Raw genomic sequence first — 104297 nt, 5'->3', positions numbered from 1 at the left:
TGTGGGCTCAATCCCCAGTGCAGGGTATGCAGGAGGCAGCAGATCAATGATTCTCTCTCATCATTGATGTTTCTATCTCTCTCTCCTCTCCTTCCTCTCTGAAATCAATAAAAATATATTTAAAAAATAATAGTAAAATAAAAGTTCACTATTATTATCATCACCTTGAATAAACCACCTTGCCTCTCTGAGCCGCAGTCTCTTGCCTGTAAAATGAGGCTTTAACACTCCCCCCAACCCATGGGAATTTGAGGATTAGCTGAGACAGCTTGTGAAAAGCACATAGCAAGCACTGGGTAAACAGTAGTTCCTTCCATTTCCCTCCGCACTGTCATTTCAGAAGGCCATGCCTTGAAACCACAGGGTTTGTCTTGGGTGAGTGGGAGCCCTTGTTCCTGGAAGGCACTGTGCTAGGCAGGCCAAGGTAAAGGACCATCTTTGCCTGCCAGGAACCCACTGGCTCCTTAGTGCCTCCCCTAGATGGGGGATGAATCCTGGACAGGAAGGCACAAGGCTTGAGTGCTGGCCCAGGTCCACCTGTGAACCGTGGTACAGGATTGGCCACTCTGTGTACTGAGGGAGGTAAACCAGGTGACTCCCCACTGGATCCATCCAGTCCATTCTCCCTCTCTTTCTCATTCTAGCCCCTTCTCGCTCTCATCAACCTTTCATTTTGATTATAGCTCTTTGCTCATGGTCTCCAGAGTGTGTTATTCTCTGGCACAGCCCAGCATATTCATTTCTCCCAGATGCATTTCTCTGCTCTGCCTAGAGAATGGTGATGAAGTGACATCTCCATGGAAACAGATGTTGATTCCACAGTTGCTTAGCGATGTGCTGCAGGATGATGTAAGCCGAGGTCTGGTTTCCCAAGGGGCCTGGCATCCTTTGATGTGTCTGTACTACTGGGTTGGGATGAGTAGGAGGTTCCTTCCTTCGCTTCAAACATTTTTATGAAAAGTAAAAAGCAAAAAGAACTAGAAATTCACCTTTTGGGGGAGGAATTCTATTGTAAGGAGAGCAAAGTGTTGGGAGTCAGAGCTTGAATCAGAGATAGGACGATGAAGATGATGTGTTCCACAGGGCAGGGGGAGGCCTTGGAAACTGTCCAGAGGGGGAAGCTTCCAGCCAAAGACTAGTACTCAATGTCCCCAGTCCCACCAGGGCAGCCCTAACATTTGCAGGACCTGGGTCAAGAGCACAAATGGAGGCCACACAATATCTCTCTAAGTAATTAAAATTATAAACCAAGCCAACAGATTGTTTGACAACATACATTCTATCCTCTGAGTTTGGCAACTGTGGTAGGCAGAATAGTGTCCCCATTTCCCCCTCAACCCCCCAAAAAAGATGTCCAGGTCTTAATCTCAGAAACTTGTGAATATGTCTCATGAAGGTTGTACACAGAATTAAGGTTGCCAATCAACTGACTTTAGGAAGGGGAGGTTATATCGTAGGTGATCTGTGTGGGCCCAATGCAATCACTGGGGTCCTTAAAAGTGGAAGAGAAAGGCAGAAGACACGGTCAAAGTGAGGCCATGTGAGGATATTTGACCAGCCATGATTACCTTTGACAATAGAAAAGGCCCCAAGCCAAGGAATGCCACACTCTCTAGAAGCTGGAACAGGCAAGACAATGGTTTCTCTCCAGAAGCCTCCAGGAAGGACTGCAATCCTATCGGCACCCCGTGGGACTTCTGACCTACAAACTAAGATGATAAATTTGTGTCAATCAAAGCCACTAAGGTCGCGGTAATTTGCTATAGCAACAATAGGAAACTAATACAACAACCATGTTATGATGGCCTGCTCATGTCTAAGGGCAGAACCAGTCCTACCACTGGAGAAGAAAAAGTCATTTTCTCTCCTTCCCTCCTTCAGTGGCCTTTTCAAAACAAAGAAAAAGCCCAAACAAATGAAACAGCCAAAACCTTCACCTGAACCGTGTCCAGCATGGCCAGGGGTGAACCTGAGAAGGGGCGGGGCGGTGAAGGATTAAAGACAGACAAGAGAATACAGTTGGGGCTAGGTAGGATCACTGTGCCTGGATGAGGAAACAGTGACCCAGCCTGTAAGCTGAAGCTTTATTTTATAGTCAGAGCACACAAAGCAAAACAAGGGGAGTGCTCAACATGTTTATAATGTTCTTGCGAGTTTCAAATCTACTTCATTACTCAAGCCTTGTTTTGGCAGCACTTGCTGTACCTCCCATAGTCCATTAGCTACCTAGTAACAAGGGAGGACTATAAGGTCAAGCTTAATTGTGCTAGGAGGGCTCTGGCCTCCAAGCTGGGACTTGTACTAGTATGTGGCTCTGCCACAGGTCAGTCCGAGGCTTGACCCAATAGCCGCTCCCTACATTCACCTCAAAGTCAAAGCCAACTCTCCAATTAGCAGGAGAAAGGAGGGCCGCTCTTTTGTGTTAGAACAGACCGTGGTGACTCTGGCCCTATGGGAGGGGCGGCCCTTGCTCATCTGACTCTACCACTAGCAAGCCCTGACCTGCTGTGCCTCAGGTTTTCACCTGTGAGGTGGAATTCAGTGAGCACACCAGGCAAGAAGGAGTTCTCTTTTCTTTCCCTCGGCTATCTTGCAGTTTAGTAAGTTGTCTTGCTTACCTCTGATGGGTGTGTTCTGAGCAGTCAGGAATCCCAAAGGGATCCGTGGTAAATGTTCTCTCTCTGCTCCATCATCCTGTCTTAGATGATGCAGGTTCATGGCACATCCCACTCCTCCAGGGAGCCCTCCCTGAGTTCTGCTGCCCATGCTCCTCTGCAGCATTACCTGGCTGTGGCCCTTTAACACCTCATTTTCTTCTCTGTGCAGCCACACATTACGCATGTTTAGTATAAACTCATCTGTTCAAAGGCTGTTCATGCCCCTAGTCCCTAATAGGAAGCACAATGCTAGCCACATTGTAGGTCTCACCAAATCACTGTTGGCCAATTGATTATCAGTTATGATAGTCCAGGCCCTGGACAGCTGGTCAATTTAAATCAAAGCCTGAAACAATTTTAAAGGCTCAAGCTCACCTTCTCTGCTGAGTGCAGTGGCCTGTTTGGTGTCATATGTTTATAGCTTCCTAGACTTCCACCTGGCCCAAGGCCTGTTTCCTCTACCACCCACCCTGGTTGGGGTCTGGAGTCCTGCTCTAGGCTCTGTGTCCCCTGTGTGACCTTCACATGTCTCTTACTCTTGGAATACCTATGGACCTACCTGCCAGGATACCCTCTCCCCCCCTCTGGCCAGGCTGCTCTGTCGCAGCCTCCCCCCTGTCCCTCTGTATATATTGGGGTTCCAAATAGGCTTGACTTTATCCTCCTGCCTGCTCTAGTCCTCTCACACCTCACCTTACCTAGTGCATGCAGCCTTCAGGTGCTGGCTCCTCTTAACTTGGCTCTGGCTTTCATCTTTATTTATTCCTTCATTTACTCATCCATGTTGCTACTCATTCACTCAGTGAATTTGTGTTGACAGCCTGCGCGGTGGCAGGCAGCCTGCCGGAGGTTGGGCCATGCGCTCAGAGCTTACCCCAGCTCCGATCCCTGAGGCTTCACGAAGGCCCCTCCATGAGCCCCACGTGGGGGAAAGATCTTGAGTGGGGATTTGATTGTGGCCACCTGTAGTGCAGTTCATAACGATGAAATCGGTACCACAAGGCAGAATAACATAGGCTAGGTTAGATTACCATTCTAATCTTGATGGAATTCTATGGGGTCAGAAGCACTTGAGTAAGCAAATTAGCACATAAAAGTACGTGTGATTTTTTAGTTATTTAATGTAACATGTGCCATGAATCTTTCAGGAGGTCCTGGCTGAGACTTCTTTACGTCCAGGTGTCGAAAAAGAATTGACGTCAGTAGTTATAGTTCAGGACAAATGGAAGCTCGACAGCTGGACGACCTCACCTCACAAGCAGCCTTTCTGCAGCGACCTCAGATACACGAGCATCTGTGAGTATTGTAAACGCACATCACAGTGAGGTGGGAGCCATCTCCCCGAAGACGGTGCTGGGACACCGTTCCTGCACCAGTCAACCTAGAAATCTGAATAGTAAATGTTTTAATAACAACAGTGCAGCACTAATTTCACATTTTAAAATAAAATGTTACGTTTACTATTGCATCCCAAAGGGTGTCCACGATGGCGGTATTTGGCTCCCGCGCAGTGGCGGCCACGGGGCTGTTCTGCGCGGGGCCAGCAGAGTACTCAGCGCACCTCCGAAAGGACCTGCTGAGCCTTTTGTGCTTCTTCCCTAGACAGATAAGTTATCGCAGTTAAAAATAGAGCCTCACACAAGAGCTGAACACAGGTTTCTTTAATCACTTCCCCTGGCTGGTTTTCAGCCTCCTCCTGAATCATCGCCAAGAAATGCCACCTTCCCCGGGGAACTGTCAGTGAGCGCCCATCCCACTGGCATGGAACCAGCCTGGATCAGCCCATGAGCTGCCCTTCCAGAGCCCCCCACCCCCCCTGTCTTCCTCCAGCAGAGGAAGGGCCACGGCATTTGTCTGGGTTGAAGGAAGCTACAACCCGGGTCACTGTTTAGCTACAGCCCTTTCACCCCTGAGCCCTGGGCTCCACTCTGCGTCCCGGAGGAGTTTTGAACTCTGATGAAATGGTTCGTGCAGCATATAATGAAGGCAGAGGAGGAAGCAGCAGCAACAACCCACAGGGATGGCCAACATCTCCAACTGGAAGATGCAAACATCCCCCCCAAATCAGGGTGAACCAATGATCTTCAAATGAGCCCGGATTGCAAATGTCCGGTGCCACCTGCCTGGTATGGATGGCCTTCTCGTGAGCCAGACCATGTCTCCATCTGGGAATCAGAAAAAGTCTGGCAGCCTGCTGGCCGGCCGGCGGAGTAAGGGTGCCGGTCCCTGAGCCCCTGGAGTTGTTGCTGAGGCATCACCCCCTGCAGGCAATAATGCCATCAAACAAGTCCTCTCCACGGGAAACCTCCTGAAGGAACCTGCATGTGTCCCCCTGGCCCGTCAGCACTTGGCCACACACATAAGTCCATGTCTTCAGTGTGACGTCCATCTTAGCCCTGCGCTGCCTTGGTTATAGATTATGAATCGTTTCTTTCCAGGATTTCAAGACTTTCTTTAAGACTGCATTGTGTATTTTCCATGCAGTTTGCCTTTTTTGGGAGAATGTTCTTGGGAATGAGTAAATTTGGTTCGCCCAGATGGTCTTCCTTTCAACCAACTTCCACATTTTAAGGATCCCTTATTCTTATGTATATTTTTAAAGTGATGCCTCTGCCGGTTAGCTGGTCAGGGTGCTGCTTCTCAAAGTGAGGTCTGGGCAGCACCTGAGTCTGCAACAGGCCTGCTCCCTGAAAATGCAGACTGTGGGGTCTGCTTGCAACACAGACTGGACATTGTGGTGGGGCCAGAGGAGGCCCTGGAACCCGCATTTTCCACAGGGTAGCAGGGATACTCGTACACTGAGAGTTTGAGAACCACCTTCCCAGATGTCCTCCGAGCTGCCTTTCTCCACACATCACCTCAACCCTCACTGTGAGAAAGACCCTGCGCTGGTTCCTCTTGCCTGACCTTGTAGCTTCAGTAACTTTCATATCAGATAGGCTCTTGGTGGCCGTTCTGGGGGCAAGCTGCACTATTGTAGTTGGACTCCATGGAGAGGATGCTGACCGCAGTGTCTAGGATGGATGGTCTCAGTGGGCAGCAGGGGACACTTGGAAGATTGGTGTTTCCCCAAATTTCCCACATGGAAGCAACATAAAAAATGATGCCGTTTGAATTGCACACTGAGATTAACCAGACTGTCTGAGGCTGCAGAATGCTAGTCTAGAGGCTCTAGTGCCCCCTTTCCCCTCCCCGGGGTGGTCTGGCCACCAGAAGGCAAAGGAGATGGAACTCCGCACACCCACACCTACTTGTTTGGAAGCCCTGCATTCCGTGTCTGTTGCTCTAGGCCGGGTAAGAAATGGATGATGGCTGGCAGACTCAGAGAGGAGGGGACACAGCAGCAGACGTTGAGGTGGAAGTGTTAGACTTAGCAACGGATTAGATGTGGGAGAAATGGAAGGGAAGGTGTCAGAGGGCTGTGGGTCTGAGCCCAGCTGGGATGTGCGGCCATGAACAGAAATCATGGCAGAGCCTGGCCTTGTTGCTGTTCACTTACTTCTCCCCTCTGCCCTCTGTGTCCTGGCTGAAACCACAGGCTTTTCCCTGGTCATCTGTTCCTGGGGCTACCCTACGAGGTCTGAGGCTGTACAGCCGAGGACAGCGATGGCTGCTTTCGCCTCCTCCGCAGCCCTGTGCTCCTGATATGATGGTGAAGGGAGTATTTAGTGTTTCCCCATTTCATTTCTTAGCTGAGTAAGGGACACACAGGTGAGTACCTCGTTCCAAGACTTGCCAGGGGCTGAGGTAGGGAGTTTCTCTCTGGCTTTTGCATCCCTAGTCAGTGTTTTATGTGTTTTTGCAGTCACCACTGACAACATCATCTTAACATGTTGACAGATAACCCATTTGTTCCTTATATTGACCTGCGCTGTGGGCAGATCAAGCTTCTCAATAGCATTTTATGTGCTGTTTATTATTACAGTATAGTTGGCATTCGATATTATATTAGTTTCAGGTGTACAGCATAGTGCTTTGACATTTACATACCTTACAATGTGCTCACCACACGAAGCCTAATAACCAAATATCACTGTGCCAAGTGATTACAATCTCATTGACTATATTCCCCTTCACCTTTTCCACCCATCCCTCCAACCCCTCCCCTCTGGCAACCATTAGTTTGTTCTTTGTTTCTAAGAGTCTATTTTTATTTTGTTTATTTGCTTTGAATTTTTAAAAAATTCCACATATAAATGAAATCATGTGGTATTTATCCTTCTGTGTCTGACTTGTTTCACTTAACATAGTACCCTCTAGGTTCATCCATGTTGCAAACAGTAAGATTTCGTTCTCTTTTATGGCTGAGTTATATTCCATCGTATATATGCACCGCTTTTTTTAAAAAATATGTTTTTATTGACTTCAGAGAGGAAGGGAGAGAGAGGGAGAGATAGAAACATCAATGATGAGAGAGAATCATTGATTAGCTGCCTCCTACACATACTGGGGATCGAGCCTGCAACCTGGGCATGTGCCCTTGACTGGAATCGAACCTGAGACCCTTCAGTCCACAGGCTGATGCTCTAGCCACTGAGCAAAATCAGCTAGGGCAACCACTTATTCTTTATCCATTCATCTATCAGTGGGCACCTAGGTTGCTTCTATATCTTGACCATCTATATATATATAAACAGGTAATATGCAAATTAGCTGGGCATCATGACCAGCTCAGGAGGAGGCTGCATCACGACTGCTCAGGAGGAGCTGCGTGTGCAGGTGGGTGGGAGGGGACTGCGTGCCGCCCCCAGCCCCAGCGGACACACACCAGGGGTGGGGACATGCTCTGAGCAGCCGTGCAGCTCGGAGCATGCCCCAGTGGGTGGCGGCAGCAGCCGGAGCGAAGCAGCCCGGGTCCTGGGTGCTGGAGGGAAGCTGGTGCCAGCAGCCAGGGGAAGGAAGGCCTATTCTTGCACAAATCTTTGTGCATCAGGCCTGTAGTTGTAAATAATGCTGCAACAAATGTAAGGGTGCGTATATCCTTCAAATGGTGTTTTCATTTTCTGGTGGAGGACTTGTAGGCTGAGGTTATGTGGTTGCACCCAAGTCTCCTGGCCAGCAGGTGGCAGAGCAGGAAACTGATTACCTCAGGGCCCCAGGCTCCATTCTGCTCCAACAAATCACCAAATTCGTTAGCCCACAGTGCAACCCCCTCAATGACTTGCACCCCCAAATCTATTTGCCAGTTTTAAATGACAAGAATAGGCAGGGTTGGCTTCTAGGCAGGGAAGACCCAATAGCCAACTTCGGTTTTAAATCCAGGGGTGGATTAGGTATTGTGTGGAGTTTATACAATTTTGGAAAGCATCTTTAGGACAAAATATGCAAACACATACTACCATTGCAAATCTCACAGAAAACACGGGACTGTGCAATTCAAGGGCTCTGAAGGTTACGCTCCATTGGCTCCCGGACCATCTGCCTCTGCCTGCACATGCTACGGACGGTTGAGGGCATGCAAAGCCTCGGGTCCCTTTTCCCTTCTGCTGGCATCTTGCCCGGCACAGGTGCAAAACCCCAGAATCCTTGCATTTGAAAACAGCACTGTCATCCCAAGGGCCTCAGGGCCCTTTATAAATGTCAGGCTAATTATCAGACGATTAGATAATAGCTACAGTGTGTACTGTCTGGGTTAGCTGCTGCTGCTGCTACCAAAACACCCAGTGAATGCCAACAGACATGTTTGGAAAATGGGAAGGACTAAGTTTCAGGCCTGGGTGGAGAAAACCAGCTCCCAGGTCACCTCTGTCTGGGAGCTCCTTCAGAAGCAAAGTGTGGGGAGGGAGTGTGCGGGGGAGAAGGCTGTGGCAGGTGCCCACCTCTTGTCCAGAGAAAAGAATCAGGTTGTAGAAGGAATTTACTGAGCCAGCTAAGCTCTGTACGCGCATAAGTTCCTTCAATCCCCCAAACAACCTTTTAAGGCAGCGGTTCTCAACCCGTGGGTCGCGACCGAATGACCCTTTCATGGGGGTCGCCTAGGACCATCCTGCATATCAGATATTTACATAACAATTCATAACAGTAGCAACATTACAGTTATGAAGTAGCAACAAAAATAATTTTATGGTTGGGTCACAACATGAGGAACTGTATTTAAAGGGCCAGAAGGTTGCGAACCACTATTTTAAGGTGAGGGCTGTTATTATTCCAAATTACCAGATGAAAACTGGTCTTGCTCTTGGAACCCCCTGAGCCTTCCACAAAGCTGGGCTCAAAGCACCTGCTCAGAAAACATTTACTGAATGACTTATTAGGCACCAGCTGTGTACCATGCACGTTGCACTCTCTAAAGTGTAGATGTTCTTAGTCTTTGGCAACTTTATAAGCCAGGCGGAAAAACAAGATACTAACTGCTTGGCAGGAGAAGTGCTCACTGAATCAAACACACCAAGAACCAAGACTCAAGAAAACAGAAGAGCCATGAACACAGTGTATGTTTTACTACCAGAGGCCTCACCTGGGGGTGCCCACCCATTTATTGATTCCAATGCAGGATCAAACTATTGATCATCTAGGTAGGTCCATTTATAGCCCTTTACTCTACTGTTTATATTTTTGAACATTTTAATGTGTATAATATATCTCTACAGTAATATATGCCATGCAATCCTATATAATAAAAGGCCAATATGCAAATTGACCGAACGACAGAATGACTGGTTGCTATGACGTACACTGACCAACAGGGGGCAGATGCTCAATGCAGGAGCTGCCCCCTGGTGGTCAGTACACTCCCACAGGGGGAGCACCACTCAGCCAGAAGCCGGGTTCACGGATGGCGAGCACAGAGGCAGTGGTGGGAGCCTCTCCCACCTCCGCCTGCAGCACTAAGGATGTCTGATCCCCCAAGGGCTCCTGGACTGCAAGAGGGCACAGGCCAGGCTGAGGGACCCTCCTGAGTGCACAAGTTTCATGCACTGGGCCTCTAGTTTAAAAATAAATATGTATTTATTGGCAGGCATGCTGAACGATGTTTTACTAATAAGAGGACTGGATTAAAATGGGTTTAAACTGTGCTGGTGCAAGCTTTCCAGTAGAGGGGGCATTAGGAAGGGGGTCTGGTCTCCTCCCCGTGCCATGCTCCCTCCCTAAGGACCAGCCCCTGGAATGTGTGACTTTCTTCCCAGAACAGGGGTCTTCCCATCCCTGCTCCTGGACTAAGCTACCTGTTACTCCAGCCCTGTCACCTGGAGCCACCACCCTCCCAGGCCTGGGCAGGAGTAGGAACAACTTCTCTGGGACACGGGCCGGGCTGCCCTGGCCCCGAGCAGAGCCTCACCTGCCTCCAGGGACAGGTGCTCGGCCACAGGAGTGAGTCTCAGCGGAGCTGAGCTGGGAGAGAGCAACTCCACTGTCAGGAACACAGATGGAATGCTTTTCTGTTCAGCTTTCCCAAAGAAAATCACTTGGAATGTATGTCCCTGCACATACCGTTCCATGTTTTTGCTCAAATTCCTCCCACTACTGCCTAGAAGCGTTTGAGTTTGCAAACAGCCCTGCCCCGGCATTTGGGAGGTCAGAGCCATCCATCACCCTGGCATTTCATTTCAACACGGATTCTTTAAGTCCCTGCTGAGAGCCAGGTCTGGGGACAGGCACCAGGGATCCAGAGAAAGCAACATGGAAAAGAAGAAGGGCAGGGACCAACTTTTCATGATCCCATTTTCAACTTTGCGCCAGGTACGGGCTGGGCACTGCTCACATATTCACCCTCCCAGTAACCGCGAGATTCCGGTTTATCATCCCCATTTTACAGGTGAGGAAATTGAGGTGTGGTAGGCGGCATAATGCTCCCCCCCAAAGATGTCCGTGTCTTAATCCCCCAAACCTGTGAACAGGTTCCCATACACAGCAAAAGGGGCTTGGCCTATGTGATTAAAGATTTGGAAGGGGGTGCTTATCCCCGATTATCCAGATGGAACAATGCAACCGCAGGGCTCCTTAGAAGAGGGAGGCGGAGGTCCAGAGTCAGAGAAAGAGAAGTGATGGTGGAAGCAGATGTCTCAGTGATGTGGGCCCAGGAGCCACGGAACGGAACGCAGGGAAAGGCAAGGAAGTGGATTCCCCCTGGAGCCAGGGGAGCGCAGCCCTGCAGACACGGGATGCGAGCCCAGGGAGACGGGTTCCTCTGGAACCGGGAGGCGATATATTTGTGAGTTTACGGCACGAAGTTTGTGGTGATTGCTTCAGCAGCAATAGGAGACGAATATAGAGAGCACCGATTCCCCCAAGGCTACAGCGGAGGGGTGTAGCAGAGGGGGGATTTGAACCCAGGTCTGTCTGACTCCGAAGGTCCAGAAGATGCCCAGGGACTTTCCATCAGAGCTTGGAGCCCAGGAGCCAAAGGAGCTGTTGCTTAGCCAGGCAAGCGAGGTATCTGCGGCCTGCAGCAGAGGCAGAGGGACAGATGCTTGAGGCTGGAGGGGGTCCGGCTGAGTTGGGGGCGAGGGAGGTGTGAGACTCGGATTGTTTCCTCCCAGTGGACCTGTGATGCTCTGACAACTCTGGTCCCACAGGAATCAGGACCAGGTGCTGCCCCCTCGGTGACCCAGCTGACCAGGCCCTCTCCTGACAGGCAGGGCTGGAACTGGGGGGTCAGCACAACTTCTCCCTCCTGCACGTGGAGCAGCTGCGAGGTGCGAGACCTTCCCTGACACTCTCAGAAGAGGCAAAGCCTGGCTCTGCCAGACCACCTGTGGGCCCCGCACGAGGCACCGAGTCACTCCCGTCTCCTCCGAGTCCCCATCTGACAGGCGGGATGACAGTGCCTACCCACTGGGCTGCTGGAAGGATCGACTGCACGTGGGTCTACAGGGAGCTGAGTCTCAGCCGACTGTGGCCACCGCACCTCCCCTTCGCCAACAGTCCATTTTCTGGCTGTTGCTGCTGGTGGACAAATGATCTTAGGGCACCTTGGGTTCCAGCCACCACGCCTGGCAACAGGCCTCTGTGGGCCGCACTCCTGCTCCACGCTCACTCCCCTTCCGTGAGAAGCTTCTAGAGCTCTCCCCCCGAGGGCACATCTGTGACCTGGGCCTTCTGGCCGAGGCCCTGTAAGGAGCACCATTTCCCCCCCTGCTCCCTGCTTTGCCGGATGCTGGGGGTCAGAGCACAGGTCTCCTCCTGACCGCGGTCTGGGAGCAGGGGACAGAGCACAGGGAGGGAGCCACGCGAACCGCCCCTTCTAGTAATTCTTCCCGGATTCGTTTTGAAAGTCTCGTTCCGTGACACATGGACACGCGTCAGTCTATTTCTCTGTGAGAGAGGCAGGATATTTTTGAACAGATGTCATTTCTGGCTTTTTCCCTACAAGAAAAGAATTTCTCATTCCTACTCATTTCTTCCTGCCTCTGCTTCTGCCATAAGCACACCCACGCAGGCATACACATACATGCGTACACACACACACACACACACACACACGCATGCAGGAAGGCAGACCTTGTTCAACAGGAACCAAGACTCGGGCTGACTCCGGCCTACCTAGCCTGTTGGACAGACAGACAGAAAAGCGGGGAGACAGACAGAATAGAGAGGACAGCACTGAGGACACGGCCCCCTCTGTGTGAGGGACCTGGGCGAGGGCAGGGGACCAGGCCCGAGGGGCACCTGCCGGGGAGGGGGGGGACGGGCTCCGGGACGGAGAGCAGTTTGCTCTCTGGCGTCCAGGAAGCTGCCCAGCAGACGCCCCGAGCTTGCAGCTGGCAGGGAGCTGAGCCCTGGGACAAGACAGCTGAAGCGGGACCCAGGATGGCAGGGTGAGCTGAGCACACGACCAGGTGAACTGCTACAGACAAACACCTTCAGTTCCGCGCTTAAATGAAAACCACAACCACCTGCGAGCATCCACAGGGAGGCAGGGCAGGGACGGATTCCCACAGCGTCCCCGTCCCCGGGAGGCGGATTGCCACAGGTTTCCTGTGCCTCCAGAAGCCCCATCCCTTCAGGTTCCACATGCAGGTCTCGCATCCGTTTGCAGGTAATTTTTGTCTCGTGTGGACGCATGACTCGAGGTTGGCTCTTGCCTTTGTGCATTTGGATGTCCAATTATTCCAGCATCTTTTATTAAAAAGAACATCCTGTCTCCACGGAATGGTCCTTGTACTCGTATGAAAGGTCAGTTGACTGTACACGTGTGGGTCTATTTCTGGGCTCTCTTATTGCCATTGATTGTTACTTACACGCATTTTCTTCTCCGAAACCACGCTGACCTCACTACTGTAGTCAGTCCCTCCGACGGCTCTTCTTCACAGTGGGTTTGGCCATTCAAGTTCCCCTGCCTTCCCGCGTCCATGTTCCCACCGGCGCCCGTCCATTTCCATTACACATTTTGCAGGGAGTTTCACTGCAGTTGCACGAAATGCACAGATCAATTCAAGGCGACCTGACATCTTAATGAGCCCTCCCTTCGGGGCTTCCCTTTGCACCTGAATCTTAGAGGGAATGTGCCTTCGTGCTCTCGATCTTCCCCTCGCAATGGAGTGCCTTTGGTGTTAGTGCTCCTGAGCCTGGGCTGGGGGTGGGGTGGAGGCGGGTGAGCATCCCTGTGTCTCCACAGGTAGGAGACTCGCTGTCCATGCACTTCCCCCTCCCCCAGGGGTAGAGGGCTTGCCCTTCCTTGGTCCCAGCTCCTCCTCCTGTGCCCTATGGACAACATGCTTCGCGGCTCTTCCCCCCAAAATGGGTTCATTTTCCCACAAGGGTTACAGGGAGAAGGAGCCATGTGGAGTTTGAGGCACTTCCTGAAGCACTGGTCTCCCCCAAACCCAGACCTGGACCACGAGAGGGTCCTCAGGCCTGTCCCCAATCTTCCTTGTGAGCGCCCAGTGTGACCCCAGAGAAGAGAGCGAGGGGGTGCGGCAGGGAGACACTCCGGGTGACTGGCTTGTTTGTAGACTCCAGCCTCTGCTTTCAGCTCATTCCCTGTCTGCCCTTAGCACACCCTCCGCAGCATCCCTAAGAGGCAGGGCGGGTTCTACCCCATCGAGAGAGGTGGAAACAGAGCCCTCACTTCAAACAAGGGCACCTCTCTGAGGGTCTCTCGGGGTGGAGGGGCAGGGGGACTGGGCTCCGGGGCTGCTGTCTGGTGAGACTCCTGGTGGGGAGAAAAGAGGCAGCTGCCGAGAGGGGCAAGATGGTGGCCTCAGGCCTCCGGCTCAGAGCTGCTAGCAGAGGGGCCCAGCAGGACACAGGTGTGTTCCCAGGAACATGTGGGTCCCAAGGGCTTAGAAGCCACCCAGCTGAAAAGGCAATTGCTAAAGGGGTTCGGTCAAGGCAGGGCAGAATTAGCTGAGATTTGGGGGCAGTTTCCCATAAGCCACTGCAGCTTCAGTGGCGAAGTTTCCTGGGGGGTGAGGAGGTCCTGTCAGGTGAGGCAGAGAGGAGCCATGGGTGCTTGCTGCCCCGGGGCTCCCAGCCCCCACAGAGCACGGGCTGAGCCCCAGGGCAGCGGGGCCTCCACTGATGGGCACTCCCTGGAGGCCGGGCTGTGTGGGGGGCACCTTCCTGGGGGTCGGGGCCCTGGCTTCTAGTGCCTTCCTTCCTGGGCCCCCCTGTCTCTCCTGCCAAGGGGAGATCCGGAACCACCAGGAGGCCCCTCGCTCAGGGCAAGTGCCGCCTGGCAGGGGGACTGGTCTGATTCCTGGCTCTGCCCCATTATCTCTCCTCCTGCCTGAGCCCACTTTCCTTCCTGGTCCAGGGGAGAGCTGCCCCTCCTCCTGACGTCCTTACAAAGTGTCTGTCCGTTGCTCCCATGCCCTCGTGTGGTGAGAGCTCAATAGCAACTGTGGTTATTGTCCCCCAAAGCCTTCGATCACACACTCTGGGGGGTGACCACCTAGAGCAGCGGTTCTCAACCTGTGGGCCGCGACCCCTTTGGGGGTCGAACGACCCTTTCACAGGGGTCGCCTAAGACCATCAGAAAACACATATATAATTACATATTGTTTTTGTGATTAATCACTATGCTCTAATTATGTTCAATTTGTAACAATGAAAATACATCCTGCATATCAGATATTTACATGACGATTCATAACAGTAGCAACATTACAGTTATGAAGTAGCAGCGAAAATAATTTTATGGTTGGGGGTCACCACAACATGAGGAACTGTATTAAAGGGTCGCGACATTAGGAAGGTTGAGAACCACTGACCTAGAGAAAGAGGGCTCGGGTCCATGGCCCCATGCTGCCACCTGGTGGTCAGAAAGAGGAAATGTAATGAATTCAAGAGGCTGATACATGATGAGGATGAAGATAATAGTTATTGGATGTGGAGTTTTCACCAAAGCACAGTCCTAATGCTTTACAGGGATTACTTCACTTAAAGCTGAGATACCTAATAACCCGTATTAAATAAAGAGGTGCTGCTATTATGTGTCCAGAAACATTACTTGCGTCATTTTTTTTCCCATCCTTACAACAACCATGTTAGGTCGAGATTTAATTTTTCCATTAAATAGAGGACAGGGTGAGCACCAAAGCCCCATTGAAGCAAGTCTTGCCCCAGAGGGGTGTCTCCAGCACAGAAGTTCTCCCACTGCAGACACAGCTGATTCTCACAGCCAATTGTCCCCAGAGGACAGAAGTTTTCCGCGGCAGACACAGCTGATTCACACAGCCAGTCGGCCTGGTGGTCAAATCCCTCTAGTATTAACTACAACAATCAAGGCTCAACTAGAACAAGACTGCGCACAAAGACCACTAGGGGGTGCACCAAGAAAGCATAAAAAATGCGGAGACAAAAAAACATGACAGAAATGGAGGATATAGAGCTAAAAAACGCAATTTTGAGGGCTTGCAATAAACTTTTGGAGAGCTTCACGAAAACTAATGAGACCCTCGATGCTATGATAAAGAAACTAGAAATTAAGCATACACGCTCTGAAATAAAGAATATTACACCCAATAGCAGACCAGAGGAGCGCAAGAATCAAGTCAAAGATTTGAAATGCGAAGAAGCAAAAAACACCCAACCGGAAAAGCAAAATGAAAAAAGAATCCAAAAATACGAAGATAGTGTAAGGAGCCTCTGGGACAGCTTCAAGCGTACCAACATCCGAATTATAGGGGTGCCAGAAGATGAGAGAGAGCAAGATATTGAAAACCTATTTGAAGAAATAATGACAGAAAACTTCCCCTACCTGGTGAAAGAAATAGACTTACAAGTCCAGGAAGCGCAGAGAACCCCAAACAAAAGGAATCCAAAGAGGACCACACCAAGACACATCATAATTAAAATGCCAAGAGCAAAAGACAAAGAGAGAATCTTAAAAGCAGCAAGAGAAAAAAAGTCAGTTACCTATAAGGGAGTACCCATACGACTGTCAGCTGATTTCTCAACAGAAACTTTGCAGGCCAGAAGGGAGTGGCAAGAAATATTCAAAGTGATGAATAGCAAGAACCTACAACCAAGATTACTTTATCCAGCAAAGCTATCATTCAGAATTGAAGGTCAGATAAAGAGCTTCACAGATAAGGAAAAGCTAAAGGAGTTCATCACCACCAAACCAGTATTATATGAAATGCTGAAAGGTATCCTTTAAGAAGAGGAAGAAGAAGAAAAAGGTAAAGATACAAATTATGAACAACAAATACACATCTATCAACAAGTGAATCTAAAAATCAAGTGAATAAATAATCTGATGAACAGTAAAAAAAAAAATAGAGGACAGGAAGGTTCAGAGATGTCAAGTAACTTCCCGAGGTCACACAGCAATGAAACAGCAGAGCTAAGATTGGAACCGTTTCTGTTTGGAGTTAAGCTGGTGCTTGTCTGAGCATCTCTGCTTCCCCAGAGAACTCTGAAGCCGCTCACGGGGTGGGGGCCTGGCGGGGAGGATGGGATGACGACGGGGGAGGCCCAGGGGAGTCAGGGAGCACCCTGTTTGTTCTGGATCGGCTCTGGACAGACACTGAGGACAAGGGCCCAGCCCTGAAGTCTTCTTCCAAGTTATCGGAGCGCTTTCCAAGCAAACCTCCTGCCCCCACGAAGGTGGGCACAGAAATGTGGGTCCAAAGGGTGGAGCCTGGGAGGAAGGCGCCATCCCTGGGAATGGTGATCAAGGAAACTTTTCATCTTCACCCTTAGGCTTGGAGAGCGTGTGTGTTTTATATCTCTCCCAGGGCATTTACACTGCCTGGTATGAAAAGTAATACCACAGTAGGAAGGACCTCAGACATTGCCCGGCTCATAGTTGTCACTCAGCAGTGTATTCAGTGAAAGGAGGGAGGGAGGAATCCGGTCTGAGGCACTTCCGGGGCCTCCGAGCCCAGGTTCTGCCCCTCCTGCCAGGCTGTGCTGACCCAGCCACCAGGGCAGCAAATGGTCAGCCCTTCGAGGGACCGGCATGGCCCTCCTCTGGCAGGGGCCTGAGCCAGGAGCTGGTTCCTCCTCCCGGCCACAGGGGCCCGTGGGCAGAGACCCACCTGCCCCTGAATTCCCACTCTGCTCCTTGAATCCGTGTGTCCTTGGGCAAGACCTTCAGTTCCCTCATCTGAGAGCCGTGGAGTTCATCCTTGCAAGAGGCAGTAGGGATTGGCGACAGTGGGGCACAGTTCCTGGCATATAGTGGGCACTTGAAAGCTGGTGGCCCTTATTCCTGAGTCAGCAGGGATTCCCTCTGGCACGCCCTAGTCTGAAATACCTTCTGTCCAGAGAATATGCCTGAGGGGCTGCCAGGCAAGGGGGCCGCGTCCCAGAGCCCATCCTCCAGTGACACACAGGAATCAATTCTGCCTCTGTAGAGCCATTACCACCTCGTCACCCATGACGCAGACCCATGCGCCCTGTTTGATTTTCATTTCAGAAACCAGGTATCAATACTGACCTGTCCTCGGGGCGCCAGGGCGGAGAGGAGCTTGTTAGCATGAAGCACCCCTCCCCCATCCCAGGCCAGGCAGTCCTCACTCTCCACTCCTCGCCCCTGGGTGCATCGGGCCTTCTGGGGAGCTTGTTAAATGCAGATTCCAGCCCCCTCCCCAGTCTGCTCATCTGAAAGCTGCGAGGAAGTTCCAGGAGCCTCTGTTTTCACCAAGCTCTCCCAGGGGTCTTGTTTGGGAATCGCTGCCCAAGAGCACCCACAGGGCGTCTGCCTCACTGTGAGTCTCTCCAAGTAGAAGGCCAAGAAGTGATGCTGGGAACAATGGGCCCGCTGGAGCCCACCGATAGGGGAGATCCTGGAACCAGTGTGGGTGAAGCCAGATGAACACAAAGCTACTCCATGAGGCTGCCTTCTGGCTGGTTCTGTCACCTTCTCCCTCGCAGCACCTGGAGCCGGGAGGGCGGCAGGCCTTGGCATGAAACCTGCAGCCAACGAAGCTACGTGGTCCCGTCTCACAGCCATGCAGAGGCAAATGTGTGGCAGGACTGTACCCCCCTCGGGGAGCCCACGTGAGCCGCGTGCTGCACCGTCCTGGCCCGGATATTCGGCCCAGCACGTGGGCCTAGGATCCCTGACTATTCACCGTGAGTCACGGCAGAGACACAGAGAAGAGGGCGATTGCAAGGGGAGGGCTTAAGGGCCAAACTCCTATTTGAAGAAACGAAGGTGAGACAGAGAGGCAACTGGAAGACTGAGACCACAACCCAAGGCTCTGCGTTCCTCACAGGGTGGTTCATGCTGCCCATGTTGCCATCGGGAGCATGGGAGACTGGCAAGGGCTGCGAAGCTGTGATTGGCGGGAGTGGCCACTAGGTGGCACTGTCTCATCACCCTCTGCAGCGGCGCTGTGGCCTGATCCCACCTCCCCAAGGCAATGTCAACGCCAAGGGCCAACTTGGGGCGAGTGAAGGGGCTTTTGCATTTCCGTTGTCACCGGCCTCGTAAAAGGAGCGGCAGCTCCCAGGCTGAGCGAGGGAGGAGAGCGGTGTTTGGTTTACTTCCCCAGAGCGTGGTTCCCAGTCAGAGCTGCTGGTGCTGCATTGGTAGGGGCTCCTTTCCTGGCGAATTGCTGCCCCTTAATCATGACTGTGGGTTCGAATCCTCAGGACCTGGCTCTCCAAGGGTGTGACATGGCAAGGACCTCAGAGATCTGCAAGTTCAGCTCCTCCATTTTAGTGAGGAAGGAGGCCCAGAAAGAGAGGGCCATTCCCGGCCACACGCAGCAGGATGGAGGCAGAGCCGGGACTTGAACCTGAGGCCCAGGGTTCCATGCAGTCCACCACGCTCCCATCTTCACACGCCATAGGTGCAGCCATGCGTTCTCCTAACACCACGGAGCACTGACTAGAATAGATGCTACTTTCTTATCTCTGTGGCGGAACACAATTGGAGACTCTTACAGACGTAAGCTGACAGGCACGTCAATGACCAAGTCAGGGTGGCACAGCCGGGGGTTCAGTTCCTCTCCCCTTCGTCCAGAGTATCGGCCAACGCCACCCACTCTTTATGTAAAACAGCAGGAATGAGACCAGAATTCAGGCAGAGTCGGAGTCAGACAGCTGGCGGGGCAGTTCCCAGACATGGCAGCTCCGAGGGGGCATGCTCCGCGGGGGGCGGGCGGGCCTCCTGGGGCCCACCCTGGATGCTTAGGTGGGAAGGAACCCTTGGAAGGTGGACGCTTCAAAGCTGCAACCACTGTGACCACCAGGGGCAGTGTTTGGCCACCTCCTGCTTGGGGACTCTAAGGGACTATTTTCCTAGCACTGAAGTAAGTAAATCTTCAGGAACGGGGGTGTGTTTAAGATTACAGTCTACACGTGGGAAAGAAAGAGATGTATCCGTCTGGGCTTGAAATGGTTCTCTTAAAGGCAGTCATTGTATCATCTAGCTGGTCGCTCCTCTCAGCGCAGCAGCTATACAGTGGACACCGCTGTCAAGTTGGAGAATGATGCCTCCGTGTCCAGCCTGCTGTCATTTGGCCCTGGTGTCCTGGTCCAGAGTTGTTCATAACCTTAGATACCCTCTTGGGGCACCCGATGGTCTCAGAATTACGATCTAGAATCTGGTTAGAGATATCCCAGTCTGTGCAGCCGGAAGCCAGTCCACCTTCCTCTCCACTGCCCTCCACCGGCTGTAAGAGGGGGCCCACAGCCATTCTGCATCTGTCTTCTCAGATACAGCCATCACCTGTTTGCAGCTGCTGCTGTACTCATTATTGACCGTTCTGCTGGGATATTAAGCACTTTTGGCTCGGCTGGGGGATGGTTCATCACCAAGTTGTCAGAGTGATGGATTCTTCTAGGATTATTGCTTAATTAGCTTGTTTAGAGGTAAAAATCAACCAGGACACCAGTTCTTTGGGAGCTGGGAGGAAGGGGAGGAGGGAGCTGGGAGCTGGGAGCTGGGAGGAAGAGATCTGGAAGATGCCCCAGGCAGCGGTGTGGCTGGGGTGGGGAGGGTGGGGGGCTCTGGGCATTGCAGGCCGCAAGCTTGAATTCATTAGGCATTTCGTCCATCGCCGCCCAGAGCACTTCCACTGTTCAGTGACGTTACCAAAGCGCTGGCTCCTGAGCTCAGCCCTGGGAGATAGGACCCTGCTCTGCATCCTGTGGACACCAACCCCACTGGCGCAGAGGGGGGCACGGCGACCCCTGGGCGCTGACAGCTGACCCCAGGTCTGTAGAACTCTGCCCTCCTTGTCTTCAGGCCCAGGCAGGACTGGGGCGGTATGTGGTCGGAGCGGCGAAGTGTGCAGGAATGGTGTGTGTTGGACTACCTACCTGTGCATTCAGGTGAGGTTCATCTCCGAATCCTGCCAGAAATGATTCATTTGTTCTTCCCGGCTTTCCCTTTTTAGCAGAGACTGTGCTGACCTGTCAGTACTGGTGCTTTGTGTGTAGAAAAGCTTATGTAACGAGGCAGCCTGACAGCCAGGACTCCGGGTCTTTGGGCTCTGACTGCCTGCAAAGCCCACACTGCTGACCACGGCCATCTGTCCTGGTTAGCCAAGCACAGGGCCCGGAGGCGACGTGACCTGGTCCGGCTTCGCTGTGTCTGATGCTGCTATACCACGGAATGACTGCGACAGTCCCTGTGCGATGCAGGTTAGTCGGCTGCGTGTCTGTCCCTTGTACAAGGATGTGTCCACTTCGGAACGCCGACCTGGCTCCTGAGCGTGGGAGTTTGCATAACGGCACTTCCCTCCCTCCCCACACCTTTGCCTCCTGGGGGCGTCTGGCCAGCGAGGTCACACTCAGGAAGGCCCCGCCCTCCTGCCCTCCTGACACACAGAACTGCGAGGGTTCCCACGCGGGAGACGCTTCCAGGGATGAGTTCTCTAACTGCAGATTCTCCCGAGTGGGGTCTGGCCCGGCCACTGGCTGGAACCTCTTCTGCGCTCTATGGGCCATGATCTCTGGGAGAGACATGATGACAAGCTGAGGGATAAGGAGGGAGGGAGGTGCCTGCCTCGCTGGCTGGGTTTCTCCTTCCGCAAATGTATTTTCTACCCGGAACTAAGATCCTACTCGCCATGGAGTCCAAGACCTTTGTGGGAACCATGTTTTATTTTGCCATTTGGCTGTGAAACATTCCAGATTCAGACCCTGGAGAGTATGATTATTCTGCCAACACCCGGTGGATTGATCCCGGGTCACCCACAGCACCTTGTGGGTAGGCGACTGGCTCATTCTGGCTTTTCTAAGAAATGTGTGGACTGGAGGGAGGGGACCGAGGTGCAGCTTCTCCCCTCCTTTCCCAAATGGAACGTCTGCTTCATTGTCCAGAAGGTTCCTGGCTGGTGTCCCCAAACTCTCAGGTGACCTGCTCTGTGACCTCAGGGCTACCGAGCTGGACCCTTTTGGAAGGCAACCCAGCCCAGCTCCTGGAAGGCAGCTGTGACTGCATCGCCAGAAGGCAGAAGCCATTTGCATCACAATCCCGGGGGCAGCACGGAATGAGGGCAGGGTCCCCAAACTCTCAGGTGACCTGCTCTGTGACCTCAGGGCTGCCGAGCTGGACCCGTTGGAAGGCAACCCAGCCCAGCTCCTAGAAGGCAGCTGTGACTGCATCGCTAGAAGGCAGAAGCCATTTGCATCACAAACCTGGGGGCAGCAGGGCCCGTTGGAATGAGGGCAGGGTGTTGACCAATCACTGGGAGCCTGTCCTGGAGGAAGACACAGATGCTCAAACACAGAAGCCCAGGGAGAGGAGAGCTTTTCCTTCTGTGGAGTGGCTGCAGAGACCCAGCCTCATTCCCATGAACACTGTTCAGGACCACCAGCAGGGGGAGCACATGTACCACCTGCAGGTAAGGCTGGACCAGCCCCATCATGCCCAGGGCTCCCCAATGCATGGGAATGTCAGCATCTCATTCTTCAGAGATCCCCGGAGGCACCTACCCACCTACTCTGCCTGTCTGAGTGCAAACCACAGCCTATTTAGCACCCGAGTGTCTGCAGCGAAATGGAGAGAAGTTGGGGAGCAGATGTTTCCCCGACTCCCTCCCCACCATGGGCTGGAAGGGCTGAGACCAAAGGCAGCTCTGCCCTCTGTTCCAGCTGAGCTCCCATCTGCGGGCTCTGCCCTTCTGTAAGAGGGTGACTTTTCCATGGCTACATTTCTTGGATTAAAACGACATTCCTGCATAAACATTTCTTCTACAACTATCATCAGTCAACTTCCGCCCATGTGGCAAAGCAGCCCGGCTCTCTCTCCTCTTCTCTGGAGTCTCAGACTATTTGCCGGTTTGCTGACTTATTTTTCACAAAAATCCAGCCCAAGTACTTAAGTTAAACATGCAGCTAGTATTATAAGGCAGGAAGGAAGGACGCAGCCCCCTGTTCCGTTCCTGCCCTGAATTCCTCTTTCCGAACTCTTTCTTCTGATGGCGACCTCCATATTTCTTAATAATATGCTCCGTGGTTAACCCTGGCTTATGAATGGGAAATGCCTATTCACTGATGATGGGAAGATGGGGCCGGGATGCTCTCGCCCACTTGCATACCTGTACCTTCGCTCCCTGCAATTCTCTAATAGATTTATGTCACATTTTTTGTGAAATCAATATCCCATTTTTGCTTTATTACAATTATATATGTACTGTTGACTGCTGAGTGAAGAAATACTCTGGGATCGTATTACTTTTCTTCTATAGTTCTTTGTTCTTCCAGGGATTAATAATAACCTCATTTTAAAAATCCGCTTAGACTACATTATTATCCTAATAATTCTTCTAAGCTCTCCAGCCGAATTTCAAAATCTATCTGAACACCATTTCCCCATGATTATGCTGCGGTCAGACAGAACTGCTGGTCCCTTTCCCCCAGGGGTCCCTTTTCCTGCTCTTCACCGGGCCTCTTGCTCCCTCTTCAGCTGCCTAGCTCTGGTCCTTGGACGGCTGGATCGCCTTTTTCCTGGATTCCAACTTGCTCCTTCTTGGTTCATGCCCTTGGAGGGCCCATGTCATTGTCCTGGGTGGATACATTTCTCTTTAAAATCCAGCTCCAGAAGATGGACATCCTGGGTTTGAAAGGTACCCGCTCACCAACAGGTGTTTGTCTGCCAAAGGAGGGAGGAGTTTTCACACCAAAGAGGCGAGTCCAGACACCCAACTCTTGAGAAGCACTCCGTTGGTCTGAAGGATGGAGAGACGGGTTTATTAGGAGAGAAGCTAGCCCACTCCAGTGACACCGTGGTTGGGTTGTTGGTAAATCAGCAGGATCAGGGCTACTGCTGGCACATTTTACCTTCATGCAGAGTAGCAGAAGCTGTTGCTTCCGCACCTTATTTCTGCGCAGTGGGAAACTGTTATAACTACTAACGTTGTTAGAATCAGACGCTGTACTGCCACGTTGACAGTAGACCCACATGAATGTACACGACATTAGTTGGACAAACTCTCAGCAGGTGTGACTTGCAGTGTATTAAACCTCTAGATGGAAACCAATTAAAATCAACATAGTCTCAAATGTCCAAGGACCATCTATGGATACTCTGAGTATTTTTGGAGTCATTTTTTTAAAGTATGAACTTGATAGCTCTGAAGATTTTTCACAGAAGCATTGCCCATGTGTGGCCATGGAGATGCATGCTTTGTTGAAAAGAAACAGACCTGCTGGTAGGGGAGGAAGGGGTGTTGTCTGGCTGCACACTTCTACCTCCTCACTTACTAAGGCAGAGGCAACAGGTGGTTGAAGGAGGGACACAGAGGTGGGTTCACAGTGGTGGACACCACAGCTTGCCTGGAGAGTCCAAGGGCAGATCGAAGCTTGTTGACACAGCTTGTGGGGAGGGACCCGGAGGAAAGTAGACTGTTGAGGGCCTTCAGCGCCCCAGGCTCTGGGCAGAAGCTCACATAGCTCATCGGACAAGGCCTTTCCGTGTTCCAGTGGCTGCTTCATTGCACAGAGGACCAGATGAGTGAGGAGAGGGAATTCTCTGGACTGAATGCTGGCCAACAGCGGGAGTCTCTTTCCTAACTGGGCGTGAGGAAGATCCTGGAAGAAAGCAACTTGAACTCTGTAGCATCAAAGTAAAGGAATGCTGGGCAGAGTTAAAATGTGCCCTGAACTTAGGAAAGCAGAGTTTAAAGGGGTAAGAAGATCAATCAGTTAGACAATAGCCATTATGAAAGAATATTGACCATGATATATTAGAGATTATAACAAGATAATGTTAACTGTCTGCTCCATAGTCATCCCAATGGGGAAGAAAATAGAGGAATAGCTGAACTATCAGGAAGATTTGGGTTTAAGACGATATTTACAAAAGTTGAGATGAGAACAAAACAAAGGAGGAGGGAAATCGGAAGGGACAATTCCTTTCAGTCATTTGGGAAATCATTACTGAATGGTTCACTTTGCTGCATGCTAACGAGGTAGCAACAGAGAAGGTATACCCAGCCTTACAGTGTGGCAGGGAACACAGACATCATCAGGTAATTAAAAGTGTGTTGACTCCACAAACTACAAATAGAGGAGAACTTCCTCAGGTTGACTAATGGTAGCTACAAAACCCACAAAGCTAAGATCATACCTACTGGTGAAAAACTGGGCATTTTCTGAAGATCAGTAACAAAAGAATGTCTGCTTTCTCCACCTATACTCAGCATTGTACTAGAAGTTCTAGGCAGGACATTGAACAAGAAAAATAAATCAAAGCCACCCAGATTGGGATGGAAGAAATAGAACTCTCGTTTGCAGATGATATAATTATGTCTATACAAAATCCCGAGGAATCCCTTGAAAACTACTAGAACTAAAAAATGAGTTCAGTAAAGTGGCAGAATGTAAGATCGATATACACAAATTACTTTTATTTCTATATATTAGCAATGAACAATCTGAAACTAAAATTATTTGTAATAGCATCATAAAGAATACAATACTTAGGAATAAATTTAACAAAGAAAGAAAGTGCAGAATTTCTACACTATAAACAAACATTTTTTGAAAGAAAGAATACAATACTTAGGAATAAATTTAACAAAGAAAGTACAGAATTTCTACACTATAAACAAAAATTTTTTGAAAGAAATTAAGGAAGATCTAAAAAAAAACCACAGAGAGACATCTCACATACATGGATCAGAAAACCGTATATCGTATATTGCGAACACGGTGATATCCCCAAATTGATCTGCAGATTTACGCAATTGTTATAACAACCCCAGCTGCCTTTTTTCCCCCTGCAGAATTTAGCAAGCTGATCCTAAAACTTATATTAAATTCAAGGAACCCCAAATCACCAAAACAATCTTGAAAAAGGAAAACCAAGTTGGAGGACTCACACTTCCTGATTTCAAAACTTACTAGACAGCTACAGCGACCAGCCCATTGTATTACTTGCATAAGGACAGATGTAGAACAATGGAATAGAATTTAAAGTTCAGAAATAAATCTTTACATTATGATAAATTGATTTTTGGAAAGGGTGCTAAGACAATACAATGGGGCAAAGAGTAGTCTTTTTGAACAAAAGTAGACACCTGGATACACACATGTAAAATAATAAAGTTGGATACTACATCATATCATATACAAAGTTACATCAAAATGGATCAAAGATCTAACTGTAAGAGATAAACTATAAAAATGTTGGGAGTAAAACATAGAAGTAAATATTCATGATCTTGGGGGTAGGCAATGATTTCTTAGATACAATACCTAAAGTGTAAGTGACAAAAGAAAAAACAGGTAATTTGCATTTCCAAATTAAAAACTCATGTTCTGTAAACAATATCACCAAAAAACTTAAAAGACAACATGAAGAATGAGAGAAAAGTTTTGCAATCACAAACATGATCAAGGGACTTGTACTAGAATACAGGGCTGGCCAAAAATATGTTTACAGTCATAATACAAATAAATAATACAACAATTAATCATAACACAAGAATGAACTTTTGTATATTCACAACTGTAAACGTACTTTTGCCTACCCCTCTATATATATCTTGCAACCCAGTAACAAAAAGACAAATAACCCAATTTTAAAACAGACAAATGATTTAAATAGATATTTCTTTAAAGAAGTTATACTAATGGCCAATAAGCACCAAAAACATACTTAACATCACAAGCCACCAGGGACCTGCAAATCAAAACCACAATGAGATATCACTTCACACCCTCTAGGATGCTATCATAAAAAAGACGGACAACAAGTGCTGTGGAGGATGTGGAGAAATGCACTCTCATTGACTGCTGGTGGGGATGTGAAAACGGTGCAGCCGCTTTGGAAAACAGTTTGGCAGTTCCTCAACATGTTACATATAGAGTTACCATATGACCCAGAAATTCCACTCCTAGGCATACACCCAAGCGAAATAAAAACATACATCCATGCAAAAACTTATATACAAACATTCATAGCAGGATTATCCACAATAAGCCATGAAGTAGAAACAACCTAAATGTCCATCAAATTATGAATGAATGAATAACATATGGTATATTGACAAAAATAAAATATTATTTGACACCAAAAAGAAATGATATCTTGATACATTCTATCACGTGGATGAACCGTGAAAATACCATGCTAAGTGAAAGAAGTCACAAAGGACCACATATTACATGATTCCAATTATATACAGGTACAGAAAGTAGAATAGAGGTTGCCTAGCACTAGAGGTGTCAGGCAAAATTATGAAGTGACCGTTAATGGGCATGGGGTTTCTTTTTGTGGTGATGAAAAATATTCTAAAATTACATTGTGGTGACGGCTGCACAGCACTGTGACTATACTGAAAAGCATCGAACCCTATACCTTAAATGGGTAGACTGTATGGTGTGTGAGTTGCATTATAATAAAGCTCTAAAAAGGGAAAAAGTTGGCAACAACAATAAAAATGTGTTTTGAATGTTATGATTGGGGAAGTGTGATATGTGAGTAAATAACACGGGAACCCAATAGGGCTAAGACCTGAACTCTTAGGAGTTAGGTAACTAACCCCGGGCTGAGCAGACAGTAAGGGCAAAGGCCCTGAGGCTGGGAAAAGAATAAAATACGAAAGGAAATAAAATGATGCTGTGGCGGTGGAAGTAGAGTGCAGGAAGGAGGAGAGACACAGGGGTGGTGAGATGGGAGGGCAGGGACCAGGCGATGCAGACCATGTTCATGATTCCGTACATTTCCTGAATATCAATTGGAAAGCACTGAAGGATTTTCACCTGGGGAGTTCAGTGATTGGATATGAATCTTTTAAAGTGTGCTCAGACTGCAGGAAACTGATTTGAGGGATATGGGTGGACATAGGAAATCAGATAGGGAGCCAATGCAAAAGGCCGGGAGAGATGATGTCTGAGAATCTGAATTGAAGCAACTTTAGGAGAAAGTGGGAGGAAAGGATGTAGAGACAGTTGGCTCTCGATGAGTGTTTTCCTGTAAAGGGAGGAAAGAGATGGAGTTGTGGCTGGAAATTTAAGAGGGAAGCATGTTTAAATTGGAATTAGAAGGCTCCAGAAGAAAGAAAGAGAGGTTTGGTATTCAGAAGTCAGAGGAGAGCATTCATTCAATCAAACCCTTGAGAAGGTGGAAGGTAATTAGATCCAGGACATCCTCAGAGGGATATGCCCTCTAGCATAATGAGAGGAAGGTGGGAGATGATTACAGATAAAAGTGGGTTTGTAGATTTGGAGGCAGGATTTATTCATCCTCCTGCCTCCAATTCTGCGAAGCAACCCATGAGCCAAGAGTGAGTGGATATGCTTTAATAATGTGATGGCAGAGGGCTGTGATTAACAGGGAAGTCGGGGGAGCACTCTTAGGGTGATGACAGGCATTACTGAAAGAGACTGAAATACACATAACCACGCAACTTACATTATACTTCCTTCTGACATAATCTTAAGGAACAGGAAGTGTGAGAAAATTAGTGCAGAGGGAGTTGAGACCCTTTATGGGAGAAAGGATAATTGAGAGTTCAGTTATTTCAAAAGTTCAAGCTTTAGGTCCTACATGCAAAATTAGCTTAAAGATACAATTGAAGAATCCTTCCTGATATTGGAAATCATGCAGATGGAGATAGGAATCAGGCAAATTGGAAATGATCAAGTGTTCTATTTTTAAAAAGGATTGAAAGGGGAATTCAGGAAAATATAGTTGAATCTAATTAACTTGAATCTCTGCAATGTTTGTTGACTTCTGTTCATTAGTAAGCACCAGGTATTCATCAGGAAATGTTTATGCTAAAATATTATTTCTTTATAGAGACCATGTCTGTGTCTTAATTTCAAGGTACATGATTGGGAGATTAAATAAATGCTGTTTACAAAAAGAATAGGACCCCAGAATGTGTTGATCACAGGTCTGCTGCATAGGGGACTGTAAACTCCAAAGGGACATTGGCATATAGAGAATGGTCACCAAAAAGTCCTAGATAAGAACCATCAGAGATAATGAAAGAAGAGAGGCTTTGGGTTAGGCAGCAAAGTATTTGAAGGTCTGGCATGTCCAAGTCTATTTTTCTACAGTGGTCCAGAGAGTAGAGCTTGAAGCATGGATAGAAAGTTCCAGGGAAGTAGATTGTTGCCTCTAGATAAAGAACACCTAACACCTGAAGGTGTCCAACAATGGAAACACAAAATATTGAGCTCCCCAGTTCCGGAATATTCTATCAGACTCTGCAGGGGCTTCTGCTGTAGTAGGGTGGGATGTAGACTATGTATCTGTAGGTCTGTTCTCTGAAAAGTAAAAATGTAGAAGAAAATGTTACATGGGTGTTAATTCTTCAGCACACTCATGCTAGAGAAATAGATGCTGATGTCTACAGATGTCTGTGATGCATCCAAAGCGACATAGTGAGGCAATGGTTGATCTGGGGCTGGACCCAACTTTCACGTCCCCAAGGTCTGATCATTTCTGTTGCTCCACACATTAACGTTTGCTGTGATGAGTGATTGCCTTTCCTCATTGCAACTTCAGTTAAGAATTCTAAAATCAAACCAGGCCCCTATTTTATACCACACACAAAAATCAACTCAAAATAGATTAAAGACTTGAACATAAGATCTTAAACCATAAAACTCCTAGAAGAAAATATAGGGAATAATCATCTTGACATTGGTCTTGACAATGAGTTGTTTGAATGGACACCAAAAGCAAAAGCAACAAAAGGAAAAATAAACAAGAGAGACTATATCAAACTAAAAAGCTTCTGTGCAGGCAAAATAAATCAACAAAAATGAAAAGGCAACCTGCTGAATAGGAGAAAATATTTGCAAATTATATATCTGATAAGGGGTTAATATAAAGAATATATAAAGAACTCATATAACTCAGTAGAAAAAACAAACAATTGATTTAAAAATGGACAGAAAATCTGAATAGATACTTTTCCAAAGAAGATATACAATTGGCCAATGGGCACATGAAAAGTTGCTCAACATGACTAAGCATCAGGAAAATGCCAATCAAAACCACAATAAGATATCAATTCACACCTGCCTGTTGGAATCACTATTATAAAAAAGACAAGAGATAAGTGTTGTACAGAATGTGTGGAAAAGGAAACCCTTGTGCATTGTTGGTGGAAATGTAAATTGATGCAGCCACTATAGAAAACAGTATGGAGGTTCTCCCCAAAATTAAAACTAGAACTACCATATGATTCAGCAATTCTACTTTTGGATATTTATCCAAAGGAAACAAAAACAATAATTTAAAAAGATATCTGCACCCCATGTTCACTGCAGCATTATTTACAATTGCCAAAAGATGGGAACAATTTAAGTGTCCATCAACGGATGAATGGATAAAGAAAATGTGGTGTTTATATACAATGGAATATTACTCAGCCATAAAAAGGAAGGCAGTTCTGCCATTTTCAACGACAGGGATGGACACTGAGGGCATTATGCTAAATAAAATAAGTCAGGCAGAGAAAGACAAAAATACCATATGATTTCACTTTTAATCTAAAAAAACAAAAAACAAAAACCCAAACACAAAAGAAAACTGAACTTATAGATACAGAGAACAGATTGGTCGTTTCCAGAGGTGGGGGTTGGAGTGGGTAAAGGTATAAACTTCCAGTTCTAAGATAGATAAGTCCTGCAGAAGTACAGTGTGGTGACTATAGTGAACAACATTTAGTATATTTGAAAGTTGCTAAGAGAGAAAATCATAAAAGTTCTCATCATAACAAAAAAAATCTGTAACTATGTGTGGTGACAGTTGTTAACTAAACTTATTGTGGTGACCCCTCATTACACACCTTATAGCAGTGATGGCGAACCTATGACACGCTTGTCAGAGGTGACACGCGAACTCATTTTTTTTGGTTGATTTTTCTTTGTTAAATGGCATTTAAATATATAAAATAAATATCAAAAATATAAGTCTTTGTTTTACTATGGTTGCAAATATCAAAAAATTTCTATATGTGACATGGCACCAGAGTTAAGTTAGGGTTTTTCAAAATGCTGACACGCCGAGTTCAAAAGGTTCGCCATCACTGTTCTAACTCCCTCACTCATGACTTTCAGGCCATTCTCTTTCATGAATACCCACTGGCCTCCATGACTTGGATGAAACCTGCAGCACTGGCCTTAAAACCTCAGGTCCCCTTGGCTCACACAAATAAGGGCTCCTTAACCTCTGAGGCTGCTCCCAGGGAGAGGGTCTTGTGTGCAGGTGAAGGGGAATTGGGCCCCAAGAAGAAATGATTCTAAAGCTGCCATGTCTTACCTGGTCTCTGGGGTCTGCTCTACTCCTTGCTTCAGTTGTACATGACCAAGTTCATCCACTAGGAAATAAGCATTCTCATTACAACCAGTCTTTACACTCATGAGCTTCACACAGATCAGGGCAAATGGTACCCTCCTCCCTTGAAAGATCTCTGTCTAGTCTCATCAACCCTTACTGGCTAATTCCAATCCAAGCAGGAGGTCCCGCCCCTGTCACAGCATATCTCTTGCTACTCCCTGCACTGCCAGGCAGTGGGAGGGTAGCTGAGGTCGACCAGCTGGCTGGGCCAGGAGGTTCTTTCCAAAACTCAATGGGAGGAAGTTTAATGTACAGTGAGCTCAGCAGGTGTGCTTCAGTTCCCGCTTGGATTTATGACTTCCACATAATCCTCTGCTTTATTAAGCTATCGGAAAAAAATAAAATGTCTGCCAAGCTCCTAGAGCAGCCTTGGCAGCCAGCAATATATAAAGGCAGTAATTGGAGGCAGGGGGGCCGGCAGCTTGGCTGGCCTCTGACAGACTGTTCGATATCCTCAGGGAGAAAAATGCCCCTGGAATCTGGGGAGGAGAGGAGGGCTGGGCTGGTCCTGTCTCTGGGAGGGCAAGGCGGCTCACCTCCACTTCTGTCAGGTAGAGTCCTTTTCCATCCTTGGAGAGGTTGTGGAAAGTCTCTACGGTAGAGAGGAGAGGAATCAGGACAGGCCCGTATAAAAGCAAGTGCGGTGATTCTGTGTGAAGCCAGAGAAACTCCCTCCCTCTCCACGGGGATGCTTTGGCTCCTGTTCCCTTTCCAGGGACAGCTGGGGCTCAAGTCTTCAGAACTGCTCTGGCTGCTCCGGCCCACATGCCTCTCTCCCTCTTCGTCTCCCTGCACTATGCGTCTCCTCACTTGGCCGTGGGGCGGTGTGGGCTTGTCTTTGGAAGTATTTCCGGAGCATCATTTGGGGAACGAACCTCCCCCATCCAACTGAGAACTCTCTGGAACAGGTTTATGCCTCAGGCTTTTCATTTACCCTCCCAGGACTCCGTTCTCACAATCTTTTATTTTTATTTTTTTGGATAATCCTCACTGGAGGATATTTTTTCCATTGATTTTTAGAGGGAGAGGAAGGCAGGGGTAGAGACAGAGAGGGAGAAGCATCAATGTGAGAGAGACACATCAATTGGTTGCCTCCAGTGCGCTCCCAAACCAGGGCCAGAGATTGAGCCTATAACCGAGGTATGTGCCTTGACTGAAATCGAACGTGGGACCCTTCAGTCCGGGCCTACACTCTAACCACCAAGCCAAATCAGCTAGGGCTGTTCTCACCATCTTAACATGAATCGTCTAGCTCAGAGCGGTAGGGTTTACAGTGATGCTACGAGGCAGGGCGGTGTAAGGATTAGAGCTGAGGCCAGATGCCACTGCTACCTCAACCACGGCAGGTCCATTTTGAGCTATTTTGTAGCTTGGGGTTTCACATAAGATTTCATTTACAACAAAGGGGTATGCTGCTAAAAAGCGTCAAACCTCTGGCCTACAGAGCTGAGTTTCTGCGGCCTGGGGAAAGACCTCCTGCCCCCAGCTATTTGCTGGCGTGTGCAATTCCTCCTGCAGAGACCAAGTCATTCGCCACATGACTACAGAGCAGGTTTAAACTATAAACACAATCTGGAGAGGGACCCAGTGATTCGGCCGTGACCCTGGAAGGAGCACTGAGTAAACAGGGTGACGAGGAGACGAGAGCCCGGGATAGGGGATCTCCTGGAGAGAAAAGGGTGCAGAAGGAGCCTGGGGACACCAGCCGGTGACACCAGTACGCAGGCTAGCGCTGGCTCTGTCTCCTGGGGCAACAGCTCCTGGGGCAGGACTGCAGGCTGCCCACTGCCCAGGCTGGGGCAGGAGTGCATCCCTGGTCCCCTCCTGGGTTTCTGGTCACTGGGAAGGTCTCCAGGGTGTCCCCACGTGACACTTACTTGCCATGGCTTCCAGCCGCATCAGGAAGCAGACCAGGCTGGGGAAGCTGACCCGGCCGGTGCTGTCGCTGTACCTGAGGGAGACGAGATCCAGCAGCTCGCTGCCGACGGAGACCCCTGCAAGGAAGTCTGGGCCACAGGTTTCCTGACTCAACCTTTGTGCGAGCCGTTCCCCACGTGGCGCAGTGGAGACGGTGATTCCCGCCCTTCCCAGTTTCAGAGTCGTGGAGACCATCGAATGAGATGACCTGAGGACAAGTCCTTGCCCGACCACCAGGCGCTCCTGCAGGGCTGCATCCTTAGCCCGGGACTGAAAGCTCTGCCTCCTTGCAGCAGAGAGATGCCATTGATTTCGTTTAGCCCCAAACCCTCTGTGGCGAGTGCACCAGCCTGCCCGTGGGTGTTGAACCCCGACGGCCCGGATGCCAAGATGAAGAGTCCCCAAGGGCGGTGTGGTGGTAGGGTTTCAATCATGTGGCTTACCCTCTCGCAGTTAGAGCTGTGCTGGGGAGAAGGCAGCCGGCAGCATTGACTGGCACGTGAGAACTCGGGCAAAGGAAGCAGAGTCTGAGCCCAGAGCTGGAGGCCCCAGAGGCTGGTGTAAACCAGGGGAGGCCACGAAGCCACAGCTCTGCTGGTCCTGACTGCCCGCTCCGCTGCACCAGCCTTGCCTGCAGCCCGTGAGGGGTGTGCCACACACACACACACGCACACACACACACGCTGCCGCCCTCCATCATCGGGCTCAGAGGGTCCCTGCTTTACCTGTATCCTTTATGGCCCTCCACAAATCCGAGCTCAGGAAAACGCCTGTGTTCCTCTGGGTGTTCTGGAAAACGCTCTGACACGGGAGAGAGGCCAGGAGCCTGTGTGAGTCCCAGGGCCCATCGTGAAGAGGACGTCCTGGGAGAGGGAGGTCCCGCAAATCCCTTTGCCATCCCTGGAGGCTCAGCTCAGAGACAGGCAGGGCACCCAGCGGGGGATGGGGAGGCAGCCCACTCTGACCTCCAGCTGCAGTGCTAGGGGGTTTTCTTCTTCCCCAACCCCCTCTCCCAACCTGCTCTCTCCTCTCCCTCACCCTGCACTGGGCTCCTGACACTCAGGCAGCTCGCTGCCTTCTGGGGAGCTGGGGAGCTCTCGAAAGAGTCTGCACGGGGTGATGAAGAGCACAGACTGGCTTACGGCCCGGCGTGTACCTTGGGCAGGTTACTGCCTCTTCCCAGGCCTGCTTCCCCATCGGCAGCACAGGCCCAAGGGCCTGGCTCCCAGGTGAGTTGCCGGGAGTAAATGTGCAGATATCTATGTATAAAGTGCCGGGAGGGTGCCCTGCACATAGTGAGCGAGTGCAGGGAGCACCAAGGCAGGCGAGGGCTGTGTCCAGGACCAAGCTGTGTCCCAGGCCATAGCAACCCCAACGCCTCAACCTCTACAGGGGGCTCTCCCTCTCCAGCATGGTTCTGCCTCTCCTGATTCACACACTAACCCTGATTGTCCCATACTTCACAGGTGAGGAAGCATGCCCAGGCCGGGGAGGGACTGCTTTGGGCTAAGCATGCAGGTCGTGGGACTCCAGCTGGTGTGTCTGAGGCTGACTTCAGAAGACAGTCAGTGGGAGATAGCAGCTTTACCCTTTCTGGCCTTACCTGGCTTTGTTGGTGAGTATAACCACCAAGTTCTCAGAGAGGTATTCATCCCCTCACTCACTCAGTAATTCATAGTTTGGTCATTTGTTTAGCACGTTGAGCACCTACTGTGTGCTAGACACTAAGGAAGGCAGTGGGGAAGGAAGATGGCTATGAGGAAGCCCTAGCCCTGGAGGACCCCACAACCTAATGGGGGGCATGTCAGCCACTGCAGTGCCTGCAAGACCCCAAATGACCCAAGTTGGGGATCAGGTGATAACCTGGGACAGCCACACACACAGGGACTTTAGTTTCCTGCTGCGAGTTCAAGTGTTAGGAGCTGAGGGGAGAACTCACAGGGCCTCTGGGGTGGACAAGACCCCCCAGGGAGGCCCTGCGGGAATGTTGTGTCTGAGCTGGACTCCCAGGGTGGGTGGGCGCTGCCCAGGCTGGGAGTGCAGGGAGGACGAGCAAGGAGTCTCCTAGTTGGGGTCTGCAGGGGTGCGTGGAGCAAGTGGAAGGGCCTCTCCTGGACCCTAAAGGAGGCTCATAACTCAGAGGATCTGGAGCAGAGCTCTGAGGAGGTTAGAGTTTGTCCTGAGCACTGGGATGGCCACACACATCTGTGGTTTTGATGTACCTTCCAGCACGTGGAGGGGCAGGGAAGGAGATGAACTGGCAGCCTGGGGATGCGGCCGTGTGCCAGGGAGGGATGTGGGGGCAAGGATAGCTGGTGGTTTAGCTACACTCCACGGAGAGCCCTTTCTCTCCACCCTCCAAGAGTGATCCTCACCCTGCCACTCCATCGGGCACTGCCTTCTGGTGACGCATGTATGTCTCCCCAAACACAATGGGAGTTCTCTTTGAGGCCTGGTGAGGCTCCTTTTCTTTGCACCCCTCAACCTGGGTGCAGGAGAAAGTGCTCACTACTATCTGCTAAACGGGATGGAACAAGAGTGCTAGTCCAAAGCAAACATGCCGGTACCTGGCAGCTGATGAGTCGGCTCCACAGCCTGGAGAACTCCTCCTCGTCGAGCTGCCCGTTCACTTTCAGCTGCCGGGAGTTAAGAGTTAACCAGTCCAGCGTGCACTGAGCAGAGGGGCCGCAGGTCCCACCAACAAGCCCTCCATCCTTCAACTAGTGACACGGACGGGGACTGGGCCTCACGCCAGCTGGCTCCTGCTGCGTCTGAAAGGGACCTGGCTTAGATTTATTTTACAAGGGGAAATGGAGAATTGGAAGGAGAAGAAAGCCCTGAGAAAGGGGAGGCCAACATCTCTTGCATCCAGGGGAAGAGAGAGAGCCCCAACCACAACCTTCACCAGTTGAGTGGGAACAAGCCTGAGGGGGTCATGGCAATTTCTGAAACAGCCCGAGACGTGAACGTGGGCCAGGTGTGCATGTGAATGGATGTCTTAAAACCAGCCCTAGCCATTCCATATGATGGATTTCATGAGAACTGATGACAAGAAAAGAATGGATCTCGGAGGGCCTGGAGTGTGAGTAGGAGGAAGGGTAGAAAAGACCCATCTGCTTTGCTGGGGCGGGGGGTGGGGGGCGCGGCGGGTGACTCCTCCAGGGCTACCTGCCCCAGGCTGGGGGGCTGCTATGGCTGTTTTGATTCATCTGCTGGCAGAGACAGGGCCTGATATATAATTTCATCAAGAAGCCCTCTTGTTTGACAGCGATGACCTTCAAATTCCCAATCAAGTCCTGTTAGGAGTGAAAGAGCAGGGTTTGTCTTCCTCCCAGGAGACCACCTGCACCGAGGGGAGTGCTACAGGCATGCTGGGGGCTATGCACACCGGAAGATGGTCTTTCCTGTCTGCCAGGGGAGGGCCCACATGGCTCATCAGAGAAAGAAGCCAGGAGGGGAGGCAGGAGACCTGGGTTTGATTCCCTGCTCTGCCACGTGACTATGGAAACTGGACAAGTCACTGGATGGCCGACCCTGTCTCCCATCTGCCCCTGGGGTCCAACTGCTGTGTACAGACTGAGGACTTCTCCACAAGTTTCAGTGCTTCTGTAGTTGCTTGAGAGATGGTAACTATTGTCATTGTTGCTGCGGCTATTATTAAAAATATATATTTTTATTGATTTCAGAGAGGAAGGGAGAGGGATGGAGAGATAGAAACATCAATGATGAAAGAGAATCATTGATCGGCTGCTTCCTGCACACCCCGTATTGGGGACTAAGCCCGCAACTCTGGCATGTGCCCTTGACTGGAATCAAACCTGGGACCCTTCAGTCCGCAGGCTGACACTCTATCCACTGAGCCAAACCAGCTAGGGCATTACAGTTACCAGTATTTTGGAGAGTTAGGGGGTTAGACTAGAATCCACAGAAAGCCAGGCCCTTTGGTGAGCTTGCAGAACCAAAAAAAGAGAAAATACTGAGAGAAAGGGTTCTGTAACATCTCATTAGATTCCTTGGGAGGCCCACAGAGCAGATGGGGACGGCTGGGAGATGACTGCAAAGGATACATCCATCAGCGCCACGATGCTCCGGCACTCATCCAAAGAGAAGGTGTCCGCTGGAGGTCCTGAGGGGGCAGAACAGGCGGGACTGAAGGGTCAGGGAGGGTGACATTGGGCTGGCTCGGCAGTGGGGATGACGTTGGGAACAGCAGGTCCTTACCTTTCAGGAATTCCTGGTTGAGAAGTCTCTGAAGCTGGGTGGCATCAATGCCTAGTCCCTGGTCCAAACAAAGGAGGAATTATCCAGTGCCCAGGAGCTGAGGGACACATCTGCCTGGCTCTGAAAAGCACTCAGATTGCTAGTCACAGTTCCCACCCAGTGCCCAGCTCATCTTTGTCAGGAAGCCTCTCCTGATGGCTCCGGGCCACGGTGATACTCCCTCCCCAGAACCTCTGTGGTGCTGATTACTCCCGAGGGTTGATACCTTGTGTGGGTACCTTGCATTTATCTCTTCATTCATGATTGGATTGAAAGCAGTGTTTGCTTCCCCCCCACCATGCTTTGCACTTGGGAGTCCCTCAGGAGAAGTATTGCTGAATGAATCAATTCAGCCCCATAGGTATGTTTCCCCATCTGCTTCCAGAAAGAGACTAAGAAAATATGACTATTGAATGTACATGTGTGGGGTTGTGGAGGTGGGGGGAGTGAGAGGAGATTAAAATGCTGGGAACCTGAGCTAAGAGAAGCTGCTCTAATTGAACCCATTACTTAATGCTAGTCTTCCCAGACACTGAAGCAGGAAGGGGGAAGCAATTGAGGTTAAGGGGAGAGAAACATTTCCTGGCCTGAACTTCTGGAGGCATTAACTGAATTCAATTTTCTATGAGGGACATTGAGTGGCTGTAAGGGCAGTGTCTTCCATGATGATTTTACAGAGAAGAGCTGCTCTACACGTGGCCGTTTCTTACACCAGCCTGGTCAAAGCTGAGGGGATGATGGGACATTAACACCCTGGCAAAGCATTTACACGGGGAAGGAGTTGGAGTGAGGACTCCCAGCGGGTGGCTTTGCAGAGTGGTGCTGGGTCAGGTGGAAGAAGGTGCCTCCTTAGGGTCTTCTGAGAACCAGCACCCCATAGAGGACATGCTGTCCCCAGGGTTGGCCTCATCACACAGAACTGAAAGCAAGAACAATCCTGCAGCTTGTACTTTAGCTAGAAGGATGACCCCTCATGAGGCCCCCAGAAATGCTGCCAGTGTCTGAAATTGGCCTTTAGGTCATTCCTCCAATGTCTCATGGGTCAGGGAAGTCCTTTTGGTGTGCCCACCATCAACTGAGTTTTTTCCTCAAAAGAAACATGGCACCTTGCTTTGCAGAGCAGCTGACATGTTGGTGAGGAACTCCAACCAACGAGAAGATAAGCAGCTTTGACGCATGGATCCTATCTCCCTCTTGCAGGTCTCCCAACCTCCCAGCACAGCCCCTGACCTGGACCCTGGACCAGTCACCACCAGGATGTTTGAGGAGATGAGGCTAGGAATGGAGATGAACTTTGCCTCAACGAATTCCCAAAGAATTGCACTCTGTCTGTACCACCTCAGTGGAAGTTCTCGAGTTCTGACACTGCATTCCCAAAGCGTAGCATGGTACTTGGAATGTCCTAGGTATTGGGACATGTTTACCAACTAAATAAATGATGGATGGGTGGGCCTGGCCTGCCCCATTAGCAACCTGTCCTTGCTGGCCACAGGTAGCCACTGGGTTATGGCACCATCCCCACTACCATGTCTGATGAAGGTGACTCTTGGTAATGGTAGCAGTCCTAGTAAGTCACTGTATTCATTTAAATCTAGGTAAACGGATACAAGAGATCAGGAGAAAGGACACAGTGAGCACATGGGATTTTTTTTTTTTTTTGCTTTCACAACTTTTGAGTATAGCTTGCAGGTTTTGCAGAAAGATGCCGGGTTGATGCTGCTCAAGGGTGTCCGGGCAAGGGGTGAGAAGGGACTGGAGTCCAGACTGGGTTCTACTCCCAGCTGTTTGGCACCAATCTGTGCCTCATTTCTACAAAGGCCCCATATGGGCTCCAGTGACCCTCTCTGAGAGACATTTGGTTGTTGTTTAGAAAAGTCCTAATTAGGGAATCCGTACCATTTATCATCTCCCAATTTATCACTATATTTCAGATGTGCAGGTGCATAGACCATGTTGAGGATTTGCCACTCACCCCTGAAGGAAGTTTGGTCTCAGGTACCTAGTCAGGTCCTGCTGATCAGCTTGAGGCAGTGACCTGAGCTTGGGCATCTGCTCTAGGGGAAGCTAATCTCTCTTAATTCAGTGCAGATTGACTGAGCACCTTCTCTGTGCCAAGGGCAGTGATAGGTCTGGGGACAAGGAATGCATATGATGTCATCCCTGCCTTCAGGACCTCACAGACTGTATCAGGTCAAGAGCCTTTTGAATCAGCCCAGATGTGGACCTGAATCCTGGGCCCATATTAATTTCAAGGAGGTGCTCCTTGCAACCTGCACCCTACATGCCAGCCACATTCTTTACTTCTCCTTGAGTTTTCCTCTGAGCCCAGGCTCCTGAATGATTTCCCTTTGGGCTGCCTGCCTCCTGGCTATCACCACCCCAGCAGCCGTCTGAATGTCTGGCATCCATCCTGTCCTTGGCCTCTGCCTGGCCCGGGGCTGGCACCATGCACACGATCATCTGTATCACTTTCCACCCAACATGATTATTAATGGTAAAAAGCCCATCGTGCAGAGCCCTTGGCAGCTGTTTTTATCCTGACAAGTCAAGGAGTTCTTTATAACGGTTTATAAAACCATTAAGAAAATCCCCTGTGTACATAGGTGGTTTGCTTGGCAGGAAGAGTTCTGTTGGTGATTTCTGCAGCTGGCTATCTCCCGGGAGGAATGATGCCAAGGTTGGTGGGAGCTGGCAGAGCAGGAGAAGGAAAGATTTCAAGGGATGTTGCCAGCTGCTTGTTTACAGATTTAAAAAGCTCTACATTCCATCCCAGACGTCACCCAGGTGGGACATCATTTCGCTCCAGAGTTTGGTAGCCAGATCAGTTCCGGAGATGTCCAGAGAAGGAGGCCGATAAAATAACCCGTGAAGTTACCTTTCCTCTCCTTATCCTGATAAAAGCCTGGGACAGATTTCCTTCCCTCTGGTCCCTCTATTACCTGTCCCCATGCTGAGTACCATACCTGCTGGGCGTATTTGTAGAAAATGCTTTGTTGGGAGCCATTTTCTGGAAGACTTGCCTGGATCAAAGGGAAAATAGCCCACATCAAATTTTTGGAAAAGGAAGGCACCTGTCTGGCACAGTGAGGGCACAAGAACCCCCCACCTGGATCTGGGACAGAGGCTTCATCCAGCAATCGGGTGAAACCTTTAGGGGAAGGGGAAAGTGGAAGTTGGTGGAAAGAAGATGGTTGGGCCCAGCCTGGCCTTGGAGGCCTGGCCTTCTCCCCTCTGCCCGGCCCCTTTGAGCCATCATCATCCCCTTATAATGTTTGTTTTCATTGGTCAGTGATGACGCAAGAAGGAAGAAGATAGAAGCTCTTGGGGATGGAATGTGGCCAATAGCAACCTGCACCCTACATGCCAGCCACATTTTTTACTTCTCCTTGAGTTTTCCTCTGAGCCCAGGCTCCTGAATGATTTCCCTTTGGGCTGCCTCCTGGCCATCACCGCCCCAGCAGCCGTCTGAATGTCTGGCATCCATCCTGTCCTTGGCCTCTGCCTGGCCCGGGGCTGGCACCATGCACACGATCATCTGTATCACTTTCCACCCAACATGATTATTAATGGTAAAAAGCCCATCGTGCAGAGCCCTTGGCAGCTGTTTTTATCCTGACAAGTCAAGGAGTTCTTTATAACGGTTTATAAAACCATTAAGAAAATCCCCTGTGTACATAGGTGGTTTGCTTGGCAGGAAGAGTTCTGTTGGTGATTTCTGCAGCTGGCTATCTCCCGGGAGGAATGATGCCAAGGTTGGTGGGAGCTGGCAGAGCAGGAGAAGGAAAGATTTCAAGGGATGTTGCCAGCTGCTTGTTTACAGATTTAAAAAGCTCTACATTCCATCCCAGACGTCACCCAGGTGGGACATCATTTCGCTCCAGAGTTTGGTAGCCAGATCAGTTCCGGAGATGTCCAGAGAAGGAGGCCGATAAAATAACCCGTGAAGTTACCTTTCCTCTCCTTATCCTGATAAAAGCCTGGGACAGATTTCCTTCCCTCTGGTCCCTCTATTACCTGTCCCCATGCTGAGTACCATACCTGCTGGGCGTATTTGTAGAAAATGCTTTGTTGGGAGCCATTTTCTGGAAGACTTGCCTAGATCAAAGGGAAAATAGCCCACATCAAAGTTTTGGAAAAGGAAGGCACCTGTCTGGCACAGTGAGGGCACAAGAACCCCCCACCTGGATCTGGGACAGAGGCTTCATCCAGCAATCGGGTGAAACCTTTAGGGGAAGGGGAAAGTGGAAGTTGGTGGAAAGAAGATGGTTGGGCCCAGCCTGGCCTTGGAGGCCTGGCCTTCTCCCCTCTGCCCAGCCCCTTTGAGCCATCATCGTCCCATTATAATGTTTGTTTTCATTGGTCAGTGATGAGGAAAGAAGGAGGAAGATAGAAGCTCTTGGGGATGGAATGTGGCCAATGAGACCTAGCCACCACCTTCCTGCACACCTACCTGCAGTGCTCTGAGGTTGAAACCGCTGCCCAGGTTCCTAGAAAATCAGGGGGACAGTGTGACAAGGATGCCCGCTCACTGTTCAAAGGGGCCTTGCATATGGAGGGCACCCCAGGGGGCACCGACGCCAAGGACCGAGTGGAGCGCCCTAGGCACAGCCGGCTGTGAAGTGGGCGGCTCTGACAGTTGGCAGACAATGACCAGCATGACCACATGTCCAGTCTTTTGGGCCATCTGGTCCTTAACCATTTAGGAAGTGGTTCCTTTCACAAGATACGCATGGACAGCAGCCCTCATTGCCAGGATGGCAGGTAAGCGTCACCTCAAGTTGTGACCCTGACTGGTATCCCAGTGGCTGCCTGGCATGCTGGACTGAGAAGGCTCCGTCCATGCTCCACTGTGAAGACCGCCATGACCACGGAGATGTCTGCCTCAGGTCCAGGAGGGGGTGAGGTGAGCTGCCCAGCAGGGTGTACATTTGCTGACCCGTCTTGACCATGAACATGGCATTGAATGTGTTTTAATGAAATTAGGTAGAATTTTCAGTTAGAACCCCAGAGGTTCTTACCGGTCCGGGTCTGGCATTTTCAGGAAGATTCGAAGCAAGAACTCAACTGCTTCTCTGCGCGCAGACGCGACCGCCACATAGGTCCCCGGGCTCAGCGTGAAGCACTTTGTGAGGTTGTACTTGGCTTTAGTCACGATGCCCTTGTCAGCACTTCTGAATCGGGAAAAAAAGGTGGACGGCAGTCTCTCCCGGAAGTGCTGAAACTAGAGGAAACACGGGGACGGTGAGAAAGCCCCCGTGGGTGTGCGTCCCAGCCACCAGGGAGACCCTCCACCTTCCAGACGCCTCCCCATTAACCAAACAGGCCCTAATGAGGGAGACGGTGCTAGGCCAAACCCTCAAAATGCAAGAGGGTTTAGAGTCCCAGCCGTGGGCAAACTAGGGCCCGCGGGCCGGATCCCGCCCGTTTGAAATGAATAAAACTAAAAAAAAAAAAAGACCGTACCCTTTTATGTAATGATGTTTACTTTGACTTTATATTAGTTCACACAAACACTCCATCCATGCTTTTGTTCCGGCCCTCCGGTCCAGTTTAAGAACCCATTGTGGCCCTCGAGTCAAAAAGTTTGCCCACCCCTGGGATAGACCGTTATTTAATATAGATGCTAACACTATAATGAACGCAAAGAAATATGACAAGAGGTTTCATTTCATTAAATCTAACAGCATCCTGGATTCTGGGTTTACCTCTCTGCTTACCTATATATGAAGAATTTCATGGAAACTAGTGAGACTGTTTTAACACTGGGTTCCTCCGGGAGCCCCCAGGCCCCTCTGCCCTGTGCCTTCTGCGAAGCTCTCTCTGTATTGCCACAGTGGGGCTCCCTGCACTTCCTCCATTTCATCTTCCCAGCAGAGCCCTGAAATTTCTTCTCATTGGAGAATAATAGGCCCTGATCATTTTCCTTTTATTTCAATATTTTCTTAGAGATAAAACAATAAATATAACGCAGTTCCCATTACCGATGTCACATACATATTACACAATAAAAGCCCCTTACTAAATAAATTTTCCCCAGTACAGTCGAGCATGGGCATTCCATTTAGAATGGTTACACTGCATGACATGACTATTTGTGAGCTCCGCCTTGGGGGAAAACAAGGAGAAGGGGAGAGGGCTTTTTTTGTTCTTTTTTTCAGGGGGTGGAAACAGGGCTGTGCTACAAGATGAGACGGGAGACAGGCGGCTATCCTAAGAATGCACCAGAGTTCTGGATGGAATCTCCAAAGTGATGCTGTTGACATGCCCAGCAGCCCCAGTGGGTTGGGAGCCTGACTTGCTTGAGCCCTTCTGGCAAAAGTAATGATGAGCTTAGTTATTCTGCACAGCCAGCACCGTCCTGTGGCTCTGTGTGTGTGTGTGCGTGCGTGCATGCACACACGTACGCACATGTGGGTATCGTGTCCTCTACAATGTAGAAGATAAGGTTTTCCTTGCTTCCCTGCTCTCCTGCCCTCCTCCCTCCACTGGACCCTCATTGCCCTGCCCAGACTCCTGACCCTGCAGAACTGACTTGCTCAATGGCAGCAAGAAGTGTGAATGTGGGGGCCTGGTGAGGGCTCTTGGTCCATGGGTGTCGGTCCATAACACTTGACCGACAGACAACAACAGGGGCCCAGTGAGGGCTGTAGTGAGCCATACCTGAGGGTCGACCTGTGGGGAAAGAGAAGAAAGGCAGAATCAGAAACCCAAATCAATACCCAAGGGCAAGCAGATCCCAGCAGCCCGGCTCAGGGCCCTGCATTCCTTCTTTCTGTGCAGTCTGCCTGTTGCCTGGCACACCCAGGGATGAATGGGGACCACTGCACATGGCCCGTGTGGAGCTGTGAAAAAGGAAAGCGAACCCATTGTGGGGAGCAGGAAGGGGAAGGACCTGGAGGAGGGAGCAGGTGCCTGAGAGGAGACTCGCCCTCTGTCAGCTCAGCCAGATGTGGTTACTCATCACAGCAATGATGACAGAATTGGGAGGAAAAGCGAGACGTTGATAGGGCCTGGAGGTCAGACAGAACCTGGACCACGGTTTCAGCAACAAGCATTAGAGCGCGGCACACCAGGAAATGCTGGCGTGGGCAGGTGTGTCCCACCGTAAACTTGGTCAAGTCTAATCCTCTCTCTGTCAGGTTTTCCTGCAAGTTTAGAGTTGGACCGGATGAACTCTATAGCCCCTTTGGGTTGTATCTCTGAGGCTGTGGTTTAGTGACATCTCCTAGCCAGGTTGGCTACTCTCACCCCGCCCCCCACCCCACCAGGTGGACACGAATGTCCCAAAAGAACAAACCCTGAAGCAAGCAGCCTTACCTTGAACACCTGGAAGTTTAGTGGAAATTTCTCATCTTCTGCCTTTACATTTTGTGGCACGATGTTGAAAGACACGACGACATTGTTGCCTTCCACGCTCTCGGGCACAGAGAAGAAGTACTGTGTGTCCCTCTGAAGTCCTTCTGCAAGAGAAAGAGCTGGTGCTGGAGTTCAGCTCAGCTCCTGGCTCCTGGGACTGGAGGGTGCGGGAGGTGGGGGGGACATGAGTTCAGAGAGCCCTGGGGGTGGTTGGTGGTTAGAACCTCTGGGTGTGAAGACCTAAGGCCCGGGCCCCAGTGTTCATAGTTACTAGCTGTGAAATCAGCTTCTTTATTTTGTGAGCCTCAGTCTCCTTTTAAAAACAAGGAGGAGGAGTACATTCACCACTTGGTGAAAATGTTTCTTCAACTACAGAGATGAGACCAGCAGAGTGAAGAGCCTGGAGGTTGAAAAGAGGGACACCCTGGGGGGTGGGGTCACTCAGCAAACCATTCAAGACAGGCAGGTGCCAAGGAGAGGGAATGCACATGTCTAGGTGCACACACACCCACACACACTCATACACACACACTCCCACATACACGCACACACACGCACACTCATGCACACACACTCATACACACACACACACACACACTTATACACATACACACTCATGCACACACACTCCCACATACACGCACACACACGTGCGCACACACACACACTCATACACACACACATACACACGCTTATACACATACACACTCACGCACACACCCCCCCACATACACGCACGCACACACGCATACATACACACTCATACACACACACATACGCACACACACATACACAAACCTACACACACACACACTCATACACACACACCCACACATACACACACCCCCCACACACTCACACACACACATGCACATCCCCCACACGCACACACATGCACACACATGCACATACACATGCACACACACACATACACGTTGTTTCACAGCCTCTCCTATGCAGGATATGTAAGCACACTCAGGGTCACCCTCACAAGGAGCTGTTCCACTCATCCTTGTCACACGTGGGGAGTGGGAGTGCAGTGAGAGTAGGTGACACTCCCAGGGTCACAGCCAACATGATTTATCTCCGGAGCCCGGAGCCAGGCTCCAGAGGCTTCCTCTGCATCAGTGCCCTGCGGCAGGACACACCGACCCGGGGCAGGGATGTTCGCCCATACGTCTGGGTGGTGCTCGTGGTGTCTAGGGTCAGACAGGGATTACCAATCCCACTGTTCACAGGAGCGGGGGCTGAGGACAGACACCAGCAACATTCCCAGAGTCACAAAGCCAGTACGGGGCAAGGACAGAGTTCAACCTAGCCCTCCCACCATCCTGGAAATGACTGAGAAGCAGTGGACCTATTCTGGCCCTGGGAGACAACAGGAGAGTGAAAGGCCAGGGAGACACATCTGAGATTCTCCTGCCCGCCCCACCAGCACCCATTTCCCTTGGGGAAGTACTGCTGTCCCTCTAGGCTGACAAATTCCTCTCCATCCAACTTCAGGCTGATGGGTCAGAATCAAGAGCCATTGAGACCTGAAACAGGATGGGACCAGCGCTGGCAGCATCCCATCTGCCAGGATGATGACCAGTCACAACCACCTGTGGTGTTCCCTGGAGTCATGCGGTTCTTAAACGTCATCTGGGACCATCTTTCATGGGGCATGTGTCCCAGGTCCAGGCTGACTGGAAACTGGTTACATATATACAGGCAGGAGAAGTTCTCTTGGAAATCTTCACGCGACATCCTGTTAAAAATAGATACACGTCACTTAATGAGCACTGTTTTTATCCCCAGGGTGGGGGTTCCCCTCACTTCTCTGTACTTCTGCTTGTCAGCTGCAGTGTTCACTGACTTACCACTCCCCACCCCAAGATCAGAGCCTCCTTCTCATTCTGGGTCACCTGAGGTCAAGTACCCTTCCACTCCCTTCCCTGGCTGGGAGGACAAGGGCAGAGGCAAATCCTGGGTTTTGCATGTCACCTGGCAAAGGCTGGATCGCTGACTGCCATCTCCTTGACCCACAGATCAAACTGCCAGGCTGCTCCCGGCCAGCGGGACGGCGGCCAGTCCCTCTGCCAGGAGTCCTCTGCGCTGCGAGGAAACTGCCTTCCCCTGGGGCCCTTTGCCAATTTCATTGTCGAGTTTTTTATCATCAGAATAAAATGAATTCAACACCTAACATCCCACCTCATGCTGTGATTAAAGCGGAGATACTGGGAATATTTTTCCTTCTAATTTACATTTGTCCCCCTGGTTCTTAATTACTTAGACCCTGCCTCCTTTTCCCATATGCTAAATCTCATTTACTGTGTCACTAAGTAAACCAGACAGCCCCTCAGAGAAATGTCCCTCTTTTCCTTTAAGATGAGAGCATATGGCCAGAAATGTGTTTTCACAGCATCTAGTCCTGCAACAGCCACTGGGCGGAGACACCAGTGTCTGACTGTGAGCTCTAGAGCCTGGGCTGGGCGATGAACCAAGCTAACTCTTTTGGAATTCCTGCAGGAAAACTGGGGAGCCCCCAGCTCCCAACAAGAAGCACAGGAGAGCCCAGTGGGGTGTGGCTCAGCAGTTGAGCATCAACCCAGGAATCAAGAGATCACCAGTTGGATTCCCAGTCAGGGCGCATGCCAGGGTTGCAGGCTCAATCCCCAGTAGGGAGTGTGCAGGAGGCAGCTGATCAATGATTCTCTCTCATCATTGATGTTTCTATCTTTCCCTTCCTCTCTCTTCTCCTCTGAAATCAATCCTATATAATAAAATGCTAATATGCAAATTGACCTAATGGCGGAACGACCGGTCACTATGACGCTCACTGACCACCAGGGGGCAGATGCTCAACACAGGAGCTGCCCCCTGGTGGTCAGTGCGCTCCCACAGGGGGAGCGCCGCTCAGCCAGAAGCCGGGCTCATGGCCTCTGCAGCAGCGCTAAGGATGTCCGGCTGCTGGACAACCCCCAAGGGCTCCCAGACTGCTAGAGGGTGCAGGCCAGGCTGAGGGACCACGCCCCCCCCACTAGTGCACAAATTTTGTGTACCGGGCCTCTAGTAAAAACATATTTATTAAGAAGCACAGGAGATACAGGCATGAAAACCATGCACCCCAGCTTCCAGGAAACTTGGTTTCCAAGCTCCGGTGCCAATATTCCTTTTACCCTTAACATTTCCTGGAAGTGCCAATATTTCAGAGATGAAGCATCTATCACCCAAAGTGAGAACACACCAGGAATTGTCCATTCAAAGCATCTGTCTCAGTTGAGAAAAAAGGCTCCCTCTACACAGGTCTCTGCAAAGCCAATCTCTAATCTCACAAAACTTTAGGGAAAGGGGCACGCTTGAGGGTGTGGGCAACTGTTAAAGATTTAAAATACAATTTTAAAAGAAGAGTAAATACCAAAACTCGCCATCATCCTTGTTCTCATACAGCTGGCTTTTCCGTGGGTCCCGGGTTTCCTGCCACTCTGGAGACCTGGGTGTGGACAGATAGACCATAGGGTGAGGCCTCCCAGAGCGTTTCATCTCAGCCACACGTGGCCCAGCAGGGGCCCGTGGCCCAGGCCTCCACCGGTGCCTGGGTACAGTGGAGGGTGTCATTCTACCTCATGACAGGATCAGTCATTCTCTATGTGCCGAGGGCTTCCAGGCTGTCGCCAGCCCGACCCTCTTTTCAGCGCTTTGGGTGGATACATGCCAGGGTCCATCCCATGTCTCCACCAGAGCCCCACAGTGACCTCGAAACCACCTCGTCCCAAACTGGACTCCCCTCTGCCTCCTCCTGGTGCCCGAGCGAGAACATCCAATCACCCATAATAATGATTTCTTGATTCCAGCTCCAAAACCCCTCCCAAAGCCACCCACATGTTTCCATCCCCATGGCTGTTTCCCTAGACCCCCATCTCCCTCTTCGGCTTCTAACTGGTCTCCCTGGGCTCAGCCCTGCCCACTTTCCCACCTATTCTCCACACTGACCTCAAAATGATTTTTCTAAACCAGAAATCTGAGTATGGCATTTCCCCGCTTAGAACACATCAGCAGTTGCCTTTGATGCTCAGGATGAAGGTCAAACTCCTGAGACAGCACCTTGGCCTCTGCCCAACCCTCCGGCTTGACCCAAGCACTTGACCTGTTTCCCTACCCCCACCCTCGAGTGCTACACTCCAGCAAGAATGAACGTCATCACTTCCTTAGAAATCCCGTTATCCTCCCTCCTGCCTCTTGGCCTTCACCATGACGCTCCCTCTGCCTGTAATAGTCTTTCTCCCTTTTGTCCTGTAACCCAGAAATTTCACTTTTCTTTCCTCCTAAAAGGCGCTTCAGCTGGAAGCTTTGCTTGTCCCCCTCTGCCACTTCAATTCCACCTTGGGTCAATGCCCCTCCCCCCCCCTTTAAGCTCCATGGCACCCTCTCCCACTCCTGTCTCAGCACAGGGTACCCTGTGTTGCTTGTTACTGTCCCTGTGTTACTTGCCTTTGAGTCAGCTCTGACTCCTGGCTGCCTTATGAGCGATGTCTCATCAGCCCTCTCGGCTCCTGCATGCCCCTGCCTAGGGCTTCCTTTATGGAGTCATTTCCTCTCACATTCGGTCTTTCTCTTTTCCTGCCTCCTTCTATTTTCCCAGCATCATGGTCTTCTCCAAAGAAGCTTGATTGACTGTCTCCTCACTGGCCTCCAAGTTCCACGTGCTCAGGAGCCTTGCTCACCATGGTAATGCTATCATCATGGGGCTTAACATATGCCTTGGCAGACAGTAGGCATGCACTAATTGTTTGCTTGCTTAATAATTAAAATTATCCACTTCATGAGGTACTGTGTTCCTGAAGCTGGTCCTAGGACCTAGGGTGAAGGAGGAGACCCTCCCAGGCAGAAGGGAACAGGTGCCCCCTCCTCAGCCTACTCCTCAATGGGGAGGCATGCTCAGGGGCCACAGGCCCAGAGGCACAGGCGGGCAAGGAGATCTTTCTCTGCCAGTGGCTTTCCTCGAGGGCCGAGGAGGGGCGGGTCACCTCTGTGCTGGGAGGGCCAGGCAGGCACCACCCCTCAGGTCCTGGCTGCAGGCTGAGCCAGTCAGATGTGCTATTGTAAAATGGCAATTTTATAATTAAGCGATAATTACATTTTCTGCAGCGTGTAAGGGAAAATAAATGTAGTGTAAATCAATATGCTATCGATTCATGCGAGTTTGCCTTCAAGTGTGTGCAACTGAAATTTCAATTGTGGCCGGGATTAGACCATCCGGCTCTCTCCTTCCGCCCCCATTCTTTAAAGAGGAGAGAGGAAATAGACCACCTGCATGGAGACAGTGCTCATGCAGTCCTGTCGCTTCCTTCCAGCCTGGTTTCTGGTGGGAAATGGCGAACCTCAATGTTCAGCCCAAACACCTGACCCTACAGAGTCAGCCCCTGCGGTGTACACATCCCTCCCCTGCTCAGAGGCCTTCACAGGGTGTAAATCCAAATGTCTAAGCTGGCATGGGGTTCAGCCCCAGCTCCCAACACCTCTCTCCCCAGATCCTCTGCCCCAGGCCAACTTGTTGGCCTTGAACACACTGTAAATGTTCCTGGCTAAGCGGGTCGCCTACACGTCCCTTCCTACGCAGTGATCTCTTCTGCAGGGAGCCATACCTGCTTTTGGAAGTTGAACTCAAGTTCAACCTCATTCAAGCTTTCCCTGAACATGTGCCCGCCCGCCAGAGGCTTCCGGTCCCTGATGTCCCGTGTCCCCTGCTGCCTTCCCTGTCATTTGATATTTAACCTGGGAGGCCTGGGCAACAAAACATCAACACATGAATTCACGCCTGTCCTCCTACCCCAGGGGAATGTCATTGACATTGGCCCCTCCCCAATCCTAGCCCCATAGCCAAATGGGAATCAGGGAGTCTGGCTTTTATGTCACCCGCCCCCCCCAAACTTTATTTGGCAGCTTGGGGTGATGATTGGGAAGGAGAATTGGAAAAGATTTACATTGGAAAGGGCAAAGGGTAGCCCTGGGAAGGAAGGAAGAATAGAGGCAAGAAAAATGGAGAAAGGGTCAGAGTGAAAACATTGTTCAGTGGCTCCTGGTTTTGCAAATTCATTCCCCTCTGTGGAGGGGGTTCGGCAGCCCAGTGCACCAGGGGCATCGGAGGTCACACCCAGGTCTACGCTGTGAATTCATGTGGCTTGTATCCTCCCTCTCCCCTCTCCCTTGCTTTCCTTCCCTGGACCCTGATCCTTCCCTCTATCCCAATGGCATTTCCATCTCCCAATGGCTGAGGGCCACCTTGTGCAGGCTCACCCGTCAGCCGTCAGCCACTGGGGCTCACAAAGGGTCACAGTCCCTGCCACAGCCTGGCTGGGGCCGCTGGACCACATTCTGGGCAGTGGGGGGAAAGGGGTGTGAAAATTGGGGCTGAGACACTGGCCACCTGTGCATTCGCCTTCTGGAACTCACTTTTCACTGCGCTTTCACTGCTTGTTGGATTTCTGTTCTGTTTATCTGAATGCTTTGCATTGCCTTTCAAATCCTGTTCTCTCTCCCGCTCCCACCTCCTCCCCACACCCTGACCCCCCTCCCCACCAGCACTGCTGCTGTGGCCGCTGATCCATGCGGATCAACACCTTTATGATCAGAGGAACACCTTTATGGGCCCAGCGGAACGCCACGAGTTGGGCCCCACCGGCCGCCCAGGGCAGCAAGTAAGTGTCACCGTCCCTCTGTCCTCAGGACCGTCATCTCATTCCCAGTCAGCAAGGGGGTGGGGCTCAGGGACTAGTCCTCCTGGCAGCTGGGAAATGCCAGCCCAGCTTCTGGGAACCTCTGACCACACAGCTGGATCCCCACAGTCAGCTGGGTCTGAGAGCAGCTGCCCGGGGCATGGCCAGCAGGGGCATCTGAGACCCGCTCAGCTCCATCCATTCCTACTCAGAGCAAGGTGCTGGTCCGGCACCAGCCACAGCGAGTCCGGTCAGTAGGGCAGGGCGTCGACCCAGCCGGACTAAGTAAAACGATATCCATCCAGACCTTTGTCTCAGTTCCCTAACCCCCTGCCCCCTAAAGAAGTCTTTTCACCTTGAGGACACGGCGTCATCAGGACAGAATCCCAGCAGTCCCAGTGATGGGGTGAGGGCCTTCTCTCCGCTCTCCTGGCAGGTGGAGCTTGGCTCCTGCTCTGCCTCCACTTTTTATTTTCATGTTTTCAACCAATTCTGGGTATGAGCTCCAAAGCTTAGACTGCAACCTTCTATAGACACTGGGCATTGTCATCTGTCTATGTCCCACAGCACCCACCCAACAGTGCATGTAGCACAGACAGGACACAGTCAGTGTCTAATAGATGTCTGGTGAGTGGTCTCATGGGAGTGTGAGACGGACTGACAGTCAGACAGGTGTGATCTGGAAAAGCCTGCAGTGAGCTTCACAGCAGGGGAGACAGACTCCACGGGGCAGGGGCCTCTCCGAACAGGGGGCTCGGTGAGAGATAGAGAGGTTCTCGGAAACCGTACCCATCACTCCAGCGCCCTCGCCACTCGTCCTGGCCCCAGGGGTTCCACAGGCGGAGGAGGTCTTCCCAGCGCCCCCGGTACTGAATCTGCAAGGAAGAGAAAAGGACACCGTCAGAGGCCTCCAGCCAAAGTCAGCAGAAAGAGGGGATATGAATGCAGCTGCTCTTTACCTCCAAGGACTCATTTAACTTCTGACCTCATTTGGCTGCAGCCAGAAAAAAAAATAAATAAATAAGGAAAAATAAAAATCAATGCCTGCTGCCTGCACGGAGCTGGAATGAGGCAGAGGAGAGCAGGGCCCCTTCTGCTCAGCACCTCGCCGAGCAGGGGCCACGTCATCGTTCCTTCCGACTGAACCCCAGAACCGGGGTGAGCTGATTTAACAGCAGGCAAATAGCATGGATGCTGCCTCCAGCTGCAGAGGGAAGGACGTGTGGGTCTCGAGCTTCCTCCAGGCCCTGCCGCAGCCGGCATCTCTACCCCATCCTTGCTGCTTCCCTGCCAGGCGCCCACTGGGAGCGGTGCTGGGTCTCACAGGAGGATTGAGCAAGACTGGGACCACTTGGAAATGGAGATGTCGGGGGCGGGGGGTAGCCCGCATCATCCTGCGCCCCTATCTCTGTTCCGGAGCAGGGAGCCTCTGTGGCTTGGCCTTGCCTTTCCCCCGGGGACCTCCTCATCACTCACTCCCAGAAAGGGAGTTGGTACATTTGCTTTTTCAGACCACTTGAGGCCAGAGGGCAGAACTATTGAAAAATTACAATGAAATAATGGCGACCCTTGGACCTACAGTCCCGGATCCAGCAGCGCTCAGCCTGGCGAGAGAAATTAAAGTATGATCGAGCTGTAGCTGGGATATTGATCTGTGCTAATGTTGTCTGCGGAGACAGGGGCCTGGGGGTGAGGGAGGGGGCGGACTTGTTCAATGACTCCAGGTCAGAGGAGGCTGAGCTGAATATCGTCACATGGAAAAGAACCCGTTGTGCTCGGAACCAGGCTCCGGCCAAGTGCCTGATGTGCGTTACATCTTCCAATCCTCGCAGGTAGATAGGGGCATCTGAGACCCGCTCAGCTCCATCCATTCCTACTCAGAGCAAGGTGCTGGTCCGGCACCAGCCACAGCGAGTCCGGTCAGTAGGGCAGGGCGTCGACCCAGCCGGACTGAGTAAAACGATATCCATCCGGACCTTTGTCTCAGTTCCCTAACCCCCTGCCCCCCAAAGAAGTCTTTTCACCCTGAGGACACGGCGTCATCAGGACAGAATCCCAGCAGTCCCAGTGATGGGGTGAGGGCCTTCTCTCCGCTCTCCTGGCAGGTGGAGCTTGGCTCCTGCTCTGCCTCCACTTTTTATTTTCATGTTTTCAACCAATTCTGGGTATGAGCTCCAAAGCTTAGACTGCAACCTTCTATAGACACTGGGCCTTGTCATCTGTATATGTCCCACAGCACCCACCCAACGGTGCATGTAGCACAGACAGGACACAGTCAGTGTCTAATAGATGTCTGGTGAGTGGCCTCATGGGAGTGCGAGACGGACTGACAGTCAGACAGGTGTGATCTGGAAAAGCCTGCAGTGAGCTTCACAGCAGGGGAGACAGACTCCACGGGGCAGGGGCCTCTCCGAACAGGGGGCTCGGTGACAGATAGAGAGGTTCTCGGAAACCGTACCCGTCACTCCAGCGCCCTCGCCACTCGTCCTGGCCCCAGGGGTTCCACAGGCGGAGGAGGTCTTCCCAGCGCCCCCGGTACTGAATCTGCAAGGAAGAGAAAAGGACACCGTCAGAGGCCTCCAGCCAAAGTCAGCAGAAAGGGGGGATATGAATGCAGCTGCTCTTTACCTCCAAGGACTCATTTAACTTCTGACCTCATTTGGCTGCAGCCAGAAAAAAAAATAAATAAATAAGGAAAAATAAAAATCAATGACTGCTGCCTGCACGGAGCTGGAATGAGGCAGAGGAGAAAATGGCCCCTTCTGCTCAGCACCTCGCCGAGCAGGGGCCACGTCATCGTTCCTTCCGACTGAACCCCAGAACCGGGGTGAGCTGATTTAACAGCAGGCAAATAGCATGGATGCTGCCTCCAGCTGCAGAGGGAAGGACGTGTGGGTCTCGAGCTTCCTCCAGGCCCTGCCGCAGCCGGCATCTCTACCCCATCCTTGCTGCTTCCCTGCCAGGCGCCCACTGGGAGCGGTGCTGGGTCTCACAGGAGGATTGAGCAAGACTGGGACCACTTGGAAATGGAGATGTCGGGGGCGGGGGGTAGCCCGCATCATCCTGCGCCCCTATCTCTGTTCCGGAGCAGGGAGCCTCTGTGGCTTGGCCTTGCCTTTCCCCCGGGGACCTCCTCATCACTCACTCCCAGAAAGGGAGTTGGTACATTTGCTTTTGCAGACCACTTGAGGCCAGAGGGCAGAACTATTGAAAAATTACAATGAAATAATGGCGACCCTTGGACCTACAGTCCCGGATCCAGCAGCGCTCAGCCTGGCGAGAGAAATTAAAGTATGATCGAGCTGTAGCTGGGATATTGATCTGTGCTAATGTTGTCTGCGGAGACAGGGGCCTGGGGGTGAGGGAGGGGGCGGACTTGTTCAATGACTCCAGGTCAGAGGAGGCTGAGCTGAATATCGTCCACATGGAAAAGAACCCGTGTGCTCGGAACCAGGCTCCGGCCAAGTGCCTGATGTGCGTTACATCTTCCAATCCTCGCAGGTAGATTTTCACACAATCGCTGTCTTGCAGAGGAGGGGACTGAGCATCAGAGAGGTTAAGCAACTTTCTCAAGGCCATAGAGTAAGCGGCAGAGGCAGAATTCTGACCCTAGCCACAGTCACTCTCCAAAGCCCAGGCTCTTAATTTTGGAACCAGGGAGGGAGAGGGGGGAGCAGGGGGGCAGGGGGAAGAGAAATAAAGGAACAGCTGCTCCAGTGCCCAGCCCATTCTTTGATGTGGCTGTGAACCTGACTCCGCATATAACCTACGCACCTGGCCAAGGCCCATGGGATCACCAGTAAAGCATTGCCATGACAGAGCAATGCAGTGAGATGAGGTTCCAAGACCCTAGCTTGAGCAATGCTCTTTTCTGTGGCTTTTCCTTGTCTGCTTCTATCTTTGGCTGGCACCGCAGTGGAAGGCCCTCTGGCTTTAAATGCCACACAGGATGGGGGTAGAGGGCTCCTCGCTCAAACCCAGGTTTCCTGTCCCTCTCTGCCCTACCCCAGAGCACCCCAGGCTTTGCACACAACGTACTGACTGCCAGCACCTGGTGGTGCCCACAAAGCAGGAATGAGTAATGGTCGCCCCGTGGCCCAAAGAGCTTAATGAGCCACCCTCAGTGCCTAACAGACAGTCAAGGGCTCAGCTGGGCCCAGGGGAGAAGAGTGGCCAGTGACCGGAGGGGGCTGGAAGAGGGCTAAATGAGGCGTGCAGATAAACACTCACCCCTTGCCCAGGGGAGTCATGGACCAAGCTAGGAACATAATAAAAAATGCCAATTTCATTTATCTTCCTGTCCGTGTCCCGCCCAGAGGGAGGATGAGCAGATTAAAAAGCACACGGCATTTATGGGCTGGTTTAATCTTCACACTTGCAGAGAGTTATAACCTCCTCTTTCTGGAGGAGAAATTTTCACTAAGGCAAGTTCCTGGCCCCTTGTCCGACTCTGCCACTCCTTTCCTGTCAGTGCCCTCCTGGGGATCACATGGACCGTGGCCGGGTGGCTCAGGAGTCCATTCGAGACGAGAGCTAATCCAAGTTCTCTATCCTAGGATAGTATTTCCTTAAATGTATTCTCTCAGATGGTAGACCCATAGGCTGTTAATGCTTATTCCTAGAAAAGGGTTTCAAGGTTGATTAACACTGAGCGGTACCTGTCTGGTTAATACAGGCCTTCTCAGAGCCTTTAAAATGTTAATGTCCATCGTGAATCTCCAAGCAGGGGATCTCACCAGGCTGGTGCTCCTTACAGCACAGGCTGGGGAGTGTCAGCAGCCACAGAGGGGCAGGACAGCGCCTACAGGACATGAAGTCTTCATCACCTGCCTTCGGGGGCGGGGGGGGCGTGTCCTGTTCAGACCACTTATTGTATTACAGGAACAACTCAACGTGTGTGCTGTGGGGGAGCAAACACTCACATAGTGAAAGGAATCATCTGGAGCCTAAACCCCCACAGCCTGAGTCCTGAGTTCACCTCCCTTCCCTCGGCCCTTGGTGTATACATGCCGCTCTATAGCCTGACGGTCTCTGCCGTCGCCATGCCCAGCCTCTGTGGGGACTCACATCCATGGCCATCTGGACCTCTCAACACTCAAGTCCCTTCTCGCCTGTGTTCAGAGGATAAACAAAGACTGTCTCAGTGAATAACAAGGGCCGGGTCCAGGAATGGAAGATGCATCATGCAGGCACCATGGTTCTTTCATTCCATGCCCAGCACAGATACCATCACCAATCACAGCTCTTGCCCCAGATCTGGAAGCAGTGCCAAAGTCTTGTCCATACAGCCATCCAGGCAGCATGGCCAATGATCAAGTTTGACTCATAAGAAAACCAATTTGCTGTCTCTAGCCCAAACTTGTCCACATCTGGGTCAGGGGAGGTGTGGGGAGCAGTGCCTGGACGTAGAGCCAAGCTTGATGATGGTATTGGCTGTCCCTACCGAGAATTCAGGGAAGGGCTTGGGAGAATTCAGAGGAAGGGAGTCTGGAGCCACTGGGACTGGGATCTCTTCTGGCCTGGGTGTATCAGGACAACCCCTTCCTTGCTTGTGGGAAATGTGTGTTGAGCTCATCACGTATGATCTATGATGAAGGATCAATGATGTCACCTTCATAGGCCAAGGACGAATGCATTCACTCACTCATACAAGGGCACCCATCCGTTGATCCAACTAGCATGGTAGGTGCCTACTGTTTCCCAGGTACTGTGCAGAGGAAGTAGTTCTTACTGATTTCTTTAGGGGGACATAAGATTTTGTCCTTGTTTTGTGGGTTGGAACACTCCCCCAAACATGAAACAATGGAGCAAGTGGCCTTAGGTCGATGGACAGGAGAGACAGGTTGATACAGAGAGAGGGAAGGCCAGCAGGAGAAAGCATGCTAGAAACAGACCCCAGCACTCCGCTTTCCTTGGCCCACAAATGCCCGTGAAAAATGTTCCCTGGAGTTTGGGATGCTATCTGGTAGAGCCTTGAAGACAGTATTACACCTTGAGATTTGTGGGAAGTACAGAGATGGGGAGCCTTTGTGGGAAGTCATCACAAGGCCAGGAAGCGCTGTCACCGCATGGCTGCATGATAAACGTAGATGGGCACCGAGGAGCTGTGGTGTTGGCCCGGCCACTTCAAGTAGCTGTGTGACCTTGTGAGAGACCGTCCCCTCCCAGGCCTCCACTTCTTCACTTATGAATGGAGGAAGCTGGACTTTAGTAGTATTTTCTGGACCGGATGATTCTGCACACAGTAATTACATACGTTTTTGTGCACACAGTCAGTTCTGTATCAAGGGAAAGACTGTCCTCCGTGGCCACCCTGCCCTCTTCCATGGGAATAAAGTTCCAGCCGGGCATGTGGCGGTCCAGCTAGACAGTATGTTTCCCAGACTCCCTGCGCCTCAGTGTGGCCACATGTTCAGATTAATGGAACCTGTGAGTGTGCCTTTCCCAATGTGTTCCTCCCAAAAGGATGCATCCCTTTCCCCTGGCCTCCTTCTCTTCCCCTGGCCGGATGAGGAGGGGGCCTGGGGCAGCTGCCTGGGGCTCACAGGGGGAAGTCCAATGCTATGGATGGCAGAGCCACCTTCTAGCTCTCGGACCGCCTGCTTATCTGAGAGTAAAACAAACCTTACCTTGTTTGAGCCCTGTATTTTGGAGCGTCTGTTACAGTAGTTTAGTTGGTATGTTACAACTAAAACTCTTCAGGGCAAAACTTCCCCTAGAGTCAACTGGCTAGTTCATTCTGCGTTCTTTAGGGGTAATCACCAGTCCAGCTAGCCCCTCCTCCTGCCCGAGAGCCCTCAAGAAGAGCAGGATCCCTGGGGGGTGAGGGTACTGGGCACCAGAACTTCTGGACGAATAGAAGGACTGAGCTGTCTGTGACGGGCGCCACCACAGGTAAGAAGATAAACACTCACTGCAGCTTTGCTGGGCCTGCTGAGGCATGTGGTTCTGACGCCTGTTCCAAGGAGCAAGACCATGGGGCCCAACCCATGAGCCTTACCTGCTCGGCCCCAGTCACGGTGTAGGCATGCTGGCTCACCAGGCCATTCTCCATTCTTGTGGCTTCCCCTGTCGGCTTCACGGGAGAAAAGCAGACCACGCCTTAGACTTTCACAGGTTCTCCCGAGAGAGAGAACAGCACAATTCATGGGCCCTGCGCCGCGCCACAGCCGGCCCTGGTGAAAAGTGTCCTACAGACTCCAGCTGAAGGGCGTGCATTCCTGGGACTCGTCTCTACAGGTGGAGTTTGAAGGCTGCTGGGTGGTTAAGGCCCCAGGCATTTCATACCTCAAGAGACCACCCACTGCATGACTGATAGAGCCTGAGGACCTGGGGGGGAGGGCTGCTTGCTCCCCCAGTCACTCGCCATCCCTGAGACGGCAGGGAACCCGTCTGCTGGGCTTCCCCACCCCGCTGCGAGTGATTGGGGTTTGAAGTGCATCTTAGTTTTGGGTGGTGTTTCAGATTAGGAACGTGTGGCTCAAAGTCCACATGTTTCAAGAGTGAAGGAGGCATCCTCACCTTGTGAGTAGGGAGCTGGCCATCTCAGAACAGACTAATAATTTGGAGGCTAATCCAGACTTTTCAAAACGGGCCATGCTGCCTTTGGGAGGCTGTCTTTATAAAGAAACACTGAGAATCAAAGGCCCCCCAGCCGCTCACTCTGGACCCATTGCTTCTGGTCACGGGAAGTAATAGGTAAAGACTTTGAGGTCAGAGAGCAGCATCTGAACCCCTGCTCAGCCACCTGCTGACTGTGTGACGGGAGCATTTTCTTTGGCCTCTCTGAGCCCATTTCCTCTTCTGTCAGTGAATCCTGCAATCCTATCTCAGAGGGAGGGCTGTCTTGAGAATTGAGGGACGTGACCTTGGTAAAGTACAGCATGACCGACTGTGCTCCAGTAGGTGGCTTTGACCGCTCCCTCCCTAGCTGAAGGAGCCAGTGGCTGAACACGCCAGGTGAGGAGAGCCCGGACCCATGCGAAGGATTCCTGGTCTACTCACCCCGGCCGGCGTGGCACAGGTCATCAGGGAGCCTGCCTTGGCAGCGGTCTTTACCATCGTCACTAGGTCAGAAGGGGAAGAGGAGTGCAGGCTGATGCTGGTGACCACCCCTCCCGTGAGGTCAACCAGGGCATCGGGGAGGTAGCCGTAGTGCAGGTGCTGATAGGATCCTCGGAACCTGGGAGGGAAAGTCAGACCCAAACCCTGTGGTGCCATCAGTGAGACACTCGGAAAGGGAGGCTGCGCACCTGACCTCTGCATGTGCTGCAGGTGATGGACTGTCTGTCCACCCCGGACCACAGCCAGCCACCTTCCATTCACCTGGATGGAGACTCTAGGCATCTGCCACCTGCAGCCACATCCTTTCCCTGGTCTCCCGGGGCCTGGGCAGCCCCGCGAGCGGCCGTGTTGTATAGAGGTCAGGAGTGCAGGTGCTGGAGCCGCAGGCCAGGGGTCAGATCCCAACCTCACCCCGTATTTAGCTGCTTGACCCTGGACAAGTTACTTAACCTCATGGGGCTGGACCTAGGGCCTGGCTTATGGCAAGTCCTTAATAAGTACTGGATATTATTATGATGAGTATCCACTGTTTCCTGTTCAGTTTAACAATAATGGTAGGTGCTTACTGTGTGTGAGGTGTCATGCCAGGTGTTGAGCATTCAAAGGTGAACGGGACCCCATTTCTGCCCTCAGAGAGCTCATGGGCATCCGCCCTGATGGCTGCTGAGGCCAAGGCAGCCTCTGTTCTCACTTGCCCAAACGTTGACCCGGTTTCCCGTTCCCATTCTCAGATTTATCACCCAGCAGCACCAGGGAGATAACAGAGGCAATGGAGGTTCAGACACCAAGCCCTTCACAGGCCAGCGGCAGCGGCATTCCTACCACAGCCTTCTTTCTGGGAATGCAAGTCACACGGGCATCGGGGCCTGGGTTTAAACCTGCGGCTGCCTCTAATGGGCCTGTGACCTTGGACAAGACCTCCCCCCTCCCCCATCCCAGTCCTCAGCCTTTCACCTGGAAATGGTGAGGTTGGCTGGATCAGGTCTGGGGGCTCCTCAGACACTCTTTTCTCACCCCATTTACACCTCTGTCCTTCTCTCCTCCAGAGTATCACCCAGAATTCACGTAAATTCACTTCAGCAAATACGTATCAAGCAGCCATTGTAAGTGGGACACCATCCCAGGCAAAAATACCGTGGATGGCTTAGAAAAAGGCTTTTAGTAAAGAGAGTGAAGGATACACGGAACAAAATAGCCATTCCATGGGAACAACCGCGTGACTGATCTCAACTTGTTATCAAACTGGTTCTCAATCTTATCTTTCTCTCCCTCTCTCAGACTCAGGGTTATGCCCGGTACCAGACTCTTATCTCTGCGGTGTTTGCTTGGTCAACAGCAAAGTTTGCCTTGGATCATGACTGTGCCCGGTTGGGTGTGAATGTCTGCCTCTCCTGATTTCCCACAGGTATTGTGGCTCCTGATCTTAGATGGGGAGGGCTTTGCTGAGGGCACTGCAAGTTCAGAGACCCATTTCTGAGCCCAGCAATGTGGCCTCCGGCCCTGCAATGGCCCTCCCCTAGCCCCCAGCTTCAAAGAGGGCTGCAGCAGAGTCACCCCAGAAAAGCAGCTCCCGGGCTCTGCCCTGTCACCTCAGGCCCGCGTCCTCAGGGTCTGTGGCTTTGGCCGATGTCTTGCACCAGCATCGTTCTGCAGTCACCACGGAGATAGCCGATGCAAGCACAGGACCCGCGGCCAGCAGCCCCCTTCCGTGCCTTTCACAGCCTCTCACTGGCTCTCTGCAGTGCCCACAGCCCGTCCCAGCAGGCGCTACCTCTCTGCTTCACCAGCACGGGCTCACCGATCCTGCTGATGCGTCAGGAACATGGCAGCTATTCTTAGCCCCCTTTGCTGACAGAAGAGCGAAGGGGAAGGAGAGATAGCGAGCACTGTGCTCACCACACCTGTCACTGCGCCTCATCACCCGAATCCAGGAATTCGGAGAGAGCCTTGTTCTCATCCGTTTGCTTCCGCCTCATTTTGGGGACATGTCTATCTTTCCAGAAACTATATGAAAGAGGGAAGGATTCAGATGTCTAAATCAGAGCCAGAAAGGGTGCGGAAATGCTGCAATTCTTAACTGCAGAGATTCTAGAAGGGACGACAGGCAGCCCACCTGATCTTGCCCCCAATCTCCTCTCTGTTTTATGACCTCAGGGGGAAAAATCTGCAAACACAGATTCCTCCCCCTCACCCCCTTTGGCTGCCCTGACCAGTGCATTTCCAGACTCCCAGCCGCAGGAGAGTTGGAAGTTTGGAGGCCACGTATTCACTTCTCAGTGTCTACACCCTTGGAGGGAAAGAGGGCCATCTCGTCTGGACAGATAGCTTCTCTGTGTCCGTGCTGTGGTCCCCATGTGCCAGACACTGAGCACCAAAGAAGCAAAAAAGACAACTCCTTTCCCAAAGGACTGACAGCATGAAGGGATGATGGAAAACATGTGCCGACGGAGTACAGCTCTCCGTCCAGCGTGGCCTCAAACTCCCTGTGACCTTGGGCAAGTCATCTCACCTCTCTGAGCCTGTCCCCTCACATCCCAAAGGAGAAGGTCCAGGGGGTGCTGACAGCGGCGCTGCAGCTCTGATGGGCTGTGATCCTACCCAACTCACTCCTGCATTCTGTTACTTCCCCTTTTGGATGGAGGGGAAAGCTTTGAAACAGCTTAATAGTTGAAGCATTTTATCCTCGGCTACATTTCTTTAGGGAGTGGATTCAGGGTCCAGTTGCCTATTTCTTTTCAAGCTGAATGACTGACTGCCTTAGGTCAGCTGTTAACAAAATGGGGTCAGAGTCATCATTCCATTCCACAGGCTTTCTGATTCTCCCTGTGAGCTGCCAGCTCCCCCTCATCCCCCACCCTTTACATGAGGAGAAACAAGGCCCCGAAGGGGTGAGGCTTGACTCCATACTGGAAAGATAATGGCAGTGTTTGTGAATGAACCTCCCAAGCACATGAATTGGTTCAATAACCTAGACTGGGATCTGGGCTTCACTCTCCAATCCTAACCAACAGCTCTTCTTGACACTGGAGAGAGCAACTGCTTTCCTTTTTGACAAGTTGGCTCAAAAGGAAGGAGGCAAAAAAAGAGGTGTCAAGACGTCTTGCTGTTCAGCTTGTGACCCCCCAGAAGGACAGGGGCCGGATAGTCTGCGCTGTCGCCACCCCTCAGGGAGGCCCCGGATGGGATCGGACCCGGTCTTCGGTCTTGCTAAATGATGTCTTCTGTCACATGACTGAGGACCTCAGCAGATTCAGGCCAACTACTTACACCTGAGTCACAACACCATCCAGAGCCTGGGCATGAGGGGCTGGTTAGGATGACCTTTAGGAAACCTGATGAGGCAACACTCTCCACTGCCCGTTTTCTCCCGAAAGGCAGGGTCCTCAGGCTTTCGTCTCCTAGTGTTGATTTCTAGCTCTGATGTGTCCCTCGCCTGTGTGGTTCTTTAGAAAATGACTTCTTACACACACAGGTACTTTCACACACATACCTACATGAACCAGTCTGAGAATCTATAACCCAGTGCCAAGCACAGAGCCTGGCCTATGGTTAAATGCTCAATGAACTTCTGTTGAATAAAAGTAGCCCAAAAGAATCTAAGCAAAACGTGAACTGGGGTGTTTGTAAGTCCCTGAGCTTGTCAACTCCAGGAGACAGCACCACATCATGGTGTTTGGACCATATCATACTGAACAATATCTCCCCCAACCTCCCACATAAATGCAATCCCACAGCAGCCCCAGCAGGCCCCCACCGACCCGACCTCACTTTGAACTGTCCCTCCCCTGGTTCTCTGTTGGAATCATTCCCACGGTTGGGATGCCTCCCCCACATACTTCTTCCCCTGCTGAAATCTACCCATCCTTCAAGGCCTCACTCCATGCCATCTCCTCTGTGTAGCCTCAGACTGACTCTGTGAGTCTGAAAGTCAGAATTGTTTTCTCTCTCCTTTGTCCTCTCAGCAGACTATGACCACGATATTATATTTTATTTGAGCTCTCTACCAGCCCTTGCAATAATATCATTGCCAGTGCATATCTCTGTCCAGCCCTGCCCTGCCCACCCCTTGCTAGGTGCCTCTGGGTCCCTCCCAAGGGCCCAATGCAGCCTTGCACACAGTGAATGTTTATGGAGGATGCCCAGCGAGGTGCAAAGGCTCTGATGCTCCCAGGGGCATCGCTTGCATTCAGCAAAGCTGCCGACAGTCTCGGGCCGGCTGGTGGGAAGCACCTGCCAGGCCCAGCAGCTGCACAGGCGGGGCAGCATCGAGACCCTGGGCTGAGGGGCTAGCCCATCCTTACTTGGCATAGGCTTTCTCCAGCAGGCACGGCCAAAACTCTTGGTTGTTGAGAGGATGCACAAAGAGGTACTTCCTGTTCAGGACAGGCAGGCGATCATCAACCACCACTTCCGCCCACTGGCCACACTGCCAGAACTGGAAGAGAGATGAATATACAGCTCAATAGCATTGGGGTAAGGGAGCTTCTCGACCCGCAACCTGTGTCAGAAGATCACCACCGTCACCACATGACCTCCACGAGGCAAAAATGAGCGCTATCCAGAACAAATCTCAGCCCACGTTGATGGACAGGGGATGTCATCTCCACTGGCAGATGGAGAAAATGAGTCACAGACCAAGTTAGTCAAGGAGAATACAGCACAGCAGAGAGGAAGGAGACTTAGGTTCTAGCCTGACTTTGGTGTCAGAAGATCACCACCGTCACCACATGACCTCCACGAGGCAAAAATGAGCGCTATCCAGAACAAATCTCAGCCCACGTTGATGGACAGGGGATGTCATCTCCACTGGCAGATGGAGAAAATGAGTCACAGACCAAGTTAGTCAAGGAGAATACAGCACAGCAGAGAGGAAGGAGACTTAGGTTCTAGCTTGTCTTTGCTCCTAACTCTGGCCTCATTTTGGCGAGTCCTTTGTGAGCTCCAAGCAGGAGACGCGCCTGGTGTAGCCGGGCACAGAAGGGCAGTGGGGAAAGCAGATGCTGAATGACAAAGCAGAGTGGCAGATACAGATGCTGTCATGGGGAAGGAGAGCCTGCTGGGAGCTGAAGGCTGGCGGGAGAAGGCCGGGCTGGGCAGGTGGAGAAGAGGCGGGAAAGGCATCCCAGATGGCAGGGACAGCGTGGGCGAAGGCCCAGGGGCCGCAGGATGAGCAGTGCACAGGAGGACTGAGCAGTTACAGCCTCGCTCTGGCCCTGCCATCAGAGCAGCAGAAATGACACCGGCTGGCGCTGCTACTGCTAAGAGCACAAATGAAGCAGATGTTCCTCTCCAAAACAGACTGCTTTAATCCTCAGCATTCAACTCTTAATGGTTCACCCAGGACATCGCCAAATGAGGAAAATCCATAATACAGCCGGCCTTTTGGAGTCTCTTCTCTGGTCTCTCCTGTGCTGGCTAAGCAGCAGGGCTTCCGGCTGCAGGCCTGAGCCTTGATGAGGCAAGTCTCCGACAGGGGGGCTCAACATAAACCTGGGTGGATGCGATCTATCATCTGCTTGGCAATAACAGGAAGCCATCCACAGGGCCTTTCCACAGCTGGATATCCCAGATGTTGGGCCTGAGAACACACTTTCAAAGCAGAAATGGAAACCAAGATAGAGGTGTCAGTGGAGACAAATCAAAGATGTTTTCATAGTCACTAATGAACCCGGGCACTGTGGTCAGTTCTGGCACCACTGTGGATTCATGTCCCTATTGCAATGAAGATGCATCGGTGGGTGAAGTCGAGAGCCAGCAGGGATGTTATTAGAAGGAGATCGTGAAATGTGGCTGAAGCGCCAAGGAAAGCTAATCCCAGCTCTTAGAAGAGGGCCCTGGAAGGATAACCCAATCTGGATTTGGGTTTAATGGGAAAGCCAAGTGTGGTAGACAGTACCCAGTCAGTGGAAATGTGCTTGAGTCCTGGTTTTGTCTTTAGTTATCTGAGCAACAGACATTGGGTAACACACTTAATTCTCTGTGTCTCAGTATCCACATCTGCCAAATGGGGGTAAGAGTAAGAACTGCCTTTTGGGGCTATAATTGGGATCAGATGAGACTGTGAAAGTGAGATCGCAATTTTGAAAGTAGAAACTGTTTTTCAATAACAGCCTTTCCATTCAGCACCTAAGACAGTGCCTGGAGCACAGTCAGTCACGCAGAATGAACGAGTCCTGGCTTGAAGGAGCTCCTCTGGTTGGTTCCCCCTTAGAAGTCACCCTTACCCCATCTTCCCACACTGGTAATGTTGACCAACTTACTTCCCCTGTATCAGATATGATCATGCAGAGTGGGTCCTGCCTGGGCCTCAAGTTGTCCCTATCACTCAGCCAACACTTGCAGCCCCGAGGCAGTGCAGACACAGCTGAACCTGCATCTTCTAGCTCATTCCTCAGTGTGCTCCTTGGTCCAGCAGCACCAGCATTACCTGGGCACTTGTTAGAAGACCCAGGATGCAAATAACTGGACTTCAGGAGGAGAGAACAGGATAAAGGAGGATGCCCAGAAATAATGGAGGGAAATTTAGCTGAGCAAAAAAGGAGCAGGTCTTCAGAAAGAAAGGGTTTGCTGAATTCCAGTCAAGATTGATTTTAAAAAGGCAAAATCTGGACATATTCCAGAGAAATTTCAGAACACCAAGGGGAGAAAGAGCCTCTTATTAACTTGTAGTCTGAAAGAACCAGTTACATACAAAGTAAGAGCATAGATTAGCATTGGGTTTTTTCTTCTGCAACATAGGACCCTATAAGACAATGGAATAATGTTTATAGAGTCTTAAGGAAAGGGAATGTGATCCAAGAATTCAAAACCCAATTGCAATATCATTCTTAAGAAAGAGCAAATAAAATACACTTATGCCATCTGAGGAAATTATTCAAGGAACTATTCCTACCGAATGACGATGAAATGAGAACAAAAGTCTTCAATAAGAGGAAATGAAGGGTGAGAGAAACAATGGTGAGCGATAAGGTTTAAGTAAGGTTTAAATTGTATAAGAAACATCAAATGGTGAAAATGAAATTGATAATGAAGGGATGAGCAAGGATATAACAGGGAAGTGTAAATAGCAGGAAGCTGGAATAGCAATATGAATATCACATAAAGAGGAACTGAAGGCCCAAAGCATTACATGTGACAAAGAGGGATATATTTGTAAGCTTTATTTCACCAACCAGATAATAAGAATCTTCGGGCACTAATGAATATAGCAGGAAGAATATAAAGCCAGAATATCTGAAAGCATAAGAGGAACTCTCCAAACTCTAACTTTGGGGAACTTCATCACCTCTTTTAGAATTTGACAAATCACACAGACAAAAAATAAGCCAAGATAAAAGAGATGATTGTAGATTATATAATCTGCAAATGAAGCATTTACAAAAATGTGATGGACTTGACCATAAATAAAACTTTAATAATTTCCCCAAACATAGAGATTTATGGACTATATTTTTACCATAATTTAATAAATCTAAAACTCTACAACCAAAAGATGACCTCCCTATAAAATGTACTCAAAACTAAAAATATATTATATTAAAATTAATAAAAGCAAGATATTTTATATTGAAACCTATAGATAGAAATAAGATCTCAGAGGAAATTTTCTAGTCTCAAATTTTTTATGATTAAAAAAAGACTAATAATATTAAATGTGAAGATTCAGAAAACTTAAAAAACACAATAAAATTAACCAAGAGAAAATAAATGGGAATTAATGAAAATAACTAAAAGTAATTATATAAATCAAAGCCTCAATCATCTGGATCTGTTATGTATTTTACTTTCAAACAAAAGATAACCAATGAATAACACCATTATTCAAATTATGTCAGATCAAAGTATGTAAAGCTCAATGGGTTCACTTTAAAAAGTTAGTAAAACTCAAACATTTAAAGAAAAACTAGACTCCAATTCTACATATTACATAGATGCAATAATTCTATTCAAATTTTTAACAAATTAAATCCAACAGTGTATTTAAAGAACAGAGCACCAGGAAAATATATAACTAAAAACCAGAGAAGGCAGGGTTTTACTCTTGTCACTCTTATTCAAAATTGTCAGGTACTAACTTAAGAGACAAGGCACAAGGGCAAATAATTTCTATAAATATTAAAAGAAGAGACAAAATCATCTTTATTTGCAGAAAATATTAGATAACTAAAAAATCCAGAGTCTACTAAAGAAAAAAGTTAGAACAAATAAAGGAATGTGGTCAGGTGGCTGGATAGAATTTAATATCTAATAAGGAGTGGCTTTTCTCTTTTCAGCAACATCTAGAAGTTAGAAATGAGGGGAAAAATCTCATTCACATGAGCTACAAACCGTAAAATATGTGAGACTACATTTACCAAGAAGGGTACAGCACTAATATGAAAACAAAACCATAACATTTTATTGAAGGGTATAAAACTAGTTCTGAATAAATGGAAAGATAGACCATGTTTCTGGAATGAATCATTAACATAATAAAAGTGTAATTTTTCCAAATTAATACATAAATTTATTGCTGCTCCACTTCGCCTCACAATGGCTTTTCTTTTTAATTAGACACAATGATTTTAAAGTTCTCATTGAAGAATAAATGTGCAAGAATTAGCAAGATATTTCTGAGAAAAGAATAATGAAGGTGAAATCATCCTACCAGATGTTACAACTTATTCTCAAGCTAGTGTGATAAAAATAACCTGATATGGCACAAACTAGATATAGACAAAAGCTCGATGATGTACAGGGTTCTTGATCAAAGACTCCTTTTTTCTTTTGGTGATTGCACCTGCCTTTTAAAAAAATTACATGAGGGCTCACTCACCCTCTCAGGAGCATGCTCATGCCTCTCCCTTCCTCCTCTTCTTCCCCACAGGCACACATCTCCTAACCTCTAAGGGACCCCAGGAGACTTGCCACCAGGGGAGCAACGGGCAGTGGCAGCTCGTCCTGGATTAACCCCCTGAGCTTGTCCACAAGGCCTCTTTTCTCTGATTTCTCAGTGAGCCGAAGCAGCCCCACCTAGGCTCTCTCCTGTTGCTTCTTCTATCCTAAGCCCTTCCTTGTTTCACCTTTCTCAGCTTTAATAAATGTGCTCTCAAAAGTAAATGAATAAATAATACAAAAATAAAAATAATTTACATGAGAACATTTTTACTCTCATCTTTCCCAGGCGTTGTCAGATTATGAGCTCACATACTTTCTTGGAGCTATGCAGTGTAACTAACACATAAGTTAGTGCCTCTTCCACATCTCAGGATGTCAGACAAGGGAATATTCAAGACAGTCATCCCCTGTGCTCAGAGAAAACCATGTGGGAGCATCCCAGCAGTGCACGTACCCAGAAACAGAAAATCCCTGCATACTGGTGGGAAAAGCTTTGGTTCATCAGGATCTTCTGCAGATGCTGTGGGTTCTGTGTCAAGGAGCCCAGTGCTGCCAGGAACCAGCAGTCTCCTGTGAGGGGACACACACCAAGTGTGAGAGGCTTACTGGAAGCCCCACCCCATGCATTTCGCAGGTCTTTGTTACCAGAGTCCACATATGTCCTTCTGAATAATGCGTTTTTCTTCTATCTAAGAGAGAATTGAAGGAAGGATTCACTAGAGCCAGTTCTAAGTAAGACAGAGGAGCTGGTGGTGATGATAATGATGGAGGTGATGGTGGGGGTGATGATGGTAGAGGTGATGGTGGGGGTGATTGATGGTGATGGTGGAGGTGATTGATGTGGAGGTGATGGTGGGGGTGATTAATGGTGGAGGTAATGGTGGGGGTGACTGATGGTGGAGGTGTTGGTGGAAGTGATTGATGGTGGAGGTGTTGGTGGAAGTGATGGTGGTTTGAGGGAGGTCAGGAGAGCGCCAGCCAGGCTTTGGCAGGGCTGGTGGGCCAACTTGTCTTCTGATTCTCATTTTGCCAGAGGTGCTCAGAACTAAAGTGACAGTGTCTTTTGTTATCAGCAAATAGATTTGTGCTTTTCTTTGTTAATACTTGCTCAGCCTCTCCCTGTGTCAGGACCCCTCTAGCCCACACAGGGGTTCTCTCCTCTTCCCCCTTGAGGGCAATGAAGCCTTGAGTTTCTCCTTGGATGTCATGGTGAGCCCTTTGAGCATGAGCATCATCCCCTTCTCCTGAGTCTTCCCTCCTTTTTCTTCAACACAATCAATTATTTGAATGCCATCTTGTGTCAGGCACAGAAACGCCCTCAGAGAGGTCCCATCTTCACATAGGGGAAGCTCTATCTGGAGGATTATTAGCTGCTGGGGGCTCTTCCCAACACTGAAACACAGGCTTCTATCCACTTAGCCCAAGACACCGTGATTCCATCAGGGGAAGTCCAGGTGCAGGCATAACTTGTAGGCAGGCATTTAAGGATAGAGAGTCTGTTCTTAGAAGAGTCTGATTGTGCTGTCTCCTACTTCCCTGTCCACTTTCCTCTCTCAGCCTGTCCACCCCCCAACTCCCCCACTCCTGGGCTTCTGGCTCAGGGATTTCTCTCGGCCATTCCTGGTCCCGCCCAGTGGCCTTCTTCAAGGCCAGCCCTCTTAGCAACAACTTTGATCCATGGCTGTCTGGTGGGTGGGAGGGAGTCAAACAGCCCTGGATTCAAACCCAACTCTGTCACTTATTGTTTATGTGACATGAAAGACATGATTTTACCTCTTAGACCCTTTGGTTTTGCATATACGTATAGAGTGGGGATGTTACCGGGCGTAAAGAAAACAGCACATGCACAGTATCTAGCACAGCATTGCAAAAGCTCAATGAACACTTGCTTCCCTTTCTCGGTCTCTCTCTCCTCCCATCTTCTGGATGCGTCTCTCTACCCAGTGCTCAGACTAAATCCTGTGTCCATTTTCTCCCTTTCTTCGATAATGCCTCACCGCAATGGCCCTGCACACCCATGGCTGAGCTGACGTGCAGGCTGCAGACTGGACATGGGCTGTCCGTCTCTGAGGGGCCGGCCTCCCCTCTCAGCAGCTGGGACAGAGTTCTGAGGGTCTCCACACCTCCCTATCCAGAGGCTGACTTTGAGCAGCCTGCCCTGATCCACGGCCGGAAGAGAAGACGGTGAGTTCTTACCTGCCTTCCCTTGCTGGATGTCAAATCTGCTCGCACCTTCCAGGATGAAATGAGGCTCTGCTTTACCCATCAATAAATCCTTAGGAAAGAGGGAGAAAAGCCATGAGCATCTTTCATCCCTCTGTGTCCCAGAGTGGTACCCAAGACATCACTCACTTTGTCTTTGAGAAGTAGAGGTTAATTCTTAAATAGGTGCTTAAAAGTTCCCCTCATTCTTCAGGTTTTATTGCTATCAGGAAGGCAGCCGTCACCAGGGTGTATATGTAACTGTGAGACAGGCAATAAATACCTAAGCAACTGCATGAGGAGATAACATCAATAAGGTCTCAGGATCCCCGCATCAGATATTCAGCCATCCTGGTGCTAACAGGCAGTGTTTTATGAAGAGGTTATAAATGAGAGAGAAAAAGAATCGGATACATTTATTAGAGGAAACTTTTATAGACATAATAAAACTTTCCCGTGTGAAATGTTGTCTCTTAGAAGTCAGCCTGGGCCTTCTGGGCTTCAGGTTCAAGTGCAGCCACGTGCCGTTCAGGATGCAGGATGTGCACTACTCAGATCTTTGTTGGCTCCCTGACTGATTCTAGAAGATCCAGGCCCCTCATCCCAGGTGCTGTTACTCAGAGCCTAGTTCTTCCCCAACCTCCAGCACACACAGCGCCTGCTGGCTACAGAGAGGGTCGCTGGAGGATTCGGCAGTGTTGCGATGTCTGGGAGAATTTTGGGAACTCGCAGCAGACATGAGGATGGTGAGAGTTCCTGAGGGGCCCCCGGGCCCTTGGGGAAAACACTGGGTAAAGGTCTGGCTCCTGCCCCGGCCCCACCAGCCTGTAGGTTTGCCCCTGCTAGGAGTCAGTGGGACTACCCTCAGCATCCTCTCCCCGCAGCTCTGCCGGGAGTTCCATCGCACACGTTTGCGGAATTTGCTAACTGTGCCTGTATCATTTCTTTTCACATTGACAAATAAGTCCCCAGGGAGCAGGGCTGCAAAGTGGAAATAGATTCATTTGCTCAACAGCCATGCATGTGCGGAGTCCCTGCCTTGTGAGACCTGCCAGCCCTTTGTAAGCTACGTTTCCTGGTGGAGCCGCCAAGGGGCAAGCAAAGGTGGGCATGTCTGCAAACACGGAGGCTCCGCAGGCGCGTGAGGGGCCATGACTCACTGCACCTCCTCCTGCCGCCTGTCCACAAGTAACCAGCCCTCTCAGATGGCAAGAGGGGCACTGGGCCCAGGCCCTGGGGTGGAGGCGCCACGCCCAACCCTCTGCTGCCCCCAGGGCTGGGCAGAACGTGGGGGTCTCTCCCAACACAAGCAAGCAGGGCAGAGGTCTCTGCAGAGCCATGGAGGGAACGACTCTTCCAGATTGAAAGCAACTGGGGGCACTTCATGGACTTTACCTGTCCCCGCTCCTACTGGAAAAGGAAGTCAGGCCCCAGTGGAGGGCCGCTGCCAGGGAGCAGACGCTTAGACCTCCACGCATGGGAGCTGGGGAAGAGGAACCACGGGGCTCCTGGACCAGGAACAAAGGCAACGGTGCTCAGCTTTCTGACCCACCCCCAGCGCGCCTCTTCCTCACTGGTTCTGCTGGTCCCCCCCAGTGATCAGCGGAGGAGGGGTGTGGGTGCTTGAGAGTCCGGTCAGACACACCTGGTGTGGAATCCTGCTCTGCGTTGCTCCCTGGTGGCCCTGAGCAACTTCCCTTCCTTTGCGGAGCCTCCGTTTCCTCGTGTGCAAAATGGGAGACTCCAACGATAAGGTGACCCAGGCACCGGCTGCCATTATCAGCCCTTCCGGAGGGCCAGGCGCTTTGTCCACCTGCCTCCCACCAGCGGCCTGGCAAAGCAAGAGCCCTTCCCTTTTCCACACGAGGAAGGAAGCGAAATACTTAGCACAGCGCCTGGCAGGGTATATGTTCAATAAATATTGATTCCCTCCGTCTGCAGTATTTGCAAACTTTGAAAAGCCATATTCATAGACAAACCCAGAACCTCAGATCCATTCATTATTAAACAACATAGAATAAAAGCATGAATTAAGTAGTCGACTCACAGATGTTAGAAAGGAAAAGACAAAAAGAGCCTGGCAAATACAGGAGGGAAGAAGTGATAAAAGAGCACAATTAGTGAATTATAAAACAGAGAAATCAATAGTGCAAGTAAATTGTTCCTTTTGGGCAAGAAGGCTTACATAGATCCAACCTTTGGCAAATGTGGTAGAGAAACCCAAATAAAAGTAGCAAAAATTGGGTTTTAGCAATTTAAAACATGAAGTAAGATTCTGTACTAATCCATTTAAAAGTACTAATGATTTTCTGATGAAAATGAACACTGCCCCAAATTATTCAAGTTAGTATATAACCCAAGAAGATCAATAACCTTGGAATAGTATTTTTAAATGACCCCAGAACATCTCCCCACCATCTCTGTAAAGGCTGCTAAGTACACGTGATTTTCCTGCCGAGTTGTCTCAAACTTTCACAGACTAGACAATTCCAGTGTCACTTACAGTTTCATTGTTTGAAAAAAAGGTTGGAAGAAGAATCCTGCCACCATTTATTCTAAGAAGCCAGCACAGCCTGGAGGCCCAAACCGAGAGAGAGAGAGAGAGAGAGAGAGAGAGAGAGAACACAGAAGCACACACGCACCAGGCTGATTATACTCATGGAAACACATGAAATAACATACCCAGCCAATGAATCTACCATAAGTGACAAGACTAACCCACTCTCAAGTAGGGTTTTCCATAGAAATTTGCCAGGGTGGTTTCATATCAGGATATCCAATGATGGAAAAAAGTATTTACATGGGCCAAAGAGGAGACAATTTATATCCTTCCATGAAGGCATTTGATAAATGCACAAGTTTCTCTGATTTGCCCAAGTAATAAAAATAAAAACTAAAAAACCCAAAATTTTAGCTAATTAGGAACAGAAAGATATTTTAATGTTATAAAAATTAAATGGCAATTATTTCCAATAAAAAGTCCATAGTCAACATCAATCAACTTTGGGCACATGACCAGCATCTAAGTCCCCTGACCTCTGAGCTGCCTGTTCCTTCCCCACCCTGGGCTTCCATGGGTGCTGGAGGGTCTCAAAGGTAGAAAGAGGCCCTAACCGGTTTGCCTCAGTGGATAGAGCGTCGGCCTGCGGACTGAGGGGTCCCAGATTCGATTCCGGTCAAGGGCATGTACCTTGGTTGCGGGCACATCTCCAGTGGGAGGTGTGCAGGAGGCAGCTGATCGATGTTTCTCTCTCATCGATGTTTCTCTCTCATCGATGTTTCTGACTCTCTATCCCTCTCCCTTCCGCTCTGTGAAAAATCAATAAAATATATTTTTAAAAAAAAGGTAGAAAGAGGCAGAAGTAGACTAAGAAGTGTTCTCATCTGCTGGGCTGACCTCCTGGGACAAGGTCCACAGAGAAAATGGGTAAAGATGGCTGGGAGGATGGTAAGGCGCTGGCTCCCGGCAGTCCCCCTGTCTCCAGCTGGACCAGGAGCACAGGGCAGTGAAGTCACTGGCAAGGATCAGAGTATCCACCCCGGGCGTGACTCAATCACCACGGGCTCTCGGGCATGGAGACCCCTAGGTCCCCCCCTCCTACAGCTTTGATTCAGCAGGTCATCCAGAGGCAGAGCCCAGGATTGACAGCTCCTCAGGTGAGTCCTGCGAGGCGGAGCGAGCAGGTGCAGAGAAGCAGAGATTTGTTCCAGGGCCCACAGGAAGCAGCTGGGGTCGGCAATCCACCTCCCTGGTGCCTGGCTCTTCCCCAGGGACCACACCAGCAGGCAGGGGCTTCATGACTTTGGTGTTTCCTGATTCTGTGAGGCAGACTGGCCCTTTGAGAGCACTGAAACACCCATTTGTGCAGAAGAAAACTGCCATGGTCGACTTCCTGTGTCAGCTTGACTGGGTCACAGGTACGTGGCTAAACCCCATTTCTAGGTGGATCTGGAAGAGTGTTTCCAGATGATATTAGCATGTGAATCAGTGGACTCGGGAAAGCAATTGCCCTCCCAGTGTGGATGAGCCTCACCCAATCCAGAGAAAAATAAAACAAAAGGCAGAGGAAGGGAGAACTGCCCTTCTCTCTGACTGACTGCTGAGCTGGCACATTGGCATTCTCCTGCCCTTGGATGGGGAATTACACCATCTGCTGCCTGGTTCTCAGGCCTTGCCTCTCAGACTGAACTACGGCACTGGCTTCGCTGGGTCTCCAGCTGGCAGATGGCAGAGTGTGGGACTTCTCAGCCTCCGTGAACACGTGAGCCAATTTCTCAGAGTAAATCTACCAATAGGGAATATGGATATATTTCCTATTAGTTATATGCTACAGGATATACATTCGTTCTGAATTGTGGAGCTCGTTCTCAATGCAAAGTGTGGGGCACCCCCTGTTACATTCGGGATGCCAGAAACAGTAACGCAAAAGTCCCTGGAGTTTGAGAAACTCCCCTCCCTGGAGTGGCGCCAAAGCCACACTCTCCCGCATCGTTTCTGGAGGGGTCTCTCCCAATGGGACATCACTGGGTCTATTTTCGACAGTGATTCCTGCATTCTTTTCAAAGGCTGCTCAGGCACGTCCCCAGACGGTGTGCTGCTCTCGCATGAGGGAACGCCAGGCTTAGCATACGGGCGTTTAGACACAGGCGCTTTCAGAGGGTGGCCAGAGTTCAGGCTGGGCCTGGTGGCAGCGTCACTCCCTCTTCTATTTTCTCTAGGAAGATTGGCTTTATTGGCATCAAAGTTCTTCCGCTCAATGGCAACTGTCTGTTGACATGTTTACTTTCTCTCACCTTCTGTTACTTGTTGCTTTTACAACTTACACTCATATCTCCACTTTATGGAAGAACTCATTTTGGTCCCAAGGTGAATTGTTCTTAGTGAAGGATCCTTTCAGAAAGTCTGCTCTGGTTCCTGGGAAGGAGAAAGTTGTTGCCTGGGCAGGCAGTGCTGCATTCTGGGATGGCCACGGGCCAGAATCCACAGTGGGGCTGGGTGTTGCTCTCTGAGCGCCCATCAATGTGGTTTGGGCCCATAGCCCATTCTTCAGTTGAGAAGTGAAATGTTTTTCACTAAAGAATGGGGACAATGGTGAAATTTTAATCCCTCAACCTGACATACACTGGTGACTCTGCTGTGCTCTCCAATAAGGTACATTAAATTAAATTCATTTAAACAGAATAAAATGAAAACTTCAGAACCTCAGTCACACAACCCACATTCCAAGTGCTGAACAACCACATGTGACCAGTGGTTGCTGTAATGAACGGCACAGAACGAACCTTCCCATCCTCATGGAAAGTTCTATTGGGCAGTGCCGACCTACTGAACAAGGATGATAATGTTATCGACTCACGGGGCTGCTGTGGCAATGTGATGTGTAAAGTGCTTAGATTAATACGTAGCACATGTACAAACTTGATAAATGGGATTTTTTATTATTATCCATGAAATAAAGAAGAACAAAGGAGACAAAGTAAGACACATGGAAAGCTCTGGGAAGTACTATACTGCCAGCTGTGATAAGAAACACAAAGATAGATGACATATTCACATATACATTTTAAAAGAAGTGCTGGAATGGAAAAGACAGCCCCTGGTAGAAGAGGAATGGGAATAGACTGCATTTGGCCCCTGGTGCCTCTATCCTGGGTTCCTGGAAAAATTCTTTTTTTTTTCAAATCTTTATTGTTGAAAGTATTACATATGTCCCCTTTATCCCCCACTGACCCCTTCTAACCAGGCTCCACGCCCGCCCAGGCCTTCGCCACCCTGTTGTCTGTGCTCCCTGGCATGATTCTGTGTAAGTCATTTCACTTTTGTTTGCCTACGTTTCTCCCTGACCCCCAAAGACATCTCAAGTTGAGATGCTGCTGGAATTAAGATGACAAGAAACTCTCAACCCTTTCTAAACAGATGTATAAATTCTTAAACACTATAAATGTGGTCTCACATCTATTCCCAGCACCGCATGAAAAAAAGGAAACACATTCAAAAAGAATCTCAGCCTCTGAAAATAACCCAGACAAAACAATATTTAACCCTTCCAAATGTTAAACAGAGTTCTCTGGTCAGCCCTCCTTAGGAGGGGAAGGCCTTAGGAAGAGAGTCATTGTGGGGACTTGTTGCTGCTGGCTGGGAAGATGGGTCCTAGAAGGCTGGAGCACCCCATCTTTCTTTAAGCAGATCCAAGCCCCACCTGATCCCCACTAATCTCCTCCTTCCCTGAGGCTTCAGGTCTGTCCTGAGTTGGCACCCCCAGAGCTCTGTGTCTTGTTCTGTGTCGCCAGAAAATGCCTTTTCTGGACGACCTAACGTGACTTTACTGAAAGTGCTCGGTAGAGTGCATGGCATTTTATATGTGCTCAGTTATACTTGCTGATGTTATCATCGTTAGCTTACTAGACACGATAGCATTTTCTCTTGTTTTAGGTTCCACTGGCTGCTTTTGGAAGCACAAACAGAAGCTTTGAGCACCAGGGCACTCACAGTGACCGTGACCTGGGTCTTTGTCATCAGCAGTGGCCCTGATGAGATTATGAAAACATTAAGTTGGCTGAGCAATGTCCTCTGGAGCCTCGCTCCCTGAAACTGAGATGGTTCTGGAAAAACCAACAAGGCTCTCCTTGCTGCAAGGTGGAGTGAGTGGCCATCTGCTGGGGTGGGGGACTCAGAGGACTTGGAATGTTGCCCTGAAATAGCTTCCTAATTTTCCCGCTGATGTCTAAAATTCTTTTGTAGGTGATCAGGTCTTTGCAAGATTGAAAATACAAATAAAAGTGAGAGAGGCGAGCCAATTATTTAAATTCATCCTATTGTACAAGTGACTGACATGGTAGCTTCCCTTTGAGTAAATTCTAACAGATAAAAAGGAAGAGGAGATAGAGACAGTCATACCTGAAGAGAATAAAGAGTGATGACAGGCTCAATTATGGAGACGGAAGAGACCTCAGAGACACTCTTCACACCTATGTCTTCTCATTTTTCAGGTGAGAATACCAAGGCAGGTCATCTAGTGATGTGCTCAGTGTTAGAGCTGGGTTAGAACTCAGGGGTCCTGAGGGGCCATGGTGGGCTGGCTCAGAGGGCCCAGGAGGTGGATGTGTGTGTGCCTGGGGGCTCACTCACCTTTGGGCGCTCCCACTGCAGCCTGGAGAGGCCTTTTCCCTGGAGCAGCAACGGGCCTATGGAAGAAATCTCGGCAGGAAAGGTCTCATCCTCAAACAGGAGGCCTCTGCTTAGGCAACGATCCCGCAGGGTCTTAAAGTCCTGGCCCTTGAACTTGATGACGGGCATCTGGGATAGAGGCTCCAGAGTGTGTGCCATGACTCTCCTTAGAAGACCTCCAACGTCTTTTCCTTTGGGTGAGAAAAAAAGATAGTTTTAGAGATGAGCTGTCAAGTCCTTCACATCATCGGATGTGAGCCCTGAAAGGACACTCAGATGTCCGTCCCCCACCCCCTTACAAGTGAGGGGACTGAGACCCAGATCAGTGCTGTCCCTGGTGACACGGCCAGCTGGTAGACCAGCCCAGACTGGAATCAGTCATACTTCCTCTAGGTTCCGTTTCAATCCGCTGTACTGAACAGCTTCTCAGTATGCTCTATGTGCACCAGAGACTACGGGGGTATTTGCACATTAATGAATATTTATTGAGTACTGACCTTGTGCCAAGCGCTTTCTGAGGGCTGGCAATCCAAAGAAAATACAACATGATCTTTATCCTCCAGGCGCTCATTATCAAGTGGGAAAGATAGATTAGACATTTCAACAACAACATTCAACATTCTATCATTCAACAGAAACTGTCTGTCTAATTAAAAATGTGTGCAAAGTCCTGTGGACATAAAGGAGCTACGAACTGCCAAGGAGAGTCTGGGATGACTCTCCAACAGGCGGCGACCTTTGAATTGGGCCTTGAAGGAAGGAGAATTTGCCAGGTGGAGAAATGGCAGGTAGTAAAAAAAATAAGTCCCTCCAGGTGCCCTGAGTAGCAAGTGCAAGGAGGCTCAGGAGTTGGGTTAGAAAAGTCATGGGTGTTAGAGGAAATGGGAAGGGCTGGAGGGGTCATTGGGGTGGGGGCTGGGGATAGGGAGTGTTGGCAGAGATGGTCAGGAAGGTAGGTGGGTGATAGCACACACAGGCCCAGGGAAAGTTTCTGGATCTGCAAATCCACATCTGTAAGCAGAGAGGAGGGAAAGACTGAAGAAAGAGGCTGGCCACTCATCTGGTAACGAATAGACTTTTTAAAGGGAAATTTACAGGAGGCATGCGTTGGGTGGCTGCAAGGCCAAATGGACCCTTGTGCCCCTTGGTGGGCACCAAAGAAGAATATAGGGTAAAAGGGGGACAGTCACAGGGACCATATGAGGCTTCTACCAGGTACAGGAAATTACATGCTTGACCAGGTCAGTACAACAACCAGTTCCAGGAACCAGCACATGGCAGGAGGCAGTGGAGCGGTGCTGATGTGTATCAGAGTGAACTACGACCAGATAGTCTCTCAGGGAGGTTTGTGGAAAGCAACCTCCCCTCTGGCCCGGACCCAGCTTGCGGGACAGGAAGTGGTCGCGGCATGGAACGGCAGACCCTCCCCACAGCTGAAAGGCTGGACTGGGAAATGCCTTCTACCTCACCAGCACCACGGGGCCATGGAAGAGGTGGGTTGTGATCAGATCTACGCATAGAATTGTGGAACAAGTTGGAGGCCATGTGGGGGGTAGGTAGGGACGGAGAGAGGGTGGAGTCCAGGTGGCTGCTGCATTTGTCCATGGGAGAGAGTGTTCAAGGGTTAATAGTGAAAATGGTAGAGAAACAGGTTCCAGAGGGAAGGGGGAGGGAGGAACAAGAAAAGACAAGTGGTGAGCATTCAAATGGGTTTTGAAGTTTGCTTCCTGCGCTCACCACCTGTTCTGCAACACTGAGTTAGACTCAAGCCTGTGAACTTGTTTCCCACCAGGACGGATTGATAACACCAACCTCCCAAGGCTTGTGGTGGTATTAAATGAGGTTTGACCTAACATACCAAGCAGAGTGACTGGCACTCAATAAATGGTGGTAACCTAAGTTCCCTATAGAGATATCACGGAAGCCTGTTTTTTGTTTTTGTTTTTTTTTGTTCAGGAGGCTACAGAGGTATAACTGACATCATTTACGAAAATAGGCATCATTTCCTCAGTCAGCGAGGCAGGCTGACTTCCATCTGAATCCTGAATCCACACTTACTAGTTGTGGGGCTGGGAAAACCTCCTTCGCCCCAAAAGCTGTGCTTTTTACGTTTTTTTGACCAGCGTCTGTCTAGGTAGCACAAAAGTCCCCAAGGTCCACATGTCCTACCCATTCCCACTGCACAGTGAAAAGGAAACAGGTGATGCTGAAGCACGAGAGAGAAACATAAACAACTCATAGAAAAAAATTGCAAATTTAAAATAATAGCAATTTCCTTTATAGTAACTTATAATAATAGTATGTTACAAATTATTTAAAACACAAATTCACAGGTACTGTGAAGTGGTACAGTACCTACATTTTTGGAGGGTATTATACACACAATTTCTAGCAAATGAGGTAAGAATTTACATTTGAACTATTAGGATGAACCACACGAAACTGTCATTTTTGTAGGTCAAGAAGGGTTGACTGGAGTCAGTTTCATATGGTTTAACCCAGTGGTCGGCAAACTGCGGCTCGCGAGCCACATGCGGCTCTTTGGCCCCTTGAGTGTGGCTCTTCCTAAGCCTTAGGAGTACCCTAATTAAGTTAATAACAATGTACCTACCTATATAGTTTAAGTTTAAAAAATTTGGCTCTCAAAAGAAATTTCAATCGTTGTACTGTTGATATTTGGCTCTGTTGACTAACGAGTTTGCCGACCACTGGTTTAACTGAAGGTAAAAATGGTTGAAGACAGGTAATTTCGTTTGATTTAGCCCAATAGGACATTTCAGTATAGTTCTTGAAAAATAACAGGTGAAAATATATGTCAATAGACCTCACCACTCTCTATAGTTATAGCAGTGGTTCTCAACCTTCCTAATGCCGCGACCCTTTAATACAGTTCCTCATGTTGTGGTGACCCCCAATTTCATTGTTACAAATTGAACATAATTAAAGCATAGTGACTAATCACAAAAACAATATGTAATTATATATGTGTTTTCCGATGGTCTTAGGCGACCCCTGTGAAAGGGTCGTTCGACCCCCAAAGGGGTCGCGACCCACAGGTTGAGAACCGCTGCTCTATAGGGTTTAGAGAAGAGCCCACAACCAATAATATAAATAGTGATAAAGCTGAAATATCACGTAAGAGCAAGTAAACAGCAATAGGTTTGAGTGTAAATTCAAGACAAAGGCAGTGACGCCTGACAGTGGAGAGTTGTGAAAATTATGGGTCTTCAAGCTCTGCACATGCCTGGCGACCGTGGAACCGATACAGCATTGTCAAGCCACCCACCTTTCGGTAAAATATTGGATTAGAGTATGCGATAAACTCTAGCAATGAGCTCATTTTCGTTTATGAAAACCAAATGGTAGTTCCCCTTAATGACGCAATTATGGAACGGTTACTAAGCAGCCTTTAATTGTCTACAAAATGAGTCGAAATAATTTGGCTTGACTTCTCCATCAGAATCTCGCAAAGGCTCTGCATCTGTCGGCCAGTTCCTGGGCCGCCTGCAGGGCCCCGACTGCCTGCTGACTTTAGGAACTGGTTGGCTTTAGGAATCCCGTTTTAAGACTCACTCTCCTCATTTGTGAAGTGGCGATGGTGATCATATGCAGGGCCTAAAGTCGTGAGGCTCAGATGAAACCGTGCTCGTCGAATACTTAGCACTGTGACGTGTAAATAGATAGTGATCAATACATGATGGTTATTAGTATGACTATCACCATTTTGACCACAAAGGGAATGTGCAGAAGCCCCACCCCTCTAACATGAGGCCTTGCTCTTACGAAGGACAGGCTGGGCTCAGAGGGGTCTGCAGGGGTGAGAGCCAGGGCCGAGGGATGGCATCCACTGAGCGCCCAGGTGGAAGGAGAAGGGTCCCGGGACGGCGGGGGGCAGGCCTGGGTGACTGTTGCTGGAGGAGATGGGCTGCTCTGTGAGGGAGAAGAATCTTGATGAGGCAAGAAAAGGCAGGAAGGAAGGGGAGCCCGCCACATGTGTGGACCTCACATCTACCGGGTTCACCTTTCTCTCTGAATTGCTTATGGCTTTGTCAGGGAACAGCCTGTAGGCTCGCTTAAAAAAATTGTGTTTTTTTTTCTTTTCAATTACAGTTGACATTCAATATTATTGCGTATTAGTTTCAGGTGTATAGCATCGTGGTCAGACAATCAGATACTTTACAAAGTGATCCCCCCGATAATTCTAGTACCCACCCAGCACCATGCATTATTACAATATTATTGCCTATATTCTCTATATACTGTACTTGACTATTTTGCAACCACCAATGTGTACTTCTTAATCCCTTCACCTTTTCCACCCAGCACCCAGTCTCCAGTCCCCGGCCCCTCCCTCTGGCGACCGCAGGCTGTTCTCTGTGTCTGTGCGGACTCACTTTCTCAGAAGGCAGGATCTACAGGACTTGACGACATTTCACTTTTGTGTGCAGCAGAAAAGGCAAACCAATTTCCCTGCCTGTCACTTTAGGGAGGGCTTCGTGGCTTATTTCCTTTCTTCTCTATCCTGCTTGCCTCACTTTGCAAGATAAAAAAGGCAGAAGTTCAGCTGCCTTAATAAAAAAAAAAAGAGATGGAAGGTCTACCTGATATTCAGGATAAAAATCTGTCTTGCTGCTGGGTTATCTCTTGGGGTGAGCAATAAAAATGGCACAGGAAGAGCTAAAAAAAAAAGGCAAAAAGAGTTGATAAAAAGTTCTTAATGTGAGAAGCTGCATGAGCTAATGAATCAAGACTCCGGAGGAGGACGAGAAGCAGGCGAGAGGCGCTCTGCAGGCTCTGCAGCTTGTTCTACTTCCCTCAGTGTCGATAAAATGAGTTCAATTGAGTCCTTCCCTGTGCCTTCTGCTGGGTTGGGTGACTGTTTTAGTTGGCTGGGGCTGCAAAACAATACCACAGGCCAGGAACTTAAGCAAAGGACATGTATTTCCTGACAGTTCCGGAAGCTGAACGTCCAAGGTCAGGATGCCAGCATGGTCAGGCTTTGGTGAAGACCCTCTTCTTGGCGACAGTCTCCATCTCTCTATGTCCTCACATGACAGAGAGAGTGACAAGTGTCTCTCTTTCTCTTCTTATAAGGCCACAGCCCTCCTGGCATTTGGTGGTAAGAGGCTGAGAAGGGAGAGAGCCAGAGGATGCGGTCCTCTAATTCTGAGTAGAAGCTTGCACGAGTCTTAGCCTAACCCAGTGGTCGGCAAACTCATTAGTCAACAGAGCCAAATATCAACAGTACAATGATTGAAATTTCTTTTGAGAGCCAAATTTTTTAAACTTAAACTATATAGGTAGGTACATTGTTATTAACTTAATTAGGGTCCTCCTAAGGCTTAGGAAGAGCCTCAAGGGGCCAAAGAGCCGCAGTTTGCCGACCACTGGCCTAACCCATCTGTACTGTGGCTGTGTGGGACAGGTCCAAACCAGCATAGCAAAGGCTTAAAGGAATGAACTGAGATTTGACCACTGCCCACAGAAGATGAGCTAGAATGCATAGACAACTTAATTGATTTGATTGACTACATTTTTAAAAAAATCAACATTCTCCAGAGGATTCTAACAGAACACAGTTTAAACAACATAACACTCACTTTGCCCAATAGAATCCCAAACTATTCAAAATAAAAGAACTAAGAGAATGTGACTCATTCTCAAGAGAAAACAATCAACTGGCAGGTGCCAATTCTGCAGTGATCTAATGTAGAAATGATCAGTCTATATTGAGTGAAAATAAATTTCAGGAATAAAAGTGAAATAAAGCCACTTTGGACAAAGGAAAACTAAGAGAATTCATCATGCAGACATGCTTCAGAAGAAATGACCAAGGAAGTCTTCAATTTGAAGGGCAATCATAACAGGGAATTTGGAATTTTCAGGAAGGATAGATAGTAAATAGCTGAGTAAATATGTAAGACCATTTTCCCCCTTAAATTCTTTAAAAATACATGTATGTGTTTAAAGCAAATATTATAATTTTTTTTTTCTGGGGAGGTTTCAATGTATGCAGATGTAATTCATATGACAACTATAACATAAAGGACAGTGGAAGGGGATTGAAGGCGTCTATAATGGTTGCAAGTTTTTTGTATTTTACATGAAGTGGTAAAATAGAATGCGACAGGTTAGGTATGTGTATTATAATGCCTAGACAGCCACTAACAAATAATAAAAAGAATATAGCCCAAACACCAATAGATATGTTCAAATGGATTACCAAAACATATTCAAATAATCACAAGAAGTCAATAAAGGGGAAACAGTGAACAAACAAACTAAAAATCAGACATAAATCCAACCATATTTATCAATAATTAAATTAAATGTTAACTCCAATTAAAAGGCAGAGATTGATTAATAGATTGATCAAATAGACTTCATAACAAAGAGTATTACCAGGAATAAACTGGGGCATTTAATATTGGTAAAAATTCATCAGGAATAAAAAAATCATAAATGTGTAGACACCTAATAATAAAACCTAAAAATGAACCAAAACTTAACAGAATTAAAGGAAAGAAGCACAAGTATAGTAGGATATTTTAGCACTCATATTTCAGCAATTAATAGACCAACCTGACAAAAAATAATCAGTAAAATCATAGATCTGAATAACACTATAAATCATCTTGATATATTTGATATATATATACAGCACTATACCTAACTGTAGAGTATACATTCTCTTCAATGTATGAGATACACTCCCCAAAACTGACAATATGCTGGGCCATAAAACAATATATTCCAAGGACTGAATCACACAAAGCATGCTGTAACTGAAACAGAGTTAAGATTAGAAATCAATAATAATATTTAAGAAAATCCCAAATATCCAGAATTAAACACGTCTAAATCATTCATGAGTCAAAGACGACATCATAAGGAAAATAAGAAAACCTAAAACAAGTAGAAGGAAGTAAATAATAAAGACAATAGCAGAAGTTAATAAAAGAGAAAGCAGTAGAAAATTAACAAAGCAAAAACTGATTTTTTTTTTAAAGACCCCAAAAATTGACAAACCCAGAGTCAAACTGGTCAAGGACAAAAGAGAGAATGCAAATCACCAACATCATCATCGATAAGGGCTTATCACCACAGGGCCTATATACATTGAAGGAGTGGGAAGAGACTACTATGAACAAACCAAAGCGAACAAAATCGTTGTTATAGAAAGTAGACAGATTTCTTGAAAAATACAATTTACCAAAGTTGATACAAGAAGGAACAGAAAATCTGAATTACCCTGTATCTAATAAAGAAATGGAATTTGTTATTAAAAACCTTCCAAGAAAGAAAACCCTAGTCCCAGATAGTTTCACTGTGAATTCTATTATATCTTCAAGGACAAACAAAACAAACTTCTTCAGAAAGTAGAGCAGAAGGGAAACATAGCTGAACGTATCACATCAGCATAACACTACCAATAGCACCTCATAAAGGAATCTTCACCCCCCAAAAAAGTACAGATCAACATACCTCATGAGCACAGATGGCAAATATCCTTAAGAAAATGTCAGCAAATCAAATCTAATAATTTAAAAAGGAAAATAAAATAAATATATCAAGACCAAGTTGGGTTTATTTCAGAAATATACAGTTGGTTTAAGACTAAAAGAATCAACCAATGTAATTATTATATTAAACAATATAATTAAAATTATTTGACAAAATTCAAAGTATATTTATGATAAAAACTCTCAAAAATCTAGAAAAAGTAAGTAACCTTAAACTGATGGGCATTTACGAAGTCCCTGCAGCTTATATCATATTAATGATAGAAGAGTGTATTTTTCCCCCTGATGATCATAATTAAGGCAAGGGTGTCCACTGTCAACACTTTTATTTATCATTGTACTGGAGGTCCTAACCAGTTCAATAAGAAAATAAAGGAGAACCTGGCTGGAGAACCTGGCTAGAACCTGGCTAGAGAACCTGGCTAGGCTGCTGATCAACTGAGCGCTGTCTCCATGTCATTCCTTCTTCGCCAACTCCATCCACACTTTTTAGAACCCCTTGACCTGCTGGGGTTGTACCCCAATAATTGGCGCCTGAACAGGGACTCCCCTAGTTAAGCCCCTCCCACCCCCACACTCAGGATGGATAGGTGCTGCAGACCCCCCTATAGAGGATAAGTAGGGTAATAGGGTGGATAGTACAGAACCTAGATTGAGAAGATGAGCCATACTGACTCTAAAGAAAGAAGACTCTATATTGATCTTTAAACACATATGTTTGCTACTAGAGGAGTTAAGGTTACTCCCAGTCCGACAGAACATTTTATTTATTATTACTATTTTTTAAAATTAAAAAAAAAGAAAAGAAAATAAAGGTCCAAAATATCAGAAAGAAGAAGAAAAATGAAATCTATAAAATAACTACTAGAACTAATAAATGAGTTTTGCAAAGTCACAAGATACAAGTTAATATAAAAATTAATTGACTTATTGTGTACTAGGAATAAACAATAGAAAAATAGTAGCACCAGAAAAACTACTTGGGGGAAAAAAGTCTAACTAAAGACATCATGATTTCAACACCAAAAACAACAAAACATTGCTGAGAGAAATGAAAGAAAACCTGAATAAATGGAGAGACACATCAGACTCATTGATTGGAAGGCTTAGTATTGCCAAAATGGCAATTCTACCCAAATTTATACATAGATTCAATACAATCCTAATCAAAATTCTTTTTTAGAAATTGACAAGCTTATATAAACTTTATATAAATGCAAAGGACCTGGAATAACAAAAAAAATTTTTTTAAGAAAAATTTGAAGGACTTAACCTGACTACAGTCCTTAACATAAAGCTATAATATTGGCAAATAGATAAATCAATAGAGAGCTATATACAGATAGATCAATGGAGCAGAATCCAGAATCCAGAAATAGACCGAAATATATATGGTCAATTAATTTTGGCAAAGTTTCTAAGGCAATTCAATGGGAATAGAAACATCTTTCAAAAAATGATGCTGGATCAACAGGATATCCATATGAAAAACAAACACACACACAAGAACCCTTACATACTATATAAAAAAAATTCAAGTAAAAAAGATCATAAATCTAGAAATAAAAATGAAACACTTTTATGAGAAAACACGGGAGGATATACTTGCAAACTTGGGATAGATAAATTTGTAATGCCTCTATCAGACAAAGGACATGTATCCAGAATATACAACAAACTCCTATAAATCAATAATAACAGAAAGATAACCCGTTAAACATAAAAATAGGCAATAACCATGCCTACTTTAAAATGCAATTGCATAAAACTAGGCAACATGAAAACTGGAACTTTCGCCCAGTTGGTGTGGCTCAGTGGTTGAATGTCGACCCATGAACCAAGAGGTTGCTGGTTTCCTGGTTTGTAGGCTTGATCCCCAGTAGGGGTCATGCAGGGGGCAGCCAATTTATGTCTCTCTCTCTCTCTCTCTCTCTCTCTCTCTCTCTCTCGCCCTCCTTCTCTAAAATCAATATATAAAATGGAACTTTTATATTATTGGTGCATATGGAAAATGGTACAACCACTGAGTAGAATTTTTAGGCTTAGGGTATGAACATACTCAACCTCACTAAACATGCCAAACTATTCTCCAAGGTTGTACCGAGTTTTCATCTCAATAGCAATGTAAAGAGTTCCCAGTGCTATATATCTTCACTAACGCGTGGTTTTGGCAGGCTCCTTATTTGTACCCATCTGGTGGGAGTCAAGTGACAACTCCCTGGAATCCTAACTTATGTTTCCCTGATTACTGCTAATATGTTCATTCTTCATTCATATCCCCTCTCGTGCAAAATGAATTTTCAGATCTTACGCCCATTTGTCTATTGAGCTGCTGTTTCTAACTGATTTGACACTTTCTTTACTCCAGATAGACATCTTTTGTTGGCCATATGTGTGTGGCAAAAATCTTCTACCGGTTGGTGGCTTATCTTTTTACTTTCTTGTCAGTGTCTTTGATGAACAGATATTCTTCACTTTATACAAATATAAATGTGTTATGAATTTTTGCTTAGAAGTTTAATTTTAATAAATTGAGCCAAACATTAATTCTTATGGGAACCTAGTATAAGAAACTTTATCCATATTAAAAACAAACAAACACACAAGTTTTTAGGCTCGAACCCCAGTAGGGGTCATGCAAGAGGCAGCCAATTGATGTTTCTCTCTCTCTCCCTCTCCCTTCTTCTCTAAAATCAATATATAAAATGGAATTTTTATATTATTGGTGCATATGGAAAATGGTACAACCACTGAGTAGAATTTTTAGGCTTAGGGTATGAACATACTCAACCTCACTAAACATGCCAAACTATTCTCCAAGGTTGTACCAAGTTTTCATCTCAATAGCAATGTAAAGAGTGCCCAGTGCTATATATGCTCACTAATGGGAGAGTCTCTTTTTAAGCCAGGAAGTCTGTTGTCATTAACCACATTCATTCTCCCAAAGCACTGATTTTTAATAACTTTTGTAACTCCATAATACTTTTAAGAAGTGTAATATTCATAGCAAAATTCTGACATGGACTTGCAAAGAAATTCTTTGAGTATTTAGGAAATAAATTTCATATTTCTAGAAGCAAATATAGCCTTATCAAAACCAATTATTTAACTTTCTCCTTTTCCTCTTTTTCTGTTTTATTTTTTTCCTCCCAAAAAGAGAGTTCCTATTTTGGAGGAATAGGAGAATGCCATTGATATATATAATATATAATATATGCTATATAACATGTATTTATATATAACATGATTTTTAAAAAGTAGTTGATAAACTCTCTCTTTAGTTCCTATATATAAGATTCTGAAACCAGGCTGGACTGATAGACTGGGTAGGTGGCAGCCTATAGCATTGTAAAGTATACAAGTACAGCAGAGTATAGTAAATAGAATCCACAGTTTGAATCAGATTACTGACAAATGATTCTGGATTATCTTGGAATTACTGTACTGTAAAGGTCACAGAACTCTGTTCCTTGTCCTGTCCTGGAAGGAGATGTTGAAATGAAAATGAAAGTACTTTTCAATTCTTTCATCATTCTTAATGATAGAAAGAAAGGAAGAACAATGAAAATTCGAAAAGATCTCAAAACCAAAAGGATGGAATTTAACCAAGGAAACTGTAAATCTGTCTTCACATTTAAAAGTTAATTGTGTATATAAATAGTGAGTCTGCCTTGGCTAAATTTCATTTCAAAAATATTTTGTATGGCCTACTTGGCTTCCTACTTTAAATGAGGCGATACGGTGAAAGATTTGACACAATCGGAACGGCTGTGACAGCAGTAAGGTGTTGCTCTGGACAGGATAGCCCCACCCCCTGTATAAGATCCTCCTGACCCCACCTGGACATCTAATCCACTGTGTTCAGTTCTGGGGGCTGCTCTTCAAGAGGCACATCAACACTATGAATGGTACCCAAAGAAGGGTGTTAGAGTAGCATGGGGCACCTGGCCAGGAAGCAGTCTGCTCACAAGAAGGGTTTTCTGGAATATAGTTATATTCTACCTGGGAAAGGTGGTGACTTTTTCTAATTGGCCACTAAGTAAACACACCAGGAACCTAGAAATCACTTCCTGGGAAGCTGGAAATCTAGAAAAGTTTACTGGGAGAAAGATTGAGAGCCAGCCCCGAATCCTATCCCCCAGCCTTCCAGGATAATCCTGGTCAGAGAGAGCAGAGATTTAATCACTTCTGGCCCCCAAGGAGGCTCCCCTTGCCACTTCACTGACCCTAAAGACCCACACCGGGCTCATCATAATTAAAATGGCAAACGTGAAAGACAAAGAAAGAATCTTACGGTCTTGTTTGAAAAACTGAGCTTTGCCTTGACCCTTAAAATAAAAAACAAGACATCGTGGAATGGTGCTCAAGCATGTGAGGAATCAGGTTGAAAGTGTGGTTTGAATCCAGATGTTGCTTAGTGGCTGAATGATCTTGAGCAATAACCTGAATATCTCTGGGCCTTACACATAAAATGGGTTGGGTGGTGGTAATAAAACCAGCCTCGTAGTATTAGGTGGGTATTAAATGTAAAGATTCTTGCAAAGGGCTTGGCATAGGACATAGTAAAAGCTATGTGGTAGGTCTCGTGACCATCACCCTGTAGCCTGGCCCTGAACTTGAGCCCAGTGGCTGAGGCCCTGTAGCAGGAAGTGAGCACCCCAGGCATTGGCTAGGTACCAGAAGGTTTCTCCAGGTCCCCGGAGTTATGTTCAGTATAGTAGCCACCACCCACCATGGCTACTGAGCACTTGAAATATGGCAAGTGCAACTAAGGAACTGAATTTGAAATTCTATTTCATTTTTAATTAACTTTCATTGAAATTTACACACCCACACTGCTAGTGGCTGCCTCATGGAACGGTGCCAAAGAAGAGACCTGCTAACGCGATGAATGACCACAGACCACAGAACGACCACAGCACACTCTTCGATGAAATTGCCATGATTATTAAAAGGGGTGCAAAATCACCCTTAAAGTGGGCAGATCCCTTCCAACTTTAACCTGTAGGGGTCCTCTCTATTCAATTGCTTTTCGTCAACGTCCTATTTTTGCCACCACCTACCCAGTCTTCTCTGCCAGCGGCAGCAGCTCCCCAGGCCTCACAGTGGCAGGTGCCAAGCTAGCCAGGGTGCCCAGGGTGAGCTTAGCAAGTCCCAGCAACAAAGGGTGGTTCTGTCTGCATTTTGCTTCCTGCCTGGGTGTGGTGTTCACCGCTCTCTCCCGGCTGGTGTTTTTCCGAACAATGGAAATAAATCGGATGTAATGTAGCAGAACACGACAAGGGACGGTTTCCCCTTAACAAATACTCATTTGAAATGGTGCCCAAGCCCTGCTCGAGGAGCGATCTATTTCCCACAGCAGTGTTCCGGCAAAACCCATTACTAATTCCACAACTCAAATTAAAACTAACAGAGCTTGAAGGCTGGGGCCGACACTCTCTCTGCTGACAAGGAGTGAGGAAGGGTGGGGGAAGGCGCCGCGCACTCGCGTGTGTATGTGTTTAATTACACTGTTTAACACATCGAGAATAATTTAGCCACCCAAGTGGAGAAAATAAGGCACTTAACTGTTCTCTGGTGGAAAAAAAACCACACAAAACCCATGCAAACCACTTTTAGCTGTATGCCACCTGGGCACACCTCTGGGCTTTGGAAGGAGAGGAAGAGAAGGGGAAACCAGGGAAAAGAGAGGTAGAGTAAGGGAGAGAGAGAGTAGGAGGAGAGAGAGGGAAGGAGAGAGGGACAGCTTGGGGGAGAGAAGGAGTGAGAGGTAGAGAAAGAGAGTAAAGGAGAGAGAGGAAGAGATGGAGGCAGGAAGGAGGGAGAGAGAAAAACAGAGGTGAGAAGGAGGGGAGAGAGCAGAGGAAGGGAGGAATAAAGAGAAAGAGGGAATTTTCCATATGTGCAAATCTACAGGGAGTTGGGAAGGACACATGACCACTTCTCAAGGTGCGGCAGGCGGGGGCCTGGGCAGTCCTGTGTCCATCTGGATAAAGTGACCTGATTAAGTGAATAGACAGGGTCTGGGAACCGGATTAGAAGGAGACAGCGACGCTGGATTAGGACAGCTGCTGAGTGGAAGGGACATGCCTGCGGTGGCCCAGGAGCCAGCCATCCTGAGGGCCTCCCCCTGATTCTCTGCCTCAGGCACGTCTCTTACCTTCTCCGGATAAGGATTCGAGGGGCAGAGGACAATGTTTGGCTGAGAACGAGGATAACGTTCCTGACTTCCCCTTCCTCAGGCACGTGAGAGTTCATTGGATCCAGATGTGGGCCCCTGGCTGCGTTCCCTGAAGGCAGGTGTGTGGTCAGCTCTGATGGAGACCTGCCCCTCAGGGTCTCTGTCCACCAGCTGTGAGTGGGGCTGTTCAGTTCTCTGAGCTGCGTGGGCTTGACCCTCCGGCAGGGGAGGTGGGCACAGAGGGGCTGACCCAGCCAGTGAACAGAGGCCAGCGTGCTGCCCAGAGAGAAATCAAACCGAGGTCCTGGCCACTCTCAGTTTTAAGGATCCCTTGTGGCTCATGTGGCAGAGCAAGAATATTAACCTCAGCATCGGCTCTCTTCCAGCCCAAGAACTCAGGCAGCTCATCACCCATCACCCGGGGCCACTACCTTTAGTTCAAGGTACTTCTCTCAGTAAGTGCAGCTCCACCAGCGGGGGTGGCAGTGGGCAAGCCTTTGCTTCCACACCCCTCCACCATCTCTTAAAATTGTGCAAGTGCTTATTAGCTAAATAGACCATCTCTGAGGCAATGCAGATGCTGGATAGAGGCGACTTTCAGCTGCCTTTCAACACGAGTGTCACAGATTACCAGGGGCTGGAAAGCCCCTTAGGGATCGCCTTGCTCAACTATATTAACTATTAAGTCAAGGAAATAAGGTTTGGTTGAACTTTCTGGCTGTTTATTGAGAGAACCAGTTTTGCAGACTGGAGAGCATGCATGGCCTCACATTGTATTGCAGATTTTTTTTTAATTCAAAAAAAGGCTTGTGCAAAGCAAAACACAGTGCATGGTAGAGAAGAATACCCTGAGAATTTAGGGGTCCAGACAGAAGAGAGACCAAACCCAGGGCTGCCTGGGTCTGAGGCAGTGCCAACAGGTGTGCTGCAGGAAAGTGCTGGCGCACTCAGTTCAGCCAGTTTCTTTGGCCTTCTCAGAGTCTTTATATGCAAATCTGAATCATGATTCTCCAAGGAGGGGAGAGTAGGAGGCATCATTCACCCAAGTGTTTGATCCCAGAACCTTATATCAGGAGCACCTAGCAACAGCTTTCAGAATCAGTGTTCCATGTACCATGCTTTAGGAAACACTTGCCTAAGATATATAGAGTCCGGTCTATCAAGGACAGGGAACACCAGTGCCTTACACATGTCCAACAAATATTAATAACTAGAGGCCCGGTGCATGAATTCATGCATGGGTGGGGTCTGGCCAGCCTGTCCTGATTGGGGCCCATCGATCAGGGGCCAGGCCAGCCTGAAGGAGGGGCCGTGGGAGGTTGGCCAGCCAGCCCTGCCCCCATCAGGCCGGTTGGCCAGCCACAGTGCATGTCATAGGGACAGGTCATTCTGTTCGTTCTGGTCACTTGGCTTTTATATACATATAGATAGTAATTTGATCTGTTTCGAACAAATCTTATGTGCTGTCTCAGGTTCCCTTCATGTCACTTGTCTCTGGGGCTCTCAGCCCAGACAACTTCTGGACTCAAATAAAGTGCCAACTTTAAGGACTAGGATCTGGATTTCCCAGTGGCTGCCAAAGGGGCCGGATGGCACAAATCCAAAGTTCAGGAGAGTTAACTCCCCATGGGGCAAATTGAGCAATGGAAGATAGGAGACGGAATGAAACCGGCATGTAAATTTCCTCCCCAACCTCTCTCAGTAGAGTGTCCCAAGGCCTGGTGTTTCTGCAAAGCTAGCCCACAGATGTTCTGCGTTGGCCACGTGGCCAGCGATGTCTTTTTGTGAAGGTGACACTTCTCCTTGCATTGCTTCCCATTCTCCTCTCCTCCTTTCTCATTTCCCTTCCCACACTGTCCTGATATTGCATCTCCCAATGAGGCATTAGCACTTAACCTTTGTCTCAAGCTTTGTTTTGTAAAGAATCCAGGCTCAAGGAATATAAATAGTATTAACTAAAATTTTTTTTTAACATTGACCATGTGCCAGCCACTGCCCAGTACTTTGCATGTATTATTTTATTTAATCTGTTCAGTAATTGTATGAGGCAGATGCTGTTGTTACCACGTTTTAGTGATGAGGAAACTGAGACCCAGAGAGGTTAAGTAACATGCCCGAATGGTAATATCACATAACACATATGGTAAGAGCAAGCACAGTGCTGGAAAGAGAGTAAGCACCCAGTGCCAATAGTTGGGTCATTAATTTGTAATTTCTTGATAGCACCTCTTCTTCTAAGGCATTCTTTCAAGTGAATCCCTCACTGAATACAACCAACAGGGGGACAAGACAACGTACTGGGAACAATCTAACTCTAGCTCCACTGTTTGCATCTGGTGTGCACTCAGCAGCAAGTCACTCACCAGGTACCTCACTTTTTTATCTATAAATGGGAGATAATGAACTCATGTTACACATAACTCTTCCCTATTACACAGTTGACTGATTATTACTACACTAGTGGCCCGGTGCACGGATTCGTGCACAGTGAAAGGAAATAAATTAGAAGAAAGACTCATGTGGTAATTATGTTATTGCAAAAAATTACATGTCAAAATAGTATATATAATATGGTATTATAAAATTAAAACACGTGTGCAATTGGCGCCAGTGAAATCTTTACATGTATTGCACAGGCACGAGTCAATGTTTATTTTTAAATTGCCAGTGCACGTCATATGTACTGGCCGGTCAGTCGGTCGGTAGGATGGACATACAGTCAGTCACTTAGCCTTTTATATATATAGACATATATTGGCATCAACCAATGTGCTAACAATTGAGTCCTCCTGCAGCTATCACCCACAAAAACAAAGTCTGGGTCCAGCAGGATACAGGTGGGACAACTCAGGAGGATGTGGTGACTGGAGATCCAGGGAATGCCACCCAGGCATCAGCAAAATTCTGCATGTGCCAGGGCAAACAGGCAGTCGGCAGGTCACAACCCAACTGTAACTACAGAGGAAACATATCCGCACTTATTGCAACCTGGTTAGCTTGGCCTCAAGCAAAACAGCGTGAGCTCTGCTCTCTGAGACCAGGATCACATCTCCAGATGACCCACCTCCAGCAGCCACAGAGGCACAAGCATTGACTGGGAAGCAGCTGGAGGGGTATAGGAACCGCCTGAACCTCTGAAGTGGCTGTGATCAGTCTTTGGCACTAACCCGGATTTTTCAACTCTGTTCGTATCATTATTCAGCTGGTTCATTAGAGAACAGAAGGCAAGGCCTGGGCCCCATTCCTCCCCCTCAGTATTAAATACTGACCATGTGCCAGAAACTATGAATGGGGGGACAGTGATGGGGGTATCCATTATGGTCAATGTAGTGCTCAAGGTTGTGGCTTTGCATGAGTAGAAAGCAAAGGTGACTCAATGATTAAGAGAGTCAACTCATCCTTTGCCCTGGGTTTCCTTAAAGCTTATCCTTACACACTGCATCAAAAATACAGCTTTCAGAGCTACTGAAAACATATTTCTGGGGTTGCAGATTAGGAATCTACATAATTTTAAGAGGCTCTCTTGGTCCGAAGCTCTGGGAGGTCACCATTCACACCTTACCTGTTTCCAACAGGTATGTCCGATGGAGCACTCGGTGTCAGCAGTATTCCCAAAGGGGTCCGGATCCCAGTAGGACTGGGCAGGTCCCAGGGCTCAGCAGCAGCCTGGGGAATCAGAGTGGCAGTCTCTCTGGGGAAGAGAAGTTGCAGCCCTCAGTGCTGGCATCTGGCATCTGTTTGCTTCTTCCCCTAAGGCTCTTCCTTATAAGGGCACACTAGGCATTGCCCCACCTCAGTTAAACAATAATCAGCAAACATTGGGCACCTCCCTGAGAGGGGACATTGGATTTAACTGCTAGATCTTCCCCACACTGGGCCCCAAGGTGATTGCCACCTGATCCCTCTTTACTTCCTGGAGCCCCAGCTGCAGATTTGCCGGCTGCCTGGGTTTTGGGTTTCTCATTGTTTCCAGATACTCAGCTTATTTTACTTCAGGGAATTGTGTTTCTACAAAACCACCTGGGAAGCTAACTTCCTGCCTGCCTCATTCTCACACAGGGAAGCCCCATCGCCCTGTATTGCAGATCAAGAGTGTCCGCTCAGTAAATCCCATCACCTGGTCTTCCTGCTGGAGAGAGCCTCTCTACAGGTCACTGCAGAATGCAGTAACCAGGCCTGGGAGACTGGGGAAGGTCTTGGCATCACCCCTGCTCAATGGAGGGGGAGAAAGCAATGAGGTGTGGAGAGCAGATGCTTCCTGCCTGCAGAACCCTGGTGGCGAGGCTCCCCCTAGGTCATAGGAGGGGGTGATAAAAAAGGGCAGCAAGAGGAGTGTGGGAATCACTGAGAACAGATGTGACGGGATCCATCCCCAGACTGGGGTGGGTGGGAAGAGATGGGATTTGGAATGAGAGCACGTGGGAAATGTGCTCAGCCCATGTGCCTGGGAGTCAGGACCATAGGTGAGGAGCGCTATTCAAGGTCTGAAACCGGGTTTTAATCTCAGTCCTACAATTGCTGGCTCTCTGACGTGAGCACACCTCCCCTCCTCTGAAGCTTAGTTTATTAATCTGTTAAATGTGGTTTACAATGCCAGCCTCGTCTCCCTCATATTTATTTATTGGGGTGCCTATATCCCAGGGGACACACTCTGTTAGGACTTTGACTATAAATACAGTAAACAATAAACACACTCTTGTATAAGCATAATTAATGAATAAATACACATATGTTTGGTGGCTGTGCTCAGAATGACTTTGCTAAGAGGGTATGCAATCAAAAATGTTTGAAAGCCATCGTTCCAGAAAAAAGGGGTGTGAAAACGCTTTAGAAAGCCCTACCCAATCAGTGTACCTTGAGACAGTGCCTATAGAAAAGTAAGAGTTTTCCTGCTTACTGATGACAGTTTTGTCTTCTCCCATTTCATAAAAAGAAGCTCCCCGTCACTCCAGAGCAGTCTTTGGGAATACTGAGTTAAAAAAGGAAAACACCCCCTAAGGCAGCGGTTCTCAACCTGTGGGTCGCGATCCCTTTGGTGGTCGAACAACCCTTTCACAGGGGTCGCCTAAGACCATCGGAAAACACATATATAATTACATGTTGTTTTTGTGATTAATCACTATGCTTTAATTATGTTCAATTTGTAACAATGAAAATACATCCTGCATATCAGATATTTACATTACAATTCATAACAGTAGCAAAATTATAGTTATGAAGTAGCAACGAAAATAATTTTATGGTTGGGGGTCACCACAACATGAGGAACTGTATTAAAGGGTCGCGGCATTAGGAAGGTTGAGAACCACTGCCCTAAGGAGTGTTCTTGGAGCCAGGAGCCAAGTGGCTGTGGGTGACAGTTCTGCTGTAAGGATGGCTGAGGCGAGGGGCTGGAAGGAAGACCTGTTCACCAACCCAAGGGGCTGTTTGCTTTGGGGCCTCATTGGCTCTTGGATGTTCTCTCTGCGCATTCATATGTGCTCCTTGAAAGCCACCACACAGTGGGTTGTGTGTTCCAGAGAATTCTAGCCTGGGGCCATCAACCCAGTGACCTCTAGCTGGGACTTTGCAGCTGACTTCCTCTAGGCTTGATGAGCTTTCGCAAAGTGATACCCAAGTTACCAGCACCCAGGTTAAGAGACAGCATCACTGATACCTAAAGCTCCTTTGACAACCCTGCCCATCACTACCCTCCAGGATACCCCCAACAAACACCATCCCCAGCTTGTTCACTTTCATTAGCTCCATCCTTCTTTTTTTTTTTCTTATAAGAAAACCCCCCCAGTGTTGATTTAAGGGATTAAACCAAATGTTTTAAATATGACAAAGGGGACTATGTGGCAGAGCAAACAGGTATAGAGTGTTTGCCACACAGGCAAGCAGATCATCTAACACAGTGGTTCTCGACCTGTGGGTCGCGACCCCTTTGGCGGTCAAACAACCCTTTCACAGGGGTCGCCTAAGACCATCCTGCATATCAGATATTTACATTACGATTCATAACAGTAGCAACATTACAGTTATGAAGTAGCAACGAAAATAATTTTATGGTTGGGTCACAACATGAGGAACAGTATTTAAAGGGCCAGAAGTTGAGAACCACTGATCTAACAGATTTCATATATTTTTACATGACTCTGTGGGTCGAACAGCAAGTCAACAAAGCGAGGTTATTTTTGTTAGTGTCCAAAAGAATGAGGTGAAGGAGGCTCACCCAGCCCAAATTTGTTGTGCTATGGATTGTTCTGGATGGATTCTGAACTGTCCAAGTCACGTTCTTACTAACTCAGAGCAACAGGTGGCAAACCCAACATTACCTACAAGGAAGGCATTATAATCCCTCGGGTTTTCAAGTCAAAGTGCCCACCATCTGGCCCTTCCACCAACTGCAGAATTTTGGACAAGCTACTTAACTCTCAGCCTGTTTCCTCAACACCAAAATGGTGATGATAACAGAATCTAACTCCTCAGGCACCAGGAGAATTAAAAAAGCAAAGGCAGGTAAATTGCTTAAATATTAAGTCTGGTACTTAGTAACTATTCAATAGATTTAGTAAATCAGACATATACCTGCTTGGTGGAACGTTAGGAGAACTGGGTTGGGAGAGAGATTGGGACTTTTAAGGTGGAACATTATGGAAATGATAAAGGTGATAACCGAGGGACTCAGAAATGACACACTGACCAGGAGAAGGTACAGTAGGGAAAAGGAAGTCATTTTCACTTGTTTCTTGAATTTCTATTTCAATAAGTAAGGCCACATGCTGCAAGTATCGCCTGAAGAAACCAACAGAGACCGGCATCATTCATTTCTGCTGTTGCCACATGTTGCTGAACTGAGAAAGACAGAAGCCGTTGGCCAAGGAGAAATGAGCTCTGCTACTAACGTGGAAACCTTAGTCATGGGTGGGCTGAAAGGACATGAACCCGTCACTGCCTTCTGATGTGGTGGCCTCCCTGGTAGGGACTGGAGAAACCCAAGTGCCGTGCCAGCTAAAGGATCGGGAGCCAACACTGAGATGCGTGTGGGTGTCAGGGCAGGGTCCCCGGGTGCTTGCTCTGCCCCTGGCAATGTTCCAGCATCCCTCAGGGTGAACTCCTCCAGTGGACACCAGGTCCATGAAAGCACACTCAGAGGGTGGTCACTGTCCTTGCAGCCTGAGGAGGCTGCATGGACCAGGACCGTATCCTATCCTGGGACTAGGAATGGGTGAGGGGATAAGACATGGGCCTCTGATCACTGCTTCCTTCTTTGACTGCACCCCCAATAGGCAAGTTCTGAGAAATTTGAGGCAAGAAGGCCTAGGTTCGCCAGTGCATGTGGTAGGTTAGGGAGGGTTGGCGTGAGCTGTGCTCCCCACTTCCATGTGTTAGCTAACCCAGGGGCCTTGTGGAAAACCCTTCTTCTTCAAAGGTGACAAGTCGGTAGGAACAGGGACAGATTGGACATATTCAAAGTTGGTGCAAATGGCTTGAGACAGAGGAAGCGCATTTGGTAAATTGGTGGGGGAAATTGTCACTTGCCCAGAAAAGTCAGTGACCAACCCTAGGGAGGAAGAGGCAGCGTGCTCAGGACAAAAGGTTGGTGAGCAACCACTTGCAGGGCCTGGGAAGCCACCGGATGTGGGGGCAGTGCCGGCCAAAATTCACATGGGGGTACTGTGGGAACAATTCGTTCTGAAAAGAGGCTCTCAGTCCCAGTGGGAGAGACTCCAGGGACCCTGTAAGCAAATGATCTTGGGGAGCTTTCTGGGCATCTCCATCTGCTCCCCAATGTCATGAACAAGAAAACCAATATAAAAGGATACCTGTGTTCACTGGGAGGTGGGGGAGGGGGAAGGAGAGAAAGAAAGAAATGTCCTGAGGAGACTGTCTTCATCTAAGCCAGTTTTGGGGGTGACAAAAGGAACTACACGAGAGCAGAGACATGAACCTCTGAAAAATTAGAGAAGAAGAATGGGGAACCCTAGGGCCTGGACCAGAGGCTCTGTGGACTCTGTACAGGGCTGCCAACTGCCCACTGACACACTATGGAAGAGAAGCAAGTAAGTTCATTGATATGGGTGCTGGCACCATCACAGTAATTAAATGAGGATGTTAAAACTGCCAAGTACCACTGTGTGAGGACTACACTGAGATGCCTCAGAGAGATCAGACTTCACTCAAGCTCAGATAATGCCAGTTATCATTACAAGATACAAGCCGGTGGTCAGAGAAATAGTTATGCTTCCTTGATAAGGAGATGCTACTGAGGAGGTGCACACAGCCTACTAATATCTATTTTTATCTATCTGAGATTGCAAATCTTCAACTGAACAATCAAGCTTTATTCATTTCTGGACCACTCATCATGTTACTCTTTTAATATGCAAAACTGTCAATTCAATTACACAATGCAAAAAAAAATATTTGGGACAATTCAGATGATGCTAAAAGGAGACAACTACAGAGAGAGAACTTGCTAAAGAGGATTCTCGTATCTGCTCAGATCCTCATTGGCAAACAGGTCTGGTCATCCAGGACCCCACCCCAACCCCCACCCCGGGCCTCCACCCTAGAGCAAGGCCACTACACCCCTCAGGGGAACCTGAAGGGCATCAGGAAACACAAAACAAAACCTGTTAGTTTTCCCTTAGGCGGGCTGATAAGGTACTTTTCCTCCCCATTTGTTTTTACATGTTCATTACCTATTTCTTCTTCAAGATGAAAACAACTATTTTATTTGTTTTCAAACCAAAGGTAGGGAATATAGGTGCTGGGCAGAAGCTTTGAATTCCTGAAAGACCCCAAATTTAAAAATTTTTAGGTATCTGATGAATTTTATATACTTATAAGTATCATCTCTTCTATGAACAAAATATAATTTTATACAGTAATCAATTTTAATAGACTCTTTCATTGATTTACTTTAGCTGTGTTCTATTAATAAATTTTCATTATTCACAGGAAAAATGTGTACAGCCATTCAAATACACACACACACACACAAACACAACACTGGGAAATGCTCACAATAATGTAGAATATAAAGAGAGATAAAAATTTTATAGATGGTGCTATCTAAATTGTTCTGCTTAAAAAATACAAGTAAATAAAATTAAGCCCATACATAGAAAACTGCAAAGAATATGAAGATTAGACAGAAATATTTCAAAATTTAAACACTGGCTATCTCTGAATGGTAGGATTATGAGTAACTTATTTTCTTGTTCAGACTTCTGTATTTTCCAAATTATCCATAGGCACATATATTATCCAAAAATTAGTGAAAAGTTATTTTTAAAATATTTTTTTCTGCTTGGGAAATGGTATGATATTTCCTCATAAATTAGATCCCATGTGCTCTAGCAATTCCATTTCAAAAGAGTTAAAAAGTGGCACTCAAACAGATATTGCACACCCATGTTCACAGCAGCATTATTCACAATAGTCAAAAAGTAGAAGCAACCCAAGTGTCTATCAATGGATGAACAGACAAAGAAAATGTGGTAAATACAGTGGAAAATTATTCAGCCTTAAAAAGGAAGGAAATTCTGATACATGTTACAACATGAATAAACCTTGAGGACATTGTGCTCAGTGAAATAGGCCAGTCACAAAAGGACAAATACTATGTGATTCCACTTACACGAGGCACCTGGAATAGTCAAATTCACAGAGACGGTAAGTGGAGTGGAGGTTATTAGGGACGAGGGAGGGGGTAATGGTGAGTCAAAGTGTAATGGGTACAGAGTTTACTTTTGGAGGATGCAGTTCTGCAGATGGATGATAGTGATGGTTGCACAACCATATGAATGTACTTAATGCCACTGGACTGTACACTTAAAAATGACCAAAACATGAACTATGTTATCTGTACTTTTACACAATTAAAAAAAACAAATTTTATCTGATTGAATTAAAATCCAGAGAATACTAAGGACCAGATAAAGTAATAAAGTTGATGATAACGTTGGAAGGCAGTGGGCCAAATTGGGCAGGGTCTGACAGCCCGGCAGGGCTATGAAGTAAGAGGAGCCCTGAGGAAAAGGCATGGAGATGACCCTGCCAGAGCAGCAGGCTGGCAGTCACGCTCAGGATGAACTGAGCAGGAGTGGCAGGAGAGGGGAAGGAAGCCAAAAGTTATCAAGCCTCCTATATCCTGATGCTCTCCATATCCCTCCGTACTTGTGGCTCAGGAGCTAAAGGCTAGGAACAGTGAATTGGCCAGTCTCAGAGCTGGCAGGTGGCAGACCCCTGTCTTAAGCTCAGATATCTCTGACCCCATAGCTCTCCACTTTTCTTCGTCTACCATGTTACTCCCGGGTATTACAAATGAAAGAAAGGAAGAAGATTGGTGGAAGAGGAAAATAGAGGGAGTGGGAAGAAAGTAGAAAAAGAGAGGGAGGCAGAGGAGTGCCGGGAGCAGAAAGATGAGGTTCAAAGCTGCAAACAAGAACAAGCTTTTCAAAAAGGCCCCGAGCCTGCATTGAACTTTTGACAATTATGGTTTGTCAGCATGGTAACTCATTCATAATTATTTTATGGGAGTTTAGCAATTCCATACGTAAGTAGCTCAGAGCTGTTGCAGAGCTGTTAATCCCGGATGTTTATTACCCACCATTCAATAAGTAGCTTAATAAAGCTAAAGAAGTCCAAGTTATGGGGGTGGTTATGGCATGCTATTCAAATTCCAAACAATTACAATAAAACCATGTCTATTGAGGGTGATACATTTGTAATTGCTGTTGTTGTTTTAATGTGATATTGGGAGATGCAGGAACTTGACATCCCTTTGAGCTATACTTTGCTTTCTGTCTGACCTTAGAGCACTGGGGCAGGACAAAGGCCAGCGGCTGTCTCCGGGTTGTTGTCAGTCAAGGCAATGGAGTGAGATGTGAGGCGCAAGCTTATCATTTTTCATGATATTTAGGGATCTAGGTTCCTGGTGATGGTGACATTTCACAGTGTTGGGCTCCCTGTTCAGGGCTCATCGCTGGTATGATAGACTATGCCATGCCCATGTTGGGAGTGCTTTGGGCATTGTTGGGAAGGCGAGTCAGGAGGGATGACTTCTCTCCCCACAGCTCCTGTCAAGTTCAGGGACTTCTCTGCTCTCTGCTGACTTCCAAGAGCCTAATATAGCCACACAGAGGACTGTAGGTAGAATATAAAGGAGACAACACACACATCTATCCCTTGGCTCTTGGATTTCCTCTCACTCCAGACACTTGGCCTTCCAGTGTCTCCCACTAAGGAAGCAACTGCTTGAAGGTGATGCAATGAAGAAAGAGAGAGAGAGAGAGAGAGAGAGAGAGAGAGAGAGAGAGAGACTGAAATGGGAGATAATAGCCTAAAAGATTGCAGATCTCGTCCTGGCCTCAGCTCTTATCTTTACTGTGTGGCCCAGGACAAGTCACTTCCACTGTGAGGCCTCAGTTTCCCCTCCTAGTTCTGACATTCTGTGGTTCTGTGCCTCATCAAAGAGACTAGCAGGTGAACTAGAGAGATAGGCAGAAGAGGTACTCAGCAGAGGAAGAGGAGGATCCCTGTCCAAATTGGAGACAAGACTTTACATCATCAAAAGGCAGAGTCTGAATCCACCTTCTTCCAGCTCAGACATTTATGGAGCATCTAGCTATTCAGTGTGAAGTTCAGAGTTCGAAACTGTACGTGACTGAGACTCATTCCCCTCCCTGCTAGGAGTTCAAATCTAGTGAACGAGGAGACACATATTTAATTAATTACAGTACAAGGAGGTAAATGCTGAACTGGCATTTTAGGAAAGATGTTTTAGGGGCAGAGAGAAGAAAAGTCACTCATTTTGATTTGGGGAAGGATGTGTTTAGGTCAGACTCAGTGGAGAAATTGATATTTGAGCTAAGCCTTAAAGATGGATGAATAAACATTCACCATTGAAAAAGGGCGTCCCAGGTAAATGGAAGAGCAAAGGTGAAGAAGCGTGGAAGTGCATTCAATCACCTGCAAGATGCCAGGAGTGGTTTGGGGGCACTGAGGGTACACCATTAAATCAGATAGAGTCTCTGATTTCATGGAGCTCACAGACAAGTGAGTAGGGACCAGTATTGACCAGGTATTGAATATGTTCTAGAATTAGTGGTGATGGTTGCAAAACCTTGTTACTGTATTAAAAAACCAATGCAATGTACACGTTAAAAGGTACATGTTGTGGTATTTAAATTACATCTTAATAATAGACATGCAGTAGATCCACTAAAATGTTTGTAATTCAGATGGTAGATAAAGGGTTAATTCCTCTACTATGCAAAGAGAAATTATAAATTGACTAAAAGACTAAATCACAATAAGCAGAACAAATTATAACAAAATATAATTCATAGAAATGCATATGCAAATGGCATAAAATATACTCAATTCACTGACAGTCACAGAAGTCTAAATTAAAATAACAATAATCTATTGTTTTGCACCCATCAGACTTGCAAAAATTATAAAGAACTATTGTATCTGTTGCCAGCAGGGATGTCAGAAATAAAGAATGTTCTTATACATTCCAGGTTGGGATAGTGATATAGTTACAGCTATTTTGGAAGCTAGCAAGCAATAAATTATTAATATCCAAAGTACATATATACTTTGACCAAGCAATTCCACTTCTGTGAATCTATCCTATTTAAATAAAAAGAATAGTTTCTAAGGACACAGACACAGAGATAGGCAAAAGTAAGTGCACTGTATCATTGTGCCATTCTTTTGAATTAATGGAGCTATAACCTGAATGTCTTTTTCCATATGAACAACTATAAACCTACTTTTTCCAACTCCTGTATATTTGCTGAATTGGTTATTGGTGTTTATAGTGGCCCCAAACTGAATTGACTTGGTACATCTATAGTGAGGAATATTATGTAACCATGAAAAGTATGAATTGAAGAACTACCAGAAGATTTTAGAGGGAATTGAATGGGTTTCATTGGATTGGAAAAGAAAGATACAGAAAGATCTATATATATAAAAGCCTAAGTGACCATCACAACTGAATGGATGACCAAACAGGCTGCATGGGGCGACCAGGCCAGCAGGGGGTTAGTGAGGGACGACCAAACAACTGAACAGCAGGCTGCATGGGGCGACCAGGCCGGCAGGGGGTTATTGAGGGACTACCAAAACACTGAGCAGCAGGCTGCAAAGATGGCGGCACCCACAGCCAATAAGGAGGGAATATGCTAATTGACTACCATGCCCTCAAAGATGGCGGCGCCCACAGCCACAAGATGGCTGGC

The 104297-nt window shown here is 48.4% G+C and overlaps 1 protein-coding gene across 1 annotated transcript; it reads right to left on the bottom strand.

Annotated features, from left to right (window-relative positions):
- Positions 1-28650: 28650 nt before the first annotated feature.
- On the bottom strand, positions 28651-94777 carry CAPN13 (calpain 13). Its single transcript, XM_014533215.1, has 23 exons — positions 94616-94777; positions 77311-77540; positions 70176-70254; positions 68434-68549; positions 63404-63537; positions 59043-59220; positions 58039-58113; positions 53497-53582; positions 47741-47815; positions 45879-46090; positions 44305-44447; positions 43648-43659; positions 42006-42208; positions 41438-41474; positions 41026-41082; positions 36949-37006; positions 36795-36853; positions 35295-35363; positions 33453-33528; positions 32688-32816; positions 31347-31402; positions 30733-30790; positions 28651-28727 (listed from the first exon to the last, which is right to left on the bottom strand). The coding sequence occupies exons 2-22, from the start codon at positions 77506-77508 to the stop codon at positions 30764-30766; spliced, it is 2079 nt and encodes a 692-aa protein (XP_014388701.1). The 5' UTR covers positions 77509-77540; positions 94616-94777; the 3' UTR covers positions 28651-28727; positions 30733-30763.
- Positions 94778-104297: the final 9520 nt, after the last annotated feature.

The sequence above is a fragment of the Myotis brandtii genome, unplaced genomic scaffold (genome assembly GCF_000412655.1).
Source record: "Myotis brandtii unplaced genomic scaffold, ASM41265v1 scaffold953, whole genome shotgun sequence".
Classification (NCBI taxonomy): Eukaryota; Metazoa; Chordata; class Mammalia; order Chiroptera; family Vespertilionidae; genus Myotis; species Myotis brandtii.
This window is presented reverse-complemented; position numbering and strand designations above follow the sequence as displayed.

Coding starts and splice junctions, on each gene's coding strand:
- CAPN13 (XM_014533215.1), bottom strand. CDS start 77,508: ATGGCACACACTCTGGAGCCTCTATCCCAGATGCCCGTCATCAAGTTC. Junction 53,583..58,038: donor CCGTGACTGGGGCCGAGCAG/GTAAGGCTCATG, acceptor TCTTCCTTGCAG/ATTCAGTACCGGGGGCGCTG. Junction 37,007..41,025: donor TCTACAAATACGCCCAGCAG/GTATGGTACTCA, acceptor TGTTTGGACCAG/GGACTAGGCATTGATGCCAC.